A 144,179-nucleotide genomic window follows, 5' to 3' on the forward strand; every position below is an offset into this window, starting at 1 on the left:
TACCACAGCAATATATGTGCACCCATGTTTATAGCGGCACAGTTTGTAATTGGTAAAGCTTGAAACAGCCCAAGTGCCCATCAACTGGAAACTGGATAAAGAAGATGTGGTTTTTTAATAAAATGGAGTACTACTCAGCCATAAAGAATGAGAAAATAGAGACATTTATAGCTAAATGGATGCATATTGAGGCCATACTCTTAAGTGAAATAAATAGGACACACATATATAAATATCGAATAGTTTCTCCAACGTGAGAAACTGAAAGTGTAAATAAGGATTAAAATGATTAAAGCGAATAACTGATAATTTGACAGAGGAAAAGTTCCAAAGATGTAGGGGTGTTGGGGGAAAGGGGAAAGGAAAGAAGGGAAAGAAAGAAATTATGAGAAAAGAAAAAAATGGAAATGAAATCTATGTAAATAGGGAAGGGTGTAGGGGTTGAAGGGTGCACAGGTAATGGGGAAAAACATAAGAACCAAGATACACCATGTACAGGTACAAGCACCCAATGTAAATGTAAACATATTGTATACCTAAAATGTACCAATAAAAAAATCTTAGGAAAAAAAAAGAAAAAGAAAAGTTGCCATGGCATCAATAATGTGCTAGCAGCCTATCAATAGCTTTCCTAAATATTGAATAGGAATGCCATTCACTTTTTTAAAAAGTACTTACTGGATATTTTCTGTGTGCCAGGCATGATGTAAGTGATAAGAGATAAAATGATGTGCAAAAAAAAAAAAAAAGGAATTTAGAGAAGGCCTAATGCTGCTACTTCTCAAACTCTTTAATGAAATTCAAAGGGAAATAATACTCCCAAATTCATTCCTGGAAGCAAGTGTTACCCTGATACCAGTGCCAGAGAAGGAGCAAACCAAAAAGAGAACTACAAGCCAATCTCGCTAATGAACATAGGCGCAAAAATCATCAATAAGATAGTGGCAAACATAATGCATCAAATTATCAAGAGGATTACACACATGACCAAGTAGGATTCATCCCAGGGATCCAGGGATGGTTCAATATATGCAAATCAACAAGTGTAATATACTATATTTACAGAGCCAAGGACAAAAACTACATGATTATCTCAATAGATGCAGAAAAAGCATTTGACAAAGTCCAACATTCATTCATAATAAAAATTCTACAGAAAATTGGAATATTTATCTCAATCTGATAAAAGCCATCTATGACAAACCAACAACCAATATCATATTAATGGGCAAAAATTGAAAGCTTTCCCTCTAAAATCAGGAACAAGACAAGGATGTCCACTATCTCTACTCCTATCCAACATAATTCTGGAAACTTTAGCCAGACCAATTAGACAAGAGAAAAAAAAAAGGAATAAGGATAGAAAAGGAAGAACTCAAATTACCATTATTTGTGGATGACATGATACTCTACATAGAAGATTCCAAAAACCTCACCAAAAGACTTCTAGATTTAATAGCCAAATTTAGCAGCATAGCTGGAAATAAAGTCAACACTCAAAAATCAGTAGCCTTCCTGTACACAAATAACAGACTCACAGAGAGAGAAATTAAGGAAACAACACTTTTAACAATAGCATCTGTGGCTGGGAATTTAGCTCAGTGGCATACAGCCTGCCAGGCAAGTATAAGGTCCTGAATTCGATCCATGGTATCAAAAAAAACCCCCAAAAAACAACAACAAGAAAAAACAATAGCATCCAAAAGAAATGAAATACTAGGAATCATACTAACAAAAGAAGTAGTAAACCTGTACATTGAAAACTACTGTACTCTGACAAAAGGATATCGAAGAAGATATCAGAAAATGGAATGATATGCCTTATTTTTGGGTAGAAAGAACCAATATGGTGGAAATGGCCATACTTGAAAAACTGTTGTCCAGATTTTCTTTTTCGGTACTGGGGATTGAACTCAGGACATTGCACTTGCAAGGCAGACACGGTGACACTGAGCTAAATCTCTGGCCTGTTACACAGATTTAGTGCAATTCCAATCAAAATTCCAACAGCATATTTCATAGAATTAGCGAAAATAATCCTAAATTCATTTGGAATCAGAAGAGACCTTGAATAGCAAAGGCTGTCCTGGGCAACAAAGGTAAGGCAGGAGGCATCACAATCCCTGACTTGAAATTATACTACAAAGCTACTGTGATAAAAACAGCATAGTACTGGAAAAAAAAAAAAACAGACCTGAGGATCAGTGGAACAGACTGCAAGATGAAGAAACAATTCAAGACATACTCAGCCACCTTATCCTTGACAAAGTAGCCAAACACCTTCGCTAGAAGAAAGATAACCTCTTTAATAGATGGTGCTGAAAAAACTGGCTTCCTACTTGCCAAAGATTAAAACTGGACCCATGTCTTTCACCATGCACTAAACTAAAATCAAAATGGATCAAAGATCTAAGTATTAAAACATAAACACTTAACTGCTGAAAGATAGAATAGGCAGAACTCTTGAAGACATTGGTGTAAGTAAAGATTTTATGAGTAAAACCTCAGTCGCATTGGTACTATCACAAAGAATCAAGAAGTGAGATCTCATCTTATTAAAAAAGCTTTTGGGCCGGGGATTTAGCTCAGTGGTTTCACTGCCTCCCGTGCAAGCGCAAGGACCCGAGTTTGATCCCCAGAACTAAAAAATAAAGCTTTTTCTTTCCACAGGGAAAGAAACCACCAACAGAGTGAAAAGACAAAGCACAATGTAAGAAAAAATTTTATCACCTGTTCCTCAGATAAAGGACTGCTATGTAGAATACATAAAGAACTCAAAAAAACCAGACCACCCAAATTTAAAGACCCAATCCAAAACCGGGCATCTGAAATCAATAGACACTGCTCAGATGAAGAAGTACAAATGACAAATAAATATATGAAAAAAATGTTCAACATCACTGGTCATTCAAGAGATGCAAATTAAAACAACACTGGGATTCCATCTCTCCAGAAAGAATGGCTGCTATCAAGAAAACAGCCAATAACAAATGCTGGAGGGGCTGTTGGGAAAAAGGAACCCTTCTACACTGTTGGTAGGAGTGTAGACTGGTGCAACCACTGTGGAAATCACTGTGGAGATTCCATAAGAAATAATAAATTTGTTTTTATTTTATTTTTAAATAAATTTTATTTTATCCCATTCCCCCCTTCAAGCCCCCTCCCCTTCCTATGTACAAAGGCTTTGTTTCCATTTATTCCTTCAATTTTCACTTTTTGTCCCTTCCTTCCTTTCTCCTTCCCTCCTCCCCGTTCCCCTTCCCATTTGAACATTTTCTTCCCATTTCCCAACATCTATTGTACATTTCAGTCCTTATTCCCACATTCCACATTTCTAATTCTTCATCTGAGAAGTGTCATTCTATTTCACATGCCCATTTTTGCATTGGGTCTTTAAATTTGGGTGGTCTGATTTTTTGAGTTCTTTATATATTTGAGATAATGATTGAGAAGGATAAATTTGATTCATTTGTAGAAAAAAGGATGAAATCATAGTAAAATACATCAGACACACAAGCTTAAATATCACATGCTTTCTCTGACATGAGAAACCCAAAATATAAATGAAGAGTAAAATAAAAGATAGATAGTAAGAAATAGGGAGATTGATCTTTTTTAAAAGGCAAAGGGACTAAGAGATGGAGGGGAAAGGGGAATTTTAAAAAGAATTAAGATTATTTTTTTTTGGTACTGGGGATCGAACTCATGGCCTTGCGCACCAGAACCACTGAGCTAAATCCCAAGCCCAAGAATTAAGATTTCTTATGTACATGTACCAACTCCCCACAAGAAATGTAATCATTATTGTACTGTAAGCACATACCAATTAAAATAAAAAAATTTTAAATATATATTTTGGAAAGCTGAGGCTGGGTAATGAAGAAAATGAAATTGAACTATTTTTGCAGCTTTTCCAAAAGTATAAAATTATTCAAAATAATAAAACAAAATACAGAAAAAATGAAAAAACCAAGTAAGTCCTCTTAGCCACAGCACAAGCAGTCTAAGTTAAGCTAAATACACCTTCCCAAGAGACTGAACCTTGAGTAATTGAATCTTAAGTGAAGATTTCCAAGACAGAAAATAGTAGGCATTAATTTATTGCCACAACAATCCCCTAATGATTTTCCATTAGATGGAAACATATGTTGTGCTTCTAACAGATTCCCTAGAGCTACCTTAGACTCTTATACAGTATTTCTGAGTCTGATTCTTCAGTTTTTCTTTCAAGCCTGTGTTCTACTTTTAACTTTCAGATTATAGTTTCCACAAACTAGATAGCTTCTTAACTAAGCATCAAGTACCCAAGAAGTCCCTCTTCCCTAGACAAGTCCAAATTCTCAGGATCCACTGCAAGTGTTACCTTCATGAAAACACACCTGCCATTCCCAGCAAAGTAAGTCTCTTCTACCCTTGAACTCTTTCTATGTAGCATGTGGACTTTCTCAGAATATGCAGAGCCAGGCTTTCCACATGGCAGATGTAATTAAATATTTGTGGAATAAATTTGTTGAATAGTCACAATTTATCACTCAGACTCTGATACTACGGTGAGTATAGTCATTTTGTTATTTAAAATCTCAGCAATTTGCATGGAATTGATTTCATGTGCAGAGGTCATAACAGAAAAGACTGGTAAATTTGACTACATACATCTTTTAACTTCACCAAAACAAATTCAAAAGGAAACAAACTAAGAAGACACATTTTCTGGTCAATGATTTGACAAAGAGACAATATCCTTTAAAAGTCTTTCTATAAATGAGAAACTATCAATTCAATAGGAAACTAAGTAATCCCCCTCAAAAACAAAAAAAATAAATGCCAAGTAGCTCCAAAGGGTATGTAAATATATTCACAGAAAAACAAATGCAAATAGACCTTAAACAAATTAGAACATGTTCAACCTTGCACATCGTAAGTAAAACATAAATTATAACCATCAAATACCACTTTTTACCCATCAAATTGGTAATGGGAAGAAAAACATTTGATAGGGCTGGAGATTCACCTCAGTGGTTCCGCCGCCTGCCTCACAAGCACAGCGCCTCGAGTTCAATTTCCAGTACCAAAAAAAAAAAAATTTTGATTAAACTCTACATTAGCATGAAGCAATGGGCATATATTGTCAGTATTTGTATCCTTTTTTGCACTTTGCTTTTTTTACTGACTGACGTTTTTAGAAATCATATCATCTCAGCATATAATCAGTTTCTTTGGTTGGGTATTTTTTTGTTTTTGCAGTACTAGAAAGCAAACCCAGGCCCTCAAGTATACTAGGCAAGCACGCTACTATGAGCTACACCCTTCAGCCTTTTTGTTTTTAAACTGGCAACACAGAATCCCATTGTGTATATATATATATATATATATACACATCATTAATTCTCTAGTACCAAACACTATGATCTTTTCAATATTTTCCTGTTACAAACAACACTAAAATTAACATTTTTGTCAATATGCTATTGCTCACATGACTATATCTACAGAATAAATTCCTACAGGTAAAACTGCTAGATTGAACAGTTTGCATTTGTAATTTTGACAGATTTAACCAAATTGCTTTAGATTAAAAGTTCTTCATCTTGCCTTCCCTATCTGGAACTCAATATTTATCATTTCCATGTGTATGTAGTTTTATGTTTACATAAATATAATCCTAAGGAATATGTAGTATAATTTTGAATGTTTTAAAATCATAAGTGGTATTATACTGTATTAATTACCTACCATATGCATAGCTTGCCTATTGCTGTTTTCTTTTCCATATGAATTTTAAGATTAGCTTGTTGAATTCCATGACAAATCTGTTGGAATTTGAAGTGAAATTACATTGGATTTATAGATTAATTTGGAATATTGACATCTTACATAACTGATTCTTTGAGTTCATGGCTATGGTACATTTCTATTCACGTGGGCCTTCTTTTTTAATGAAAGTTTGGAATTTATTTTATTTTTTAATAAATTTTATTTTTTATTTTATCCCATTCCCCCCCTCAAGCCCCCTCCCCTTCCTATGTACACTTGTTGTACTTGTTTCCACTTTTTCCTTCTTTTGTTTTCTTGTCCCTTCCTTTCTTTCTCCCTCCCTCCTGCCTTGTTCTCCTTCCCATTTGAACATTTTCTGAACACTCACTGGCATCTCACCTGCCTTGCAAGTGCAAGGTCCTAAGTTAGAGCCCTGGTACTGGGGGTGGAGGGGATTCACTCAGGTCTTGATTTTTGATAGATTTTTTTCCCTATATACCTTTCAAGATATCTGAATGTGTTGGTTTTTGCTATTGTAAATGAGATCTTTTACTGTATTCTGATTCATGATTACCTGTGTATAGGAATGTTTTTATGTTGAATACATATCCAGCAACATTTTAAGCTCTCTTTCTGATTAGTACTTTTAAATTTTTTGACAAAAATTTTAAAACTGTATAACTCAAATATTTATTCTGAGATATATAGCCTTGTAATTACCAACCATATTACAAGATCAAACTTTACCAGTTACCCCAGATGCCTTCCACATGACCCTCTCATAACTTTATCTACTCCTGTCCTGATCTGTTACTCATTTCTGTAATTTCTTCCCAGGGCAGTATAGAGACAGGAAAAAAGAAAGAAATCTCTATGGAGCCAGAAGGAGAAAGAGGATGAAGAGGAGGGAGAAGGAAGAGAAAGAAGAAAAAAAGAAAGAGAGAAAGAGGGAGAGAAAGAGAAAAGGGCACAAAGAAAAAACAGAGTAATCAATTAATTAATTGTATGTGCTATGGACAAATGTCTGCTCAGAGGGGTACATTCTTGAACAAGAGCTCTTGTGGCTGCTTTGGAGGGATCTGATTCTTTGTGGAGTCAACTCTGCCCAAACTGGGAGTTTTTCCCATGGAAACTGCTTACACCAACTCCTTTAACCCTTCCAACGATTTTATACACACTCAGGTTTCTACCTTTAGCTTTTTCCTACTTGAAATATGTACAATCCTTTATTTTTGCATTGAGCTCTGAAGCTGACAAAAATATTCACTTTGTCATTAGTATTTTATTGCTGTGCTCTGGATATTTGAGATTGCTGGGCAAGTTTCCTCTTGTTACTACTAATTGGGCATATACATATTTCTGCCATAATGAGTTTCTGCGAACTTAGCTTAAGCAACACAGATTTATTATCCCAGTTCTATAGGTCAGAGGGCCAATGCAGGTCTCACCAGGCTAAAAGGAAGGTGCTGATAGGGATGTTTCTGTCTGGATGCATTCCAGGAAGATCCATATCTGTGATCACCTGTGTTTAACAGAATTCAGTTCCTTGAAATTGTAAGACTGAGATCCCTGTTTTCTAGATAGTGGTCAGCTGAGTTGTCACTAGAAGTCCCAGATTCCTGTACCCAATTGCATTTTTTTCTCTTCCCTTTCATCATATTTGAGATTGAACCCAGGACCTTGAACATGCTAGGCAAGCGCTCTATGCTGAGCTACATCTCCAGCCCTTTCTAAAGTCCTCTCTGCCATGTGAGGTATGCCATCACAAGTTCTGGGATTAAAGTAAGGGTATTTTAGCAAGTGGACAGGGAGCATTATCTGCAGACCTAATCTTCACATTTAAAAAATTCCCACTCAGAAGTCATTTGCCATCAAAAGTTTAATGTCAGTTTACTGTTGCATTCTGAAATAGCTAATTAATTTTTCAAAGTACTTCAAACATTTCACAACTACTAATTAGTACTAAATATAATCATGACCTGAAGGCACAAAACAAAGTACATGTACTTTATGATACTACAGCTCAGGGCATAAAAGTCAAAATTGGCGACCTTTCTGCCACTCTTTCTAGCACTGACACATAGCTGAGTAACAATACCTTATACTTAGATACTGCACTAATGGTTTTACAAGTGCTCTTGCATCCATTATCTCATTTGTGCTTTACAATATCCCTGGAAGGCACACAAAATTGAAAAAGTCTAACACTCCCTTTCTTACAGATGAAAAAAGTAACTTCAGAAAGACTAGATAACCTATCCAAGTACGTAACCCTTTCAGATGAAAATGACGGGAAAAAGCAAACAAACAAAATGAAAGAAAGTGACATATAGAGAGGTGTGCATAGGGAGAAAATCCATAGATAAATAATACTTAGAGGCTGGGGATTTAGCTCAGTGGTTCCAGGGCCTGCCTCGCAAGCACAAGGTCCTGAGTTCAATCCCTGGTACAGGAAAAAAAGAAAAAAAAAAAGTAATAATACTTAGAAAATGAACAGGTCACAATCTTCACAGGAAAAAATATTGGACATTTAGAGTATGTTTCGAATCATTAAAAAAAATAGTATTTGCTAATTTGATCTGAAATCATGTAAAGTTAAGGGTTCCCTTTGAAGAGAACCAGAAGTTAAACACTTGTCCTTCAAGGTTTTCCATGTCATGAAGCTACGTTTCTTCTAAGATGTACAAAAAAAAGGAGGCACTAAAAGCATCCCACCATCTGGTATGGTGGCACATTCCTACAATCCCAGCACTCTGGAAGGCAGAGACAGCAGCATCACAAGTTTAATCCAAGCATGGACAATTTAGTGACACCAATTACAAAATAAAAATTTTTTTTAAAGGGATGAGCTGTAGCTCAGTATGAAGGCAAGGTTCAATCCCCAGTACCCAAAAAAATGCATTATGAAGTAATTCTGCCTACAGACCCTATCCATTTTAACAGAGAAAAACAAGGAATAGGACAGTATTAAGACAATTATGACAAATTCATGCAAAAAAATTAATCATGTACAGCCTGCATTTAGAGCTATCAGCTTGCTTGCTTGCTTGCTTGCTTGCTTGCTTGCTTTTTTTTTGTGCTCAGGACCTTGCATTTGCAAGCCAGGCACATAGAGCCACTGAGCTAAATCCCCAGCCCTATAGCTATCATATTGATGATGACCACACACAAAATGGTGATTGTTTGTCCTTCTAGATTGTATTCTGATTTACTAAAGAAACAGCATGTTTTCTAATCAACAATTTTATATTTTCAATCCTGCCCCTACCAAGGATAGCATATGAAATGAGAAGACAACTCTATTTATCTGCCTCTATCCTGACCTCTTCCTTCTTTACCTCGCAGCTCCTGCTAGGGAGTCAGGATGGTCAATTAGGTATTTGAATTTATTCCTTCGAATAGGGTGGTGCCAGACATGGTCTACAGCACGTGGAAGGGTACCCGGGTAAAAAGCAAAAGCACAGAAATGTCCAGCAGAGGGCGCACTAGTCAAATGAAATATTAACTAATTTTGAATATTTACATTAGGGGAATTTGGATACTCCATGGAATAAAGAAAGAAAGAACTTATTCAATAACGTGGACAAAACTGAAACTAGGATAATTCCATAATGGATGAATATATTAAAACTGATGAGTAGTAATAATCATTTTGGTAAATTTACATAAAAACAGGTTAATGGAAACAAGCTTTGGAAATATTGGTGTAAAAGATCTACGCTTTCAATCGAGAAAATTACTTTCAAAAAAATTTTAAGACCATCTGGAATACTTAATATATGCACACACTTAATGAAGCAGATAACAAAAAGATAATGTTCCTAAGTACTCTACATACATACACATGCACCTTAGGGGTTTTAACTTTCGTAGGAGGCAGTAAATTTTCTGGACAAGGACCAGCACTGGTGGCAAAGCTCAGAGAAAGCAGAACTTCCACAGGGATGAACTCATTCTGAAGGGAAATAGGAAGAGGTTTGGAAATAACCACCATATTTTTTTTCTCCCTTACGTCAGGAAGTCCTAAGAAAGTAATGAGAAAGAAAAGCTCTTATTGTAATTTTTTCAATGGAGCATCCTAGAATGCCTTATCATCCTCATCTATCTGTTTCTAAAAGAGAGAAACACTCCTTCTAATTGACAAGAATAGTAACAAGTAATACTTAAAACACTGCATAAGAGAAATATATGGGCTGCCCTATTCACATCACATCAGACACAGGTTCAAAACCTCAGGTGCAAAGATAAACCTGAATTATACAAAATTCAAAGTTGAAAATTATACTCACTTCACTTAATTAACTGGGATAGTCTTAAGATGATGGGAATGAACATCTGTTTTTTCCTTTGATGTAAAAATGACAAAAGAAGCCTCTCCTCCAAATTGCTAGATTATTTAGTAATTTTTCTTCTATAAATTTAAAGGCAAAAATAATTGCATTGCACTGAGGTTGGGAGGGACCTGAATTGAGTTCAAAAATAAAAGTAGGAACTGGAATATATCTCATGATAGACTGCTTAACTGGAATGCACAAAACCCAGGGTTCAACCTCTGGCCAAAAGAAAATTAAAAGTAGATCTGGGATGGTGGGAAATTAAAAGTGGGACAATCTAAGCAAATCATTGCAACAAAAACTGTAAAAAATAGTTCTACTCAGCTTAACTAGGGCAGAGGAATGAAAAAAATGGTTAGGAGGTCTAAGGTTGGAAAAGGCCTTCTATGAATTCAGTCAGTAGAGTTGAGCTGCCACCATTTTTAATGCCTCCCACATAGAACATTAATTTCTATAAGGAAACTTTGATTTTAAAAAACCTTGAAGGTTTATATTATCAAATCGAGAGAGAGAGAGAGAGAGAGAGAGACTACCTTTTCCACTTTAAAGATTCGGGTGACTAGGTTGGGCTCACTCTGACAAACCAGGATTTCCTCCATCTCAGGGTCCTGAACCTTTATCACACTGCAAATTCCTTTTTGCTACATAAGGTATGCAGTCACAAGTTAAGGAATTAACAGTGAGAGAGAAAGAGAAAGGGGGAGGGAAGTGCTGGGTGGGACCTTAGCAAATCTCCCCTAAAAACTAGGGAAGGTGAGGTTAGACAAAGCTTTGTCCTAAAAAGGGGAGGGGTGACTCTAGCTAATTCTTATTCTGGTACAGATCTGCAATTATATCTATATACCTATCTATATCTATCTATATCAATATATTCTATATATTGAAGTACTGAAGATATTAACTCAGGGCCTTCCTGAGCCACATCCACATAGGCCCATAGGCCTTTTTAATTTTTTTTTTTTTGAGACAGGATCTTGCTAAATTGCTGAATTTGGGCACCAATGTGCCATCCTCCTGCCCCAGCTTCTCAGAGTGCTGGGATTAAATACTCTTATTTAGAAAAACTAATAAAACCTGATACAGTCATTTTGTATTAACTTGCATGTGTTATACCATTTCCACTATTTTTTGGTTTTTGCTTTTGAAACAGGGAGGCTGTGTCAGAGGACCACTGGGATCAAGCCTGGCCAACACAGAGAGACTTCTTCTTAGAAAACAAAAAGATAAGGAAAAAATATATATATATATATACAACATCTGAATCTGATTTTTAAAAATGGTGACTGGATTGTGATTTGTCAGTTGCTGTTATTAGGCAGGTGCGGGGGTGGCATGGTACTGGGGATCAAATCCAGGGCCTTTGCACTGAGCTGCATTGCCAGCCCTCTTTTGTTTTGTTTTATTTTGATTGGTTTGTTTTTTGAGATAGTATTTGATAAGTCGCTAAACTGCCTAAAATGGGCTGGAATTTACGTTCCTCCTACCTCAGCCTCCTAGAGTGCTGGGATTACAGGCGTGTGCCACCACACCCAGCAATGACTGTAATCATTTGTCTTTGGGATCCTTGAACTTTACCTCTTGTCTCCTTGACCGCAGATACTTTTGACTTCCTAGGGTCATAAGATGCTGGGGAGTTTAACGGTGAGGCTGGCGTTTTCGGGAGAGACATAATAATGCTTCCCATCACCCATTTTAGTAATGTGACATATTCCTCCAGAAAGATAACTCAGATATAAATCAGTCTGCTACTGGCACTTCTGGGACTTTCAGGTTACTACACTGTCCTGTAGGTAAAACACAACAAACAAAAGACTCATTAAAGTGCTTATGTTTAGACTGGAGTTTCAGAATCCCTCTTCCATGGTTTACCCTCTTTCAGACACCTCTGTGCTCTCTCAGGCCATCTGTCCTGACTCAGAAGCTTGCAGGTGCGTCAGGGTCCGGGAAGAGGCCGGGAAGGACACACCCGCACACCCTACCCGATGACCCTACACACTGGCCGCCGCCATCTCGGTGGCGCGTTCTAGGCAGTCAGGGACCCCACCCTCTCCCACAAGTAGTGCCCTTGCGGACTAAGGGGTCTGGCAGCACTAGGGCTTTCATCGTTTCTTCATTTAAACCGATGGGAAATGGACACTTGCAACCGGTACCAGCAAAATGTGTTTCCCGCACGGCGCCGGCAGCCCCCCCTTTCCCGGAATGCCTTGCGTGGTCATAGAAACCTAGGACCCCGAGCGCTAGCAACGCTCAATAGGGGCTGCCTTCGGCGGTGCCGGCAGAAGAAAGGGAGCGGTGAAAAACAATCCCTACTCTTTCGGATTTTCAGTGTGTGCTAAGTCACAGCATAGTTTCAATAGAAATAGAGAAGAAAATGATTAACTAGGCCATTGTCTCGGAATCCCAGGGTCTAGCTCTCAGGGCAGCGGACCAGCAGGCGCGAGCAAGGTCATTTCCAGTGCCTGAAAAACACTTATGATTGTTGTATTTCAACAAAGAAGCAAACCATAAAAAATGGTTTGAAATGTGCAAGAAAGAAATTCGTTCATAATACATTAAAAATAGTGCTGTCACAGAACAGGAAAACTCTTCAGGGTGTCTCTCCACACATGACCACAAGAGGGCGAACGTGCGCCACTGTGATTACATAGAGGGCTCTGCATGTGTCTGGATAGAATGTTCAGGGCTGCAGACTGGTCCTAGGCATTATAATTGCTGCTTCCTTATTCATTGTCATAGCTTATGTTTTCACCTGGGAATAATTTCATACCTTTCTCACTGCCCATTTTTCCAGTAGAATCCCATCCTTAGGGCAATGAACAATCAGGCAAGTCTCAGAATCACCTAATGGTCAATGACGGAATTGTTTGAAACCCAGCTCTGCCCTCATATTCAGCAACATGCATGTCCTGTGCAGGTCTGAGGAAATGACTCACGAGGTACCTACACTTGAACAGGACCTTTCTAATGAAGGAAAGGGACCATGGACCTCGTCCCTGGAGTATGAACTACTCACACTGCTGGGTGTCAGGAGGACAGGGATCAAAGTGGTCCTCATCCAGGTGGAAAAAGTACAAACCTGTGTTCCCCACAGTCTATCAGACTCACACTTGCGCACAGCGACCGTCTCCTCTTGGTTTCCGAGACCAGACTGATACGATCTAACTCTCCAGCTCTTTAGGAACTGTGGGCACATTCTGCCAATGACTAAAAATGACAGGCAAAAAGAGTGGACTGAACCCAAACCCTGTACATTCAACTTCTTCCCCAATCTTTCCTCTTTTGTAATTTTGAGACAAGATGTTTCCCAGCCTGGGCTCAAACTTGTGATCTTCCTGAGTCAACCTTCTCAGCCACTGGAATTACAGGTCTCTGCCACCTAACCTCGCCCAGCTGATTGGTACTTTGTAAACTTCAGTCATGTGTCATTTCATAAACGTGTAGGTTGTTAGAAATACAACATGAAGCAGTTTTGTTTTTTTCCAAACATCATAGAGTGGATTTACACAATCTAAGATGGCTGAGATATCACCAGGTGATATGATCTGTGAGACCATCACGGTACACCTGGTCTGCCACTAATGGAAACATTGTTATGCAGTACGTGCCGGTCTTAACATAGTAGTTTATGTTGATAAAATACTTTAATAAATATTTAAGCTAAAATCTTTTAACATGCTGTTTATAGTAAATTTTATATTTTCTTACTCAGGATATTTGGCTTAATTATAATTAATATTGGCTTGCAATTTCTTTTCTTGTACTATATTGGTTGGGTATGAATATCAGAGTTTTAATTTAAAATATATTTGTATTCTTTATTCCTTTTTGATTATATAGACTACATTCCTTAATAAAAAGAAAATTAAAATAAATTGGAGAGCTTATTATCATTCCGCCTGCTATGGACAAGCTTTTAGAAACATGCAGCTTGAAAATATGTTAAGTTACATAAATCAGACACATATACCTAACTACCATATGGCTTCTCTCATTGGGGAGATAGGTAGTATGGAGAAAGAGCAAAGTGAAAGACAGATTAAAGGAAAAAGGGAGAGAGATCTTTTCAAATAAGAAGAGAACCAAGAGATGCAGGAAGAGAGGAAAGGGATGTAAAAAGAATTAAGATGTGTCATGTGTATGTCCCAGCTCCCCACAGTAAATGGAATCATTATGTGTCATAAATACGATTAATAATAATGATGATGATGATGATGATGATGATGATAATGGGGAAGGGATCCTGTGATGGTGGGAGTGAGGAGAGAGGGGAGGCAAAGGGGAATAAAAAGTACAAGATCTGTTAATCCCTAAGATTAATGTAAACGTTATGTACTGTAAACACGTTCTACTAAAAATAGGATTACTTTTTGAATTTTTGATTCTTTCAAGATTTGATATGATTTTCTCTAAAACTATTTGATCCTGGAGTGCATTAAAATGAAGTTATATTTCGACTTCCTTCTTGCTCTAGTCTGGACCCAGAATGTCCCCCAAAGTCAGTGTGCTGCAGGCTTGCTCTCCATCCATGGTGCTACTGGGAGAGGTGGAAACTTAAGACAGGGGGCCTGTGAGAGGTTTTGCGTCATGGGAAGACCTCTGAAGGGAATCAGAACACCCTGGTCTCATCCTTTTTCTCTCCTTTTTGTATCCACGAGGTGAGCAGCTTTCCTCTGCCATGTGCCCCTCATCACAATGTACTGCCTCACCACAGGCCCAAGAACAATGGTGCCAACCAACCATGAGCCAAAACCTACACCACTGCAAGCCATGGTAAATCTTTCCCCTTTAAACTGATTACCTTAGGTGTTTTGTTACAGTAATGAAAAGATGACGAACACACTTCTCTTCAGTGGGTATTAGTCTATTTTGGTTTTCTCTTTTTGACTCAATTTTGATAATTGGTTTCCTGAAGAGGTGAAACTGGGCTTCAGAGTTTACTTTTACCTTGAAAAAAAAAAGGCAAATACTGTACATGCTCACCTGCAGTTATTCCAGATTTTGGAGGCCCCACAATTAAGATCCTAATAGGTATAGTAGGCTTAGGTTTGTGTTGGCTGATGTATTTTGGGGGTTCTTCGCAAAGTTTTCTTTAGTTTTCTTACTAGATAACAAATAATATACTGATGATGAACTACAGGATAAGTTGTATTCTCTACATTTCCATCCAGCTGAAATGTTTCTCCTGCATTTATGTGTACATTTGGATTGTGTTGCAAATGACTCTCTGCAAATAGAAAAAGTTATATAGGGTGTAGTATTACTGTAATACTCTTTAAAAATAAAATTAATCTGTAGAATAATTTCTAAGATTCTGGGCCAAGTAAAAAAACACCTTTTAGTCTTAAATTTATATTCATTTCCCCAGGTGCTGGGCATACATGTGTCTGATCACTTGCCACAGGGGTCAATCATGGTGATGCTCTGGCTTCCAGGCTGCCCATTTCCTAGTGTACTATACCTCCTTGATCCATTGGTTCCATTGAAGAGATAGTGTTTGGAGAAAGAAATATCACTTTCTATGGGAATGAAGACTTCCAAGAAAGGAAGACATGCAGGAGCACTGTCACCAAAAAGTGCAATTCTCAAGGGACGTTGTTTATTGTGTCAACAGCACTTCTCCATTTCAATGACAAAGCAGCTTAGTAGGGCATCTTGCAAGAGGAGCTGGACTATCCACAACTTTATGACTCCTGCAGTCCACTGGCACTGTGTGCTTATTAACATGCTTGAAGACCCAGGGCTTTAAGATCACAAAGGGTTTCAATTTTGCCCTGAAATCTGACTGCAACCTTGCCCCCAAACGAGATTACTTGCCTGTACTTCAAAGCTGTGAAAACTGGCAGTGACTCGGCTTCTTTATGTATGAAAGTCATTTTAGGAATCTCTTTCTAGAATATTGAGGATTTGCTCTGCCAAATAATGGTTCTCTACAGTCAGCTTCTCTGGGGCTCCCAAATATTATTCAGCTGTCTTCATATCAGCACTCACAGACTCAGCCCTCACTTTCTCATGATGTAATGAACAGTGATAGTTGAATCCTTTAAATCACTCAGCATGATCATCGTGCTGAAGTCCATCTTTTCCTTTGAAAATTGCAAGCAAACTTTGGGCTTTGACCATCATGGTCACAACAATGAAAAGGATATATTTCTGAGTCTATCCTTCAATCTAAGTCCTTAGCAGCCTCTCCATATCTCAGGTTGGGCCTCCTGAAACTTTTGTTGGTCTTGGTGCTTTTAATGATCCAGATGTTTAACAGCTTCTGTCGCTTTCTTTTTGTTCCTAAAAGTCATTGCTTTGGTGTTATGGGACAGGCCTGATGGACAATTAACAACTGTAGTGATTTTCAACCTCTTTATTACTTAATCATATTTAACTTTGTTTCCATGTCAACTGCTTGACATAGCTTCTTACTACCAACACTTGCAGTGGATTTCATATTCTTAGGAGCCATGATAAAAACAATAGCATGAGTTATATATATATCAAGGATTAGAAAAAGTGATGCAGTCAATACAATATGAGAGAAAGAAGAGATGTGTGAGGCTGTATACTGTTTTACACAGCATACTACTTTACAGTAAGCTTTAAATAAGTATAATGACCACACTAAAATAATGACCAAAAGTATGTATATGATTTTATGATCATTATCGTGTATTATGTGCTGTAGGTTTTTATATGACTGCAAGTGATAGGTTGGATTATCCCAGTGCCACCACAAGTGTGTGGACAGTGCAGTGTACTATGACACTGACTACAGCACCAATGGGCAATATGAATTTTTCAGCTGCATTGTGATCCCATGGACCCACGGTGACAGATGTGATCTGTCATCGACCAAAATATGATGCATCACATGACTATATTCTACAATATGTTTTCACCATAAATATTATCCTTAATAGGATATGCCAGGTACAGAAGAAAACACATTGTATTACTCAACTACATTAGATTCCTAGAAGACAAAACCCTGTGAAGCAAGTGGTACAACAGGTGGTACGGGGGAATGGAGAGAGGGAATCAGGACATACATAGCTATGAAGGATCATTAAAAAGTATTTATTTCCTACTTTCCTCTCTTCATTGATCTAAAAAGCAATTGTATGAAATATGTGCATAATTTTACATTTGATCCCATAACATTGACACAGAGTTGTACTGGAGAGAGGAGAAGCCACCAGAAGTAACTCAGTTCTACATGAAAAAATGAAAAGAACCATAAAGGATAAATTAGAAAGTTGATAGAATTAACTAAATTAACTACATAAATATATGCTTATTCTTTTATTTCTCAAGTTTTTATACACATAAAACTGTATTAGGCAGAAATTCTATTCTGCAGCTTATAACATATATAGATGTGGAAAAAATAAAACACAAAATTAAGGTGGAAGAAACTGAAAAAGAATAATATTTCTATGTCTCACTGCAACTAAGATAGTATAAATTTGAATTATATTCTTATCAGCAATGTTTGATGAGGTAAAACATAGGTGAAAACACTAAGAAAATAGCTTGTATACTGAAAATGAATGTTTGTCATATATAAATTGCATCTAATACATTGAAGCTGTATAAAACCCAAAACAAGTAAAGAGGCTAAAAGAAGACTGAAGGAAAAACAGATCTCTTTTCAAGGATTTAGAGTCAGAGCCAGTTTTGTAACAGCAATCGTCTAATAATAAATGGCTGTTTCAAAAGGGCTGCAACAAGTGTACTTTATGCTCATAAACATTTTTTACCAAGACTCATCGGAAGCTGTTTTCAAATTAACACAAACATAGTCAAAATGGGTGAGTCTATCAACAGTTTCTATCAATGGATGCTTTCTCAAATTATCAGAAGGACTATAACTGACGAGAAGCCTGGGTTTCACTCTTTTTAAGAAGAGAATGACTCTCTCTTCATACTTTTCTTTCCTGTGTTGGCTGAGGAGTGGATACGGCAGGAGCAGTGACATAGGAGGAGAAGGAAGTTGCAGGCAGGGGGCAACAGAACAATCTGCTCCCTCGAGTGACCTCCTGGAGAAGCGTCCCTGCCTTCCACGGACACATGGTTCCTTCTGGGCTGTCCTGCCAGAGACAGGGACATATCACCACATTTAATTCACTGAATTTTAAGATTTCTTTGTAACAAGCTATGTGATTGTCATCTGAATGTCCCATACATCCTTTCTCAGTTTTCTGGAATCACACATTTTTCACAATTTTCTTTCAAGAGTGCAGCCCTTTGAGAAAGAAGCACCTGGTGTATATTCTATCACTGCCCCTAACCACCATAGGTGGAATTTGGTCTTCATCTCATGTCACACATCACAGCAGAACCGCGAGGTAAACTTTATACTGTCCACATTTCACTTTGTCCTTCTGAATTTCAAAGCCCACTTTTAAAACTTCAAGAACTCTGCTTTCAATCAGAAAACAGCAATTGAGGCAAATTAAACATTCTTGTTATTAGAATCTTGTAGCTATTATGAATTTATAAAAGTCCACTGGAATACTCAAAAGGGAAAATTTATCAGTAATCATTCCCAGCATATTCCTCCTATGGATAGGTTCTGTAGGATGCTGTCTCAATGATGTTAGCAAAAGAAAAAATGATAACGTGGATTTTAGAACTTGAGTAAGTGGAAAATACAAATTTCTGAATATGACCAAATGTAATCCTACAAAAAATATACCCCACATTTGAAATTTTCAACATCTATTCCACTTCTGTTGTATTGGTCTGCATGAGTTCTCTGGTTCTTATGCTGTTTCCTTGACAACTGGGCAGACAGGGAGGACCAGGATGTGCTGTCAGTCAGCTCTCCCTGTCATCATGGCTGGTTGCTCACAATGCACTTGCATTACCTCACTGTCCCTTCTACTTGTGCATCCAGAGTGGCTGGAGCCAGTGAGGCAAAGCATTAAGGGACCTGGAGAAGTCTTCCACACCGTCTTCCTGCATAGTTGGCAGAGTCCTCACCAGAGCATGCATTCCTGCTCCTTCTGGAACTTCCCTCACGCTCGACCTTAAGGGCCCATCCTGGAGGACAAAACCTGCACCTCTCACACCTGAACAGAAGACACGTGGGCAGCAACTGGGCCCCAGAGCTCACCCCTCTTACCCCATCTCCTTACCCAGCTGCATTGTCCTCAGCAGGGATCAGAGCATTAACAGCTCTAGGAGCTGAGTGAGTCACCTTATTCTTAGAAGCTGAACTGAGTTGTCCTAGTAAAGAGAGCAAGATTCTAAATGAGCTTTTATCTCAGACTTGCAGGGAAAGTCCACCCTAGTGGACACAATGCAATTTCCTGGTGGGTGCAACAGTGTGTGAAGAGCCAAGGGGAGGTGGCAGCTGTCTGGTGAGCAGTGACTGAAGGGTCTTGCTCCACGCTCCACCCTACTCAAGTCCACCCCTTTGGCAAGAAGCTGCTGCAGGTTCCTGCCACCTTGAGGTTAGTGACATTACAGTTCTTGCACACTGAGCTGAGATAGGAAGTGCACAGTTTCAACAAAGAACCACAGTTTTCCTGACCCTATCCAAGGCCCAAGTACTTATACAAGAATAAACACATCTAAGTTTGTTTCATGCCTTTAGCAACTGTCTCAGTTACATGGAGGGCAGGTCTGAAGCGTGGGCTCATGCTGAGTTGCAGCAGTGTTGGAGTCTGTGGCATGAATTGGCCCACAGGAGAGGCAGCTTCCACATCTGGGTTGCTCTGCTGCGTGAGCCTGTGCAGCTTAATAGTGGTATGAGTGTCATCCCCGGTCCCCGCTGGTGGCATGATAGTGAAGTTCTCTTCTTGTAAGCAGTGGTTATAACACACACACACACTCTCTCTCTCTCTGTCTCTCTCTCTCCCTTTCTCTCTCATCTGTCTCTGTGTCTATCCCCCTTCCTGGCATGTATGTGTATGTGACCACAGAGAGTAAAACTTAGACTGTATTATGTATGTATGTATGTATGTATTTATATTTATTTATTTATATTATGGATTATGTATTTAGATCAAAAATGTGCCCCTACAGTCTCATGTGTCAGATGTGGAGCTTTCAGAAAGTGATGGGAATGTGAGGGCTCCAACTGTCCCCATGGACTGACCCACTGAAAGACAGTAATTTTATAGAATTGGTGAGAGCCTATAGATTTTAGAAGCTGAGGCCTAGTTGAGTGGAGTGGTCATGGAGCCATGACCCTAGGTACTATATCTTATCCCTTGCACCTTCTTCTCTGGCTCTTATCTTTTTTCTCTGCTCCCTGACTGCCAAGAAGTGTGCAGCTTTTCTCTGCCACCCCCTGCTGTTGAGATGTTTCTGCTTCACTATCTATAGGCTGAAAAGAAATGGTGCCCACTGACCCTAGACTGAAATCTTGAAATTCTGAACTAAAACAAACTTTTCATCTGTTAAGTAATTTTTTTTAGGTATTTTGTAACAGGGACAGAAAGCTGAATACACAGAATTCCAGAGGATTGTTGTTGAAGTTGAAAAGATGTTCTAACATATAATAAGAGATAAATCTATAGAAACAGTAGATGCTTTTTGTAGCTGTACAGGGCTTAATTGAACTGTGAGTAAACGGAGACTTACTGCTAAAAGATACAAGGTTTCTTCAGGTGTGAAAAAAATGTTCCAATTTGATTCCTGTGATGATTGCATAATTCTGTGAAAATACAAAAATACATTGAATTATCACAATTTAAATTGATGAATTACATCGCACATGAATTATATTATCATAAAGATTTTATCTAGAATTTAAGACTGAAAGAGTAAAGAGACCTTGGGAGAAGAAAAATGGGAAAGTATACACAGGAGGTATTTGTAACCTGCATCTGACACCCATTGCTCTGAGATGTCCTTTGTGTATTATAACTGACATCTTTAGAATTACTAAAGAAAGCTTTGTCCTTATATGGGACTCCAAAATTTTGTCTTACCTCTGTCTGAATTTTATTCCTGTCATCCCTACTGAATGAGGTGGCAGGAATGACTAGGTGTGTGTGATTTTGTTTCACCTTTTAGTGAGTAAAAATGTCAGTGGCTTTAATTCATTCATAGAGATAAAAAGTGCTCTGCTGTAAATTGTTCTTATTCTATGAATGTTACATGATTTGGTTCCTACCTTCAGATTGAAAGGGAACCACTGTTATAATACAATGTACTTTGAGTAGCTTGGAACTCAGGTACTTTCCAGGACAAAAAGATCATGGTGACTCCTGCATCCATGAGGACACTAAGAATGCATGAACTTGTAAGCCCTTGGACTGCTTACACTTGGTGACCCTGGCACATCTATGACATATGGAAAGGAATCTATATCATTATCATTAGTAGTAATAGTAGTAATAGTAGTAGTAGTAGTAGAAAATTGATGAAACAAAAAATTTGGTAGGGTAAATCTCACATATGTATAATGTATTTCATTTTCTTGGTTGTTGTGTTTCCTTATTGTACTAGACATGAAATGCATATCTTTATAGGTGTCCACTTATGTGAGTCTGTTCTGATAACAGTACCAGGGAAATTGCTCCTGAACATGGCTATGCAACTGAGGCTGAGGAAAAGTCCAGCATGCAGTTGAAATCTTATCAGCAAAATCACAAGATTTTCAAATTGAAGCAGAAACATTGTGATTCAGCAGATACCACAGCAGCTGTCCATCAAGGAAACACCTGGTATGCACAAAATAATGACCATGGTCTCAGGGAGGTTTTGTTTCATGTTGAACCACTAAGGGACACCAATTACTATACTGGTAACAGTGATAAACTACAATATCTTCAGGTTCCAGGCTGCTTATGGTGAAAGCAAAGTCTATTCCTCTCTCACTGCCACTGAACCGGGCTGGGATCCCAGTGGCCCTCATGAATGCATCATAGATAAGGAGTTTGGGAGCCTTCCCAGGGTTTTGCTTGTACCAGGCTAAACTGCTGCCAATGCTCTGACTGGCCCTGAAGGTGAGGGTGGCTGTTTCTCCTGGAGAAAATGCCAGGGAGGCTGGAGACTGGGTCAACAGGGCTTCTCCAGTGGAACCTAAGATTGAAAAATAAAATAGAAATGTCACCCATGTAATCTAGATCATACCAATTGTCTTCTCATTGATCAACATTGAATTTTAATTACTGTGCTTATTGAATACAGATGCTAGTACATAGGAGCCAACTTTGAGAGTTTTCAGACAGCAAAAAACACCCCATATAGCTCTTACCTGGGACCCAGAGTAACAGGAGACAGAGGAATTGAGCCAGGCCTTCCATGGTTCACTCTAGTTCCTCCCTGGTGCAAATCTTCTCCAGAGCTCTGGATCAGGCCTTGATATGGGCTCTGAACACCACTGGGTGTTGGGAGGAGCACGCAAAGCAGCAGAGGCCTGATGAGCTGAGTTTGCAGCTGCAGAAACACTGGCCTGTTCTTGTCCACACTTGAGCAAGACATGCCCAGGTGGTCAGGTCAGAAGGCCCTTGGCACAGCCTGAGCCAGTATTTCTCCTCTGCAATCACACAACTTGATCCTGGTGCCTTTCTGTCTTACCAAACCTCTAGAGTCTGCCAGATGGTATTCACTATAAACCTATAAGAAACAAGACAGAAACCTATGGGGACATTGCTTCTCTCCACCTCTAATGTGACTAATTAGCTCCTTAGGTGCTTGACTGTGGCTGGCTGAGATAACTCTTTTTATGAGATTTGTCTCCCAGACATTCTTTTCCTTTGCCACTTTGCAATCTTTCCCAAGGTCCCTAATGCTGCTTTACCCTTGTAAGAATTTGCAAAGAGCAACCTTCAGTTAGGCTCAGGAGTGTGGGTCAGTGGACAGCCACAGCTGCACAGATGAGTAGCTCTGGGCCTCTCTTTCTTCATCATACTGATACCATTTCATTGAAATCAGGAATAGAACTTTCTATGTAGGCAAAGAACTATTCCTTGGGTGATTCTCCATACCATTCTCTTACAAGGTAACAATCAATCCAAATTCTGGCCCTTTCACCTTAACAGTCTTGGAAAACTCTGTTTAAAGTCCTTACAAAGTCTCTAAAACATCATGTTCACCAATGAAGTGTTGAGTATTTTATCCTTCAGAACAGAAAAAACAGGATGTCCTCTTTTATTCAAAATTACGCTGAAGGTACCAGGAAATGCAATAAGACCAGACAAAGTAATAAAATCCACAAGCTTTGAAAGAGAAAAGCATATCCTCACATACTTAAAACAAATATTTACATAAAGTCCAAAAGACAGTACCAAAAATCACTGTAATAATAATTGCATAAAGTCTCTGGGTTCATTGTCAATACAATCACTATGTCTTGTACATTAAAGAACATTTAGGTAGTGACTTTTCCATGTACATCAAGTAGAAAACTTGATATTATTGAGGTTCAATTTTTTCAAAAGGCATATATAAACACAAATGTATTTCATGTAATGAAATCCAATTGATCTACAAATGATTTATTTAAATTGATGAACACTTTCTGGAATATACAAGAAAATTAAAAGGACCTATGACATCCACAAATTTTTAAATAAGAAAAATAGAATATGAATGAAACTATGTTTTAAGACCTATTATATCAAGTGGGATATAGCTCAATAGTAGAGCTATATCTGCCTAGCGTGCAGAACGCCCTGGGTTTAATTTCCAGTGCGAGAGCCCACAGTATTGATTATGCCTAAAACATGAAGTAAGCAGTGCAGGCTGAAAAGAGTTAAATCTCTTAATTGGCTTGCTTTAAGAAGCAAGTCTGACTGAAGCTATGTGACTCATAGAAATATCTCATGAGTACTGAGGTAGGACACAGGGCAATAGGACCTCCCTGCTAATGGCCTTGTCTGAGATCAGAATAATCACCTATGAAGCTGTGGGGCTAATGCGAGATGACATCCATAGCTGGGGTTGGAGTAATTACACCCAAATTTCATTCCCACAATTAGTTCCTTCATAGCTTGAAGGACAATGCTCTAATTACAACCGTATATTTTGTCTATCTTGCTTCTAATTTGAAAATGCTTTGACTCATTTTTACAGCCTTACCTGCATTGGTTTCCATGGAAATTTCATGTATTTCCCATCTGTACATATACTTTATGTGTAGTGGATTGACTAATGGGCAACATGTAATGCCCAGCTGAACTGAATCAGTGTGGTCGGGGAATGGAGGATCCACCTGAAGATTGTTACAAATAGCCATAGAAAGAGAGCTGGAGAAGGTCTTGGCCTGTTGATTTTCTAGGAGATCCTTGCTGTGGATGGTTTTCCTGATGTCAACTTTGCTGTTCTCTTTGGAGGAGGAGCTTGGGACCTCACTGTCTCTGAGAATGGCTACTGTTCTCATCAGGGGAGCTCTGATCTTCACCGTGAGGACCACTTCCTGGCTCCAACGTGGATCCCTTAGCTTGGTGGCACAAACCTTTCATCTCACCAGTGTAGATTGTCTGGATTCTACCACTGACCTTTGGGCCTTCCGGGTGCAGATCCTCAATACAGACAAGCAAGAGACATTGCTGTAGGCTCTAGGTCACTGGGTGGACTCGAGGAAGACGTTACCTTGGAATCTAAGCCTTTAGCTGGAGTTATGTGGGAAACTGCTGGGATCTAGACCCTCAGCTGAATCCTTTGGGCTTCTATTGTGTGGTTAATCTCTTGTAGTCCTTTGCATTTGACTTTTTGGGTAATTATCATAAAATAATCTTAGAAGTTATGTGTCCTGTATTTAACATATTCCCTTGCCAAATCCTGCTGACTACAACACCCTGATTGATAAACAATAAAATTTGGTGGAAGAGACAGACCAGTGCCTTTTCCCCAAAGAGCACTGGCTGTCCCATTTCACACTTTCTCTTTAACTCTGTCTTAAGTTTTTCTTCAACCTTGCATTGCACAATAAGCAGGTGGACACTAGAGACTTCTGCTGGAGTCTCTGGCATCCAGCTCTGAAAAGTGGGTGGGGGGTTATTAAAGAATTTCAGGAAGATAGTGTTGTGCACCATAGCAACAAAGATAAATAAACAGAACAACCAAAAAGAAGAGTCCAGAAAAAAGACTCACAAATACCCAGTTATTTCTACAAAGATAGTAAATGGCATTATACGTTTATGTGCCATGTTTTCAATAAATTGTGAGGAGCAATTGGAAATGAAAATGACATTACGTACAGGTTAGAAAAATATTGATGCATATGGCATCAGATAAAAATATGAATAAGTGGAATATCATAGTCTGCAGGTATGAGTAGGGAAGCTTCTAGAGAAAGCATAGGAAGATCCCTTTAGGCCCTAAAAGTAGGCAAACATTTAAACAGGACACAAACATGCACACAAACTCACAGGAGAAAAAATTTTTTTATTTACATATTAATTGGTACATTTTAGGTATACAATACATTTACACTTATCATAGGGTGTTTGTACCTGAACATGATGTATCTTAGTTCTTATTTTTTTCCCCATTACCTGTGCGCTCTTCACCCCCACCACCCTTCCTATTTACATAGAGTGTGTTTCTTTTTTTTTTTCTTTAACATAATTTTTCCTTTCCTTTCTTCCCTTTCCCCTTCCCCTCCCACCACCCCTCCACCTTTGGACCTGTTCCTATGTCAAATTATCAATTATTCATTTTAATCATTTTCATCCTTATTTACACTTTCAGTTTCTCACACTAGAGATACTATTTGGTATTTACACATGTGGGTCCTATTTATTTCACTTAAGAGTATGGCCTCAATATGCATTCATTCAGCTATAAATGACTCTAGTTTCTCATTCTTTATGGCTGAGTATTACTCCATTTTATATAAAAAACCACATCTTTATCCAGTTTCCAGTTGATGGGCACTTGGGCTGTTTCCAAACCTTAGCTATTACATACTGTGCCGCTATAAACATAGGTGCACATATATCTCTGTGGTATGATTTTTTTAATTCTTTGGGGAAGATACACAGTAGAGGAATAGCTGAGTCAAATGTGACCTCTAGTCCTAGTTATTTGAGGTATCTCCATACTGATTTCCACAGTGGTTGCACCAGTCTGCACTCCCACCAACAATGGAGAAGGGTTCCTTTCTCTCCACACTCCTGCCAGCATTTGTCATTGGTTGATTTCTTGACAGTAGCCATTCTTTGTGAGGTGAGGTGGAATCTCAGTGTTATTTTCATCTGCATCTCTCAAATGACCAGTGATGTTGAACATTTTTTCATATATTTATTTGCTGTTTTTACTTCTTTGTCTGAGAAATGTCTCAGATGTCCATTTTTGAATTGGGTCTTTGAATTTGGGGAGTCTGATTTTTTTCAATTCTTTATATATTCTAGATAGTAGACCTTTTTCTGAGGTACAGCTGCTAAAAATTTCTTCCCATACTGTAGGTGATCTTTTAGCTCTGTTGGTGGTTTCTCTTGCAGTGCAGAAGCTTTTTAATAAGATGAGATCCCAGTTGTTGATTCTTTGTGTTAGCTCCCATGCTACTGAAGTTTTGTTCATAAAGTCTTTTCCTATGCCAATGTCATTGAGAATTCTACCTAACTTATCTTCCAGCAAGTTTACTGTTTTTTGTCTTGATATTTAGCTCTTTAATCCACTTCTATCTTAGTTTAGCGCATGGTGATAGGTATGGGTCTAGTTTTAATCTTTGGCAGGTTGAGATCCAGTTTTTCCAACACCATTTATTAAATAGGCTATCTTTCCTCCAATGAGGGTGGTTGGCTCCTTTGTCAAAGATGAGGTGGCTGAGTATGTCTGAAGTTGTTTCTGCATCTTCTAATCTATTCCACTGATCCTCGGGTCTGTCCCTTTGCCAGTACCATGGTGTTTTTATCACAGTAGCTTTGTAGCATAGTTTCAAGTTGGGGATTGTGATACCTCCAACCATGTCTCTGTTGCCCAGAATTGCTTTTGCTATTCTAGGTTTCTTCTGCTTCCAAATGAATTTTTGGATTGTTTTCTCTAGTTCTGTGAAGTATATTGTTGGACTTTCAATCAGTATTACATTAAATCTATATAGTAGTTTTGGAAGCATGACCATTTTCACTACATTGACTCTCCCTACCGAGGAACATGGGATATCTTTCCATTTTCTTATATCCTCTTTGATCTTCTTCTTCAGAGTGCTGTAGTTTTCAGTGTAGAGGTCTTTTGCTTTCTTTGTTACGTTGATTCCTAGATATTTCATTTTTTAGATGCTATTGTAAAAGGAATTATTTCCCATATTTCTCTTTCAATGGGTCTGCTATTTGCATATAAGAAGGCTATTGTCTTTTGAGTGTTGACTTTGTATCCAGCTACTCCACTGAATCTGTCGATTAGGTCTAGAAGGCTTTTGACTGAGTTTTTTGGGTCTTCTATGTAAAGTATCATATCATCAGCAAATAATGACAGTTTCACTTCTTCCTGTCCTATCTTTATTCCTTTTATTTTTTTCTATTTTCTAATTGCTATGGCTAATGTTTCCGGAACAATATTGGACACGAGTGGTGATAGTGGGCATCCTTGTCTTGTTCCTGATTTTAGCGTGAACGTTTTCAGTTTTTGACTATTTAGTATGATGTTGGCTGTTGGTTTTTCATAGATAGCCTTAATCAGGTTGAGATAAAGACCTTCTATTCCAATTTTCTGTAGGGTTTTCATCATGAGTGGGTGCTGGATTTTGTCAAATGCCTTTTCTGCACCTATTGAGAAGATCATATGATTTTTGTCCTTGACTCTGTTAATATAGTGTATTACATTTATTGATTTATGGATGTTGAACCATCCTTGCATCCCTGGGATAAATCCAACTTGGTCAGGGTGTATAATCTTCTTGATGACCCTCTGTATTCTGTTTGCCAGTATCTTGTTGAGGATTTTTGCATCTATGTTCATTATGAAGATTGGCCTGTAGTTCTCTTTTTGTGTTGGGTCTTTCCCTGATTTTGGAATCAAAGTAACACTTGCATCCAGGAATGAATTTGGAAGCCTTGCTTCCCTTTCAATTTCCTTGATAATTTTAAAGAGTAATGGAGGTAGTTCTTCCTTAAACATCTTGTAGAATTCAGCAGTGAAGCCATCAAGACCTGGCCTTTTCTTCGTTGATAAATTTTTTATTACATTTTCAATCTCACTCATTGTTTTAGGGGTGTTTAGAATTTCTATACCTTTGTCACTTAACTTGGGCAATTTTTATGTATCTAGGAATCTGTCCATTTCTTGTGTTTTCCATTTTATTAGAGTACAGATTCTCAAAGTTGTTACTGATGATCCTCTGAATTTCTGCAGAATCTGTTGTGGCTTCACATTTTTCACTATTAAGTGTATGGATATGAGCCTTTTCTTTCCTTTTTTTGATAAGGTTGGCTAAAGTTTTATCGATTTTATTTATTCTTTCAACAAACCAGCTCTTCGATTCATTGATTTTATGTATCATTCTCTTAGTCTCCATTGCACTGATTTCTGCTCTGATCTTTATAATTTCCTTTCTTACATGATCTTTGGGTTTCTTATGCTTTTCTTTTTCTAGGAGCTTGGGGTTCTACATTAGGTTATTTAACTGAGTTTTCTGTGTTTTCTTAATATGGGCATTCACTGCTATGAATTTCCCACATATAACTGCTTTCATTGTGTCCCACAGATTCATGTATGTTGTACTGGCATTTCCATTTACTTGTATAAACTGTCTAATTTCTTCTTAATTTCCTCTGTGACCCATTTATTGTTCAGGAGAGCATTATTCAATTTCCACGTGTTTGTGGATGTTTTCCAGTTTCTTATGTTATTGTCCTCTGATTTTATTGCACTATGGTCTGATAATATACAGGGGATAACTTGAATTCTTTTACATTTACTTAGATTTTCCCTATAAGCTAGGATGTGATCTATTTTGGAGAATGACCCGTGTGCAGCTGAAAAGAATTTGTATTCTTATTTTGTGGGGTGGAGCAATCTATAAACATCTATTAAGTCCATTTGTTCAATAGCTTGGTTCAGTTCTAGAATTTCATTGTTAATTTTTTTCCTAGATGATCTATCTATTTGTGATAGAGGAGTGTTGAGGTCCCCCACTACAATTGTGTTATTGTTTATTTGGTTTTTCATGTCCATTAATATTTGTTTTGTATAGTTGGGGCATTCATATTTGGTGCATAAATATTTAGGATTGTCATCTCTTCTTCTTGGATTGTTCCCTTCACAAGGATGTAGTGACCATCTTTGTCTCTCTTAATTAGTTTTGGTTTGAAATCTACTTTGTCTGCAAATAAGACTGCTAGCCCTGCTTTTTTCTGGGATCCTGTTACATGGAAAGCTGTTTTCCATCCTTTTACTTTCAGTCTATGAATTTCCTTTTGAGTTAGGTGTGTTTCTTGTATACAGCATATTGCTGGGTTTTCCTTCTAAATCCATTCTGTCAGTCTGTTTCTTTGATTGGTGAATTGAGGCCCTTAACATTGATAGTTATAATTGAGAGATATTGACTCATTCTTGCCATGATGTTTTATTGTTCTTGGCTCTTTTCTTATTTTCCCCCCTTTCCCTTTAGTGTCTTACCTTGCGTGGTGTCTTCTCTTTGTTGTCCCTCATGGAGTTGTGACCTTCACTGTCTTTTTCTGGGATATTGCATAAAATTGTTTGGAGTGCTGGTTTGGTGTTCATGAAATTTCTCAAGTGTTGTTTGTCATGAAAGTATCTAATTTCCCCATCGATTTTGAAAGATAATTTTGGCAGATACAACAGTCTAGGTTGGAAGTTATTTTCTTTTAGGGCATGAAATACTTCACTCCAGGCTCTCCTTTATTTGATGGTTTGTGTTGAGAAATCTGCCATGATTCTGATGGGCTTTCCTTTGTAGGTGATTTGTTTCTTTTCTCTGTAGAATTTTGTTCTTCTGTTGGGTTTCTGGGATCTTGACTATTATATGTCTAGGTGTAGATTTTTTTTTTTGATCGTGGCTGGGTGGAGTTCTATATGCCTCACTTATCTGTGTGTCCAATTCTCCACCTCTGTCTGGGAAGTTTTCTACTATTACTTCTGTGAACAGTTTTTTTTATGTCAATTGTAATTTCTCCTGTTTTTCTGTGGACTCCTATGAGTCTTATGTTATTCTTCTTCGCATCATCTAGAAGTTGTTGGATTGATTTCTCATGGTCCCTTACTACCTTTAAGAAATCTCTGTTTTCATGGTCCTTAACTGTGATCCTGTCTTCTATATCTGATATTCTGTCTTCAGATTCTCTTAGTCTGCTCTGCATGCTTTCAATGGAGTTTTTAATCTCCTGAATATCTGTTTGAATTTGGTTCATGGATTCCATTTCTTTCTTATGTTGGGTGATCATGGTTTCCATTTCTTTCTTATGCTGGGCATTCATGGATTCCAGCATGTCTCTGATCTCATCTATTTTCTTGTCTGTTTCTGCTCTAGAGCCTAATCATGTCTTTCACTCTACTCACCATCTCTGTATTTATGTGGGAGATTATTTCTGCTTTGAATTTTTCTAGAGTCTCATATATCTGCTTTGTTACTTCCTGTGCTATCAGTTCAGGGTGTCCAGTTGGTTGATTATCCGACTTTTCCACCTCATTTCCCCCAGAATTTCCTTTTTGTGGCATGGAAGCCTGTATTTGTGCCTTGCTTAAATGTCTTCTCATTTTTGTTTTTGGCATTGTCCTTGGTTTAATTCCTGGGTTGATATTTCAAAATTGCTTAATGCAGGTATCTTTGTTGCTTGTGTTTAAAACCCTTGTGAAATGATTGCTTTTCAGAGATGTCTTCCAGATATGGCTTGTGTTTAGGTTTTGAGGCTCTAATGACTCTGAGGCTATTTTATTTTCCTTATACCAGGAAGGAAAACTGATTAGATCAATCTCAACATGTTAAGCCAAATGTTACAATCAACAATACCATAGCATCAAGCACAGCTTAGAAAATCACAATTTGTGGTAGTTACTAATCTATCACATTTAACTATGTGATGTATAGTTCCCTGTGCCTCTGTAGTATGGGAACAGGTAGCAGAAGAGCTGGAAGGTGGAGGGTGGTGGAATTGGCCCTTGCAGGCACCCCCAGGGCTAAGCGGAGCACCGGATGAAGGTGGGGCTCCAAGCCACTCTCAGAACCTCACCATGCTGTGAGCAGGAACCAGAACACAGCTGAGGAGCCTCAGGCCCCTTGGCCCACCCCTGGAGAGAAGCACTGGATGAAGGCTTGGCTCCAAGCTGCTCCAGGGACCTCACCATGCTATGGGAAGGAATCAGAACCGGAGATAAATATTAATAAATTAGACTTCACTAAGAGTGATGAAGGAAATTATAAAAGAGACAAAAAAATAAGAGGATACCTCATGTTCCTGGATTGGAGGAATTAATGCTGCTAAAGTGTTCATACCATCCAAAGTGAATCACCGATTCAATGTTATCCCTATTGAAATTCCACTGGCAGAAAATTTATATGGAATAACAAATTATCCTGAATAAGTAAAGCTTTTCTTCTGCTTTTTAAAAAAAGTTTAAATTTTTAAAATTTTCTCTCCACCCCATAGACATCAAATTCATGTCTATTAATTGTCACTATAGATTTTGCTTATCTAGAATTTCAGATAAAAGAAATTATATATCTTCTCTTCTCTTATGGCTTCCTACTTTTGCACTACACAGGTTTTTAAGGTCATTTCATGTTGTTCATGTACCAATAATGTGATCTTCTTTATTTCTGAGTACTATTTAATAAGTAGTAATGTCATAATTTATTTTTTCATGTGCCGATGACAATGTAGGTAGTTTTCACTGCAGGCTATTATGAATAAAACTGGTTTGAATAGTCTTGCACAACATGTTGACTCAACAGGGGTTTTGAAGTACATTAGTCAAAGAACTGTTGGCTATGACACTAGAACAGTAGGTTTTTAAGACTCTGCCAAGCCATTTTCCTAAGAAGTCATATGGTTGTCACTTGCAGCAGGAATTGATGAGCATTTCAGATGCTCCCACTGCTTGCTTTGTAAAATTTCATTTAGTTGATATGCAATAGTAGCAAGATTAGGTAGAAGTCATTAAGGAATTTATTATTTACCATTTTCATGCCATTTTTCTGTGCTTGGCATGTTTAGAATATGGAGAACAAATCTTAATTAATTAAACTTAATACTAATCTTAATCAGCAAAAATTGAAAAGGCAAAAATTAGTAAAGAAAAAAATAGAGAGTAGGGATAAAGAAAAACATCCTCAGTGGGGTGAGGAAGCAGAGAATGGGTTATACAGAGGGAATGCTTCCTATGGATGAATCTGAGATTTTCCTCATGGTCCAGAACACACTTTATTTGAATTCCTTAACCACAGTCCTGTTATTTTCCCTTTGAGAGGGAGGAATTAAGGGAAACAAATAGGCTGTTTCAAGTCAATGATATAAAATGAAAAAGAAAGACAGGAAGTGAGCAGAATTTATAAACTCCTTGAACTTGTCTGGGTTCCTCTATGCACTGGCACAGCATGACTAAGACAGCAGGGGAGGACATAACCAATAATGCTTTCTAGCCCTTCCTGCCTCAGGCTTCCCCTAGGCATATGCTCATGAGCACATCTTCCTGCCCATCTTCCAACAAAGGCAGTTCTAAGGCCCAGCCAGGTTCTTGGTCTTGATTTTCTTTTCAGGATAAATTAGAATCTTTAAAGAAGCCAATATAAGAAACTGGCAATATTAAAAACCATGAACAGAAGTCTGGGTGTTGGAAAAATTAGGAATGGCACAACAGCTTAGAGACGGTAGAAAGGACCCAAATTCTTTATTTTTGCTTTGGTTCTCAACACATAGCCATTCAATGTTGGGCCTAATGATCTCAGGAGGGCTACAGTATCTCTATGCCTCAAGTGTTCTCATAACTGTCTCAGAAACAAATCCATGTGCATCTCTTGGGTAGAATAGCAATTTTCTGGACTTTTGCCAAACTGTTCTCCTAAGAGGTTATAAGTTCTTTGTTTCCACCAAGAGTGGGTAGAGTTTCAGGTGCTCCCAGAACTTGAATGTGGTTTTTTAAATTTAACTTAATTGATATTCAACAATAACCAAGCAAACCAGAATTCACTAAGACATATATTGTCATTTATTTCACATGTTTTAGAATTTATCTTCATCAATACAATCCAATGAAAAGGCAATATTAGTAGAGAAGTTAATAAGAATTGTAAGGTAAGGAATAAATATAAACATCTCATTAGTGACAGGAGGAATCGGGAAAGGGAAACACAGGGGTGATGCACTATATACTTGAATCTGAGAATTTTCTGGGAAAAAAAGATAGTGCAGACACTGAAGACTGTGTCCCTACAGTGGCTGACCCCTACTCTGCTGCTATCATGTAGGCTGGAAAAATAAAATACCTACTAGTGCCCCTGTATTAACCAAGCCACACCCTATTGTGTTCCAGAAGATTGAGCTTTGTTGTTCAAACTGGGATGAGATACTGCTTTTATGAGATGTATTAAAGTTTCACAGTCCTGAAAAGCACATAGAAAATATGAAAATAAGGGTAGGAGATATTTTTCAGCATGAAATAAAATGACTTCTTTTTCTTCTTAATGCTGAAGTCCCAGATCAGCAAGAGCAAAAGACCTAAGCTGGAGTCTTTCCTCAGTGGTAGAAAAATATCCAAAGCTAGGTTCCATGAAATGGGGAATGGCTCTTGGTGATCTAAAAGAACAAGGACAGTTCTAGTGTTCCACCTGCAAATTCAATTATAAGGGCACCAGAATGTAAAACTTAGGGTAGACTCCTAACATTAAGTCCAAGCAAGTCTAGATCCTGGTAACCTCCAAGACATAATCAATACTATCAATACTGCTAATACAAGACCTTCACCAAGACTAGATACTCAGGATAATAACAGGATAGGAAGGGAGTCTTTGAGGTAGAACCATGTATTATTCAACATTTTCTTTTTTTATCCATTATATTGGTATATTTTAGGTATACAATATAATGACTTTCATCATTGGAAATTTGCACCTTTACATAATCCATCTTGGTTCTTATTTTTTCCCCATTCCCCTGCCCTCCCTTCAACCCCTCCACATCTCTGACAAGAGATGGTGACAGTGCCTCCTATGAATGCCAAAAGAGAAGACGGAGACTGGGTCATCTGGATGTCACATCTGGAGCCCGAGATTAGAAATATAACAAATATCAACATAATCATGATAAAATAAAGGACTCCTTGAATAGTGGGCCACTGTGACCACACTAAATAGAGTAAGTTCCCAGTGCAATCTTTCCTCACCTTGGTTCCAGAGCAGCAAGAGCCCCAGGATCTGAGTGAGGACCCTCATGTCCATACTGTGTGCTGACTTGGACTGTTTTATGCACAGGGTATGAGCAGCAGCCTCTTAAGAAGTCTTCAAGCAGCTGGCTGTGATCTGGGCACATGCAAATCAGCAGGGGTTGGACAGGGAGATGACTAATGTTCACATGTTACATTTTTATTGGCCCTTTAAAAAAATATATACATCCCTGAGTTTGTAACTTTTATTGGATGGAGAAAAGAGATCTAAAGGAATAATTTATCTGCTGTGTTAGAAACAAGCAGGACTCAGAGGAAAGCAATGAAGCAACTCCTCCTTTTCCAAGTGCTAAGTGTGGTTTCAGGAAATGAGGAGGTTTGGCCAGGGAATTGAAGATCTTAAAAGATTTTCAAGCCTAGAATAAATGGGAGAGGTTTGGAAAATAGGTGTAAAGGCTGAAGTCTGGCTTGCAGTTCTGAGAGATGCTGGGCTCTGACCCTGGGCTGTGGAGGAAGTGCCTGCCCTCCTGGCTCATGGGGCTGAGGACCTGGGGGGAAACCACAGACTCTGTCCATGGCTCTTCCTGGCAGGGGATTAGGGAAAGGAAAATACTCAGCACCTCTTGCTGAGGACCAAGCTGAGAGTGGCCAGGAGAAGGGACACTGTGAAAGTTCTCAGCTCTGTTCCCTAAAAGAAAATTATCACTTCTGCAGTCCCAGTATTGCTACGATGAAGTTTCTGTGTTTTGTTTATTGTGGGGTTTGCTTGCCATCTAACAGGAGATTTGTACCATAGAAACTATTTGGTTTGGGGCCCTAAGGCCTGGACTGAGCCTCTTCACCTGGATTCATGAAGCTGATCCATTTCTACCCATTACCAGGAAGGATTCTTTAGAAAACTCTAATGATTCCTCTTAATAGATCATCCAACTATTAAGAACAAATTAATGGTCGCAGGACAGTGAACACTACATAATGACCAACATGATATTACAAAGATAGAGATTTCACAAAGACCACAGGGCCTTGAAACCCCTGCAGGAAGTGTTTGTGTGCTCAGAGATCGTGGTATCATCTGTAAAGCCAGCCCATCCTCCCTATCCCAGAACCCCTCCAGAGCAGCCTTTGAGAACGCAGCAACTCCCCTGCTTGCACACTCAGCAGTCTTTCAGTGGTTGCAGCTGTGGCAGCTGAGACACTGGAAGGTCCCGGGAGTGCTGGCTTCTGAAAGTCACCCTCCTCTTCTCCCTCCTCAGCCTCCGCACAGGGTGTGAGGAAGGGATCACAGCTATCCTTGGGACCCATGTGCATCTCTGCTGCCACCAACATCTCTTTCCCTTAAAGGCCACCAGAATCACCAGATTCATGTCTCAGATTCTAATATCTCTTAAGCAACAATTGCTTTGACTTTTTATTGAAGACAACAAACTTGAAAGATAGAAATATAATATTGCAGCTAGGAGACAGAGCAGTTGGGAGTCATTGGGAGCCCTGTTGCTGGTACTTTGGTGACTCTGCTATTACAAGTGTTGTTTACAGTATCACAAATGGTAAGTCATTCCAGAAAACATCCAAGAGCATTGATGCAGTCCAAACAGAATGATGCAGTGATCATACATAGAGCTCACAACTGAAGGAACCCTCTCAGAATAGCATACTTTACAATAAATGTTTGTGTTCAAGTTGATGATGGTAACATAACTAAGTATTATTCAGGTTTATTCCCTACTTTTAGCATTTTCAAACGTTGGTTTTAAAAGGCCATATAATTTAGTGGGTCCAGGTGGTTGAGTATCAGAGTGTTCCATCTCATTTCCCTTTGGGGTTGCTGTAGGTGATCTGGAAGTCTGGTTTTGAAACTTATTTATGTGTTTTCTCATTTTGACTGGTGGGGTGGGGGAGTGCTGTTGGCACCAGTGCAGCTCACCTCCTCTGAGCTGGGAGAGGTGGGACAGGGGCCAGGAGTGGCAGGAGGGATGGTGGCCATGGAAGCCCCTTCCTCTGGGTGGGGAGTAGCAGGACAGATGATGGCCCAAAAGCCCTTTCCTCTGGGCCAGGAAGGCTATATACTTTCGTTACTTAGTTAGACATTTAGAACTATATCTCTTGGCTCCAGTGATTCAGTATCACTGTATTACTATCACATGGATCATGATAAAGTTTTATATTTCAAGTGCAAGTATATTTTTATCTACAAAGATATAAACTTTTGTATTTTTTAAATATTCAAGTTTTAGGTGTTTTATTGCATTTACTTAGAGCTTTGTCACTGAGGTGACATGTATTTCTCTTCAAATATTATGAACAAAGAATCTAGGAATGCATCATTTTCATATTTACTGCTTATTCTGAGATTGCTCTCTCAGGTAATAAACACAATTACAAATATATTATTCTCTGGAAGGGTATTTCTGAGTCACAGATCAATAAAAGCCTCCTAAATTTATGTTGTAACAAGGAGTTAACACGTATCAAGATGAAAAGAAAACAAAAGTAACCACATACTTCCTGAAAAGAAAACAAAAGTACCCTCATACCTCCTCATTTCCTCATTGCAGGAAAACTCCTAGTTAAAATAATTCACTCTTGGCCAGGGATTTAGCTCAGTGGTTCTGCCACTTGCCTCACAAGCCCAAGAACCTGAATTCAATCCCTGGTACAAAAAAAACATAATTCCCTCTCTTTCCTCTTCTGCATCTTCTTAATCACTACCCACATGTAATATAGACAACACTGGGATTATGGATTGAGTGGAGAAATGCTGTCAGATAACCCTCAGCCCACACACTCCTCTAAGGTGTACTCCAAGAAGGGATGGTGTTGTAAACTCTTTTCATAACACATTAACACTGTTAAATGAAAGGTTGCCTCCTTATATTTATTTTCACAGAGCATTTCCTGAGATAAATATTGGTTCAGTATGGGGGGAAATGAAGCAAAACAGCTAGACAGCCAAGAGAATATCTGGGCCCCCAGGCCTGGTGGAGTACAGGTTGGTGAGGTTTCTGCTCTGGGTGTAACTCTGTGAGTTGAAGGACCCTAGTTAGCAAGACAGACTCCATATTTCTGCTTGACCCACCTGCCTACCCTTTAGATAAACTCAGAAAGAGGAAGCTTAGGAACCTCCTCCCCTTAGAAAGTCTCTTTAGCAACAACAATTAATCAACTATTGTTTTACAAATGTTCTAATGGCAGGACTTTGCACTTCTGTACCTTTCCCTTGCTTTGCTAGTTCTATCCCATAGGGGGGCCTAGAAACTGTTGGCCTCAAAGGTGTATAAAATCTGTCTGTCTCCCCCGAGTTGGGGCTCAAGTCCAATGCTCAGCTCTGGTCCCAACTGGTAATAAACTCCTGTGTGGATTTAATATCGGCCTCTGGTTGGTTCTCTCTCGCTGGGTGTAACATGAGTGACTTTTGTAATTTGAACAGTGATGATCAAAATGATTTTCTAACATGATATAAATGTGTGTGTTTGTGTTGATCAATAGCCTGGCCACGTGGCATATATGCCTGGTCAGCACTAGAAATGTACATAGTGTAATCAAAGAACTAAGCTTTTAAGTTTAATTTAGTTTTGTCTAGCAATGTACTTTTGACATTTACCTGTGACACAGCATAGGTTTAGATGGGGATGGTCAGTAATGTCTCTAGGAACAGCAAGCTGCTAGGCATTAACCAAGGGTCAGTCCCATACACTGCACCAGGCTCAGATGCACTACAGCCAGGGTAGACACTGCACGTGGCTGGATCTAGTTTAAAAATGATATAGGAATTTAAAAATTCTTGCCTAGAATGCATACAAGGGCATTTCCTTTGGTGCGTGAGTCCAAAATTTTGCCATCACCCAAATTGCTCAGGGCACTCAAGTGTGTCTGCATTACATCAGGACAGGCACTGTGATGTGTGGGCTGCAGGAACTGAGCAGGAGAAAGGATTGTTAGGGAGCAGAGAAGCCTCCCTCCATCCTTCTACTGAAACCTCCCAGCTACCATCACAGCTTGGCTGCATCTGGGAAATGTGCTCATCAGGTGGCAACACCAGAAAGAGCAGCTGGGGCAGCCCAGCCTCACACTTCTGCCTCCCTAGGTGCTTTATGTCATGACTTGTATCAGTGTGTGAATCCAACTGCTACCATGTTTACAGTAATAAGTTGCACCATCTTCAGCCTCCATACCACTGATGATGAGAGAATAATCTGCCCAGATCCACTGCCACTGTAACTTGATGGGACCTGGGATTGCAAGTTGATTGTATCATAGATCAGGAGCTTAAGAGTTTTCCCCAGTTTCTGCTGATACCAGTGTAAGTACCTTCTAACATCCTCATTGGCCTGACAAATGATGGTGACTGTGCCTCCTAAGGATGCGGATAAGTAGGTTGGAGACTGAGTCATCTGCATGGGAAATCTCGCACCTGATAATGGAAACATATCAAATATCAACAAAAGAAATCATGATAAAACAGGACCTGCTTAATGGGAAGACAGTATTAACCACATTGTACTGAGTATATCCCCAATCCTGTTCCTCTTTGCCTGGGAGCAGGAGCAGAGAGGCCTCAGGAGCTGAGTGGGGGCCCTCATGTCCATCCTGTGTCCTGACTGGGACTGACTCCTGAACAGTCTGTGAGCAGCCTTCTGAAGGCTTCAGGGCAGTGGGCTGTGCCCTGGGCTCATGCAAATCCCCAGGGGCTGGGTACAGCTGCAGGGCTGGCTCCTCTCAGTATACTGGTAGTGTCCCCTTGTGTCCCTCTCAAGGTTGGCAAAGATTTGTTTTTAGAGAACGTGTTTCTCCCTGGGCACAGGAGAGAATCACGCTGCTCTCCCATGGGTAGAGTCAGCTATTGTTCTCTTCACCATTCAGAGCACATTTTGCTTGAGTTCCTTAACCACCATTCTATGTTAAGGGCCCTTGGAGGAGGAATTTAGCAAAAGAAGGGGCTGCTTCAGGCACAGGATAAAAAAGAAGGAACTGAAGACAAGAAGTGAGTAGAATTTATGAACCATTTGAACTTGTCTGAGTTCCTCTACATAGCATCACACCATGACTGAGATGGCAGGGGAGGACATAAGCAATTATGGTTTCTAGTCCTTCATGTCTGAGGTGCCCACACAACACACACAGAAGCACATGATTTTGCCTGTCTCCTAACAAACCACAGTTCTAAGTCTCACCCAGGTCCTTACTCTTAATTTGCTTTTCAGGATACCTTTGAATCACTTTAGACAGCAATAGAGGAAACTGTGGCAATTATTAAAACCATAAAGGGAAGTCTGAATTTTAAAGAACTTAGGATTGGTAAAATGACTTAGAGACAATACAAAAGCTTCAACTTCTTTACTTCTGCTTTGCCATATGGGATTTTCATTGTTGGTCCCAAGGCCTCATGGTCTCAAGAATGCTGCAGTGTCTCGAGTCTTAAGTATTCTCATAACTGTTTTAGGAAGAAATTCAGGCAGTTTTCACCTGCTGTATTTTGAAATCTTTCCCAGTCCTTGTCCATCCTCTTGATTCCTCTTATGTCTCACTTCTGAGGTGGTTGAGTGGGCCTCCAAATCCCTGTTCCTGCCCCAGGCTGGAAGAGGCTCATTTTTGTTTACCATACACAGCAGGTCAGAGCCATTGCTTAATAAAAGAAAAGAAAGGGAATGAGCGTTGTGAACATGTGAAATTTTTAAAAAGCCCTTTAAAAAATTTCCCTGTGCCTATAACTTCCATTGAATGGAGAAGAGAAATCTGAAGGAAAATTTTATCTGCTGGGGTTGGAACCAGCAGGACTCAGGATGACAATGGAGATGAATCTTACTTCTCTAGATAGCGATGCTGGCTTTAGGAAGTGTGGAAAAGCCCTGCAAATTCAAGGCCAGTACAGCTTACAGGCACTGGCATGAAATGGAGAGACTGGAACAGGGGTCTTAAATGAGGCCTGAGGTCAGGCTTGCTGTGCTGAAGGCTTCTGGGCTCTCGCCCTGGGCTATGGGGACCTGGTAGGGACCAGAGGCCCTGCCCATGGCACTGTCTGGCAGGGGATCCAGGGAAGGAAAGTGCTCAACACCTCTGGCTGCTGACCAAGCTGAGAGTCCCCAGAGGAGGGGACCATGAGAGACCAGGACCTCAGAGCTGGGCCTGGCTCTATGGGCTGACTGTTCTCAGTATGAGCAGAGGCCAAGAAGAAATTCAGCAAATTCCCCACTCCCAGAGTCTTGACTCACTTGGCATTTGTTCTGCTTAGAACCATTAAGAGCATGTGCTAAACAAATTAATATGCATAATATTTATCTGTTCTGTGCATTTAATACACTAACTACAGTGTTAGTTTAATATAGTAATCATAATTTTTATTATCAGTGTTCTATATTATTGTAAATTCTGGCAAATTGAACATGAACAGAAGAAAGCTCAGGGGGTGCATCATCACGTGACTCTGCACCACTGCAGAGTCTGAGCAGCACAAGGCTCAGGATCCACTCTCAGCCCATGTGGACCAAGCAGTGACCTGCACTCATTGGTGAGGATTCCAGGGAATGACAGGGGAACAGGTCTGAAATCACAGCCCCTCTCCCTTCCCAGCTTCCCTTCTCCTATGGGAATCCACTAGTGCATCTCCTCTGCATCTCTGAATGGGGATGGCTTCTGTGGTCTCTGTTTCCCCCTTCAGTTGTGGGAGTTATTCTCTCACCCATCCAGTGCCAATGCTCACCCAGTGTTCAGAGCATGACGATCTTCCAGGAAAGGTCATCATAGCCAGGTATATTTCCAATCACAAAGTAAAATAGGAAATACTAAGGAACTGGCAGGTGAGAGAGACATGGCCCATCCTGCTGAAGGCCCTACAGACCTGTGAGTCCTGAGAACTGGCCAGAGAACTCCTGCCTTAGTGGCTCCATAAAAGCAAGTTAACCAGATGTATTATTCAATATTTTTCATAATTGTGTTCCATAATTCAGTGTATTTTTGTATTAGTGTTTGAAAAGCTCCCATGCTGTAAATTCCAGGGTTTTGTCTTTCTGCAAAGCGAAAAACTCTAGGGATGCTGAATCATGAATGATTTACAAGATATGGGACCAAAGACAAAGAACAAGTGGAATATAGAGCATGTTTATGGCAGTGCAACATTTTGAGATGCCAGAATGTTTTATTATGTCATCCTGTATTTGTTTATGCTTTTGAAAACTATGTGCAACTTGACAGTGAACCTCTATGTGAACTGTGGACTTTGGTGTAATTTGATATTGATTGACTGCAAAAAAATTGTAATGGGATGTTGATGATAGAGACTTTGTATCTGTGGAGGTGGGTATAAGGGACACTTCTGTACCAGAAATTTTGTTGGGAACTTACTTCTACTCTGAAAGTGATGTAAGTCTTTAAACACAGAGGAAAACATAGATGAGCTTCTCTGATGTGTGAATCTAAAATGATAACAAAATTCACAGTGCTCAGGGACACTCTTGTGTGTTCCATTGAATCAGCACAGGCACTGTGATGCCAGTGCCCCAGGAACTGAGTAGGAGGAAATGGAGTTAGAGTGAGGAGCAGCCTCCCTCAACCCTCTACCAACCCCTCCCAATGAAGCTAAAGCCAGGCTTCATCTGACCAATACTCTCAGCAGTTGAAGACAGCAGGGGTGGCAGCTGGGCTCACACTTCTGCTTCCCTGGGTGGTTTATGTCATGGCTTGTATCACTGTGGGAGGCAAGCTATTACCCTGTTGACAGTAATAAGTTCCAACATCTTCAGCCTCCACACTTTTGATAGTCAGAGTGAAATCTGTTCCAGATCCACTGCCACTGAACCTGGTTGGGACCCCAGATGCTAAGCTAGATGCATAATAGATCAGAAGTTTAGGAGCTTTCCCTGGTTTCTGTTGATACCAAGCTAAATAATTGTTTATGCCCTGACTCGCCCGACAAGAGATGGTGACAGTGTCTCCTATGGATGCCGGAAGAGAAGATGGAGACTGGGTCATCTGGATGTCACATCTGGCACCTGCGATTAAAAACATAACAAATATCAACACAATCATGATAAAATAGGGACTCCTTGAATAGTGGGATGATCAGACCACAGTAAATAAAGTAAATTCCCAGTACAATCTTTCCTTACCTTGGATCCAGAGCAGCAGGAGCCCCAGGAGCTGAGTGGGGACCCTCATGTCCATTCTGTGACCTGACTGGGACTCAATCCTGTACAGGATATGACCAGTAGCCTCTTAAGAAGTCCTCCAGCAGCTGGCAGTGATCTGGGGATATGCAAATCAGCAGGGACTGGGCTCAGCTGGGTGCAGCAGGAGGGCTGGCTCCTCTCAGTGTTTGCTGGGGTCCCTGTCCAGACCAGAGAACCACAGATTTCCTACAGAGAATGTTTCTCCTTTGGCCACAGGGCATAATCATGCTCAAGAAAGAGTAGAGTGAACTATCAGTTTCTTTGTGGTTCAGAACAAGCTTTGCATCTCTGAATAGAGATGGGCTCTGTCCCCTCCATCTCTGAATTCACAAGGCCAATTCATCCCTGTTTCCCTCATTGCTGCCCACATTCAGAGTTGTGCACCTTTTTCTCCCACCCAAACTACCTCATTACTGGCCCACAGTTCAGACTCTAAGATCCTCCTGGAAAGAGCATCAGAGACAGTGTTACAGTTTGCATCTAGATGTCCCCACAAAGCCTCATGTGGCTGTAGGTGGCTTTTTCAGCATTGGCTGAATCTAGAATGTGTGGTGCTGGGATGAAGGGTGTGTGATTACTAAATCAGTGCACTGATTGCTTTGGCACCACCCTGGTCCTGGGAGCCTGGCCACAATATAAGCAACATCAAGAGGCTCATCTTGTCCTATGCTGGCTTGCTTTTGCTGTCTTTGCTTCCCATCAACTTTTACTCTGCAATGCCCCTCTGCCAAGCCCCCCTGCCTTGGAGCCAGTTGATTATAGACTGAAATTTCTACAAACTGTGAGCTAAGTAAACCTTTCCCTTTTTAACTTTAGGTGTTGGGAATTTTGTCTCAGGAAGGCCAGAGAAGTAGTTAAAATAGTCAGGGTGTATTACAAATCACAAAGTAAAAGATTAAATATCAAGGAAGTGGTCCATGGAGGAGATGTGGCCCAATGTGCACAGAGTCCCTGATGCCATGTGAGCTTAGAGATTGGTGCAGAGATTGCACTGGCTTATTGGCTCCCTAATGGGAAAGTATCTCTTCTGCAGTCTTGATGTTTCTGGGATGAGGCCTTGTGCTTTGTTTATTATGTTGTTTGTTTGGCACCTAATGGAAGATTTGTAACATAGAACCTTTTTGATTTGGGGCCTCAGTGTCTTGACTGAATCTTACCCCCACCCCATTCAGAATTCTGGTCCTATTCCGCTGATTATCGGCAGGATTCTGTAGAAAATTCAGTGATTGCTCTTCTTAAATAGTCATCCAACTATTAAAAGACTAACAGTTCAGCTGGAATTCTAAAGAGATAATAGGCACAGGTCAGTTAAGGTCCAGGTATGTGACCACATGAAATCACAAAGATGTATTTTTGGAAAGAGTAGGGGGCTCAGAATGCCCAGCAGATAATGTTTCAAGTCTGAGAGCTCCTGGTCCTGATCTGTGAACCCAGCCTCATCCTTCCCACCCCAGAACTCCTTCCAGAGCAGCCTGGGAGAACCCCAGTAGCTCTGCTGCTTGCACACTCAGCTGCTGGTGAGAGGTTGCAGCTGTGGCAATGGAGCCATGAGGTGTCTGGAGTTCTGGGCTCCTGCAAGTCACCCACCACCTCTCCCTCCCCAGTCTCTGCACAGGGTGTGAGGAAGGGATCTCCACTAGTTTTGGGACCCAGGTGCATCCCTGCTTCCAGCACCACCTCCTTCCCTTGATGGCTGTCAGGATCACCAGAGTCTTGTATGACTGTTTCAATATCTCTAAGGCAATCACTGCACTGAGTTTTTATTGAGAACAATGAACCTGGAGGATAATGCAGTAGTATTATAACTATGGGACACAGCAGTGCTCAATTGGTTGGGAACTTATTTGCTGGTACACTAGTAACTCTGGTATAGCAGGTGTTATTACCTCAGATGTAACTCATTCCAGAAAGCTTCCAAAAGGATTGATTATGTCTAAAAAGAAAGAGGAGGTGATAATACATAAAGCTCATGAACAGAGGAATCCTCTCAGAATAGCAAATGCTTCGGTCCAGACATTTCATGTCAAATTGAAGATGGAAATAAAACTCAATATTATGTAGATTTATCCATTGTATTTTAGTCTTTTTAAATATTGGGCCTTTAACACTACATAGTTTGGTTATTAAGTGATTTACATCTATACAATTTGGTTCATTTGGGATTTAATTGTATATTTAACCTACAATTATTCTTCTATCTATAGTGATATAATTTTTTCTCTTTTTCCCAATTTTCAATTTTTAGGTACTTTCTTCCATCTATTTAGTGCTGCATCACTAAGATAATATGTTTTTCTCTTAGAATATGGTGAATAAAATAAATAGAAGTTCATCATTTTAATATTTATTAGGTATTATGAGATTTCTTTCTACATCAATAAACACAACTATAAATATATTGTTTGTGGGAAGAAAATTTCTCAGTTGCAACTCAAGAAAAATCTCCTGAATTTATGTTGTAAGCAGTAGTTAATACTGTGAAAGCACAGGTGGAAACATAATGCAAACATTTCCCAGAATCAGTGATGTCTCATTCATGGACTTCCCAGCAAGAATCATGCTGGCTGATCAAGTGGATGGTGCATCTGGTGTTCACTGAACACGGCCTCAACCTCAGACACCTGGGACCTCTAAGCCCTGACACTTGGACCTTTCCATACTCCCCATCTCAGCAGGAGCCAGAGAACTGGGAGACTGAGGGACAGAGCCTCATGCCCATGGTCCAGTGCCACATCTGCCTCAGGTTGGCATCACCCAGAGACAGTACCCAAACTCTGCTAAGGCCTTGATAGGCAGGCAGAGATTTGAGGAATCATGAAGAGCAACAACAAAGAGGAAATGGGAAATTCCAGAACTATGACATAAGACCATTTGTTTGATGAAATATTATGTTAAATTTCACCATTTTGGGAATAAAATCCCAAAAGGCTCTGATTCTTATATTACCAGATGACTTTTGTATTATTTAAGAAGTTAAAAAAAACTTTTAAAACCATTTAATAGTCTGAAAGAAATCTCCTGGTCTTTGCTGGTCCTGTGAGTGTGCCTTTGGTCCTTGCAGGTTGGATTCAGTCATGTGGCCATATGGTGTCTCTTCACCATTCAGAGCATGTGCTGAGTGAAAACAGATTTTCCCCATCACCATGGATAAAAAACTTCACATCTCCAGACATTTTATCCATCTGCTTGAATTCTTCATTATTTAACAATTTCAGTCTATTGTATTAAATTTCATTCATATTGATATTGTATCCTGTACAGATTCCTCTTCTACTACCACAGTATCGGCACTTGGCACTGGAAATTGTTGTATTTTTTCTTGCTGTGCACTTATCCCTCACACGGTGTCTTTAACTTGCTCCTGGAAACTATGGCACTAAATGATAATTTGATAAATGCAAAAATAGGTTGGCTTTTGTTTTGGAAAAAATTATGGCACATTTCACTCAAGTGAATGCACCTGTGTCAGTGGTAAAAATTGAATTAGACAATTAAAATGTTTATGGATGACAATAATTGCTTTGAAATTAAATGAACCCTCATTCTAGGTAAAAAGTACAATAATGAAGTAGTACAAGAAGGGGAAAAGACCTCACTGTGGCTGGTATTTGATAGAGAAAGTAAAGAGAGTCAGTGTTTGCAAGGCCATAGAGGAATTAATGAGTGACTGTGACTGGGCATCTGATAGCAGTAACTGACTTTTAATTAAATTTTTATACCTGAAGGAGCTCCTGATTTGCACATGTTCATAGAATAAGGGGGGTAAACAATAAAAACAATGTAATTCAGAACATATTGCAATAGCTCACACACATACCAAATAAAATTCTTCCTCATCCTTTCCTGACATTGGGGCCTTACAAACATGACACATAACTAATTTCTTCTATATGATGTTCTCTTACACTATTCCAAGTAGAAAATTGCTGAGTGTTTCAGTGAGATTGTTGTCACTGTGAAAAGCAACTGAGAAAATCAACTTAAGTAAAGGTAATATTTATTTTGGCTCATGGGTTCAGAGGTGTCAATGCATGGTCTGTTGACTCTCACCCCCATCACTTTCAGCCTAGGAAGAGGAACAATATCAGGGTAGAAGTGTGTTATGGTTTGTGTTCAGATGTTCCCCTAAAGCCTCATGCATGAGGTGGGACTTTCTTTTTCAGAGATATTTGAATCTGGAATGTTAGGGATAAGTGTGTGTGATTACTAAACAAATACATGTGAGTGAACAGTTCAGAAACACCCTAATCCCAGTAGGCCTAATAAGATAAAAGGGTCAGAAAGATGCTCTTAAACTCTCTGGTTGCCTTTACTACTGTGTGGGTGTCATGTTGTTTCTCTTCTGTCATCCTGTTTGCCATTTCTGTCTTGGAGATAACTGTCTATGGACTGAAACTTCTATGAATAAACCCATTCCTCTTCAACTTTGGATGTCAGGCATTTTGTCTCCACAGTTAGAGAAAACTAACTACTAACACAGAGTGCAAGGCTAAGCAAATGAGTTGTCACATGGAGGCAGGAAACACATACCAATATCCCCTCAAGGGGCAAGACTTCAATGACCTAACTTGCTCCCACTAAGCCCCACCTCCAAAATCTTCCACCATCTCACAACAGAACTTTTGTCTGGCAATCGAGTCTTCAACACATGGCCCTTAAAATAGAAACCATAACACTGAGTTTATATGCCTGGAACCACAATGTAGAAATATCACCTTTTATAATATGCTTTTGCATTTTGTTTGGGATAAAATATGTAGTACTGAAATGATCAAAACTGATGAATTTTTTTGTGACAAATTATGGTAAATGTCATTAAAGAAATGCCATCAACTGTGATCCAACCCTGTTTTCCCATTGTCAAGATGAAGTTCCATTCACTCATTGAATGAATGAATGAATGAGAGCACAGAAAACATAATAAAAGAACTGAACTTGGTCTTATTATTAAACAGAAATTAAGAGAAGGATACTGGTCCTAACACTCAGGAGTGGTAAGAGTTAAAGGAAGGATTAGCAGCAGGCACAATGGCACAGGCCTTTAATCTCCAGCACTCTGGGAGTCTGGAGCAGGAGGATTACCCAACTTAACAAGCTAGTGAGATCCTGTCTCAAAATAAAAATAAAAAGGGTTGAGAATGTAGCTCAGTATATAGGTTCAATACTCAGTACTGCAAATAAAATAAAATAAAATAAAATAAATAATATAACATAACCTAAAGATCTGATTTTAAACTGCAATTTGAGTTTTGAAATAGATAAAGCAGGTAAGCAGTAAAAACTGCTCTGTTTTAGGGTGACAAATGACCTTCCATATTTTATAAGCATATCAAGATGTGAAACGCTACATCCATTTAGTTTATCCTTCTGGCTCAAGCTCCCAAAACCAATTCCCTCACCAGTTTGTGTCCAGGTACACACAACTTTTGGCACAGGAGCTCCTACTGGGGAAGTGGGGGTTCTTGACATCAGGCTCCAGAGTCCCAGAGTCCTGCACCAAGACTACAAATGGAGGATTCCCGTTTCCAGCTACATACTCTGTCTGGGACAGCCTCCTTTCCAGAATGCTGGGTCTCTATTTCTGTTGCTGGTGGATTCATTTTCACGCATCAAGATCTCAATATCCAGCACTTCCTAAATTATCAGGCACATGCTCCACTGGTGATAGGAGCCTCAATGCTAATCTATCTTGACAAAATTCCCAGTTCAAGGCATCTGTCCAGGCAGTGGAAGCCATTTTCACTTCTTTCAAGCCATGTTAATGAAATCTCAATCAATATTCTCTTCTGTCACCAGAGATCCAGGCAATTGTTTGGTCATTTTACAATATTCTCCCTTTACGACAATTGTTCCTTATTGACTTACTGAGGCCCAAATAGAAAACTCAGTAAAGGACAAAATATGGAAATCCTTAGATGGATAAAAAGAGAGTTTATCTTCAACAGCTGTCCATTTATTTTGAAAAATTCCTGCTGATGAAGTTGCAACTAATATATAAAGATGTGGCTCTGAGATTTCAACTCTTCTGTGTTGACCAAACTTCATGGAGTTCATGAGGTCAATGACTTATCTGCAACTGCAAAGATCAGAAGAGCATGGTAGCACTCAGTCTCTGTGTTCACTTAGGCTGAATTAGTTTTTGTTCTGATGTGTAGCATAGTGTGAGGAATACTATATCCTTGCTGACAATAATAAATTGCAGCATCTTCAGGCTGCATACTGCTTTCAGATAGTGAGGGTAAAATCTGACCCAGATCCACTGCCACTGGACCTCTAAGGAACCTCAAAGATGGACTGGGAACCCCACTTAATGGGGAGCTTTGGAGCCTGAGTTGGTTTCTGCTGGTACCAATGTAAGTTGGAGCCAATGTTCTGACTGGCCCAGCAGGTGATAATGGCTGTCTCCTCTTTAATCACAGCCAGGGCAGCTGGAGACTGGGTCAGCACAGTCTCGCTTCTGGAGGCTGAAAGCAGATACCAGGAGAACATGACACTGCAAATGAAGATCATCATTAACATAGTTTTAAAAGAGGAGAGAGTATTCTTTTTTTAAAAAAAAAAATCAGATTCCAAATGCATTTGTTGAAGAGCTTCCAAGAAAGAAAAAAAATTAGAGATTGAATTTGCCACTTTTAGCTTTGTACAAATAGTCTCACCTGGAACACACAAGAGTAGAAGCCCAAGGAGCTGTAGCAAAGACACTGTCTTGTTTTGGCATATCTATTTTCCTCAGGCTGCAGCGCACAGAAGAAGGGTCTTTTAAGGTCTTGAAAGAAAGGCACTACAGATGTAAGAAGAAGGATAAATGCAAATTGTGGGGATTTCTTATTGGTTTAAACATTAGAATTTACATGTCAGGTGGTGGCTGTTCCTGTCCCTCCTCTGAGTGTTTATGTCTCCCCCTGCTGCTGATCTGCTGATGAGCACTTCTGAGATTCTGAAGCACTGGCCCCTTCCAGGACCAGAGGCTGGGATCAGTGGCAGAGAGGAGACACAATCTGTCACTGTCCTCTGATACAGTTCTTGGTCATCTAGAATGAACAGAATCCCGGGTCCTCAGCTTGGTCTCAGGCTGTGTTCACTCTCTTACTCCTTGTCACAAAGTAGGCTGAAAAGTACATCATGCCAACTTTTCACAAATCCTTTCCCCATTCAACATGACATAGATGATAGCAGGTTAATTAGATGTGATGAGCAGGAAATGGTAACCACCCTGAGTGTCTAATGAAAACATGTGAACTGCAGAGGGCAGAATGCAAGCTCTACAAGAATCCATGGGGCTGTCACATTGGTGAAGGTGTCAAGTGTCTTGATATCTAAAACACACTGGCTCATCCTCTTTCAAGGAAGGATGAGTAATTGCACCTTGCCATTGCTTCAATGTTTTCAGGTGATTTGCTTTACCTCATAACATCTAGAATGGCAGATAATAATTATAGCAAGATAGGGAAGTAGTATTGTCATATTGATGCTAAGTGAACATAAGTAAAGGGTCTGTGTTCCTTACACTATTTCTGCACTTTTATCCCTGACATTATACTAAAATAATGTTAACATAAATTATGTGTAAATGTACAAAATGCTACTATAAGAAATAAAGGCAACTCCAGTAATTTATAGGTTATATTACAATAATGTATAATGTGGCTTAATATTGTACATGCAACTTTCTCCAAATTAATTCAATCAAGTGGCAATCAGAATTGGTATAGTTTAGATCTAACTGTCCTCCAAAAGTCTCAATGTGAAAGGTGAGATTTTCAGAAAATGATTGAATCACAAGTGCTCTAACTTCATCTGTGGATTCATCCATCATTGAGAGCATAACTTGATGGAATTATCAGGAAGGAATGGACTTAGGAGACAGGGCCTGGGTAAAGGGGGTGGATGATGGGAGTGTGACTGTGTGAGGCATATCTTATTCCCAGTCTCTTCCCCACCCCCCCACCCCCATTTCCTGGCTGTCATCAGATAAGCAGCTTCCTTTTGCCAATCCTTCCTTCCACCTTGATGTTTCTAGGTCACCCCAGGCTTCAAAGCATTGAATCCAGCCAACCATGGACTGAAACCTCTGAAACTTTAAGGTAAAATAAACCTTTCTTCTCTTAAGCTGTTTTTCTCAAGTATTTTTTCACACCAATGGAAAGCTCAATAACACAGAATCCCAGGGGATTTTTGTTGAAATTGCAAAGATGTTTCTAATATATTCAAGGTGTAATTGATAAATAGGGTGAATGTTCACATTTTTTAGAAAAATCACAGTAAAAGACACATTGTCATTAATTTTCCTTGGAATAGTCCCCATCGCTTTGTGTCTTTACAAGGTGTGGTCAAAAATCTGTGAATGCTTTTACCCAGGGCCATCTAGCTGAAACAGCCTCTTGCATATATTATGATTTGTCCTCATCTACCTTATTTACTGCTTTTGATAGAGCATGAGTTCTGGCTCTTCCCCAAAGTCAAAATGACCATGAAACATAAATATTTTGAATCAATTCAGGATATCAAGGAAACCACAACAACACAAACAAACACACTATTGAAAGAGGACTTCAGAACTGCTTCAAAAAATGGCAAGAACAATAGGATGAGTGTGTTTAAAACAAGGGGAAATATTGTAATGGAAAGTAATGGCAGTATGTCCTTTATTGTAAATTTTTAGTTCAAGCATTTACCATATGTTATGGCTTGTGTTTAGATGTACCTCCTAAGCCTCATGCTTTTTCAGAGGAGGCTGAATCTTAAAAGTGTGGTGCTGGAATTAAGGGCCTATGATTTCTAAACCACTACACTACATTTTAGTGATTGGGTTGACATTGCCCTGATCCCAGTAGTCTGGATGGGAAAAAGGGCATAGAAAGAAGCTTTTAAGTTATCTTGGTGCTTTTGCTGTCTGCTGCCACCATGAACTGATGCCCCTCTGCAACTCTGCCTGGAGCCAGCCATTTATGGACTGAAAGCTCTATGAACTGTAAGCCAAATAAGCCTTTTCCTGTTTAAATTTGGCTGTCAGGTATTTTGTCTCATCAATGAGAGAAAAGTAACTAGCACCATATTTTAGATAACACTATATGTATATAATCATTCAAACAATTTTCTTTTCAGAAAGTTCTAAACAAATAAATCTTAAAATATTACTTGGTGAATACATATGCAAGAAACAAACTACTAGGTAAAGGTCAAGTTATAAAAATATAATATTTACAATTGAGATTAACTAAGTAGGGGGAAGTCGGCATATGGAACTGGGAGATAAGCAAACCAGATACATGTTATTGCCCTACTTGCATTGTGTGTTAGAGTCACAGGAGCTGAATACCTTACTGAAGTTAACAAATGAATGAGAGTATGTTAATAAACACATAAATAAGAAAGAGCTGCCACTGTTGATCATTATTATGAGTGTTGCAATCATTTAGTGGAAGTTTAAGCCCATTTTAAAAAGAAAGGAATGAAGAAAGAGAAAGAGGTGAAAAAGAAGAAATAAAAGTACCAATAAAACAAAATCTCAGGCAGATTTCAAAAGAAAATTTGTGTCAAGTGTTTTGTATAGCCAGTAGCATGACTGGAAATACCAGGATGCACATTAAAATGGAAAAACATATGTATTGAGTGAAAATATAAGTATAGATCTAGTGGCTGTGCTGGTATATAAGAAAAATAAAACTGCACTTGATCTTAGCAAAAACACTGAGAAGTGATGACAAAAACAAAACTTTAAATGCACCTTTTTAGAAAAAGCTAATATTTAAAGTAATAGCAGTGAGAACTGGTACTGCAATGAATCAAATTAATAGTATAAAAGAAAATGGGAGGAATGATTACTGTTCACAAAGAAGAAGCATAATGATTTAATCTCACATATAGATGATGTAATCTGTGTTCTTGGCTGTTGTGTTACTTCATTGTATTGGACATAAAATGTATGTCTTTCTAGGTATCCACTCATGTGAGTCTGATCTGATGTCATTATCAGGCAAAATATTTCTAAACATGTGCAACTGATACTGCGGGAAAATCCAGCATTCATTGTAAATCTTATCAGCAAGTTACTTTCCAGAATCACAGAATGTCCAGATTGAGGCAGAGACATTTAAACTGAGCAGGTCCCACAGCCACTGTCCATAAAGGAAGCAGGTGCTATGGGCTAAACAATGACAATAGTCTCAGGGAGGTTTTTGTTGCATGTTGAAGCACTGCGAGATACCAGTTACTATACTGGTAGCAGTGATAAACTGCAATATCTTCAGGCTTCAGGCTGCTGATGCTGAGAGTAAAGTCTGTTTCTGACCCACTGCCAGTGAATCAGGCAGGGATGCCAGTGGCCCTGCTGGAGGCATCACAGATGAGGAGCCTGGCAGCCTGCCCAGGTTTCTGCTGGTACCAGGCTAGGTAGGTGCTAACACTCTGACTGGCCCTTCAGGTGAGGGTGGCCATTTCTCCCAGAGACAAAGACAAGGAAGCTGGAGACTGGGTCAATAGGGTTTATCCACTGGTATCTGAGATTGAAATATAAAAAAGAAATGTCTTCCATGCAATTCAGAGCATACCCATTGTCTTCCGAATAGAGCCAAGCTCTTTGATCAACACTGAACTTTAATTATTATGCTTGCTGATCAGAGGTGCCAGGATGCAGGACACAACAGCATTGCAAGAGTTTTCCACAGATGTGCTGAACCAGCCCATAGTCCCTCACCTGGGAGCCAGAGTAACAGGAGGTAGGGAGCCAAGCTGGGGCTTCCATGGTTCACTCTGAGTCCTACCTGAAGCAGGTCACCCAGCAGAATGGGGCACTGATATGGGCACTGGACAGCAGGGTGGGCTGGGAGGAGCATGCAAAGCAGCTGGAGCTGAGTGAGCTGGGCTCTAGCAGAAGGAACACTGCTGGGGTCTTCTCCATACTTGAGTAACTTCTCCACAGGTGGCCATGTCAGAAAAGATCCTTTGTTCTGCCTGAATATAGAATTTCCCTTTTCTGTTTACAGAATTTAATCCTTGTGACTCCTGGTCTCACTAAACACCTAGAGTCACCCAGATGGTATTCAGTGCAAACATATCTGGAATAATATAGAAGCCTATGGGACATGGCTTCTCTCCACCTCTAATGTGTCTTAACAATCTCCCTACGTCTGTGCCTGTGTCTGGTTGTAATAAGTCTTTGTATGAAATTTGTCTTTCAGACATTTTTTCTTTACCACATTGCAATCTTTCCCAAGGTCCCTAATGCAGCCTTAGCATTGTAAAAATTTGAAGAGGGCAATATTCAGTTAGGCTCAGGAGTGTAGTGACAGCTGCACAGATGATCAGCACTGGGCCTCACCTCCTGCCCTGTACTGATACCAATTTCCAAAAGAAGAAAACAGGACTTTCCCTACGGATCAATGAATGTCAGACAGAGATCCCAAACACATGCAATGGAAAAAGAAAAATATTTTCAATAAATTGTGTTGGGAAAAATGGATATATACTAGCAAAACAATCGATAAACATTTGCCCTATATTATCTATAAAAATTAACTCAAAGTTTATTAAAGACTCACATGTAAGATATGAAAATATGCCATCTAAAAGAAAATATTCCTTGACATTGGTCTTGGCAGTGCTTTTACAATAGAACACAATATTCCAGGCAACAAAAACAAAACTAAGCAAATGGGACAAAAAGTTTTCTGCAAAACAAAGGAAATACTTGACTAAATGAAAAGCAAAAAGAAAATCTACAGAATGCATTAAATCTATATAGCAGTTTTGGAAGTATGGCCATTTTCACTATATTAATCCTTCCTACCCAGGAGCAGGGGATGTCTGTCCATTTTCTGATATCATCTTCAATCTCTCTTTTCAGAGTGCCATAGTTTTCAGAGAAGGGGTCTTTGATTTCTTTTGTTAGGTTGTTTCCTAGGTATTTCAGTTTTTTGGATGCTATTGTGAAAGGAATTATTTGCCCTATTTCTCTCTCAGTGAGTCTGTCATTGGTGTAGAGGAAAGCTATTGATTTTTGTGTGTTGACCTTGTATTCAGCTACTTGATTGACTTTGGTTATTAAGTCTAGAAGACTTTTGGTGGAGTTCTTGGGATCTTCTATATAGAGTATCATGTGATCTGCAAATAAAGACAATTTGACTTCTTCATTTCTTATCTTTATTCCTTTTATTTCTTTCTCTTGTCTAATTGCCATGGCTAATGTTCCCAGAACTATATTGAACAAGAGTGCTGATAGTGGACATCCTTGTCTTGTTCCTGATTTTAGTGTGAAGGATTTCAGTTTTTGACCATTTAGTATGATATTGGCTGTTGGTTTTTCATAGATGGCTTCTATCACTTTGAGGTAGAGACCATCTATTCCAATTTTTTGTAGGATTTTTATCATAAATGCATGTTGGATTTTGTCAAATGCTTTTTCTGCATCTATGGAGATAATCATATGGTTTTTGTCCTTGGCTCTATTGATATAGTGTATTACATTGAATGATTTTCATATGTTGAACCACCCCTGCATTCCTGGGATAAATCCCACTTGATCAGGGTGTATGATCTTCTTGATGATCTTCTGCATTCTATTTGCCAGTATCTTATTAAGTATTTTTGCATCTATGTTCATTAGTGAGATTGGCCTGTAGTTCTTCTTTTCAGTTGGGTCTTTCTCTGCTTTGGGGATCAAGGTGATGCTTGCTTCCAGGAATGAATTTGGGAGTATTGCTTCCCTTTCAATTTCATTGAAAAGTTTAAACAGTAGTGGCAGCAGTTCCTCTCTAAATGTCTTGTAGAATTCAGCAGTGAAGCCATCAGGGCCCGGGCTTTTCTTAGTTGATAAGTTTTGAATTACATTTTCAATTCCATTGGTTGATATTGAGATTCCAGCAGCATACTTCATGTACCTTGAGAAAACAATCCAAAAATTCATTTGGATAAAGAAGAGACCTAGAATATCAAAAGCAATTCTAGGTAACAGAGACATGGCAGGGGGTATCACAATCCCCAACCTGAAACTATACTACAAAGCTATGGTGATAAAAACAGCATGGTACTGGCAAAGAAACAGACCTGAGGACCAGTGGAACAGATTAGAAGATGCAGAAACAATGCCAGACACACTCAGCCACCTCATCTTCAATAAAGGAGTCAAACACCCTCACTGAAGGAAAGATAGTCTCTTTAATAAATGGTGCTGGAAAAATTGGGCTTCAACTTGCCAAAGATTAAAACTAGACCTATATCTCTCGCCATGCACTAAACTAAAATCAAAATGGATTAAAGATCTAAATATTAAAATAGAAACTCTGAACCAGTTGCAACAGAGGTTAGGTAGAACTCTTGAAGACATTGGTGTAGGAAAAGATTTTATGAACAAAACCTCGGTTGCCCATGAACTAGCACAAACAATCAACAAGTGGGATCTCTTCTTATTAAAAGACTCTGCACAGCAAGAGAAACCACCAGCAGTGAGAAGAGACAACCCATAATGTGGGAAAAAAATCTTCACCTGCTGTTCCTCAGACAAAGGTCTACTATCTCCAAGGTATAAAGAACTTAAAAAGATCAGACCTCCCAAATTTAAAGACCAAATCCAAAAATGAGCATCTGAGATGAACAGATATTTCTCAGACAAAGAAGTAGAAATAGCAATTAAATACATGAAAAAATGTTCAACATCACTGGTCATTCAAGAGATGCAAATGAAAACAATGCTGAGATTCCACTTCACTCCAGAAAGAATGGCTGCTATCATGAAATCAACCAATAACAAATGCTGGTGGGGCTGTGGGGAAAGAGGAACCCTGCTCCACTGCTGGTGGGAGTGTAGACTGGTGCAAGCACTGTGGAAATCAGTATGGCAATACCTCAGAGAACTAGGACTGGAAGCCTCATTTGACCCTGCTATTCCACTGCTGGGGATCTTCCCCAAAGAATTAAAAGAATCATACCACAGTGATATATGTGAGTCCATGTTCATAGCAGCACAGTTTGTGATAGCTAAAACTTGGAAACAGCCCAAATGCCCATCAACTGGAGACTGGATAAAGAAAATGTGGGGTTTTTTAAAAGTAAAATGGAGTACGACTCCACCATAAAAAATGAGAAATTAGAGACATTTATAGCTAAGTGGATGCACATTGAGGCAATACTCTTAAGTGAAATAAATAGGACACATGTATAAATACCAAATAGTTTCTCTGGTGTGAGAAACTGAAAGTGTAAATAAGGACTAAATGTATAATAGGTAATGTGAAATAGGAAGAAAAGGGGCAAAGGGGAAGGAAGTGGGAGGGCTAGGGGAAAGGACAGAAGGAAATGGGATTAATATGAGAAAATGGAAAAATAGGAACAAAATCTTTGTAAATAAGGAGGACTGGAGGGGTTGAAGGGAGGGCTGGGCAAGGGTGAAAAATAAGAACCAAGAGAGATTATGGAAAGGTGCAAATTTCCAATGATGAATGTCATTATATTGTATACCTAAAATGTACCGATGATTAGAATGAATAATTGATAATGCAAAATAGGAAGAAAAGGTCCAAAGGGGTAGGGGTAGTGGGAGGGGCAGGGGAAAGGAAAGAAGGGAAAGGAAAAATGATGAGAAATGGAAAAAATGGAAATAAAGTCTTTATAAATAGGGAAGGGTGGAGAGGGTGAAGGGAGGGCTAGGAATGGGAAAAAAATAAGAACCAAGATGCATTATATAAAGGTACAATTCCCAATGAGAAATGTAATTGTGCTGTGTACCTAAAATGTACCAATAAAAGAATTTAATAAAAAAAAGAAAAAAATCTACAGAATGGGAGAAATTGTTTGCAAATCAAAAATCCAATACATAGTTAATGTCCAAGACATGTAATCCACTCAACCCAATTGGAAAAACATAAAGTAAAAATAGAACAAAACAAACAACACAACTCAAAAATGGGCCAGAATAGAACATTTTTCCAAAAGAGGGATGAAAAGATGAACTGATATTTAAAAAGGTGCTCAGTGATGCTAATCATCATGGAAACATAAAGAAAAATCAAAATGAGTATCACATTGGGCTTATTTGGATGATTATTTTCCAAAAGATAAGAGATACCAACTGTTGTTGAGGATGTAGAGACTGAGGAATCCATGGGACACTGTTTGCGGAAATGTAAATTGGTACAACCATTATGGAAAGCAGTTATGGAAGTTTCTCAAAAATTCAAGAATAGAGCCACCATATAATCCACAATTGCACCTATGGGAGTATTTCCAAAGGAAATGAAATCAGAATCTTGAAGAGACATCTGCACCGTCATGTTCAGTAAGCATTATTCACAGTAGCCAATATGTGGAACCAGAATATACAGTGGAATATTAGTCAGCCATAAAATAAAATGAAAATCCTACCATTCATTACAACATGGATGAACTTACTGGATATCATGCTAAGTGAAATGAGCCAGGCGCAAATAGTGAAGTACTGCGTGATCTCACTTATGTGTAGATTCTAAAAAGTCATACAGAAGAGAAGCCTGGGGAACTCCCACCCCAAACAGAAATATGGACTAGGGAAGACACTCATTTCACTCTTTTCTTTTCCTCTTCCTTCTGAAGTGGGTACATTTTATGATTCTGTTGCCTGTGGATATCAAAATCTATACTTTCAGCCTTTCAATGTGGATTTCCACCAGTGGGCCTCTCAGAGTTTTCAGGATTTTGCTATGGAAGAGGGAGGTGTACTGGTCTCCAGCGTTCTGAGGTGTCCAGCTCCCAGGACAGAATGGATATGAACTTTCCTGGCTCTCCAGCTTGCAGACAGCCATTGTGGAACATTTCAACTCCTGTGACCATGTGAACCAATCTAACAAGTCCCTTTTTATTATAGAGATAAACAATAGATAGATGATAAACAGATAATTCTACTATTTCTACCTTTCTGGAGAACCCTAATCAGTACACTGTTAAAAATTTATTTCACGATATATAAAAATACCCAATAAAGTAGAAAATTATATATAACTTGTGTGTTATTTTATTGGATCACAAGTTGTCCCCTCCAAATTATTTCCAAATGGCTAAGGAAAAAGCATATGAAATGCTACTCAACATAGTTACTCATCACAAAACTGTGAATTTTAACAACAATACCACTTCAAGGTCGACCAACATAGTTATAATTTTTTAAAGTCAAACAATACCAAGTATTAGAAAGACTTTAGAGCAACAGACATCTTTGTGTATGGCTGGTAGAGTGTAAATTTGTTTTCAGTTTTAACAAACTGTTTGCCAAAAGCAGTACCAACCAATATTTTAACTCAGCACTTCCAGTCCTAAGACCATAGTCAAGAATGCACAAGTCTATAAAATACAATGCAAAAAATCCCCTAAAACTTAGGTAATAACAACCTCAAACCTAAAGCAACTCATAAATTCAAGGATAAATACATTAATTGGCATGTTCATTTAATAGAGAACTATTCTAAAATAAAAAGAACAATTATTTCTGAGCCAAACACATAGATAAACAGCTTCAAAAAGCATATTAATCAAAAGAAGCAAAAAACCAAAAACATACTAGGATTCCATTGATATGGAGTTCGAGAAAACATGGTTCCCATTGGTACCATGGAAACTTCAGGTGAAGGTGGGTGAGACAGGACATCACTAGGATGGAATATCAGGTGAGATGCTGAAGAGGAGCTGTATCTTGTGCTGAGTAGTGGTAAAAGGCAAAGCGTATACAATGTTACTAGCTATGTACCTTTGTAGTAAATTTATTCACAATAAGTATACTCTATTATATTTAGTTGTATCTAATTTTATGAATGAGTTAATTAATGAATGGAAGTTGTGGGTTCAGAGGATCAGAATGTGATTCCATCTTCTTACCTACAAGCACAGGTACCTTGAACAAGCAATGCTACAAGAACTTTGATTTCTTTTTTGTAGAGGATTCATGTGGGAATAAGTGGACAAGATGAGTATAGACAGTGCAATGTTCAACACATAGCAAGTCTTCGAGACTGCAGTAACTGGCACAAGGTAGTTTTGATTGTTATTAGTACTAGAGTTGTAGTACTAGAACTATTTTCCATATTTCCTTGGAGATGGGTTCCTATTCTGCATCAGTTCTCTGTCTTTAAAAAATATTTTTCAGTATTTGTCTTAGAAAGAATTCAAAGACCATGTGGCAGAGAAACCCTTTGCTGGCCTGAAATAGAGATCTCATTTTTGAATTTATTGAAGGTTCAGGAAGGTTGTGTTGTCAAGAAAACATATTTTAAATGATTGAAGTCCTTTATAGCCTTTACCATTGAGTCTTGCAACACACACACACGAACACACACACACACATACACACCCATCATAGATGCTGCAGTTGTGAATGTCCCATGGAAGAGATGGCAGCTGCTGAAACCATAGACCCTCCCTACACAGCCAGCCTGGGAGGACGGTTTATGCACAGGGCTGTAACACCCTGAGAGGGACTGAGTAGTCCTGCTGTCAGAAATAAGTCCCAGCATCACCAGCCTCTACAATGCTGATTTTGAAAATGAATTCTGTCCCAGACTGTATGCCAGTGAAGCAGTCAGAGACACCTGAATATTGGTTATCAGCATCATAGATGAGAAGCATAGGAGCCTGGCTTCTGCTGATACCAGGTTACATAATCACTGATGCTCTCACTGGCCCTACAGGTGATGGAGATGCTCTCTCCTGGAGTCACAGACAGGAAGGCTGAGACTGAGTCAGCATGGTGGTCCCACTGGTGACTGAGAAGGAAGGAAGACACACAGTCACTGTTATCAAGTGGGCCCCACTCTATTTTCCTCTAGCAGATCTTGTCTCTTCTGGTCCCTTAACCTAAGAGCACCTGGCTCTCTGGGAAAGAACCATGGGCCAAATATTCACAGAGACCCTGGGAGGTTCTCACCCCTAGGAAAAGGGAAGTCAAATCATCTCAGATGTTTTCCCCACAGCCTGCCTCCCTCACCTGGGCACCAGAGCAGCAGAAGACAGAAAAGCAGAGTTAGGATACCCATGCTCAGTCTAACCCCTGCTGAGGCTCTTTTTGCCCGGATCCACTGAGCTTTTCATGAGGATTCTGAGGAGCAGAAATGGCCTCTAAGGAAAACATGCAAATCAGTGAGGCACTGGGCAGGTCTGCCCAGTGCTGGGGACCCTGTAGAGTTCAGTTCCATGTCCACATTCTGTCCCAGAGGAGTATTTTCTTGGTGTTTGTAAGATAAAACCATCTACATTTTCTGATCTTCTTTTGTGCTCAGGGTATATCCCTGTGTAGTTAGAATAAGACATTCTTCTAATAATGAGGAAACAAAGAACTGGGGTGATTTCCTACCTGGCCCCCAAAAACTTAATCTTTATTATGAGTATGTAATTGTCCTTGTAGAATTCCATAAAATATGATCTTCTGGAGATGAAATCATGGTTCTGTGTTGAAATGTTGCTGAGATTAGACACTCTGAGACATGATGGGTCACAGAGAAGAAAATGTCTTTGAGCAAATCTATGTCACACCACTTGGAATGTTGTGCAGTAAAGAAGGACCACAGTTTATTAGAGCACATTTCCATGGCCAGAGTAACTTTATTTTGGAGATTAATGCATTTGTTTATTAAGTTTTTTATTTTTCATAGTAACCTTATTCTCATTAATGTCCTCTCCTCACCTCAACCTTTTCAGATAGGAGGATAACTGTCTCCCTTCTTCGCCTGGTAGAGTTCCAGCATGATCATTAATAGCATTCTATTTTTATCTCACAAATGACCCAATTTTCATGGAAACTTTATGATCACCCTGTATTCTGGTTTTTTTCTTCCTAGTACACTGAGGTATTTAAATAAAAATTTTAATACATATAAAAATGTAGGAAACTACAAATATTTAAAATCATCTGTCAATGAAGTGGATTATATCTTCTTCTGTAACCCATTTCATATTTTCAATTACTTTACAATGGTCCTCTCATCACTGAGGCTTCTGGGTGTCATCTTCATTACTGTTAAGCACACACAGCCCCATTGCTACTCTTCCTAGAAAACAGTCTGCAAAGGTGCTCCCTATGCAGGGAACAAATTCATGGTAGGTCACACTCTACTCCACTCCAAATACCAGACATTTTAATGTCTTACTTGAGCCCTGTTAGTAAAACCTATTGATTTTTTGTTTTTCAATTTCTTTGTTGTTTGATGGGGGCAGGGATGAGTTTTTCCCCACTTTTTCCTTGGGTAAAATCTATAGTACTTTATATGTATCCTCTCTCTAATGGCAATCTCAAAGGATGCTCATTAGCTACCATACTATTTCTCAGTAGGTGGCTGCCACTCTTCAAGCCATGCTACCACAGCTGCTAAGGGGAATTTCCATGGTTTCTCACAATTGGTACCTTAAGACAGACCTGTGAGCTGAAAAAGACCAGCTCTCTGAAGTGCTGACTGGGATGGTTTATCTTGACTTTCAGCTTGATTGGATTGAGAAATCCCTAGATAATTCGTACAGCACAATTCTGGGTATGTCTGTAAAAGAGTTTACAGAGATTACTTGGCATGTGGGCCAGAAAAATGAGAGGAGACCCACCCTGAATGTGGGTGACACTGTCTAATAGACCTGGTCAGCCTGCTGCTTGGATGACAAGATGAAACTATTAAAACTAAAGAGACAATTGCTTGTTAAAGGGTACCAAATATAAAAGGTGGCAAATTATTGACATCAAAAGTATAAAATAAGGGGAGGAAAAGAGTAAAAAATTGTTCAGTTTTCACATGTGATCAAACTTAAGGAGTTATCAGTTTAACATAGCCTGTTTTACAACTATATATAAGTCCCATGAGAAACATTAAGCAAAAACCCGTACTAGATATACAAAAGATAAAGAGAATGGAATCAAGACATACCATCACAGAAAATCATTAAATCCAGAGGAATAGAGCAGGAAAGAGAAAAGAAAGTGATGAGCAATTGAAAAACAAGAGAATTAACAAAATGGCAATAGCCAAGTCTTTATCTATTAATAATTATCTTTAATATAAATGGACTAAAATCTCCAATCAAAGCCCATGCAATACAGTTGTCTGAATGGGTTAAAAAATAATAACCAACAATGTCCTGCCTACATGGGACTCACCTCAGATGCAAGGCCACACATAGACTGCAAATGAAATATTCCATGCAAATGAAAACCAAAAGAATGCAGGGATTACTACAAGTATAATAGGGAAAATAACCTTTAAGACAAAAACTGATTAAAGACATAACTAAAGTCATTGAATAATGCAGAAGGGGTCAATTCACCAAGAGGACATAAGAGTTATAAATATAAATTTATCAGTTAAAATGTTTATGAGCCTACTATTGTCATATAGGTAGGTTTTCAAGCTAGGAATATACTTTCTTTAATAGGTGCCATTCAAATTTTATATTTCCTCCAGAGTTAGTTTCATTAATTTGTCTTCCAAGGTACTTCTTAGAAGTTGTCAAATTTATTTCAAAACAGATTTTTGTAATATGCTTTCTATATCCTTTTAAATTCTGTAAAATCTGTGGTAATGTCTCCTAGATCTTAATATTGTAATTTAAAAAATGTATAACTGATATTGTGTAACAGGAAGAAAGGGTCTAAAAGAGCAGGGGAATTGGGAGGGGTGGAGGAAGGGAAAAAAGGGAAAGGAAAAAATATGAGAAGAGGAAAAAAATGGAAACAAGGTCTTTGCAAATAGGGAAGGGTGGAGGGGGTGAAGGGAGAGCAAGGGAAGGGGAAAAAAATAAGAACCAAGATACTCATGTAATGGTACAAGATCCCAATGATGAATGTAACTGTATTTTATACCAGAAATGTACCAATAAACTTAATGGGAAAAAAGTTATAAATATATATGTATCCAATATTGGCACACCTACATATGTAAAGCAAATACTGTATGAAGAGTTCTGAAGGGAAATATAGAAACAAAAAAAAATCATAGCAGCAGATATCAGTGTCTGGATAGATCATCCAGACAGAAAATCTATAAGGAGATATGAGATTAAACTATATTTTTGATCAAATGGTGCAAACAGACATATTGAGAACTTTCCTTCCAATAGCAGCAGAATCAATCATTTGTCAAGCACACATGGACTATTCCCTAAGACAGGTCATATGTTAGGCCACAAAAACAAATATTGAAAACATTAAGGAGACTGAAATCATACCTTGTATTTTCTCAAACTACAATGGCATGAAAGTATAACTCTGCAACAGGAGAAATTTTAGGAAATTCACAATATATGAAAATTTCAAAACATGTTTCTGAACTAAGAAAGTGTCATAAAAATCAAAGGAAAATTATCTCAGTCTGAGAGATAACAAAATGGAAACACAAAATACAAAAACTTGTGAGATGGAGCAAAAAACATTCTGAAGACTTTGTAGAACGAAATGTCTATATTTAGAAAACCCAGACATTTCAAATAAATAGTAACACACCTAAAGATACTAGAAAAAGGAGAGAAAATGAAGCAGTATACAGCAGCCAATGGGCATGGTCATGTTGTAGAATGGGATATTTTATCCTTGCTATTTTTCAGAATTGCTAGAGAAATTTGTTCAGAATTGCTAGTGCTATTGCTTTCTTCCTCAAGAAAAAATCAGTTTCATTAGTTTTTAAGTGTATACCAGGTATTTACCCTTAGATGCCTGAGTCCAAGGTGGAAAGTTTCCAACACTCCTCCAACTGGCCTGTCAGTAAGAGGAGAACCAAGGCTGATAGCCAACCCCAGTTGGCAGAGGGGCAAGGGACACAGGTGACCCAGCTGGCTGCAGTTGCATGAGGCAGCCCTGGCAAACCAGCAGAAAACTACTCACCAAACCACAAGAAATAATAAATAAATGTTTTAATTCTCTTTGATTTGAGGTGCTACATTATGCTGGATAACAAAAGTGTTAATAATTGAATCAATTTACAGCATCTGTCTAGACCAAAATGTGGCTCTAATCCCAGTCCAGCTTTTCCTCTGTGTAGATCTGGTTTTCATGGGAGACAACAACTTTTCCACCTGCCCCTGCTCCACCAGATCACAAAACACAGGCTCGGAAAATGTGGACACCTAAGATATGGGCCATTCACACCTTTCATGTTGTGCCTCCTCCAGGGAAAGATCTACAGCCCAGAAAGGGTATTTTCATTTGGGGAGCTGTCACTGTGTGAGGCTGGCAGTATAACACAACAATGTCTTCATCTTCCACCCATGGGTTATGAGGTGGAAGTCATAGCCAAAGCTACTTTCCCAGAAGCAAGAAAGGGCTTCCAAAGAAGCTTTTTGGTGCAAAAGCCACACAGATGAGCAGCGTGGGATACTCCTTGGGTTTCTATTTGTACCAGGACATGGAGACTCCTACTGCCATGCTGCTTCTACAAGTGATGGAGACAATGTCGCCTTGAGATGCTCCAGGGTCTCTGAAGCCTGAATCAGGGTAACCTGTCTTCTGCAGCCTGCAAGAAAACTAAATCTAGGCAGCACCGTGTATTGCTTCACTCAAAGGATTAGAAGAAAAACAGCACCCATGGTCCTTATGAGGGCAGAGGACGGGTTCAAAGCTGATTGTACCTCTGCCTCATCACTCGCCTTGGATTCTGTTTCTCAAATTTCTAATAAGAACTAATACAAAACAACTCTTCATGTTACACTGCGGTTTCCAAAGCATATTTAAAGCAACTTATCTCTGTGTCAAGGGCTAAAGTTCCAGCTTGAGATTTGCAGAGAAAATGTGCTTGTTCTGAATAGCCATCACCAGGAGGCAGAGAGGCTGGACCAGGAATCTCATCCTGAAGCGTCAAAATGGTACAGTGCTGCAGGGAACCAAAATATTCTGTGCTGGCTTTAAAGACAGTATGACTTTTTTTGCATTATTCTGGAGGCTGAGAAGTCCAAGACCGATGCCCAGAAGGTATCTATTTTGTTTTAGTGTGTGCTTCTTATTGGTTGCCTTCTTTCCATATCCTCACAATGCTTTTCCTGGGTGGCTCAGAAGAGGTGAAGAGATATATACCCGGTACCTCTTCTAAGGATGCCAGTGGCGTGGAGGGGCTCCCAAGTGTTTTAACTCATTTAACCATCATTCCCTTCTTATAGGTCTTTTTTTCCAAACACATCCACATTGGGTCTTGGTTTCTATGTACAAATCTGGGAACACGGCTCACTTTTTTTTTTTTTTTGGTACTGGGTATTGAACTCGAGACCTTGCACTTGTGAGGCAGGCACCAGAACCACTGAGCTAAATCCCCAGCCACGGTTCACTTTTTAATAGCTGGGTTTTGAAAACACAGAACAGGCAGCTGAAAGAGTGAGGCCAGGCTTCCAGTCTCAGAAAACAAAGTTCTGAGTAAGTTTCCCCAAAAATTCAACACAGTAGCAGCTCCTGCCACATGTCTCTAGTCACACTAGTGTGACCTTACTCATGATTTTAGGCACCCTATTAATAATGGGCCTCTACCACTCTATCACTTCCCTAGTATTGCTGATGTTAGGCACTTCTCTTATGTTTGCTGTAGGTGTTGTGTGCCATTGTATGGTCTTTCTGTGACATGTCACCTTATAGGAGTTCAGAGTCTGGGTTCCATTGAGTCTTCCCTGTGAGTCTCTTCACTGTAGCTCATGAAGCTGATCTTACTGTATCCATCACTGAGGGGTAGGTTCTATAGAGAATACAAGTCATCCCTTCTATCAATAATCTAGACATCTAGCTGAGGAGAAAAGAACAACAGAAAACCCCAATTACAGAAAAGATATGAAACACAAGACAGTTAAGGGCTGGATAACACAACCTATGTGAGATGACTATGATGTGATTTTTAGGGAAGTTTCTTAAGGAAGAAGTAGGGCATGATGATAGTAGCTGATGATTCGGTGAAATCTGCTGGTCTAGACCTTTCAGTGCACTTGTGAGGCAGGCATTTTTCCACCATGAAAATACTCCTAGATCCATTTCTGAGACTCACAAGAGATAGAACAGCCTGGGGAGTGCTTGTGGCCATTTAGTTGTGTGATCCAATAGTGAAGCTTATGCCCTAAAGTATAACATTGTGAATGATCATATAAATCTGTGGGACCATTACTAGCCAGCATAAAGTTCTTCGGTGGTGAGAATGTCTGTATGTGAGTTGCTCAGTATGGTATCCATTAGTCAGATGTGACTATTAAGCACTTAAGATGTAGCAAGTGCAATTCAAGTATTTAATTTGTCATTTAATTTTAACTTATAACTTAATTTCAATTTACATAGTCACATGTGCTAGTATGTACCCCATGAGACAGCATTGTGTTAGAAGGAACAGTCAGCAGTGTCCTCCGGACAGCCAGGCTGCCACTGGAGAACCCCAAAGCATCCTCCAAGGTCACTGCACTAGTAATAGAGTGGGGCATCTTCAGCCTCCAGGCTGCAGAGTTGAGGGTAAGAATCCTGTCAGACACACTGCCAGTGACCCACAGTGAGACTCTGGACTGAAAGATGGAAACTTGGTAAATGAAGAGCTCAAGATTTTCAGTTTTCTGTTGGAACTAGTTTGGGTAGGCTTTGCTGTCACTCACATTTGCTGCATTCATGTGCCCTTCAGGGGATGGTGATGGCCTGTACATAAGCTTCTGAATATCTGCTGTTTTACTTTCTGGTCTCCATTAAGCACAGTTTATCAATGATGACCCGCCCATAAGTATTCAAGAAGTGTAAGAGAAAGAGTGGATCAGAAGTGGGCAGAATGTGTGAGAGAATAAAAACAATTCCAAAGATACGGACAGCCAGGTGTGAAGTAAAGGTGAAGTGATCTGAAAAATTCAGACCAGGAGGCCACAGAACACTAAATTCCTGACTCAGAGATGCAGATGAAACTCACTGCAAGCATGCTGTAGGAGAGGATTCAGGGCATCCAGAGAGAGGCTATGATCTCAGAGCTGCATGTGAGAAATGCTCTCATTAATGCTTGTCAGTAAAATAGAAAAACAACCTGATTATTCTTCACTTGTCTTTGAGACTCTTAATGTTGATTATCTCCTTAGAATATTGTGTATTCTGATCACTTTAGAGGGAGAATCACCATCCTGTGGAAAAATATTCCTGCATCATGGTGAAATATTCTTTAGCATGACACAATATAAGTATTTATACTGAAAGACATTTTAATTTTCATAGATAAAAAGGAAGCAGCTGTGATTCTAGGTGCAATTCCACCATGTTCTTGGTGTGAGCCTGGTTTGACCGCATGTGGCTGTAATCCTAGCACTCTGGAAGGCAGAGAGAGAGAGAGAGAGAGAGAGATATTCATTGTGGTATGAATCTCTGCTCCTGCTGTGGCAATTCCACAATCCATACTCCCCACATATGCTGATCTATGTCCTCTATTACTTTAGCCAAAGCACTGTCATATCTGGATGGCTGGAGATGAGGAGCTGATGGAGAGATAGGGGGCAGTGGAGCCTCCTTCACCTTCCTCCCAAAACCTCCAAGTGAACTTCAAAGCCTGTCTACCTCTGAGAAATGCTGTCAGTAGGTGGAGACACCAGGAGGAGGAGCTGAGGCAGCCCAGCCTCACGCTTCTGCTTCCCCTGGTGGTTTATGTTATGGTTTGTATCACTGTGGAACTATAATACTGCTGACAGTAATAAGTTGCAACATCTTCAGTTTCCAGGTTGCTGATGGTGAGAGTGTAATCTGTCCCAGATCCACTGCCACTGAACCTCAATGAGACCCCAGATTGCAAAGTCCTGGCAGCATAGATCAGAAGTTTAGTTTTCCCAGTTTTCTATTGATACTAATGTAAACCACTGTAAATGTTCTAACTGGCTCTGCAAGTGATGGTGACTCTTTCGCCAGGAGATGAAGACAGGAAAGGTGGAGACTGAATCGTCTGGATTTCACATCTGGTACTTGACATTGGAAACATAAAAACAAATATTTACAGGATTGTCTTACAAGAGGACTTCCATGAAAGCCAGGCTGCACTGACCACAGTCTGGTGAGTATATTCTTGGTGCTCTTGCTCCTTACCTGGGAGCCAGAGCAGCAGGTGCCCCAGGAGCTGAGTGAGGGCCCTCATGTCCATGCTGTGTCCTGACCAAGCTGGACTGACCCTGTCCAGGGTGTGAGCAGCCTATGAAGAAATCCTCAGGTCAGTGGCCTGTGCCCTGGGTACAGGCAAATCAGCAGGGCTGGGCAGGTCTGGGAACAGCTGCAGGCCTGACTCACCTCAGTCACTCAGCACCAGGCCCAGTGTACCACATGTCCCAGGTCAGAGTAGTTTAATGAAGGCTTTTATGCCAACAACATGCTTCTTCCCAGAGTCCCATTTTTTACAGAAGAGTTTTGAGACCTTAAAATTTGAAATGAACATAGAGAGTACATGGAATAATGTCTGTTTTCATTTTCTTTGTGATAATGTAAGATCACGTCCTTGTTTGTAAGGAACACATAATAAAATCTGATTTAGAACATGTGTAGTCTTTTGAGGAGCCTTGTTCCAGTTCTATAAGCTCTTTTAAGCAATGACTAATACAGTGTGGACGGGCTGAATCAGCCTTTTCTTGCTTCTAAGTTGTTGTCATCAAGTATCTCCACAGTAAACCAGTGAAAGAAAAGGTGTTGAGGAAAATGTGCTTCCAAGAGTGGTAGCAAGTTATGAGGTGGCCTCTCTATATGGTCCTTGTTCCTGAACACTCAAAATGTGTTCTTGGAGGACATGACCCCCAAAGTATTTTTAGAAGTGGTACCAAGTGTCATTAGCAAGGTGGAATCATAGCAAGAAGTCTTCATAAATTCATAAAGTCAGGAGAAAATGAAGAAATAACATGAAGTGTATGGACAATTGGAAAAACAAATGAAAAATCTTAATACACAAAGTAAATAGCAAAATAAAGTAAAAAGTGAATGTGACTTTACTTTTCTTCTTCATCAAAATTGTGATAAATTCAACACCATTGTGAGTCCATGTTATAAATTCAATAATTAAAGAAGAAAAGATGGGCTCTGATGCAAATAGAGTATACATAACAAAATGAGCAAGTAGAAAGGCTGATAAAAGAAGGCGCCTAAGTCACCTTTGACCTAGACCTCCTTACAGTAAAAGATTCCAGTCTCACTCATTCATCTTATTCTTCATTGCCGGAAATAATAAATATTGACTTTGTATAAATCCAGATATAGCACATTAGGAAAGGCCATCCCTTCCTTTCTGTTCATGTCAAAAATACACAGTCTGAATTTAAATCATAGAAAAGATCAGGAGGAAGTTTTGAAAAATAGTTTATCTTTATCTTTATGAAAGGAAAAAAGGAAAGGCATAATGATCCCAGGGAAGAGGCGCTTAAGGAGGCATGACAGCTGAAGCAATGGAGACTTGTAGACTTTTTCCTGTAATTTAAAAAACCATTGCTGGAAAAGCACAAAGAGCTGAATATTTATCAATGTTCATTTTATGATTTAAATGTTTATACTATCTTATATAAGTAGTTTTTATTAAGTAAGTTGCAGGTAAACTACACTAGAAGAACAATTCTATTTAGGAACTTTTAAAAAGTCTAAATCATTTCAAAATTGAAATGTAGAATTAAAATAATTAAAAATAAGAGGAAACGTGTGTTCTTAAGAAACAGCTAACATTATCATTCTAATTTTCTTCTTTTCCTTATTTGGATCTGTCATAATTCTGAATGACAATTGAGTCTCCAAAAATATACCATGTATTCATATAAATACTCAATATAATAAGGTAAGTAATGTATCTTGGAAGTTGCTAGAATACACTTCTGAGAACAACAAATTGAGGGATTAGATTTTTATATTTGTTTAGAAATATAGTTCCCTTTATCCTGAATTTACAGACGTTACATTCTCTACTGATGTTACTCATGCTTGTGAATATTCCCTCCCTTTCAGTGTAAGTCCCAAGTTCATTTTAATCCAGTTTGGAAGGCATTTCTACTTACAGTGTTTGAAATATTTGTCAAATCCTCTCTGCTGTAGTAAAAAAAAAGTCATATTGAGATTCTCTAGTTGTTTTCTTTGGAATATCTAGCCCCTTTATTTTCTGAGACCTGGTAACTGGTTTTTTGAGTCTAAAAGTTATCAAAACAAGTATTTTAGGGCTCATTAAACCATTAAAGGTGTAATGCGAAATGAGAGGAATTTATAAAAATGTGCTACAACTTTGGGAAGGCCCTGGAAGCATCTTGGGGTTTTGCTTTGGAATTCTCCTTCTCAGTTCACCCAGGAAGAAATACAATGTTACAAACAAGAGGATGGCAGAAACTCTTAATAGTCTGTTGTCATGAGGAGTGGTTTTCTTGTCGAATGGGAGAGCAGGCAATATCTGTCAGTGTTTTCAGATGGATTTGGTGAATTCCATAGAAAAAGAATTAAAAAAAAAAACCCACAGCTTTGCTTCTGCAACTACAGTTTGAGTAAGAACAATTATGTTGGATTCCTCAAAATGAGAGAGCCATAGAATTGCTGAGATTATTTGTGTGCATATCCTTGGTAAATAATATGTTATATTTATGAGTGAGAGAGACACAGAGACCCAGTGAGGAAAGCACAAGTGGACAATAATCACGTACACTTTGTGTGCACTTATCAATCCCCTTTTGAAGTCTTGAAAGTATCATGAGCTTGTAATTTTTTGAATCACTGGTACAGTCACCAGTCAATTGAATGTTTTTTAGCTTGGTTCAGATACAAATCATGAATTGACAAAGTTCAGTTCTGCAATTGGCCCCAAGGCCATTTTTAACACCAATTAATGTGGAATATTAGCAATCAAATCTGCCAGTCACTGGTCTATGCTGCCATAAGCTCCCATCAGTGCTGGCTTATGCCTGACATGGTTAATTAACAGCCTTAGTGTTTAGATCTCTTCCTTTTAAAGTGACTGCACTGTTTACACCAGGATTAGAATTCTGAATAGATTTAGAAGAACTTCTAAACCCACACTACCAAAGAAATAAATCACTAGCAGATATATGGGACCACTGGATTAAAGCTTTATTTGTACTGGAATTGTGCTCTGGCAATTGAGGGTCTTTACACCTGAGGGAACTTTGCTAGACAAACTGGAGAAGTCAGAGGGGAGTGTTATTTATATAGCAGCCCCAGGCTTGTGATTGGTCCAAATTTAAGGCTCCTCTTTGGTCCAAACTGTTTTAAACTCAAGCCTTCTGATCTGAGCCTTCAGATTGATCCAAATTCAATTATACTTCTTAATTTTGACTCCAGCCTCCACTGCTCAAGGGAGATGTTTTGCAGAGTGGGTGCTTGGCATCCAAGACAGTTGTAGCTGTCATGGTGACTATTTCACAGAATATAAGGAGAATCTGTTGTTGGATTGACAGCGCTCACTTTTCTACTGTAATGGCAGGGATAAAACAGGGAGTTTTCCGGAGCTTTAGCTTTGGCAATCACAGATTAGTGGGAATGGAGAAGTTGTGGATGTTGATGATGTGTTCAGATCACTCCTTGATCTTCAGTCCCTTGGAGGTGGTTTCCTGCTGCATCTTCAAAGAGGTGGCAATGGTAGAGGGGTAGATGTGGGGGAGGGCCACCACTGTTGAGAACCCTGCTTCACCTTCTGGTTGACTGGCCCAGAGAGCAGCCACAAGGTAATTCAGATTGGTGAGAGGACATTGAGGCAAGCTCTCCAGTTTGTTCTCAGAGTAACATAATTATACAATTATTTATGCAGTATTTCTGAAGTAATTCTGGAAGTCTTCTTTCATGAGTATCTTTAAATGTGTTATGACTCCCTCAATGTCCTGAATTAGTTGAACACATTTATCTTCTTTTTTTCCCCATTAAGTTTATTGGTACATTTTCAGTATAAAATACAGTTACATTCATCATTGGGATCTTGTACCTTTACATGAGTATCTTGGTTCTTATTTTTTTCCCCTTCCCTTGCTCTCCCTTCACCCCCTCCACCCTTCCCTATTTGCAAAGACCTTGTTTCCATTTTTTTCCTCTTCTCATATTTTTTCCTTTCCCTTTTTTCCCTTCCCCTACCCCTCCCAATTCCCCTGCTCTTTTAGACCTTTTCTTCCTGTTACACAATATCACTTATACATTTTTTAAATTATAATATTAAGATCTAGGAGACATTACCACAGATTTTACAGAATTTAAAAGGATATAGAAAGCATATTACAAAAAAAATTTTTGAAATAAATTTGACAACTTCTAAGAAGTACCTTGGAAGACAAATTAATGAAACTAACTCTGGAGGAAATATAAAATTTGAATAGCACCTATTAAAGAAAGTATATTCCTAGCTTGAAAACCTACCTATATGACAATAGTAGGCTCATAAACATTTTAACTGATAAATTATATCAAACAATTAAAGCAGAAAAAAGAAGGGACACTTCTCCCCTCATTTTAGGAACTCAACATTATGCTAATCCTAAAACTGGATAAAGATAATAGAAGAAAAAAGTATGAACATAGATAAAAATTTGTTTAACAAAACAAACTATTGGAAGTCAGATCTGGCAGGATGTAGAAAGTGGTTTTATTTTAGGGATGGCAGTGTTGGTTCAGCATTGGAAGATCCACCCCCAAAAGTCATCATTTTAACAGAGGAAAGGAAAAAACCATATGATCCTGTCACTAGTTGGAGAAAAAGTATTGGACTAAATTCTACAACCATTCCAGGTAAAAGCTATCAGGAGGCTAGAAGTAGAACAGAAACTTCTCAACAGATTAAAGACATGTACTCCATAATTCCAGAGAGAATGCCTTATATAAATGGAGAAGACACAATGCTTTCTCCTTAAGGTGGGGAACAAGGGCAGATATGCTTATTCTTTATCTGTCCATTAAACTTTGAAACCTAGTCCCCACCAAAATAGTCTGGCAATAAAATGACACAACTAGGATAGGATTGGCATGGCAGAAGCAAAATCTTTATATGTAGATGAAATGATCATCTACAGAGAAAATACTAAGAAATCTCTAGGATCCCCTAGAACTTGTACTTGAATTTAGCAAGATTAGAAAACACAAGGTATATATAAAAATTCAGGTCTGTGTATGCTTGCTATAAATGAAGAACTGTATATTGAAATTTAAAAGTTATGTAGGAGTACAAAGGACCTAGAAAAGTTAAAAACAAAAACAAAAACAGTGTTGGAAGACCTTTAGTAACTAATTTTAAGACTTCTTCTAAAGCTACAGTAATCAAGGCAGTGTTGCTGTAAGGAAAGACATATAGATCATTGGAATGAAACAGAGAATCTAGAAATAGAACCACACATATATGGTCCACTGAGTTTTGAAAGATTATTTAACATTAGCATTTTATAGAATATAAACTCAATTCAAGAGCCGAGAAAGAGATAGTGTTCGCAGCAAATGGCACTAGAACGCCGGTATCTATATATAAAAAATTAACCTCAACCCTTTTTTTCCATACATGAAAATAACTTGAAGGGATCTATGAACCTAAATAAGAAAGCCTAAAAGTATAAAACTTTAAGAAGAAATTATAAGGGAAAATATTTATGAATTCAGTGTAGGCAAGAACTACCTAGGATGCGAAAGACATGATGTATAAAAGAAAAAAAATTGATAAATGAGATTCCATCAAAATTTAGAACTTTAAATGACATCATTAAAATGAAAAGTAGTCCTTAAACAGACCATATTTACAATGCATATAACCTATGACCAGAATATATAAAGAACTCTTAGAGCTCATTAATAGACAACCCAATTAAAATGTAGACATAAGAAGATGATAAATAGACAGTATAGCATAAGGAATGGTGTGCAATTCTAGAATCAGAAAAATACTAATCAGTACAATAATAAGATTGAATTATACACTCATTAGGGAGATGAAGTTAAAAGTTTTAAAAGGCTTGTCATGACTTTTTCTTTTTGTTGGATTCTTCCCCTTTGTGTTTAATTTGTCATGCCCAATGGATTCATTCTGCTGGGTTTCCTGGGGTTGTGATCCTCATTGTCTTTTCCTAGGGTATTGTCTAAAATGTTTTGGAGTGCCAGTTTGGTATTCATGAAGTTCCTGAGGTGTTCTTTGTCATGAAAGTATCTTATTTCTCCATCCATTTTGAAAGATAGTTTTGCAGGGTACATCAGTCTGGGTTGGAGGCTGTTTTCCTTTAGTGCTTGAAATACATCACTCCAATATCTTCTTGCCTTGAGGGTTTGCATTGAGAAGTCTGCTGTGATTCTGATGGGCTTTCCTTTGTGATTTGTTTCTTTTCTCTCACTGCTTGTAGAATTTTGTTCTTTAGTTGGATTTCTGGAATCCTAAGTATTATATGCCTATGTGTAGAATTTTTTTGATTAAGGCTAGCTGGAGTCCTATATGCCTCATTTATCTGTATGTCAAGTTCTTTTCCCCTCCTTGGGAAGTTTTCTGGCATCACTTCTGTGAAGAGTTTTTTTTATGTCATCTGCACTCTCTCTTGTTTCTTCATTGACTCCAATCAGTCTTATGTTATTCTTCTTTGCATCATCTAGCAGCTGCTGGATTGATTTCTCATGTTCCCTCACAATTTTAAAGTAATTTTTCTTTTCCTCCTCACTAATTGCAATCTTATCTTCTATATGTGAAATTCTATCCTCACATTGGTTCATTCTGCTGTGCAGACTTTTGATGGAGTTTTTAATCTCTTGGAAATCTGTTTGTATCTGTTTTATGGATTCCATTTGTTTCCTATGTTGGGATTCCATCATGTTCCTCAGATCCTCTATTTTTTTTATCTGTGTCCTCTCTAGATTTATTAATCATGTCTTGCACCATGAGCAAAATCTTTGCTGTTATCTGAGTAATTATTTCTGATTTCATTTTTCCCAGATCCTCTTTTGTTTCCAGTTCAGAGAGTTCAGGTGGTTGAGTATCAGATTGTTCCATCTCGTTTCCCTTTGGGGTTGCTGTAGGTGATCCAGAAGTCTGTTTTTCAGACTTGTTTACATGTCTTCTCATTTCCATGGGAGGGTGTATTTCTGGCACCCACACGGCTCACCTTCTCTACCCTAGGAGCTTGGGATGGCAGCGGGGGAGCTTTCTTCTGGGTTCTGGGACCAGCTCAGCTCCTCTACCCTAGGAGCTTGGGATGGTGGTGGGGGAGCTTCCTTCTGGGTGCTGGGACCAGCTCACCTCTGCCCTAGGAGCCTGGGGTGGAAGCAGGGAGCTTCCTTCCGGATTCTTCTGGGACTGGCTGAGCTTCTCTGGCCTAGGAGCTGAAGACGTTTATCTTTCATGTTAATTTTGACTTTGGGAAAGAGTCATAAGTTGCATTCATCCAGATCCACTGAAAAGCTAAATGAGAACACATTGTAATGATTTTAAGAGCCTGCCTGTCCATTGGAGGACACTTGATAATAGCTGTCACTGTATTTATCATACCCTATCAGACACTCATGAAGGAAGACTTTCAGAACTTCTTCAAGAAGTGGCAAGAACGACAGAATGTGAACATGATTTCAAAGCAAAGAGTAGTATTTTTAAGGGGATTTGTTTTATAGTGTATTAAATTTCTAAATTTATACATTCACTGTATATTTGAACACATTTCTATACCCTAAAGTTGAAAATCTAATAAAATTAGGAAATTAATGAATGTCACCCAAAAGAAAAGAATACTTGTAGCATATATATATGAAATTATGTCTGTAATTACCCAATGATACAGATCTGAGTCACTAGTTATGCTACCAGACTACACTGCCTGCAAGGCCCAACTTTTAAAATATTCCATAAAATGAGGGTTGTCTGTAATATTGAGTCTCACTTTAGTTTTGCCTCCTTTTCCTTTAACATATTCCATTTATTGGCTTACAAGAAAACTCACAAGTTCTTCAATTTGCTTTCCACTGTCTGAATTAAGTTTTTTGCTATTCAAAGAGGTCTCCTTTTCCCAGCATTAGAAATCATCTTATGTACTTTCTGATCAACATCATCAATATATGAGGTACTTCACTGCAATGAGCTAAGGTTGGGATGTGTTATGGTTGCAAATAAAATGTCCCCAAGTCTCATGCTTTCAGAGGCAGGTCTTTGGGAAGGTCATTGGATCATGTGGGCACTACACTTATCGGTAGACTGATGAGTTCATAGCTGAAAGTGCTGTTAGGAGGTGGGGTCTGAAGACTTGGGTTAATGGAGGTGGGACCTCAAAGGGTGTGTTCTTGTCTATGGACATTTCCTTCTTTCTCTGCTTCTTGGCTGCCATGGTGTGAGAAATTTTCCTCCCCAAAACTTTTGTTTGAAAAATCAAAGTTAAACGATGAAAACTCCAAACTGAAAATCCTGTAAATTCTTATGTCCCAAATTCACCACTAGGTGGCAAACCAATCCCCTGATACACAAAACACAGCAGCTTCATTTTAGGAACTCTGGGGAAGAAGTGACACTGTCCAATTAACAGTAGGAGCCGCCTCTAGGCCGTGGGAATTATTTATCTGGCTCTCATGGCTCACATTTCTGAAGAGACATTTTCCCATGAGCCACTCTGAAAATTTTCTGCTTTCTGATCTTCACTGGCCATGGCCTGATTAACTTGAAACTTCCCTAAGGAGGCTTGAAGTCAGGTTAGAACAATGGCAGCACTGACCAAGCATGTGGAGGAGAACAAAAGCCAGGATGTAGCAGACATGTGTGTAGTAAGTTTGAAGTGGCCTTCAGAGGAAGAGGGGCAGAACCCACTGAAGGCTCCACTTGATGAAGAGGAAGAAACACACTGGACAGGTCCCATACAGGAAGGGGCAGGTAGTGGGCAGAGGAGACATGATATGCTTTCAGATCTGTGACTCTGCCTGCTACAGAAGTCATGCGTTGTCCTTGGGTGTCAAGGTGGATCCTGAACTTTATGGTGCTCAGGCTCTGCAGTGGGGAAGGACCAGGCACTGAAGCATCTAGTGTTCATACTCAACCTGCCAGTATTTAAAGTGTTATAGCAACAATTAAAATGATAAATTATTCATATATTTATTGAATACTTTATTACATTAACATAATTCATATGTAATGTATATATGTGTTTCACAGGGCTCCTTATCTTTCTAAGAAGAACAGTACCTGACTGAGACAAGACTCTGAGAGGGGACATTTGCTGATCCTCCTCTCATTCTTTATCTTTCACAACAGTGACAACAGCCCTGAGAAGAGCAGGACCCAACTCTGAGGTCCTGGTTTCTCATACACTTTTCCTAGCCCAGAACTCTTAGGTTCAGTCCCTGTGGGTGTTGAGTAGCTTCCTTCTCTGATCCTCGGTCCCATGGCTCAGGACAGCAGCTGCTTCCTCCCCATCACAAGGCCAGAGCCCTTGGAGCTCTCTAGAGTTCAAGCCTGACCTCATCCCTGGCTTGAGGCCTCTCCTCCAAAGATCTCCTTGATTTCAGCACCAGAAAGTCTGTGCTGGCCTCTAATTGACAGAACCCAACTCCATGTTTGCTGAAGCCAGCATTGGCACCTGGATAATTAGAAATGTGATTTCTTCTCATTCTCAGCTTCAGGCTTGTTTCAACTTGAGCAGATAAAGTTTCCTTCAGAGATCTCTATCCGTTGAACCTAAAATATAAGCAAAGCCTATTACTATTAATAAGGCAATATTTTAAATCACAACACAAAAAGTATCCCACTTTTTGTTTGGTTTATTACCATCTCTTTCTTGCTGGGCATGGTAAGAATGTCAAGCCTCTTTCAAAAGGAGTCAGGTGCAAGGATTGTGAGACCCAGATGATCAGCTGAGAAATGAGATTAGAGAGGAGTGAGGCGAGTGGACCCATGACAGGAAGGATTTATGTTTTTTCTAAAAAGAAGATGGCAAAGAGCTTTGCTGTTTTTTCCCCTTGGTGTAGTTGCTAGAATGTTTGATCCTTAGAGACTCTGCAGCCCGTTTGTGCAAGTGTGACATTAAGCCCAAGATTGAAAAGTTTATGTAGTGATAGACACAAAGCAGAAAAACGATGAAATAATTTTCTGTTGTCACCAAACAGCTAGACCAAGTCTAAATTCTTCAGCATTCATATTTCCCTTTGTGGCTTAGAGCTCTGCTACAGTTTCTTGCACTTGCTTCAAAAGTACCGCAACTTATCCTCAGAAAATGTTTAAGAGGAGGTGATTGGAACAGCCTTTGACCTCATTAGGAACCCAGGAAGTATCATGTGCTTCTGTGAGTGTGTGTATTTTTGGAGAGACTGGAGCATGGAGAGGCAGAAAATATAATCGATGAGAAGGAAATACATATTGAAAATGTCACTGATTATGTCCTACCTTGGCATTTTAGCCATGTTATGTCAATGTCTAGAAAAACTCAAGCTACCAAGAAGAGCTTAGGAATTATTATTTTCATTTTTCTTTTTATATTGTAGCTATGTTATATTCCTATGTTTTCCTTAATTGCTCCCACTTCCAAGGGACATTACCATAGAATATTGGTAGGAAAAAAGACAAAGGAATGTGCAGAAACATGTGGAGAGGAGGACACCATTAATCACACTACTGAAGACACAGTGAATTTGTCCTGTGGGTGCCTGGGAGAAACACAATTTTTGTAACTCTTCTAACCCAGTCTATTCTTGCCTGAGACTTGGGTCACTTAATCTTTCCTGATTGACTGAGGTAAGCCAGCCCTGCAGCTGTGCCCAGCCCCCCACTGATTTGCATGTGCCCAGAGCACAGCCCACTGCCCTGAGCACTTCTTCATAGGCTGGTCACACCCTGTGCGGGAGTCAGTGCCAGTCCAGACACAGTATGGACATGAGGGTCCCAGCTCAGCTCCTGGGGCTCTTGCTGCTCTGGTTCCCAGGTAAGGAGGGACGACACTAGGGATTTCCTCAGCACAGTGTGGTCAGTGTTTCTTGACTCTTCAGAGAAGTTTTCTTAAAACCTGATTGATTGTGTTTATGTTTCCTATGTCAGGTGTACTATGTGACATCCAGATGACCCAATCTCCATCCTACCTGTCTGCCTCTTTAGGAGACACGGTCACCATCACTTGCCAGGCCAGTCAGAGCGTTAGCAGTTACTTAAACTGGTATCAGCAGAAACCAGGGAAAGCTCCTACTCTCTTGATCTATAATAGTAACAATTTGCAATCTGAGGTCTCATCGAGGTTCAGTGGCAGTGGATCCAGGACAGATTTTACTCTTTCCATCAGCAACTTGGAGCCTGAAGATGTTGCAACTTATTACTGTCTACAGCATAATAGTTCCCCTCCCACAGTGATACAAGCCATAACATAAACCTCCAAAAAAAGCAGAAGTGTGAGGCTGGGCTGCCTCAGCTGCCCCTTCTGGTTCCCCTAACTAATGAAAATCTTTCCTAGATGAAGCCAGGCTTTCAAAGTCACTGAAGGATTTGGTAGAAGGTATAGAAATTCTGTTCTGAACCTTAATGGTCTTTCCACCTTTTCTATTCTATCAAACCAGAGTATCAATTTCTTTCTCAATATAAAGGAGAGATTATTACATCTAAAGATTCTGTGTTATGGCATCATTTGGAACTCACTGAGTAAAAGAGAAAATGTTCAACTTACTCCAAGCAGGAATTGGTTTAATATGGAGAATTATACCCTATTCAACAGTTTTACTGCCCTGGTAGTGAGAGATGCTGAGAATTGAGACATATGGGGTCTTCCCTGGTGCCACCAGAGCGCATTAACACCTAGTAATGGGTCCTGGAGCCATATGATTCTCTGGCCTTCAGAAAAAGTCCAGGGATAGAATTCTGGTTCTCTTACTTGCCAAAATCACCTCTCTAAGTCTTTAGCCTTCAATTTTGTTCATACATCTGCCTACTGATTTCTATAGAAGGATAGGAGGAACAAATTGAAGTAGATTATCTACACACATAAGATCACGTCATATTATTCTAGTAGATAAAGAAGTATGAAGAATGATCGAGCCAGATATTTAATATGGAGAAAAAAATCCCTCCAGTCCCAATTCCTGGGGTTTAATGATAAAGTTCAATAAAATGAATATCCATCAAAATGATATTGGTGTTAATGTAAAATAAATGTGGAGATGAGAAATGCAGACTGAATTAATGGCAATGAGGAGTGATAATGACCCACAACTCTGACCCAGATTCCATCACAATAGAGGAGGGTCCTGCTTGAAAGGATCAACATTGACAATTATCCATGGAATCTATTCCTGGTAGCTGAATCAAGCAAAACAACAGAAGGTATAATAATAAATCCAGCAGCTGAAGGTCAGAGCAAAGGTCATGTTGTCCCAGGCTCAGTTCCTCAGTTTCTTCCACCTCTGGATTTCTGTCTTCTAGTTCATAGATTTAAGTCTTCCGAATCTCTACCAAATATTACATATTATAAGAAAATGATTTTCTTCATTCTCTCCAAAAATAATGCACATAACTTCAGTTTCCTACTTTCCTCCACTAGCAGATTACCTGGCAGAAACTACAGTCACACAGTCTGCAGCACTCCTGTCAGTGGCTGTAGGAGACAAAGTCACCATCACCTGAAAGGCCAGAGGAAACATTGATGATGATGTATTGGTATCAACAGAAACCAGGAGAAGCTCCTAAACTCCTTATTAAAGAAGCTACTACTCTCATCTCTGGGATCCCTTCTTGGTTCATTGGCAATGGATATGGAACAGATTTTACACTGACAATTAATGGCTTGAAATCTGAGGATGGTGCATATTATTTCTATCAGTAGGATGATAATTGGCCTTTCGCAGTGATATAACCTGTTACAAAAACCTAGAAATCTCTCGGGGGGATACTTCAGCTGCTCTGAAGATGTTCAGTTGAGGAATCAGGCAATGTTTTTGTGTTATGAGTTTTCTTCATGCACATGCATATTCACTTTCATTTTCTTTTTCTGTAGTTGCCCTGCCATTCTCCGCCTTGCTGTTTCTGACACAATTGATACAGTCAAGACTACAACAGCCTTCAACACAGTGTCCATCAGTACCAATGGTCCCTCTCCAGAGACAAAATCACATGGCCAAGTCTTTGGCTTTTATCATAATCATCATTTTCCTCTTGAAGAAGAACAAAATAGTGACCTATATGAATCTAGTTTAGATTACAAATAATAGAATCAAAGGCAGTGCTATACTCCCTCTAAAAGTGCTCATGTGCCAGCATTCCCGAGTTATGGGGACAGTAAGAGATATGAGAACAGCCCATAAAGTGGGTGCAGATTCCTTAATGTTCATCTTGCTTTGTATTCCCAGAATTTGCTTTTGATCTACTTCATTTCATTTGTTCTATTATGATCAATGAAATATTTCTTCTTTCTCTCTGTATGTTTTTATCCTTTTTTCTATATCTTAATGATATCATCTCCAATTTTAAGAGCTTCTCCTTCTAAATGTGACTTATACAATTATTGGTGTATCCATTTAAACTCCCTCACCATACTTCATAAATTTTATCTCAATTCACAAGTATATTTCCAATACCTGAATGATTATGTGAGGACTGGGAAAGATTAACTTTAATTTTGAAATTCTGAAAAAGAATATAAGAATCTGTGAACCATCCCTTCTCACAACCAGAGGATGCTATTTAACTGAGAATTTGCCTCTTAAAGGCCTATCTTTGTCTTAAAGAGACAACAGTAACAGCAAGGTGATGTGTACATGTAACCTCTTCACTCACGAGCTGAGCTGCTCTCTGCTGTGAGTCTACCTCAGCTGCTGCCTGGAGGAACTCAACTGTGATTCCAAAACTTGTAGCTCCTAAAATACCAACAGCCAAACTGAAATTGTAGTTGAGTTTGCAGCTTTGACTGAATACTCAGGTTAAAATAATACAACCATACAACAAGGAACATTGGGAAATCCTGAGAAAAGTACCAGAAAGTCAATAATTTTAAATTTTTCTTCCTTTAAAGTATGACTGTGTGTGTGTGTGTGTGTGTGTGTGTATATATATATATATATATATACACACACACATTTTCTTCTAATATTGTTTTAATTATTTGCCAAAAAATTGGTAACGTGTGGTTCATTTCTCCCTCAAGTCAAAATGTTTTCCAAAACTGCTTTTAATTTAGTAATTTATCCATATTATTTAGTTGAATAATTTAAAATTTGTTGGTTTGGGGTGGGTTTCTGTTTGGTTTCTAGTTGAATGATTTTCTAGTTAGAGAGCATGCTCTGTGTGATTTCTACCCTTACAGACTCACTTAACTCTCTCTTACAGCACTGGTTAAGGTTTGTCTTGGTGAATGTCAATAGTACACTCAAGTAGTATGCAAGTTCTTCCATGTGTTGTACTGAATTCTTTAGAAATTAGGCCACCTTGGTTCTTAGTTTGCCATATCTTTAATGTTTGTCTCTCTCATTCTCTCAATTGCTGAAGGAATTTCATCAGAAATTGATTTATAAAAAAAGAAATTGATTTATATTTATGGAGATTTGCAAATTATAAAAACTAAGGCTTTCATATTCCCTTAGAGATGGTTGTTAAACATTTACTAGCACAGCAATGGTACAATGCAGGTCATGATAGTTTCCTTATAGTTAATTTTCTCTATTTCTATTACACTGAAACTCATTGAATGGAGCTATATGGGAAAACATGGAACCATTGCTCATTCAGAGCCCAAAAAGGAGTTATGAAATCATGGCCTGAGGAAAGTGACTAGGAAATGGTCCTGCCTAGAGGGTCCTAGAGTTTGCACAGTGGCAATTCCTGTGCACTGACCCATGCCTACCCCAAAAGGTTACTGGAACTCCATCCACCTTGAGCACTTGTTAACAAGCAGGTTCCCAAATGCTGGTACTTTTCAAAGCCCACCAGATCTGAAAGGAAATTGGATTCCAGGCTCAGAGCCCTGTGTGCTTGTTAGTTTGAAAGCTGACAAAAGTCCAGGAATAATTAGGTAAAAGAAAATAATCTTCAGTGATATATATATATTTTTGGTACTGGGGATCGAACTCGGGTCCTTGTGCTTGCATAGCAGGTGTTGAAACCACTAAGCTAAATCCCCAGCCCTTTAGTGATATTTTTAAGTAGGCTCTTCTGTTGTAAGATTCTACTATGAAATGCACCCATTTTACTGCACAATTGAATTTTTTGTAGTAAGTTCAGATAGTTGTAAATGACTACCACTTAAAAATAGAACTTTATCATTTCCTCCAACAGATCTTTTCTGCCATTTTCCAATAGCACCCTGAGGAATCCACTATTCTACTTTTCCATTTGTGCAATAACCTTATATGAACATTTCCAATAAATAGAATCAGGAATAAATGATATCCTTGTCTGCCTTCTTTCATTTAAAATGAGACTGAGGCCTTAGCTTTTTATTACTGAATAGTATTTCATCCTACAGATATATCACAGGTCATCAATCCATTCACAACTGGAGGAATATTTGGGCTATTTACACTTGTTGGGTGTCATGAATAATAGTGTTATACAATAAGTTTAGAAGTATTTGTGTGAACATTTGAATAGATTGCGCTTACATCTTTAGAAGCTGTATGAAAAATTATTGTATAATTTCTTTTTTCAGATTTTAATTACTACATGTTTACAGTACTTGCATTTTACAATTATCTTGGGGAGTAGGTACATGTACATAATACAGCTTGTTTCTTTTTTCTTAATCTTTTCTCCTCCTGCTCCCTATTTCCCTTTTCATTCTTGTTGATATTATTAAACATAGTTCATTCTAATGGCATACAATTTTTACATTCATTGAGGTTTTTAGGATCTTGTACATGGCTTATCTTTATGGTATTTATTTCCTCATCCTCTCCCTCTTACCCCTCATGCCCAGTCCCTTGGACCCCTTCCCATTTGCAAGAGAGAATCCTTTTCTCCTCTGTTCTTCCTTCATGTCTCTTTAAAAAACTTTTTTTGTTTGATTGGTGCATTTACTATGCATCCACAAATTGGAGCACTGGATGAAAATTCCTATTTTTCTGTAACTCAACAACAGTGGTTATTATTTTTCTAAAAATATTTACTATTTATAGTACATGTGAAAATATATTGTATTATGGATTGAATTTGCCCTTTCCTAATGACTAATAATTTGCACTATCTTTTCATGTTCTAAACAGAAATGTATGTATCTTTGGCGGAATGCATCACTCACTCAGTTTTAAACTGGATTGTCTTCTTAAATATTATGATGATTTACTCTTATTATTTAGGATTGTCCTTTTTCAATATTTGGATTTTTATCAGATAAATGATTCGTAAATATCACCTCCTATTTTAGAATTTGTCTATTCTCTTCACAGTTCAGTTTGAAATATTCAATTTTTAAAATTTTCTTGCCAACTCTCCACAAGGAATATGATAATTAATTACTGCAAATATGTACTAATGAAACATAAAAAATAAAAATTAAGGATAAAATGTTTTTGAGTTTTGATGCTGGCTGTTTACTAATATCTTGCTTTGTATATGGAGCTTTCAATGTAACTGGAAAGTTTGTTGAACCTAAGAATGATACATTTTCTGTATTTCATTCTTTGAAGAAATTTACACTTTATGTACCCACAGTTAGTTCCGTGATCCATTTTGAGTTACTGTTTGTGTCTTATAAGAGGTCAGGATCTAAATCCAACTTCATGTAAGCATGAATGCCAAATCATACACTCACTCTATTGAATTGCCTGTGTATTATTGCCAAAATACAATTAGTTCCAAATTTAGTGGTTTATCTCTATTCTCATCTTCATTCCATTGATCTGTTTATAATTATGCAAATACCACATGATCTTGATAACTGTATTCTAGAGTTGCATTTCACTTTATAGTTCAAGTCAAACTGGGCACTGCAAGCCTTTATGTATTGATTTCCTTCCTCAGATGCACAGACATCATCCCAGGGCAGGCCCATGGCACTGGTGACACCTGTCATGACAGTCACCAGCATCACTGTGACCAATCAGTAAGTAAAGAACAACTGAGAGACTTTAAACCCACCACAAATGACTTAAAATTTATGTCCCAGAACCTAGGGGCAAAGATTGGTGAGCAGTCCACAGGGAGTGTCCCCATCAGTTTTCTGCACCCTTCACCTGGAGCCTAGAGCAGCAGCATCACAGCAGGATGTTTTGTTGGGTTTTGCTCATACAAGCTGCTTCTTTTACAGCCATCTTCTATAGTGGCTGTTCATCCCCCCTCCCCTTGGTAAAGTGTATAAAATATGTGGCTCTGAAAAGAACCTTGCTAAAGAAACTTCCTTTGTGATTTTTGATGTTTTACCTAACTTAGTTGCACAGGCCATTTCAGCAACAATATCAATGCCAGTGACCCTAGATCAGACTCCAATGTGTGGAAGCTTTTTAAAGTATATATTGGTGCTGTTGCAGTCAGGGTTTTTGCAAGGGAATACATTTAATATAGGACACATAATTTATAGGATTATGATATTTACCCAAATAGTCAAATGTGGAGATGTACAAGAGATTAGTGGCACATAGAGGCCCAAAGAATCCAGCCAAGGCCCAGATCCCATAGCAATGACCCACACAAGTCCAGCTGAAGGCCCAGAGTCCACTTCAGTTTCCTCCACAAGTCCTGCCAGGGTCCTAGACTCAAAGGCAATATCTCATGCTTGTCCATATTGAGGATCTGCACCAAGAAGGCCCAAAGGCCAGTGGTGGAGGCCAGAAAACCTACTCTAGTAGGGGTGGATTTGTGCCACCAGGTTGAGGGATCTGCATTGGAGCCAAGAAGTGATGCTCATGGTAAAGATCAGAGCACCTCTGACAAGAACAACAGTCATTCCCAGGGACAGCGAGGCCCTGAGCTTCTCCTCTGAAGAGAACAGCCAAATTCACATCAGGAAAATCAACCACTGAGAGCTCCTCCTAGAAAACTAACAACCCATGATCTCCCCCTCCAGTTCTCTTTGTATGGTGTTGGCAACAATCCTCACGTGGATCTTCCAAGCCCAACCATACTGATTCAGTTTAGCTGGGATTTACAGAGCATGAAAACTCTCATAATTGACAGACAAAATGGTTATGTAGACAGAAAATAAAAAGCAAACTAACAACAAACTATGAGTGTTAACAATAGAAACAGCAAATTAGCAGATACAAAAATTACACAAAATAAAATGTATTTGTATATACTAAAAACAGAGTAAAAAATTGAAGTTATTTGAAGAAAACGTTTACAACACAATCACACATATAAAACTTCAGGACAAAATATAATACATATAGGCCTCCTATCCGGAGATTTTCAGAGTGTTATTTTAAAAATTAAGGTAATTGAAGGATCATAATTATTTCAAAAATTTTAAATCTCAGTGTTAGAAATAAGGCAATTCAATATAGATTGAACATTGATTCAAAATGTTCAGTTGTCATCAGTTTTTGAAATGAGAATTTATCAGCTGATTTTGCATTTTGTAAGGCAAGGCCAAGGCTGGAAGCACCACAGCAGGCTGAGTGAGCTGCAGCACAGGGACAGTAGAACCAGGTGCAGAGCTGGTGCTGGGGTCAGGGCAGCCAATCTGTCCAGCGGAACAGAGGAGAGTGTGTGGAGAAAGCACAACACACAGGTGGACACTTACAGTGACACAGATGACACTACCAGGCCAGGTGGAAAGGAATTATTTTCAAAAAATCATGCTTCATATATAACTTATGTGAATGTAAAAGAAGGATAAAAGGATGAGTTCAACATCTATTATTATCAGAAAACTACAAGTGAATTTCTCAATTATCACTACCACTCAAGAGAATTAATAAAACTAGAAAGAGGAGTGATATCAAATACAGTGAATCTACTGAAGCAACTGAGATGCTCACAGACAGTCTGGGAATATAAAGTGGTGCACACATCAGAGAACATATTGTAAAAATGCACATCCCCCTGATCCAGACCTTCCACTTAGACTACACACAGATGTGCACTAAGGCAGATGTGTAGTAGTGTGAGAAAGCTACATTGAGAATAGTCTATGTGCGAGTCAACTATAGAATAAATAAATTAAATGAGTTAGATGGTGCACTTAAATGTCAGATAAAATGAAGATATACAAATTTTACTACATTCAAGAACATCAGCGAATGTCACATACATGGAATTTAAAGTTCTAAAATTTGACAGAATTAACTGATGACATTAAAAACCATTTTGGAAGTCGCTTTGAGAGTCAGGTCAAAGACTGCAGTAAGACATATAGGGTCATCCTGAGAGATAAGCAATGCTATTTCTCAGTATGGTTGGTGGTTACCAATATGTACACTTTGATAATTTAGTAAATTGTGCTCTTATGTTTTGTAAATGTCTATATTAATGTTTATATTTGCAAATTTATCTGTATATTTGAAATTTCCTCTATGAAAAAATATGTCAAGGAAAATAACTGAAAGGCATACAAAATTACAAGTTAAGAGCTACTTAATTTTTATCAATCTTAGGAATGTATTTAGTAAGCACAGGCATCTATTCACACATGTTGTATGTGACATCATCTCAGTAGGTGAAATACATCACATGAACAGAAGCAAGGACAAAAAAAATCATATGATCATCTCACAAGACATGGAAAAAGCCTTTGACATATCTGACACCTATTCATAATAACAACTTTGAAGATAAAACATATAAAATGTCCTTATCTCAATCTTATAAAAATTTTTTATGACCAAAAAAAAATGAACAACATCATATAAAATAGGGAAAAGCTGAAAACTTTCCCTCTAAAATCAAGAACAATACAATGATTTCTATGATCACTACTGTCATTTAATATAGTACTGAAAACATTAGCCAAAGCATTCAGGCAAGATAAAGAAATAAAGAGGATATCATAGAAAAGGAAGAAATCAAATTATCATTATTTGTGGATGACATCCTCCTTTACATAAAAGACTCAAAATTCCATCCAAAGACTCCTAGAGTTTTAACCAAATTCCATTGTGCAACAAGATATGAATTCTGTACACAAAAATAAATTAGGTTCTGCCCCCCAATAATAAACTAACTGAGGAAAGAAATAGTACCATTCACAATAGCACCAAGGAAAACGAAATACTTAGGAATTAACATAACTGAGAAACTGAAAGCCTTATATGATAAAAACTACAGAACTCTGAGAAAGGAGATCAAGGACAGTATCAGAAAACGGAAACACACCCCCTGTTACTGGACAGGGGGAACAAATATAGTTAAAAAGCCCATATTTTCAAAACTTATGTACTGATTTAATGTAAACCCAATGAAAATACTAATAGCATTCATCAAAGAATTTGAGAAAAATAGCCTTAAATTGATGTGGAACCAGAAAAGACTAGAGTAGCAGAAGCAATTATTCGCAACAAGAGCAAAGCAGGAAGCATCACAATTCTGGACTTTAAGTTATATTAAAAAGCTATAGTGATAAAAATAGCATGTTATTGTCTTTAAAAATAAACGTGTAGCTCAAGGAAACAGAAGAGAGGAAGTAGTAGCAACACTAAGGTCATTTAAGCATCTTGTCTTTTACAAAGATGATGGAAACATAAGTTGAAAGAAAATCTCTTTAACAAAAATGCTAGGAAAACTGCGTCTCCACACAGCACATGGGCAATGACTTTTTGAACAGAAACCCAAATGCACAGCACATAGCATCAAGAATCAACAAATGGGATCATATGAAATTAAAAAGTTTCTGAACAGCAAAGAAAACAACCAACAGAGTGAAAAGACAACCTACAGAATGGAAAAAAATATTGGACAGCTATTCCTCAGACAGACAAGTGTGTAGAACACAAAATCTCAAGGTAATGAGACCTCTTAGAGAAAAATATCCAATCAAAAACATTCCCTACTGAAATCAATAAACACTTTTCAGAAGAAGAATTACAAATGGCCAATAAATACATGAAAAAATGTTCATTATCTCTTGTGGGAAATTGTAGAATTTAGTTATCTAGTTGTAAGAATAGATCACAAGAAGTTTGTTAACTGAGAAAATTAAGTCATTTCTGGAAAACTTCACAAGTCTGTTTGTTAAAAGAATGCCAGAAAACTTTAAAAGATGTTGTGAAAGTTTCACAGGAGAAAAACAAGTTTTCCTAGTTTTCTTATTTACCATTGCCCAGGATCAGAGGACCATGACCCAATGACTCTACGGGTGGTGAGAGAGATACAACTCATTATGCACATCTGTGATGTTTGTGGTGGGCCGGTGGGCTAGATTTTGGCTGAAGTCGCCTACTCTCTTGGTACCATTTGATAAGAAGAGGGCTGCGGGTGAGCTCTTTGATGTAAAGGATTGGTGAATGAAAAAATGGGGGACTTGTGAATTCGCCTTTAGCTTTTATGAGTCACTTAAAGTCACTTGTCACCAGAGGCTAAAATCAGAAAGACGATAGCCAGAATAACTAAGCTGCTTTCCTACATGTATAAAAGCCTTACTTCTTTCCTTTGTGATTGTTGAACAGTGTCAGAGGAAGTAAACTGCTGCTCCTCCCCCAGGCTGTCTCCTTTTCTTTCTTTAAAGGTCGGTACTTTCCAGGGTCTCAGGTCTCCCTTTAGAGAGACCACCAACAATCTCTGATCAGTAGAGAACTGAAAATGGAAACAACAGAGTAAAGGCTCACACTACAGTGATACACACAAACCCATGTTTATAGCAGCGGCACAACTCATAACACCAATGTCTTCAAAATGGCCTTATGTTTATTAAGATTAATGGAGAAAAAATCATGATGTTTATACACAATGGATTACTACTCTGTCATAAAAAAGATAAACGAGTCATTTGTAAGAAAATGGATACTCCTTGAGATTATAATTTTACACTTGATCTTAGCCAAAAGGCCAAGAAGCGATGAGATTATAATTTTAAATCAAATAAATCAGACCCACAAATTAAACATCACATGGTGTCTCTTAAAAGAAAAACCCAAAATATAATAAATACTGAGGAAAATAAAATGCTAGCTAATAGGAAATGGATAGACCTTTTTTGTTGTTGGTGGGTTTTTTTGTTTGTTTGTTTGTTTTAGTCTTTGTTTTTGGTAGCATGGATCGAACTCAGGACCTTGTACTTGCAAGGAAGATGTGATGCCATTGAGCTAAATCCCCTACCCAGACAGATAGACTTTTTATAAAAGGTAAGGGGATCTGATATGGAGAATGGGAAAAGGAGCAAAAAGCAAAGAAATAAGATATATTATGTAAATGTACTAACTCCTCAAAACAACAGTAATTATTATATCCTGCAAAAATGTATGGATAAAAATTAAATATTAATATAAAATGTGAAGGAAAGTAATTAGTATCACCAAAAAGAAAACAATAAGGTTAGCTTAAATGTGAAACTAAATTCCTAATTAACTGAGTGACATAGATCTGATCACTACTTAAGTTACCACACTCCACTGCATGAAACATAAACTTTTAAAACATTTTATAGACTTAGACATAAATTTTTATAATATTTTTTTTTCTGTTCTGTCCTTTTCCCGTTTCACATCTGTCTTTTATGATTTGTTTGTACTGACTTACAAGAGAACTCATTAGGTCTTCAATTTGACTTCAACTGTGTGGAGCAAATGATTTGCTATGCAGAGAGAGTTCTTTTGTCTGTATTAGAAATAATCTCTTTCTCTTTCTGTGCTAACATCCTCTATCCATTTAGAAGTTCATGGCCTGAAGTAACATTGTGAAGTGTAAAGAATTATAAATAAAATACCCCCGATGTGGTGGGGCACTCGGAGGTCCATTGGGTCCTATGTGCTCTATAATCATTAGTGAATTTTCATAGGTGAAAGTGCTGTTAGGTTGGGGTCTGAAGACTTGAGTCATTGGAAACTGGAAGTGTGTACTCTTGTCCCTAAATCCTCCCTTCTCTCTCTGACTCTTGGCTACCATAGTGTAAACACTTTCGTCTCCATGCCCTTCCACCATGGCATTTCTTTCTGGGAGCCAGTCAATTGTGGAATGAACAATCTGAATCCTAGTGGGAAAATACAACTCTCTTCCTTTTTTAAAAAATCCATTTTATTGGTATATTTTAGGTATACAATATAATGACATTCATCATTGGAAATTTGCACCACTACATAATCTCTTTTGGTTCTTATTTTTTCCCCAATCCCCTGCTCTCCTTTCGATCCCTCCATCCCTCCCTATTAACAAAGACTTTGTTTCCATGTTTTCATTTTTCTCATATTAATTCCATTTCCTTTTTTCCTTTCCTCTACCCCTCTCAATTCTGCTTCCCCTTTGCAACTTTTCTTCCTATTTCACATTATCTATTATACCTTTTAGTCCTTATTTATATCTTCAGTTTCTCACCCCAGAGAAACTATTCAGTATTTACACGTGTGTCCTATTTACTTCACTTAAGTGTATCATCTCAATGTGCATCCATTTAGCTATAAATGTCTCTAATTTCTCATTTTTTATGGCTGAACAGAATTCCATTTTATAAAAAAAAAATGCATTTTCTTTATCCAGTCTCCAGTTAATGGGCAATTGGGCTGCTTCCAAGTTTTAGCTATTAGAAATTGTTCTGCTATGAACATGGGTGCACATATATTGCTTTGGTATGATTCTTTTAATTCCTTCTGGAAGATGCCCAACAGGGAAATAGCTGGGTCAAATGGGACTTCCAGTCCTAGTTTTTTGAGGTATCACCATTCTGATTTCCACAGTGGTTGCACCAGTCTACACTCCCACCAGCAGTGGAGGAAGGTTCCTCTTTCCCCATAGCCCCACCAGCATTTGTTATTAGTTGATTTCATGATCTCAGCCATTCTTTCTGGAGTGAGGTATAATCTCAGTGGTGTTTTCATTTGCATCTCTTGAATGACCAGTGATGTTGAACATTTTTTCATATTTTTATTTGCTATTTCTACTTCTTTGTATGAGAAATGTCTGTTCATTTCAGATCCCATTTTTGGATTTGGTCTTTAAATTTGGGAGGTCTGATTTTTTTAAGTTCCTTATAGTTTCATGATAGTAGACCTTTGTGTGAGGAACAGCAGGTGAAAAATTTTGCCCACATTGTGTGTTGTCTCTTCACACTGTTGGTGGTTTCTCCTGCTGTGCAGAAGCTTTTTTTTTTTTTTTTTAAAGGAGGAAAGGTTTATTTTGTTCACAGTTTGTAGAGATTTCACTCCAAAAGTCAGCTGGTTCCAAGGCAGGGCTGCATGACAGAAGGACATGGCAGACAAGAAACAGTCCACAGCAAGGTAAGCAGGAAGCAGCAAGCAGCAAACAAAATCCTGCCTTTCCCTTTTATTGCATCCAGGTTACAAGCCTTTTGGGTGGTGGCACCCAAACTCAGGGTGATGGTCTGTCTCCAGTAAATTCATTCAACCATACCTAGAATTATGCTAATTCCAATCAGTGGGATACTTATGTATCACACACCGTTAATCTCAGTATCACATGCCCTAGATCCAGTCAGCTTTGAAAAGCCCCACCTATGAGTGCATGAGGCTTTGTGGGGGACATCTAGATGCAGGCCTTAACAGTAGGCAAATTGGACTGCATCAAAACCAAAAATCTTCTGTGTTTCAAAGGACACTATCAAAAAAAGTAAAAAGACGGTTCATAGAATGAGAAAATGTATTTGCGAACCATATATAATGGTATCTTGGTTCACAAATTTAATTCATTCCACAATTCTTTTTTTTTTTTTGCTCTTTTTTTCTTTCACTTTTATTTATAAATTCACATGAAAACATCAGAGTTCACACACTTTCATTAACTAATTCTGATTTCATTAGCCAAGGCAATGACATCTCATCAGAACCTGGGCCAGCACACTGGGCGGTAGCGGATGAGCCCTGCCTTGCCATACTGCACTTTTTTTTTTAATGTAGTTCTTTTATTGGTACATTTTAGGTATACAATTCATTTACATTTATCATTGAGTGTTTGTACCTCTACATGATATATCTTGGTTCTTATTTTTTTTCCCCCATTACCTGGTGCTGAAGCTTTTTAATAAGAAGAAATCCCACTTGTTGATTGTTTGGGCTAGTTCATGAGCAACTGAGGTTTGTTCATAAAATCTTTTCCTACACCAAAGTCTTAAAGAGTTCTACCTAACCTCTGTTCTAGCCGGTTCCACATTTCTGTTTTAATATTTAGATCTTTAATCCATTTTGATTTTAGTTTAGTGCATGGTGAGAGATACAGGTCTAGTCTTAATCTATGGCAAGTTGAAACCCAGTTTTTCCAGTACCATTTATTAAAGAGGCTATCTTTGGTCCAGTGAGGGTATTTGGCTCTTTCATCAAAGATGAGATGGCTGAGTGTGTCTGGAGTTGTTTCTGCATTTTCTAATCTGTTCCACTGGTCCTCAGGTCTGTTTCTTTGCCAGTACCATGCTGTTTTTATCACAGAAGTTTCAAGGTGGGGGTTGTGATAGCCCCTGCTATGTCTCTTTTGCCTAGAATTGCTTTTGCTATTCTAAGTCTCTTCTTGTTCCAAATAAATTTTTGGATTGTTTTCTCAAGGTCCATAAAGTATGCTGCTGGAATTTCAATTGGGATTGCATTGAATCTATATAGCAGTTTTGGAAGTATGGCCATTGTCACTATGTTGATTCTTCCTACCCAGGAGCAAGGGATGTCTTTCCACTTTCTGATATCATCTTCAATCTCTCTTTTCAGAGTGCTATAGTTTTCAGAGAAGAGACTTCGATTTCTTTTGTTAGGTTGATTACTAGGTACTTCAGTTTTTTGGATGCTATTGTGAAAGGAATAGTTTTGCCTATTTCTGTCTCAGTGAGTCTGTTGTTTGTGTGAAGGAAAGCTATTGATTTTTGTGTGTTGACCTTGTATCCAGCTACTTAACTGAATTTGGATATTAAGTCTAGAAATCTTTTGGTGGAGTTTTTGGTGTTCTATATAGAGTATCATGTAGTCCACAAATAATGACAATTTGACTTTGTCATTTCCTATCTTTATTTCTTTTATTTCTTTCTCTTGTCTAATTGCTGTGGCTAATATTTCCAAAACTATATTGAACAGGAGTGGTAATAGTGGACATCCTTGTCTTGTTCCTGATTTTAGTGTTGAGCATTTCAGTTTTTGACCATTTAGTATGATATTGACTGTTGGTTTTTCATAGATGGCTTTTATTAGATTGAGGTAGAGACCATCTATTCCAAGGTTTTGTAGGGTTATTATAATAAGTGCATGTTGGATTTTGTCAAATGCTTCTTCTTCATCTATTGAGATGATCATATGGTTTTTGTCCTTGGCTCTATTGATATAGTGTATTACATTGATTGTTTTACATTTGTTGAACCATCCCTGCATCCGTCGGATGAATCCCACTTGGTCAGGGTGTATGATCCTCTTGATGATCTGCATTCTACTTGCCAGTATCTTATTAAGGATTTTTGCATCTATGTTCATTAGTGAGCTTGGCCTATAGTTCTCTTTTTTGGTTGGGTCTTTCTCTGCTTTGGGGATCAAGGTGATGCTTTCTTCCAGGAATGAAATTGGTAGTATTGCTTCCCTTCCAATTTCATTGAAGTGTTTAAACAGTAGTGGCAGTAGTTCCTGTCTAAATGTTTTGTAGAATTCAGCAGTGAAGCCATCAGGATTTGGGTTTTTCTTAGTTGGTAAGTTCTTAATTACATTTTCAATTTCAATGGTTGATATTGAGTTGTTTAGAATTTTTAGGTCTTCCTCATTCAACTTTGGTAATTCGTATGTATTTAAAAATCTGCCCATTTCTTCTGTTTTCCATCTTATTGGCATATAGGTTCTTGAAGTAGGTATTAATGATCCTCTGGATTTCTGCTGTGTCTGTTGTAATTTCACACTTTTCATTCCTAATTGCATGGATTTGGGCCTTTTATTTCCTTTTTCTGATAAGGATGGCTAAGGGTTTGTCAATTTTGTTTATTCTTTCAAAGAACCAACTCTAGGCTTGAATGGTTTTTTGTATTGTTGTCTTAGTCTCCATTGCATTAATTTCTCCTCTGATCTTTGCAATTTCTTCCCTTGTATGAGCTTTGGGTTTGTCCTGCTTTTCTTTTTCTAGAAGCTTGAGGTTTAACACCAGGTTATTTAATTGAGTTCTCTCTGTTTTCCTAATACGAATATTCACTGCTATGAATTTCTCCCATAAGACTGTTTTATTGTGTCTCATAGATTCTTTTTTAAAAATTAATTTTATTGGTACATTTTAGGAATACAATTCATTTACCTTTATCATTGCATGTTTGTACCTGTACATGATATATCTTGGTTCTTATTTTTTTCCCCATTACCTGTGTGCCTTTCACCCTCTCCACCCTTACCTATTTACATTAATTTCATTTACATTTTTTTCTTTTCTCATAGTTTTTCCTTTCCCTCTTTTCCTTTCCTCTTCCCCTCCCTTCACTCCTTCATCTTTGGTTCTGTTTTCCTATTTCAAATTGTCAATTATTCATTTTAATCATTTTAACCCTTGATTACACTATCAGTTTCTCACACTAGTGAAACTATTCGGTATTTACACATGTGTGTCCTATTTATTTCACTTAAGAGTATGGCCTCAATATGCATCCATTTAGCTATAAATTATTTTAGTTTTTCATTCTTCATGGCTGAGAAGTACTCCATTTTATAAAAAAAACCACATTTTCTTTATCCAGTTTCCAGTTGATGGGCACTTGGGCTGCTTCCAAGCTTTAGCTATTATGAACTGTGCCACTATGAACATGGGTGCACATATATCACTGTGGTATGATTCTTTTAATTCTTTTGGAAAGATACCCAGCAGGGGAATAGCTGGGTCATATGGGACCTCTAGTCCTAGTTCTTTGAGGTATCTCCATACTGATTTCCACAGTGGTTGCACCAGTCTGCACTCCTATCAACAACGGAGAAGGGTTCCTTTCTCCCCACAACCCCACCAACATTTGTTATTTGTTGGTTTCTTGATAGCAGCTGTTCTTTCTGGGGTGAGATGGAATCTCAGGGTTGTTTTCATCTGCATCTCTCAAATGACGAATGATGTTGAACATTTTTTCATATATTTGTTTGCTGTTTTTACTTCTTTGTCTGAGAAATGTCTGTTCATTTCAGATGCCCATTTTTGAATTGGGTATTTGAATTTGGGGGATCTGATTTTTTTCAATTCTTTATATATTCTACATAGTAGTCCTTTGTCTGAGGTACAGCTGCTAAAATTTTTTCCCATATTGTAAGTTGTCTGTTAGCTCTGTTGGTATTTTCTTTAGCCAACCTTATCAAAAAAGGGAAATAAAAGGCACAAATATATGCAATTAAGAATGAAAAATGTGAAGTCACAATAGATCCAACAGAAATCCAGAGGATCATCAATACCTACTTCGAGAACCTCTACTCCAATAAAATGGAAAACACAAAAGAAATGGGCAGATTCCTAGATACATACTAATTGCCAAAGTTAAATGAAGAAGATATAGAAATTCTAAACACCCCAATTACAATGGGTAAAATTGAAAATGTAATAAAATATTTACCAACAAAGAAAAGCCCAGGTCTGGATGGCTTCACTGCTGAATTTTATAAGACATTTAAAGAAGAACTAATGCCATTACTCTTTAAACTCATCAAAGAAATTGAAAGGGAAGCAATACTTCCAAATTCATTCCTGGAAGCAAGTGTTACTTTGAATCCAAAACCAGGGAAAGATGCAACCCAAAAGGAGAACTACAGGCCAATCTCCCTAATGAACATAGATGCAAAAATCCTCAACAAGATACTGGCAAACAGAACACAGAGGGTCATCAAGAAGATCATACACCCTGACCAAGTTGGATTTTTCCCAGGGATGCAAGGATGGTTTAACATTCATAAATCAATAAATGTAATACACCATATTAACAGAGTCAAGGACAAAAACTATATGATCATCTCAATAGATGCAGAAAAAGCATTCAACAAAATCCAGCACCCATTTATGATAAAAACCCTACAGAAAATTGGAATAGGTCTTTATCTCAACCTGATTAAGACTATCTATGAAACACCAACAGCCCACATCATACTAAAGAGTCAAAAACTGAAAACTTTCATGCTAAAATCAAGAAGAAGACAAGGATGCCCACTATCACCATTCCTGTTCAATACATTTCTGGAAACATTAGCCACAGCAATTAGAAAAGAGAAAGAAATAAAAGGAATAAAGATAGGAAAGGAAGAAGTGAAACTGTCATTATTTGCTGATGATATGATACTTTACATAGAAGACCCAAAAAACTCTGCCAGAAGACTTCTAGACTTAACTGATAGATTCAGTAGAGTAGCTGGATACAAGGTCAACACTCAAAAAACAATAGCCTTCTTATATACAAAAAACAGACTCACTGAGAGAGAAACTAGGGAAACAATTCCATTTACAATAGCATCCAAAAAAATGAAATATCTAGGAATCAATCTAACAAAGGAAGCAAAAGACCTCCACACTGAAAACTACAGCATTCTGAAAAAAGAGATTGAAGAGGATACAAGAAAATGGAAAGACATCCCATGTTCCTGGGTAGGAAGAACCAATATAGTGAAAATGGCCATACTTCCAAAACTACTGCATAGATTCAATGCAATGCTGATTGAAATTCCAACAATATATTTCACAGAACTAGAGAAAACAGTCCAAAATTCATTTGAAACCAGAAGAGATCTAGAATAGCTAAAGCAACTCTAAGCAACAGAGACATGGCTGGGGGTATCACAATCCCCAACTTGAAACTGTAATACAAAGCTACTGTGATAAAATCAGCATGGTACTGGCAAAGGGACAGACCTGAGGATCAGTGGAATAGATTAGAAGATGCAGAAACAACTTCAGACATACTCAGCCACCTCATCTTTGACAAAGGAGCCAACCACCGTCATTGGAGGAATGATAGCCTATTTAATAAATGGTGTTGGAAAAACTGTATCTCAACCTGCCAGAGATTAAAACTAGACCCATACCTATCACCATGCACTAAACTAAGATCCAAGTGGATAAAGATGTACATATTAAGACAGAAACACTAAACTTGCTGGAAGATAAGTTAGATAGAACTCTTGAAGACATTGGCATAGGAAAAGACTTCATGAACAAAACCTCAGCAGCATGGGAACTAGCAGAAAGAATCAGCAACTGGGATCTCATTTTATTAAAAAGCTTCTGCCCTGCAAAAGAAGCCATATATTCTGATATGTTGTATTGTCATTGTCATTTAATTGTAGGAACTGTCTGATTTCTTCTTTAATTTCCTCTGTGACCCATTGGTTATTCACAAGTGTGTTGTTCAATTTTCATGTGTTTATGAAATTCTTGCAGTTTTTCTGCTATTGATCTCCAACTTTTTTGCACTATGGTCTGATAATATACAGGGGATAACTTCAATTCCTTTGCACTTACTTAAACATGTTCTTTGAGTGAGCATGTGGTCTGTTTTTGAGAATGACCTGTATGCAGCTGAAAAGAATGTGTATTCTGATTTTGTGAGGTGAAACACTCTGTAAACATCTGCTGAGTTCATGTGTCCAAAAGTTTGATTTAGTTCCAATATTTCGTTGCTTACTTTTTGTCTAGTTGATCTATCTATTTGTGACAGTGGGGTTTCCAGGTCCCCCATTACTAATGTATTAGGGCTTATTTGATTTTTCATATCTGTTAGTATTTGTTTTATATAGTTGGGTGCACTAATGTTTGGTGGATATATGTTTATGATTGTCATCTCTTCTCCTGGATTGTTCTCTTTACAAGGATGTAATATCCTTTGTCTCTCTTAATCAGTGTTGGTTTGAAATCAACTTGACCTGCAAAGAGGATAGCTACTCCTGCTTTTTGGGGGGTGCTTGTCACATGGAGTATTGTTTTCCACACTTTAACTTTCATTCTATGAGTTTCTTTTTGAATTAAGTATGTTTCTTGTATGAAGCATATTGTTGGATCTTGCTTCTTGACCTTTCTGCCAATGTATTTCTTTTAATTGGTGATTTAGACCATTAACAGGTTACAACTGATATGTATTGACTCATCATTGGCATGACTTTTTCTTTTGGCTGGATTCTCCCCCTTTGCATTTAATTTCTTGTCATGCCCAATGGATTCATTCAGCTCAGCTTCCTGAGGTTGTGGACCTCATTGCCTTTTCCTAGGGTATTGTCTAAAATTTTTTGCATTGCTGGTTTGGTATTTATGAAGTTCCTAAGGTGCTCTTTGTCATTAAAGTATCTTATTTCTCCATCAGTTTTGAAAGATACTTTTGCAGGGTACATCAATCTGGGTTGGAGTCTGTTTTCCTTTAGGGCTTGAAATACATTACTTCAACCTCTTATTGCTTTGAAGATTTGCTTTGAGAAGTCTGCTGTGATTCTCATAGGTTTTCCTTTGTATGTGATTTGTTTCTTTTCTCTAACTGCTTGTCAAATTTTGTTCTTCTGTTGGGTTTCTGGAATCTTAACTCTTATATGCCTAGATTTTTTTTTGATGGTGTAAGTGTAGATTTTTTTTGATCAAGGCTATTTAGAGTCCTATATGCTTCACTTATCTGTATGTCAAGTTCTTTTCTCCTGCTTGGGAAATTTTCTGCCATCACTTCTGTGAACAGTTTTTAGAGTTCTATATGCCTCATTTATCTGTATGTCAAGTTCTTTTCTCCTGCTTGGGAAATTTTCTGCCATCACTTCTGTGAACAGTTTTTTTTATGTTGTCTGCACTCTCTCCTGTTTCTTCATTGACTCCGATCAGTCTTATGTTATTCTTCTTTGTATCGTCTAGTAGCTATTGGAGTGATTTCTAGTTGTCCCTTACTATTTGAGAGAAATTTTTCTTTTCCTGGTCACTACTTGCAATGTTATCTTCTATATCTGAAATTCTGTTCTCACATAGGCTCATTCTGCTGCATAAAATTTCAATGTAATTTCTAATCTCCTGGAAATCTATTTGCATCTGTTTTATGGATTCCATTTGTTTCCTATTTTGGGATTCCATCATGTTCCTCAGCTCCTCTATTTTTTTTTTATCAGTGTTCTCTCTAGATTTATTTATTATGTCTTTCACTATGGGCACAATCTCTGCTGTTATCTGAGAAATTATTTCTGATTTCATTTTTTCCAGATACTCTTTTGTTGCCAGTTCTGGTAGTCCAGGTGGTTGAGTTCCATCTTGTTTCCCTTTGGCATTGCTTTAGGTGATTTGTGAAGGACCCTAGTTAGCAAGACAGACTCCATATTGCTGCTTGACCCACCTGCTTGTCCTTTAGATGAACTCAGAAGGAGGAAGCTTAGAAACCTCCTACCCTTAGAAAGTTTCTTTAGAAATAACAATTAATCAACTATTGTTTTACAAATGTTCTAATAGCAGGACGTTCTGCTTCTGTATCTTTTGCTTCCTTTGCTAGTTCTATCCCATAGAGGGGCCTAGAAACTGTTGGCCTCAAAGGTGTATAAAACATGTTTGTCTCCCCCTAGTCAGGGCTCGAGTCCAATGCTTTGCTCAGGTCCTGGCCGGTAATAAACTCTGTGTGGATTTAATATCGGTCTCTGGTTGGTTCTTTCTTGCTGGGTCTAACAATCTGAAAGTCTAGTTTTCAGAGTTTTTTCCTGTATTCTCATTTCAATGGGGGTGGGGGAAGGGGTGTGTGCTGATGCCCCCTGTGAGGCTTACCTCCTCTGTTTTGGGAGTGGCTCTGCTCCTGGGTGTTGGGGGTGGTGGTATGGTGGCCTGGAAGGCTCACCTTCTCCATGCTGGGGGCAGCTGTGCTCCCTGAAATCTCTCTTCCTTTAAATTCCAGCCATCAAATGTCTTGTCCCAGCCATGAAAACATTGCTAAAGCATGATCAAAAGTGCTACCTGGGCCAGGGATTTAGCTCAGTGGCACCATGCCTGCCTAGAAAGTCTAGGTCCTGAGTTTGATCCTCAGTACCAAAAACAACAACCAAAAATCACCACCTCCATAGCAGTGATGCATAAAGCCAGGAACAAATCTCCTAACTGCTGTTGATCTCTGTCCCATAGATGCAGATATACAATCCCACCCTCAAATTTCCCTATTTTTGTTTAAAATGTCAAAGCCACTATTGGAAGACATGTGATTTCAAAACTGTCCTATTGTAATCTGTTGATCAAGAACAATTTTAAAGGAAGGGGGTGATGTTAGAAGCAGATTTATCTCTGAATCCAGAGATCATCTTTCCCCCTTCCTCACTACCCTATGCAGACTGTGATGAAGCAGGCAGAGGGTCGGACTCAGGATCCACCGTGCACCTGGGACCTTCTGCAGCTTCAGCTGCCCTACCTGCCTCCACATCCCTACTACTGGGCATGGGAGGTATACACAAGACCCTTTCCTTAGCTTGCTTTCTGGAAGTCATACTTGAAAGGTGTTCAGGGGTAGGAAGAATGAGGTCGTGTTCACAGATCCAGATTTGGAGACCTCAGCTTCTATCCACACCCTGCCCTTGTCCTTCCTTGAATGCTCAGTGCCAAAACACTTTGCCCAAACTGCATCTTGAGGTCATCATGTATATCACACAACCCTGAGTTTTAAATGTCTTAAGACCACTCACTTTTCAGTAGTAGTCATCATCTTTTCTCATTAACTATTCAGATAACAGATTGAAGAGAGGAATCCTTTGTGTCTTCCAAAGAATCCAAACTAGGGATACATGAAATATTATGAAAATCATGAAAATGTGTTAAAAGTCACAGACAAGTATTAGGAACCCAAATTAAAAATCTTGTAAGTTGCCATGCTCTACCTCTGCCATTAGATGGCAAGAAAACCCCATAATAAAGAAGCACAGAGGCTTGGGCTTATGAACACTGGAGACATAAAAGTGATACTGTTCCTTCATCAACAGGAGGCCCCTGAGAATTTGGAACTCTCTCTCTAGATCTCAGGGCTAACATTGCTGCTTAGACTGTTCACAAGGACCACATCTGCCCCATGTTCAATTTTCTGAATACTTTTTATTTCTTTCTGCCCTTCAATAGACAGAGCCTGTGAACTTGAAACTCCTTGAGGACTCAAGAAGCAGAATCTGAAACCTGGGTCAGTCCTGGGCAACTATGTTCTGGAAAATAAGTGCTGCCATTCTGAAGAAGCAGCAGCCATGTGTCCTTTCAGGCTAATGTGGTCTTGTTCATTCCAAGGAGGTGGAAACAGAACACACTGAAGGCTCCATTCAGCAAAAAGGAAGGCACTTTAGCATGTCCCAAAAAGGAGGGGGCAGGGAATGAGCAGGGGAAATTGGATATGACATCAGATCTGTGTCCTAGTTCTGCTCCTAGAGTGAACTGAATGGTCCACAGGTATCTGGGCAGAGCCTGGGCTTCATGATGCTCAGTTTCCTTGGTAGGAAAGGAAAGGTGGTGATGTAAACACTGGGGCCTCAGTGTTCATCCTGGATTTGCCCAAAGTAAAAAGATACATGGACTATTACTGTAATAAATTATCCATATATTTCTGTAATAGTTCAATTATTATGTGAACATAATAGACACATATGTATGTGTGTGTGTTTACTTTAGCTCATCTTTCTAAGCAGAACAGTGCTAGACTGAGACAAGACCCTGGTAGGGGACATTTGCTGATTCTCCTCTTGTTCTTTATCCCTTAGTACAGTGAGAACAGTACTGAGAAGAGCTGTGCTCAACCCTGAGGTTCTAGTTTTTCACACAGTTTTCCTGGCCTCTCACTCTTGGCTTGGCTCAGTGCCTGTGGGTGTTGAGCACTTTCCTTCTGTGGTCCTCAGCCACGGACTCAGGACAACAGCTTCTTCCTCCCGAGCTCACAGCTCCCTGGAGAGCAAGTCTGACCTCAGCCCCGGTTTGAGGCCTCTGTTCCCAAGTTCTTCCCTTCATTTCACAGCCAGAAGGTCTGTGCTCCTTCACATTCATGTACCATATTTCCACATTTGGCAAAACCAGCACTGTCACCTGGGTAATTAGAAATTTGATTTCAAGGACCTGGGATTTAGCTCAGTGGAACCACACCTGCCTTGCAAGCACAAGGTCCTGAGTTCCATCCCCAGTACCAGGGAAAAAAAAGGAAATTTGATTTCATCTTATCATCAGGGCAAGAGTTATCCCAACATGGACAAATAAAGCTTTCCTTCATATCTCTCTAATTGAATGAAACACTTTTTTAAAAAGCATTAAATTAAGACAAATATTTTAAAACATCAGCACAATAACTATCCCTCTTTTTCTTTGGTTTATTGAGTGTCCCGGCCTGCGGGTAAGTCAACGGAGACCCTAGAGTGGGGGTGAGAATGACAAAGGACAGGGGACACGAGAGATGGAGACAAGACAGGTTTCTGATCAAGTCTCGTTTATTGCGGAAGCTGCTACAACATATATACCGTAGGGCTAGAGGGGAGGAGCAAGAGGAGGGTACTGGGGCTACTTCCTTGTTGCCGGGTAGATTTGCAGCAGGCCCGGATATGTCTGTAAAAGGCACTCAAGAGTTCTAGCGGGGGGGCAAGGCCCCCCACAGGTCCTCCCTTTAAAATTATAATTATAAGAAAGGCGTCAGGAGAGCCAAGCCTGCGGGGGCTGAGCCTGTCTTGGGTCAGAGCAACATACGTGTCTGCACCGTGCACCTTACCCGTCATCGGTTAACCAGAGAATCAAGGCTCTGGCACCTGTCTTAGGCGGCACACGAGGGCTCTCTCATTGCATGGCACACTTGCTCAGTTGCCCGTCATTGGCTTGCCAGCCCACTCACCAGGTGGGGCGAGAACACTTCGCCACGGCAAGGACCTAATCGATGGCCCAACATTCGTCCTGGTCAGCCATTGCCAATCTATTATAGTAGACCTGTATGGGTGCTGTTTTTATTGCCTCTATCTGGGCTCTAAGAAAGGCCATGATTTTGTTATAAAGTATGGGCCCTAAAGAAATGAGCAAGAGTAGACCCAATAAGGGTCCCAGCAAAGGGAGGAGATAAGGGAGGAAACCATTGAGGCCAGTCCAGAGGAGATTTTGAATGAATTCTTGTCATCGTCTGTTTAAATCTTCCTGAAGTTCACGAATTTTTCCCCTGATGATCCCAGATTTATTGGCATAGAAACAACAATGTTCATTTAGGGCTATGCAAATCCCTCCTTGTTCCGCCGTGAGGAAGTCCAGACCCCTTCTATTTTGAAGGACCACCTCAGCCAGAGAATCAATCTGATCTTGTATATCTGTAAGAGTGTTGGAGAGAGCTTGAACATCATTAATCAATTGGTTGGATAATTTGGCATAGGAATGTAACGCCACTCCGATGCCAGCAGAGCCAGTGGCAAGGGCGCCGGACACCCCTAGCCCCACGAGCAAGGGGACCAGTGAGACGGCCCTTTTATGTCGCCCAGCGATATAGTCAAAGCTGGGCAAGGGCACTGGCTCATCTCCAGGAATAAGGGAGATGTCCGGGAGGACAGTCGCCACCACGCCCAGCCCAGTCCAATTAGTAGGGAGGGAGGTGAATGCCAAGCTCCCTCCACAGACGAGCACATGACCCGGGGCAGGGCAAATGGCAGCAGGGCCATTAAGCACTACCGAGCAGAGAGAGAAATTTTGGACTCCAACACGTATATCGAAACTATTGTTGTGGCCCGTATTTAGATAGCAAACTGAGGCATTGAACTGTACTGGCTGGACCCTGAAAGGCAGAGAAAAACTGCAATTATAACTAGAACTGTTGGCATAGTTAGTTTGGTCGACAACTGGCAAGGCGAGGGGCAGGGGTGTGTCAAGAGTCAAGCATAGCCAACAATCCGCAGCAAAAGCTGGGTTGGATGTATTGATCAAATGATAAGTGGCCTCTAGGACACTCAGGGTTTGGGCGTCAGGGTCTGGGCCTCGAGGTTTGGGAAGGACCAGTGGATGATAATTTAGGGAGGGATACATCTCTTGGATGATAGTCTCAAGTTGTTTTTGCACTCGCTCTTCCCTGAGCTGATCTGAAGGCCCACCACCATCAGATATATGGGTTGGGGCCTGTGGCGGCCAGCAGACATCTTTGCCGAGACCGCCATTGCAAGAGGCTTGGCCAAATTTAGAATATCCAGTGGGGCTGGGAAAATCCCAGTCACCTCCGACGGAGCCCCTGTAAGTTCTTTGTAGAACAGCAGTTAAATATATTTTTCCATCAGAATATGTACATTGTTGGGCTTCAGTGTAACAGGTAGAATGCATCTCTGAGGCCATGACACAACTGGCAGGGCATGGCCCTGGTTTGCCATTGACAGTTGGTATGATTTTAGGCTTAGTGACACATTTCCATTTTTGGTTATATCCTCCCACTAATGCGGCCTCATAAACTAAGTAGGCAATCTTGTCACTGCAATCAGTACTATGAGTGTAACTTGTGGGTGCAGCCCTGCCAGAACCCCCAGCACAGTCACAGGGGTTACCATACAGGGCAATGAGCAATTGTTTTTTGTTAACTGGTTGAAATCCACTTTTTGTTGTCGATGCCAGGAACAGCAACAGACCATGCAACGGAATCAGGGATGTCATCTTCTTAACCTGTAAGCAAAATTTTGTCCTGCGATGTAAACAAGGCTGGGCTGTAGATAAGAGAGTTAGGCTAACCTGATTAAGCTTTTGAAGATAACCAATGTGGACATATTACAATAACATATTCAGAACTTAACCAATGTAAACATTTTGTAACAACATGTTCAGTGCTTAAATATCAAGGACAACCAATACAATCAATTTATAACATATTTAGATAATATTCATTGTGATATGTCTCCCATAAGATTATATAATATAAAATTTACTAGGGGGTCCCTTTAATGAATTAAGACCAGAATAATCATTTTCTGGGTGGCCACTTCTATATTCATCAAAGGGAGTTCCCATCTATAATTGTTTTGACAAACAATTAAGAATATATATCTTTTTATTTTGTAACTGTTAATTGCAATTTGATTGTTGCATGTGGATGACAATACACGTCACTTTCATAAAATAAATTTCAGTGGTACTTTGATCAATTAACAACCTGGGAAGAAAAGCATGTCTTTAGTTTAATAATATTTATCTATAAGTCAATTTAACAATAGGCGAATATCCTTTGAAAAGGAAGGAACATATTGAGCTCAACTGTACTAACACAAACAACAGACAATAGACAAACATATGATACAGTGTATAAATTAGGGTGCACCCAAATATAACTAGCCAAATTGAATTATACTATTCTCTTTATGATTATTAGATTGTAATTGTAGACGCCATTGTTAACTGGTTGAAATTGGACAATGTTGGATCATTGACATCATCAACACGCTTATCAACTTGTTTTACTAAGCGTTCTGGAAGCCACCTGGCTGACTTCATTTCCTTGGAGTAAACACACACTGACCCTCAGCCCCAGACGAGTACGGGATCAGGCCCATGCCATGAGTGGTCCAGGGGGTCTCTCCACATCACAGAGGCAAATTGTTTTTGCGTCTGTGGTTGCCAGAAACGGTTGGCTGCAGATAATCCTTTGGCATCCAAATTTAAGAAGTTAAGAATAAATAGTGCATGTGATATCAGGTTTCTAGGTGACCCCTTGATAGGGTACCATTCCCCTCTTTTTATTTTATCTAATGTAATTTTGAGTGTGAGGTTGGCTCTTTTTATAATGCCTTGTCCCTGTGGATTATATGGGATTCCCGTTATGTGTGTTATTTCTAATTGCTTGCAAAACTTTGAGAAGCCAGAACTGGCATAGCCTGGACCGTTGTCTGTCTTAATTTGCTGTGGACATCCAAGTACTGAGAAAGTAACTAAAAGGTGGGCAATTACATGTTTAGTAGCTTCCCCGGACTGTAAGGTGGCAAATATAAATCCACTATATGTATCAATGTTGACATGTATATATTTAAGATTTCCAAATTCAGGGTAATGTGTGACGTCCATTTGCCATAGGGCATTTGGAATTAAGCCACGAGGATTAACTCCCAGATGAGGTGTGGGAAGATGAAGAGTGCACGCAGCGCAGGTTTTAACAATTTGTCTAGCTTGTTCCCTAGTAAGTTTATACATAAGGCGAAGCGTGCGAGCATTAAGGTGATGTAAATGGTGTGCCTTTTGTGCCTGGTCAATCTGAATGGAGGCATCAATACTTAGTGAGTAGGCAAAAGCCTGAGGTCTTGTGGCCAGATCTGCTAACCGGTTGCCTTCTGTGAGTGGGCCAGGTAGGTTAGAGTGGGCACGAAGGTGCCCAATAAAAAAAGGCTTGGATCTTTTTCTGATTAGATCTTGTAGTTGAATAAAAAGACCACCAGTTTGAGAAGCGTGTTTTATCAATCCACATGTCTCTAATAGGGGAACAGATTGAGCAATGTAAGCACTGTCAGTAAAGAGATTAAAGGCTTGTTCAGGGAATGCAGAAAAGACTGCTATGACTGTATGTAGCTCGGTTATTTGGGCTGAAGAAAAGCTGGTTTGGAAGTGGACAATGTCATTGTCCCACACATAGGCAGCTATCCTGGTAGAAGAACCATCTGTAAAGACTAATAGGGCTTCTGTTAGAGGAGAACAGGAAGTGACTTTTGGGAAAATGAACTCATGTCTATTGGCAAAGTCAATAAGTTTGTTTGGAGGATAGTGATTGTCTATTAAGCCTGTATAAGAAGCGAGAGCAACTGGCCAGGAGCCGGTAGTCTGCATAAGCCAATCGATTGGGGTGAGCCAATTTTCTGCCACTGATTCTAAAATGGCCATTGTGTAAGGTGCAGTGGCCCCTTATTGAGCTGCGGCCGTTTTAAATTTTTTAATGACCTTAAAATTGAAACCACTGTGGTGTCTCCACGCCTGTCCCTGTGCGTCAGTAGTCTTAGTTACGGGAAAGGCTTCCACATTTTTAAGTTTCAGGGATACTCCCAACCCGGATGGCACCCTAGGGGCCGCCCCTCTAACGGGGGGTCGTGGCTTAAGTTTGTCTTCTCTACGGACATTTTCATGGGCTTTGCCTGTTCTTAAGCCTTTGAGCTGGGCAATAAGTTCTTGATGTTCCTTTTCTAATCTTATTTGTTCTTTTAGAAATTCTATTTTGTCCCGGAGTTCCTTTTGGGGATCAACAACAGGGCATGCTAGAGTGGGCGCAATGGGAGTGTTAGGTTCTGGAAGATAAGGAGGCGGACATTGAACTACGGGTGGCCAATCAGGATTGCGGTATCTGGTTGCCTCCTCCTCGAGGTTGGCCCAGCCAGCCTCCCCTGGACCGTTCTGTGAAAAGGGGGGGTTTCTGAAATGTCGGAGGGAAGGATACAAGGCTGGTACCTCCTTAACAGGCAGGGCGGGGTCAGAGGCAGGGGCTGAAAGAGCGGAGGCAGAAGCTGAGGAGTGCCGAAGCTTTTCCTTAAAAGGCTTGGAAGAGGCAGAGACCGCCTGTAAGCCCTCATCAATAACATTTTGTTTTTTCTTGTCTAAGTTATCGTCGCTATCAAAAGACATCAAGTCTTCTCCTTCATCCTTTGAGGGAGTCCCGTCCCGCAGGGGCTTGGGCCTCGGTGCCATCTTGGCGTCCCGCAGGGGCTTGGGCCTCGGCGCCATCTTGGCATCCTGCAGGGTATTTACAAACTCCTCACTCCGAGGGAGAGTGATCGACCCTTCCTCTGATCGGAGAGCTATCTCCCCGACCTGGATGGCTTGAGCCACCACCAGATCTTTGGTTTTTTGAGAGATAATGTCATTAATAAGATTCCAATAAGAAAATGCAGTGATCGGGACCTTTTCTGGTCCACAAGTAGCATAGTAATCTTTAAGGGCCTCCCCTACTCTTTTCCATCTCTTCTCATCAATAGTACCCTCGACGGGAAACCAAGGGCACAGATCTCTAATATAATCAAAAAATTTTAACAACTGTTTGACTGTAACCTTTACCCCTCGTGCCTGTAAAGTTTCTTTAAGACCTTGTACAAATAACTCATGCTGGCTAATGCCCTGTCCCATAATCGCTGCTCAACTCACCGAGGTGCAGGAAAGACGGCAGGTTCATGTCAGACGCAATCCTCTTTTTTCTATTTTATTTTATTGGGCCCCCGAGCAGCGTTCTTCACTGGATCCCCCCGTTCTCTGGCCCCACGTCGGGCGCCATTTGTCCCTGCCCGCGGGTAAGTCAACGGAGACCCTAGAGGGGGGGTGAGAATGACAAAGGACAGGGTACACGAGAGATGGAGACAAGACAGGTTTCTGATCAAGTCTCGTTTATTGCGGAAGCTGCTACAACATATATACCGTAGGGCTAGAGGGGAGGAGCAAGAGGAGGGTACTGGGGCTACTTCCTTGTTGCCGGGTAGATTTGCAGCAGGCCCGGATATGTCCGTAAAAGGCACTCAAGAGTTCTAGCGGGGGGGCAAGGCCCCCCACAATTGAGCACCAGCTCTCTCTCACTAGACATGGCAAGGACAATAAGCATCTTCTAGAACAAAGCAGGCATAAGGATTATGAGCCACATGTGATGAGCTGAGAATTAAGATTAAAAAGGTATGAAGAGAGTGGACCAATGTTATGAATTATTTTAGTTCCTCTAAAAAATAAGATGATAATGGGCTTTGCTCTCATTTTCTCCCAGGAAGAGTTATTTGAATATTTGATACTAAGAAACAATGAAGCCCTATGAGGACAAAAGGTGTTAAGCCAAATAGTAAAGATTCTATGTGATGACAGAGGCAAAAGAAAAAATATCAAAAGCTTGAGTCTCTTCTGCTGGCATCAAAACACTATAGAAATTCTAAATTCTCCAATATTCCAACTTGTGTTTATTGGCTGATTTAATGTCTCACATTTGCTTCTAAATTATTGTAAATTATCCAGAAAAGGTATTTAATAGGAAGAAACTTAGAGGGCCTTTGATCTCACTAGGTGCATGGGCAGTATCATATGTCTGTGTGTGTTTTAAAGAGCTGGAAAACATAATTATTTATGACTTACCTTGGCATTTTAGGCATGTTGGGTCTATATATAGAGACTTCTTAAACCACTTTAAAATTTTATTATCTTCCTTTTTTGCCCTATATTTATCCATGTTATATTGCACAATCAATCATCTTTTCTTTAATTGCTCCCACATCCAAGGGTCATTACCATAGAATTGCGAGTAACAAAGTGGACAGAAGCATGTGTAGAACCACAAAGACTGTAGGGCATCACTAATCACACTACTGTTTGCAGGGATTCTGCCCTCTAGCTCCCAGGCAATAACAGACTCTGCAACAACTATGAAGTAGCCTGGTCTTGCATGGAACTTGGGTCGCTTAGCCTTTCCTGAATTGCTGAGATGAGGCAGCCCTGTAGCTGTACCCAGCCATGCCCAGCCTGTGCTGATTTGCATGGGGGAGCTCACAGCCCTCTGCCCTGAAGATTTATTATGCTGCTCGCACCCTGTGCACAAGCCAGTCCCAGTCAGGACACAGCATGAACATCAGGGGCCCATCTCAGCTCCTGGTGCTCCTGCTGCTCTGGCTCCCAGGTAGGGAAGGACATGGGGATTTGCTCAGACCAGTATGATCAGTACTTCCTGACTCCTCAGATAAGTTTTATTAAAGCTGGATTGATTGTATGGATCTTTGTGTTTATGTTTCCCATGTCAGGTGCACAATGTGACATCCAGATGACCCAGTCTGCATCCTCAGTGTCTGCTTCTCTAGGAGGCAGAGTCATCATCACTTACAGAGCCAGTCAGAACATTTACAGCAATTTAAATGTGTATGAGCAGAAACCACAGAAAGCTCCAAAGCTCCTGATCTATGTTGCAAGCAAGTTTGAAACCAGGATCCCACTAAGGTTTAGTGACAGTGGATTTGGGACAGATTTCACTCTCACCATCAGAAGCCTGGAGCCTGAAGATGTTGGAACTTATTACTGTCAACAAGATTATGGTTCCCCTCCCACAGTGATAGAAACCGTAACATAAACCCTTCAAGGATGCAGAAGTGTGAGGCTGGGGTGCCTCAACTGCTCCTTCTGATAACTCTACCTGCTGAGAACATTTCATAGATGCAATCAGGTCTTGAAAGTCATTGTAAGATTTTGTTAGAAGGGCCATTGTATCCAGTTTGCTCCTTAATTTTCTTTCTTTTTCCTCAGCCTCAGGAGCATAAACATGGCAACTGTTTTCTGTTAGAAAGGAAGTGTTATGTCTGAGGATTCAGGGTTCTACCTTCATTTGGAACTCATAGAGGAAAAGAGAAGACAATCAAGTTAGGGAGGGATATTTTAACACAAAGAATTATAATGTACAGGACAGCTTTTACTGCCCTGGGGAAGTCAGAGAGGCTGATACTGGATATGGTGTGCTCTGGTGATCCCAGAGTGCTGTAGCACAAAGGAATGGGCCTCTTCATCACATGATCCTCTGCCCTGCAGAGAAAAGCCAGTGGTGCAATTCTCATTGTCACTTGCTAGCAGCACCTCTCCATCTGAGGTTTCAGCCTTAAGCTCTGCATGTATCTGCCTGCTGATTTCCAAAAGGACTAAATCCTCTTCAGTCCTTTAAAATTCATAAGTTTATCTCTACATATTCAGCTCTATAGCAAAGCATGGGATGTTTTTCTGAGAAATATACTTCAGAACTGATGGTGATTGTGGTGAGGTTACAGTGGACAGCCCAGGACGTCACTATAGCCTGAAGTCTCAGAGGTTTTTCAGCTAGGAGATGGCCCCAAACATGCTCAAATGCATTTCAGAGTATAATGTGTGAATACGACAGTATATCAAGCAACATCCTTAAGTCATGGACAAAACTGGAAGAGACAGTTAATTATGAGAATTGTATAGCAATTTTTACATCAATTTTCATATGAACATATTTTCAGAAAGCTTTCTGATCTAAACAGAAACACCACACAACAATATTTTAATACAAAATTATTATGTGTAGGACAGCTTTTAATGTCCTGAGGAAGTAAGAGAAGCTGATAGTAGATAAGGTGCTCTCTGGTGATCCCACAGCATGATGTAGTACCAAGAAATGGGCCTCTTTATCACATGATCCTCTGCCCTGTGGAGAAAAGCCAGTGGTGCAATTCTTATTGTCACTTGCTAGGAGCATCTCTCCATCAGAGGCTTCAGCCTTAGTTGCTCTGAATGTAATGGTCTACTGATTTTCAAAAGGACTAAATCCTCTTCAGCATTTCACAACTCATAACTTTATCTCTACACATTCAGGAATTGATGGTGATCTCAGCAAGGTGATAGTCAGCAGTCTGGAAGTTTTCACTATCGCCTGAAGTCTCAGATTATTTTCAGTTTGGAAATGGCCCCAAAACATGCTCAAATGCATTTTCAAGTAAAATCTGTGAACACTGGACTATATCAAGCAACATTCTTTTTTTTTTGTATTAAATTCTTTTATTGGTACATTGTAGGTAAACAACACAATTACATTTCTCATTGGGAATTGTACCTTTTTTTTTTTTTCAAGCAACATTCTTATGTTGTAGATGAAACTGGAAAAGGTAGGTAATTATGAGAAATGCATAGAAACATCATTTCAGACTAACATATTGTTCAGAAAACTTTCTAAACCAAAAAGAAACAATACAGACCACAAAACAAGCAAACAAAAAATGAGAAAATAAAAACCAAAAAAGAAAAATATAACCTTCTTAATTTAAGCATTTGTTTCCCAAATATGTAAGAGTTCTGCTGTTAAAAATGTGTCCAGTTGCCAGCAGTATCCTAGTGTCCCTGAGAGTGCATTATGGATGCAGAATCACAAATTTCCCAGGCTCCCTCTTGAGCTAAATGGTAGAAGGGTTTTAACAAAATAGCAGGAGACCCACAACAGGTGGAAGAAACTGTGTTTTAGATCAGTTTTAATATAGTTAAAGAGATGTCCCCCAGTGCAACTATTTCCAAAACTATCTATTTAAGTTCACATGCTCTAAACACACTGAACTTTCTTTTATTTTTAATGTAAAGTATTTGAAAACATTTTTGTAAGATAAAATTTGAAAGAAATAATTGTTTTCCCATAGAGGAATCAAATACTTTGATAATTAAGTGTACTAAAGGATTTTAGAAACTTCAAAAAGTATCAAATCAAAAACAAAAAACATCAAATCAAAAGCAAAACACTAGAACCTGTTTTAGGGACAATTAGAGTTGAATTTGGTCGAGCACGTTGGTTTGGGGATTTAGTTCACACCTCCACTTGCCAGAAAATGCGCTACTCTGAGTCTCCCAGCCCTGAAGCTTGGGCCCAGATCAAACTCCATCCATTAACAGGAAAACAGCTCAGTGCCGAAGGCAGAACAGCCAGGTCTGCTCTGCTCAGAACAGCGGGACAGATGATCCTTCACATGGTGGCCCCTGAACAGGACTAGAAATGCTCAGTGATAAGACCACCGAGTTTCTCAGAACTGTTTACAAATCACTGTGTCAGAGCTGAGTAATAAAAAATTTACATATCCACACACAGATATAGTAATTTTATAGAACTGATGGCTTAAAAACAAATACTAAGGATTTCATACATAAAGAGGCATACAACATTGGAGAAATTTCAAAACATATACAATGTTTCAATAAAAAGAGGAAGATTAATTGTATTTATGAAAAATGTACCAAATATAATATATAACGATATTTAACATAACTATACATTTCCTATGTCTACATCATAAATTATTAAATATACAATTAATTCATAAGTAAATAAATATGTCAGGTAGGCTGGTACACACTTATAATCCCAGCACTCCAGAAGGATGTGGCAGGAGGATCAGAAATTTGAGTTCAGCATGAGTTTCTTTCAAAATTAAAAAAAGGGGACTCTGGATGAAGCTCAGTATGTAGGTATTGGGTTTATTCTCTGTTGCAAATAAATAATAAATAAATAGCTATATACATATGTGTTTACACATGTATATATATACATAAACATACAGCTCTTATTTGTGCACTTATATTTTTAATTAATGGTTGACTGTACTTTATCTTTAAAGTCATATGAGTATATATGCACATGTATACAAGTTTCTGGTAATATTACTGTTTATTCACAATAAATATTAGTGTCTGTAGCCAGATATAGTTTCAGCTTTGACTAGGAAATTTTGATGTGTAATATTGTTTTAAAATCACTTATCAGATCGAAGTGCCTACCTGAAAATATGTTAACGATTTCATGGAGACTCAGAGTCTGGACGGAGATAATTTGCCTAATATAAAATGTTAAGATATTTAATTTTGTGGAAAGTTCTTCATGTCTATGCAAGAAGAAACTTTGATTTTATTTAAAAGGAAATCTGTTTGTTAACTTCACAACCAATGATCTTTGAGAGACTTGTAGAGATCATAACATAAACTAAAACTATCAATAAAAATTACAAAACAACTTGGAAGGCCAGAAAGTTAAGTCATAGATGAAGTCAAACATCTTCAAATAGGGTGCAGAGGACAACACTTGTCCTGATGAGGAGTTGCATATCAAAGCTTGGAGAGAGGAAGTAATAAAGGTTAATTTAGGTAAAATGATACTTTAAAATCACTCCTTTACACTACAAACATTATTCTAGTATTGAATTCTCTCATTTTATCCGGAGTTGACATATTCCTATATATGGACTGAGTGAATGTCCTTTTTTTGGACAAATTATAAGACACAATTTTACATCAGAAATATACATATTCACTACTGTAGTGTATTTCTTTAGGCTGTGCTTTGCATAACTATATCTTTTAACATTTTTAAGGTAATTAATTCAGGAAATCTTAGAGGATAATAATACCAATTACTAGGTTGCTCAAGGGTGACCCAAAGTGGAATGAGCAGGAATCCTAAATCCATCAGTACCCTGACTTGAAAAGACAGATGCTCTCAAATGTTTCCCTGGCTGTAGATAACATGCTTCAATTTATTCATTCTATATGTAAACAAAAAACATGGAGACCAAGATATAATAAATACCAAGCATGAAAAATTAGCAAGACAGTCATTAGTATAGAGAAAAACCCTACAGTTGCAATGGAATCTTGATGATTCTTCTTATTTTAGATTTGTTCTAAGAACTGAGTTTTTTTCTTTACAAATGTGAAAGATATATATTGGGCTGATGTCAAATCCTTGCAGCAGTGAAAGATCAGCTTAAAGAAGGTAAATCACAGCAGTGCATAATTTCAAGTGTTGTTGCATCTTATATGATTTTGCAAGAGTCAATTCAATGGTATTGAATACTGATTTTGACAGTTTTTCGGGACTTGGAAGTAAAAGGACTTTAGAGTTGAGGAAAAATCAGTTGGATAACTGCTGTAATTGGACTGTCTAAATGTACCAAGGTTGTCAGCCATGGCTTCCCAAGAGAACTGCATTCTAAAGCACATCATTAAGAAAGGTGATGCCAATGGTTACACTGATACAATAAATGGAGGTCATTTGTGCACCATTCCTAATCACCCGTGATTAAATGCCACCTTCAGAGAGGGAGGTCCATGCATGGGCTCTACAAGTGGATTTCACCTAACTGAGGCTAAAGTGACGAACAGCACTTCTAACCATCTGACTTGAGAAGAAAAATGTCCTCTCCTCTCTGAGCCTCCTGTAGGTTACCATGTTTCAGTCAGGAGTTTACACTATCAAGGTAATTACTTTGGATAAATTTCAACACGTGGAAGGCTGTGATTGTTTTCTGCTATGTGCATTTTTCTTCCCTATAGGCCATATTTCTAATAGAAATACCATATTGAATTTACACAATGCTTTACTTAGTGTTAGGATATTCTACATGATACAGTATTTGAACCAAGAACTTACTTAAAGCAAAATGATAGTCAAAGTGTATAAGCTGTAGATTTTATCATGTCACTAATGTAGCTGTCCGTAGAGAAAGGAAGGGACCCAGGATCAATCAAGCAAGGCTGCCAAAAGTTCTGTTGTTGAATTGTAATCCTACCAGATGTGGGAGAAGTTCTGAGACATTGCTTGTGTCTGATGCTCTTTATCTTATGGAATATTTGTGTCTGGCAAATAAGGAGTTTGAATACCTCACTACGTAATTTACCTATGCACTGAACTAAAACTTTCTATTCATGCAAATATGTATTTTTCTGGTAGGTAATTCTAATCACAAATATTGATAGAATCTTTTCAATAAATTTTAAGAAATTAAAAATCTTATGGTCATGTCAGTCTGATTATGATACAGGATATTTGTGTGTCATAACATTATTGTGTGGCTCCAGGTACTTAATCTCAATAGTCAAAGGGATATAGGGCTGTTGTACTTTGTTAAGAAGGACATAGACATTAATTGGAACTTAGTGGACTCTCTGGAATATTTCTATTTACTGCTGTTTCTATTAGTAAAAACTTAATAGAATACTTGAATAAACTTCAGAATAAAATTTAGATGACACATAGGTGAAGTTACACACGTTCTTGGAGGGATACTGAGGCACAGTGACTATGACATGTACAGTGAGACAAGCACAGGTGAACACCAGACACAACCTCTTGGTCAGATTGAGATTTGAGAACCACAATCTAGTCCATTCATTATTCCTAATTTACTCCACCATTGAATCATTTTGTATTAGAGAAGTCATTATAGCTGATGAAGTTGAATCATGTTCATCAACATGGATTAAATGGATTAAAAACCAAAAGATATGAGAAGCAAGCTCAGAATACAACCAGCCCATGAGTCTCCCTGCATTTTCTGTGATCAGGGGACCATCTTCCATTCAAAGAAAGCCAGTGAGTCAGTTTGTTGTGCCTACAATGTGGTGTTGCTTGTCTGAGATCCAAACAAGGAAAATGTCTGAGGTCCAGCCACACATGTTCTTCTTACTCAGTTACAAAAATTTTCTATAGGAAAGCATATCATTGGGAGAATCTTAATTACTTCTGGGACTCACAAACATGAGAATTCCAACCTCTAGCCAAAACAAAGTTATGCTAGAAGGAAAAAGAATGAAAGGAATATGAAGAAAACTAATCGCTAATAAATAAGAGTCAGCCATCTACTTATTTACAGTAAATAATTTTTTTCTACTTTCCTATTTCATTTGCAATTTATTTTTAAATGCTCATCATTGAACACATGTGGTCATGTGAAACATATGGAAAGTCATACACTTCTGAGAGGAGGGCTGCCTGAATAAACTGGGAATTCCATGGCTTTGATAAAAAAGGTGGAAATATTTGCATTATTTGAAGTGATAGTAATTACTGTTGTTATTAATGCCAGGGAGTTCAAGTGTCAGAAGATGCATACTTCTGATAGAAAGCAACAGGATGCACTAGGCAGGAAGAGTCCCTGTACCCATGAAAAGAGAAGAATCCTCAAAAGCAGGAAACGGGGATGTAATCAACACACAGGACTGCAGGCAAAGACATCAGGTTTCTGGAAACTCCTGTCAGTCTGCTGGCATTCTGGGGCCTCAGGAACCAGAGTGGCTCTGTTCTGAACAACTTTCCATGTTATCGAAAATAAACAGGGGTCAGGGTCAGGGTGGGGGTCGGGGGCCAGGGTGGCATGCATTGAGATCTTGTCCAGCTGCACCTTATCATGGTATAAAGGTTGGGGAGGGTATTTTATATATTTAGCTCCACTAGCAATGAAGATTAAAAAGCATCTTTCATAAAAACATTCACAATCGCTTCCTTCAGAACCTAGCAAGTTAGCAAATATTGTGAGCTGCATGGGGTAGGCTACTGTTCTTCCTCTGTCCAGGATATAAAGTGTCACAGGATAATCTTGGATAAGATCATATAAAATATTATCTTTTCAGCATAAAAATGAAAACAGAGGGCTTTAAAAATTAATGTAATTATGAAATTTGTATGGGTTCAGAATACATCAAGTTTGCTTTCTTTCTTTCCTTCCAGAGACTCCAATCGTTTCATGAGCTCAGCATCCCCATGATTTCATCTAGTTATCTACAAAGGATTCCAAGTACCATCAATAAATGTGATAGAATTTTAATGTAGGTCTTTTCAGAGGGACACAAACACTCAGTCTAAAATTGTTACTATGTACAGTTTCCTAATTGGCTTGTGAATCTCCATAGATTCCCCGTCATTTTTCTGTTCCCACCAACCCTTTCCTCATGACTTTTGTATAAAGGGTCAGTGTGTGGTGCTATCAAGCAAAGTCTACAGTGTTCCACAGTGACATGAATGAGTCAGTGATCTTATCCTTATATTGAGTGGCCTGTACATTGTTTATTTTTAGACCACAAATTTATTTCTAAACAGTTCTGTGCCAAAGTCCACCCCACATATAGGCCAGGTTACACACTTCAATTCTTACACTGAGATGGAAGCTTTACTCTGAGAGAACATAGTTCTATTTGGGAAAGTCTGTGAGGAAAGAATTTCTAAACGTCACACAGAATAACATAATATAAGGCTGTTCCGTGCTCATTCTGTACTGTTATTATAGGAAGTTATTCTTCCAAGAATCTCTATGTTCTGTCTGGTATATGTAGGGTAATTATAAGGGAAACAATCACATTATAAAAACTGACAAAAAGAATTTTATATTCATTGTGTAAGCCATAAAATCATTTCTGATTTTCCTCAGGCTAAAAAGGGGCTGCCATTTGTGTGCAAGACACATATTTTTCTCCTCCTCAAGCCCTGTAACAGAGAGCATTCAGTGATTTTTGGTCTCAGAGAAAAATATTTTCTAAAACTTGTATCTGTATCTACATTTTCAAACATTTAACCTGGTGATGCAGATACCAGACAACTACTCAGCTGGCTTTAGACCACCTTTTATTTGGAGCCCTCTGCCTGTCTGTAATTGTGGGGTTGGAAACTGTTTTTCTCCAGAATAGCTGGGAGGACAAACAGGACAGTAACTCACCTCTTAAATAAGTCTTCACCTTTCAGCTTTACATTTCCTGGGAAGCTGTGTTTTTTTGGAATAGCTGGGTTAATGTCCTGTGTTCTTGAGATAAACTTTGTTCTAAAATAATTCTTCCCATTACTGAAGACAAATTATACTGATTTTTTACTTGTTTCCCTTTAACTCTTATTTTCTGTCACTGGAGTCCACTGTCTTGCTGTGGTCTCTTCTCCTTCACCACAAGTTCATCTCACACTACTGCACCCACCAGGGCATTTACATAGAGTTCCCCAGGGAGGCCTATCCCTGCAAGACTGAAATAAAAGCTCAGCTCTAACCTTGTATTGACTGATTAGGACTCCTCAGTTCAGCTCCTCAAAATGAGGCTCCCTGCTCAGCTTGTGGGGCTGCTGATGCTCTGCATCCCTGGTAAGGACAAAGGAGATGAGGAAATGGAGAGAGTAGGAAGGTTGTATTGTTTGTCATATTTATTGTGATCATGTGTTAGAGACGTAATTTTTGCTGCAAAGATGGGAATTTGAAATTTTGCCTTGTGAGAATTAGGAGGTTCTGAACAATGACTGGTGCTCTTATTTAAGAAAGAGACCCCTTGTACCTTGTAAATACAGTGGCAAGTTTTTTTAGAAAATATTTAATGATGCGAATAAGAAAGTTAACTTGAAATAAATTTAAAAAGGAAGACTACACATTGCTCACAATGTTTGAACATCACCTTAACCTCTGTTGTTATTTCAGGATCCAGTGGAGATGTTGTGTTGACCCAGACTCCAAGCTTCCTCTCTGTCACTCCTGGAGACCTGGCCTCCATCTCCTGAATGTCCAGTCAGAGGGTTAAAAGTAGCTATGGTACCTATTTGCATTGGTACCTACAGAAGCCAAGCCAATCCCTAAGGCTTCTGATCTACAGGGTTTCCAACCTGACCTCTGGAGTCCCAGACAGGTTCAGTGGCAGTGGGTCAGGGACAGATTTCATCCTCAAAATCAGCTGGGTGGAAGCTGAGGATGCTGAAGTTTATTTCTGTCAGCAGGGACTGCATGTTCCTCCCACAGTGATACATCCTGTAACATAAACCTCTCTGTGTGGGGCTGAGCAGCTGTCACAATTGTTGCTGGTCTGCAGAGCAGCACATCAGATACTCCAAGTCTGTTTGAGAGGTAGATAGTGGGGAAATCAGGGTGAGGGGCTTATGCTCTATGTCCCTTGTGTTCTTCAGCCAAGAACTTGTCTTCTTCAGCACCATGGGTGGCAGAAGCAGCAGGAGAGTGAGGTGGTCTGTGTGCCTGGTAACTTTGATCAACTGACCAAGATGCCACAAAGACTTCAGTGACAGCTCCTCCTAGTCTTCCCTGTCTGCCACAATTTTCAAGAAATTTTGGCAGTATGACAACTGACTTATCCTGCAGATCTGTGAACACATATAGGAAGTTACCATTCTGCAGTGAAATTCTGAGAAAAAAATATTGAGTGATACTAGAAATTGATATTTATCCATGTATTAACTCCTATACACACACTCCTAAGGGAAAAGATGGCTGAGATTAATTAATAAAACATTTTTGAGTTTTGAGTATTGAAGAATCCTCTTGTAAATTCATAGCAAATACAAAATTCTAATGCCACAATCCCTGGTTTATTTCCGTGACATTGGGTGAATGAAAAGGAAGTTCTAACAATCCAAAAATGAGCTTTGCAAATAAACGATAAAGTGACCCATAGAGAATGTGAGGTTTAGTTCATATACTTAAGAATTGCACATTTTTCTCTTTCTGAAATAGAGAATTGTAAATATTTAATTGTTTCTCTTATGTAAGAAACAGTATAAATAAAGAGGAAAGAGGTAAGAAATAAAGGGATAAATATTTTACAAAGAGGAAGAGAATCTAGACATGGAGGGAGTGTAGGGTAGGGTATGTAAGAAAAATTAAGATATGTTATGTACGTATACCAACTCTCTAGGATGATTATAATCATTACATAGTACAAACATACTAGTAAAAATAAAACTTTTAAAAATGAATATTACAATTTAGAATTCATCCTAAGTATTGTGTATTTGGTACCATTTTAATATAAGTGAACATATCCTTTTTATTTATTTTAAAAATTTTCTTTATATATCCTTTTATTGGTACATTTAGGTATACAATATAATGGCATTCATCATTGGAAGTTTGCAAATTTACATAATCTCTTGGTCCTTATATTTTCCCCCATCCCCTGCCCTCCCTTCAACCCCTCCATCCTTCCCTATTTACAGAGACTTTGCTTTTTTTCATTTTCTCATAATAATTCCATTCCCTTCTTTCCTTTTCCCTACCCCTTTCACTTCCCCTACCCTTTGCCACTTTTCTTCCTATTTCATATTATCTATTATGCATTTTAGTCCTTATTTACACTTTCAGTTTCACACACTAGAGAAACTATTCAGCATTTACACAGGTGTGTCCTATTTATTTCACTTAAGAGTATAGCCTCATTGTGCATCCATTCAGAAATAAATGTCTCTAATTTCTCATTTTTTATGGCTGAGTAGTACTCCATTTTATTTAAAAAACTCCACATTTTCTTTATCCAGTCTACAGTTGTTGGGCATTTGGGCTGTTTCCAAGTTTTAGCTATTAAAAACTGTGCTGCTATGAACATGGGTGCATATACATCACTGTGGTATGATTCTTTTAATTCTTTAGAGAAGATACCCATCAGGGGAATAGCTGGGTCAAATGGGACTTTCAGTCCTAGTTCTTTGAGGTATCTCCATACTGTTTTCCACAATGGTTGCACCAGTTGACACTCCCACCAGCAGTGGAGCAGTGTTCCTCTTTCCCAATAGCCCTGCCAGAATTTGTTATTGGTTGATTTCATGATAACAGCCATTCTTTCTGGGGTGAGGTGGAATTTCAGCCTGGTTTGCATTTGCATCTCTTGAAAGACCAGTGATATTGAACATTTTTTCATATGTTTATTTGTGATTTCTACTTCTTTGTGTGAGAAATATCTGTTCATTTCAGAGGCCAATTTTTGCATTGGGTCTTTAAATTTGGGAGGTCTGATTTTTTAAGTGCTTTATAGATTGAAGATAGTAGACCTTTGACTGAGGGACTGATGGTGAAAATTTTTTTCCACATCGTGGGTTTTCTCTTCACACCGCTGGTGGTTTCTCTTGCTGTGCAGAAGCTTTTTAGTAAGAAGATATCCCACTTGTTGATTGTTTGTGGTAGTTCATGGGCAACTGAGGTTTTTTTCATAAGATCTTTTCCTACACCAATGTCTTCAAGAGTTCTACCTAACCTCTGTTCCAACTGGTTCAGAGTTTCTATTTTAATATTTAGATCTTTAATCCATTTTGATTTTAGTTTAGTGCATGGTGAGAGATATAGGTCTAGTTTTAGTCTTTGCCAAGTTGAAGCCCAATTTCTCCAACACCATTTATTAAAGAGGCCATCTTTCCTCCAGTGAGGGTGTTTGGCTCCTTTGTCAAAGATGAGGTGGCTGGGTGTGTCTGGAGCTGTTTCTGCATCTTCTAATCTGTTCCACTGGTCCTCACGTCTGTTTATTTACCAGAGCCATGCTATTTTTATCACAGTAGCTTTGTAGTATAGTTTCAGGTTGGGGGTTGTAATACCCCCTGCCATGTCTCTGTTACCTAGAATTGCTTTTGCTATTCTAAGTATCTTCTTATTCCAAATGAACTTTTGGATTGTTTTCTCAAGGTCCATGAAGTATGCTGCCAGGATTTCAATTGGGATTGCATTGAATCTATATAGCAGTTTTGGAAATATGGCCATTTTCACTATGTTGATCCTTCCTATCCAGGAGCAAGGGATTTCTTTCCATTTTCTGATATCGTCTTCAATCTCTCTTTTCAGAGTGCTATAGTTTTCAGAGAAGAGGTCTCTGATTTCTTTTGTTAGGTTGATTATCAGGTATTTTCAGTTTTTGGGATGCTACTGTGAAAGGAATTGTTTGTCCTATTTCTCTCTCAGTGAGTCTGTTGTTCATGTAGAGGAAAGCTATTGATTTTTGTGTGTTGACCTTGTGTCCAGCTACTTGACTGAATTTGGTTATTAAGTCTAAAAGACTTTTGGTGGCATTCTTGGGGTCTTCTATATAGAGTATCATGTCATCTGCAAATAGTGACAATTTGACTTCTTCATTTCCTATCTTTATCTCTTTTATTTCTTTCTCTTGTCTAATTGCTGTGGCTAATGTTTCCAAAACTATATTAAACAGGAGTGGTGATAGTGTACATCCTTGTCTTGTTCCTGATTTTAGCATGAGGGATTTTAGTTTTTGAGCATTTAGTATGATATTGACTGTTGGTTTTTCATAGATGGCTTTTATCAGTTTGAGGTAGAGACCATGTATTCCAATTTTCTGAAGGGTATTTTATCATAAATGCATGTTGGATTTTGTTGAATGCTTTTTCTGCATCCATTGAGATGATCATATGGTTTTTGTCCTTGGCTCTATTGATATAGTGTATTACACTGATTGATTTGTGTATGTTGAACTATCCCTGCAACCCTGGGATGAATCCCACTTGATCAGGGTGTATGATCTTCTTGATGATCTTCTGCATTCTATTTGCCAGTATCTTAGTAAGGATTTTTGCAGCTATGTTCATTAGAGAGATTGGCCTATAGTTCTCTTTTTCAGTTGGGTATTTCTCTGCTTTGGGGATCAAGGTGATGCTTGCTTCCATGTATGAATTCTGGAGTATTACTTCCCTTTCAATTTCGTTGAAGTGTTTAAACAGTAGTGGCAGTAGTTCCTCTCTAAATGTCTTGTAGAATTCAGCAGTGAAGCCATCAGGAATTGGGCTTTTCTTACTTGGTAAGTTTTCAATTTCATTGATTGATATTGGGTTGTTTAGGATTTTTAGGTCTTTGTTCCACTTTGGTAATTCATACGTGTGTAGGAATCTGTCCATTTCTTCTGTGTTGTCCATCTTATTGGTGTATAGGTTCTGGAAGTAGGTATTGATGATCCTCTGGATTTCTGCTAGGTCTGTTGTAATTTCATCCTTTTCATTCCTCATTGCATGGATTTGGGCCTTTTTCTTTTTTCTGATAAGGTTGGCTAAGGGTTAGTCAATTTTGTTAATTCTTTCAAAGAACCGACTCTTGATTTCATTGATTTTTTTTTTTTACTGTTTTCTCAGTCTCCATTGCATTGATTTCTGCCCTGATCTTTATAATTTCCTCCTTTCTATGTGATTTGGGTTTGTCTTTCTCTTCTTTTTCTAGAAGTTTGAGGTTCAGCATCAGTTTGTTTAATTGGGCTTGCTCTGTTTTCCTAATGAGTATTCTCTGCTATGATTTTCTCTCATAAGGTTGCTTTCATTGTGTCCCATAGATTACAATATGTTGGATTGTCATTGTCATTTAATTGTAGGAACTCTCTGATTTCTTGTTTAATTTTCTCTGTGAACCATTGGTTATTCACAAGTGTGTATTCCAATTTCCATATGTTTATGAAATTTTTGTGGTTTCTTTTGGCATTGATCTCGAATTTCATCACCCTATAGTCTGATAATGTATGAGGGATACTTTAATTCCTTTGCACTTACCTAAATAAGTTCTACGAGTGAGTATGTGGTCTATTTTGGAGAATGAGCCATGTGCAACTGAAATGAATGTGTATTCTGATTTTGTGGGGTGAAATACTCTGTAAACATCTGTTAAGTTCATTTGTTCAAGAGTTTGATTGAGGTCTAGTATTTCATTGCTTGTTTTTTGTCTAGTTGATCTATTTGTGACAGTGGGCTATTGACACCCCCCATGACTATTGTATTAGGGTTTATATGATTTTTCATGTCCATTAGTATTGGATGCACTAGTGTTTGGTGCATAGATATGTATGATTGTCATCTCTTCCCCTTGGATTGTTCCCTTTACAAGGATATAGTGTCCTTCTTTGTCTCTCTTAATGAGTGTGGGTTTGAAATCCACATGGTCTGCAAAGAGGACAGCTACTCCTGCTTTTGGGGGGGTTTCTGTCGCGTGGAGTATTGTTTTCCACCCTTTAACTTTCAGTCTATGAATTTCTTTATGATTTGTGTTTCTTGTTTGCAGTATATTGTTGGATCTTGCTTCTTGACACATTCTGCCAGTCTTTCTTTTGATTGGTGAATTGAGACCATTAGCATTGATGGTTATAACTGATATGTGTTGACATCATTGTCAGGACTTTTTCTTTTTATTGGATTCTCCCCCCTTAGCTTTTAATTTCTTCTCATGCCCGGTGGATTCATTCTGCTGGGCTTCCTGGGGTTATGATCCTCACTGTCTTTTCCTAGGATTTTGTCTAAAATTTTTTGTACTGCTGGTTTGATATTCATGATGTTCCTAAGGTGCTCTTTGTCATTAAAGTATCTATTTCACCATCAATTTTGAACAATAGTTTTGCAGGGTACATCAATCTGGGTTGGAGGTTGTTTCCCTTTAGGGCTTGAAATACATCACTCCAAGGTCTTCTTGCCTTGAGAGTTTGTGTTGAGAATTCTGCTGTATTTCTGATGGTCTTTCCTTTGTATGTGATTTGTTTCTTTTCTCTAACTGCTTGTGGAATTTTGTTCTTCTGTTGGGTTTCTGAAATCTGAACAATTATATGTCTTTGTGTAGATTTTTTTTTGATCAAGGCTATTTGGAGTCCTATATGCCTCACTTATCTGTATGTCAAGTTCTTTTCTCCTGCTTGGGAAGTTTTCTGCCATCACTTCTGTGTACAGATTTTTATGCCATCTGCACTATCTCCTGTTTCTTCATTGACTCCAATCAGTCTTCTGTTATTCTTCTTTCCATTGTCCAGCAGCTGCTGGATTGATTTCTTGTGGTCCCTTACAATTTTAAAGAAATTTTTCTTTTCCCATTCACTAATTGCAATCTTATCTTCCATATCTGAAATTCTATCTTCGTTTTGGCTCATTCTGCTGCATAGTCTTTCAATGGAGTTTTTAATCTCCTGGAAATCTGTTTGTATCTGTTTTATGGATTCCATTTGTTTCTTATGTTGGGATCCCATCATGTTCCTCACTGCCTCTACTTTTTTATCTGTGTCCTCTCTAGATTTATTGATCATGTCTTGCACTATAGGCACAATCTCTGCTGTTACGTGAGAAATTATTTCTGATTTCATTTTTTTCCGGATCGTCTTTTGTTGCCATTTCAGGGAGACCAGGTGCTTGAGTATCAGAAAGTTCCATCTTATTTCCCTTTGGGGTTGCTGTAGGTGATCTGTAAGTCTGGTTCTGAGGCTTGTTTATGTGTCTTTTCATTTTGCAGGGGTGTGTGTGTGCTGGTGATGCTGTGCAGGTCACTTACTCTGCATTGGGAGGTGTGGCTCATTGACCTGGAAGCCTCCTCTGCACTGGGAGCTGTGACATGCCTACCCACAGGTCTCTTCTGTTCTGGCAGCTGTGGCATGTTGACCAGGAAGCCTCCTCTGTGCTGGGACTGAAAGTAAATATTTCAAACAAATAAGCATGCATTATTTTCACATAACATAATTATTACTTAAAATTGAATCCTATATTTTAGTTATAATCATATAGAAAAGTTATTCTTCGAGTTGATCTAGATTAAAACATTCTTCCAGTGTGATATTTGGCCTAGTAAGTTCTAATTTTATTTCTTGTCCTAACTTTGTATGATAGACTTGAAAATGAAACTCAGAACATGAGCCTTCTTCTGGTTAGGGATATAAAATCTATTTCAGATTATTGTCTCTTTCACAACAATGGATTCCAGTGCAAGTGCTTTTCTACTCCCAATGTGTCAGTTCCAGTTGGTTTTACATTTTTCTGGAAAAATCTATATAGAATTTTAGGGGACTGTAGTCTTCAAGTTCTGAAACACAAGCAGCTATGTACATTGTTTTAAAGTGCCAATGAAACATTGAATTTAGAAGATGTTTCAGATGTATGGAAGAGGGACTGAAAGGAGGAAGTTCAGGAGTCAAGCACCGTACAGTTGACTTCAGCCTGAGTGTGATTGACAGTTCCCAGTGTCCCCCAGTTTCTGCTGTGGTATGAGACAGGAAATAAGATCAAATCCCATGTTAGGTGGAGAGTTATATTTTAACATGTCAAAAGCAGAACAGCAACACAAACCTCCATGATGCTGCTATCCCAAAGATACACACACACACAATTAAAATGGTGAAAAATGCATGATTACAAGAAGGAGAACGAGAATACCGAGGAGAATCAGAGAAGTTGAATTTTGCTCCTTTTAACCAAAGATATTCATTGCTTTTTCATGTCTCTGCATCTTGAAACCATTCCAGTGTTCAGTGAAAAGAATCCATGCTGTGATTTGATCTATGTAAACACAGGGTACTGAATTTCAGCAGAGCACATTTTACTATGTTTGATAATTACTTTAGAGCACCATTTATCATTTGATATAAACTATTTGTAGGCAAAAGAAGAGGAAGAAGTTTTCATTTGTTTTTTCCCCTATAATTCACAATTGCTCCTTGTTGTTGGAAACTTTGCTTTTTCTAATCCTCAATTCAGAGGCTTGGGTACAGATAGAGAAGTAGACATCTGTGCTCATTCCTCCAAAGCATTTACTTTCCCCATTGGAGATCTCTCTCCAAACACTTCCCACCTTTTGTGTGTGCTGATCCTAACCCCATTCCAGGCATGATGTGCACAAAAGCCATTGTTCTTTCAGAGAAGCCACCTCTTTGGCTTCAGTGATCTGCTGTGATCTACCAAAGAGGGAGTTACTAAGATTGGCCTCATGGGGACAACCTCACATTGTTGATGGAAAGTATGTAACATAGCATAACAATGAGCTCATGGTCCAAGTGTTTACTATTTTCAGGGTAAAACTTCTCTTAATATGGAACTAACCCATAACAGGGCAAAATTCAGAGGGAGAAGGGGTTGGATCTTAATTGTACAAAGAAGTCATTGAATAAATACTTTTTCAAGTCTTCCAGTCTAGAATTTTGTATCATTACTGTAGATTTTAAGGGAAAACATAAATTTATATTGCTGCTAATTGAAAATTAGTATTTGTGAGATGATCTTTCAATTTGAATCACATATTTTGGCAATGAGATTGGAAACACCCTCATTTTATTTTTCAGCCGACTCCAGCGAGATCTGAGAAATGTAAAAGAAACAAGTTTGCAAACTGATAAACCATTAAGATTCAGTGGCATTGGATTTGGAATAGATTTAAGTCTCACCTAAATCATCAATGAGTTGCCAAAAGACCTTACAACTTATCACTGTCAACAGAGTAACAATTACTCTCCTAAAGTGAAGCATGTATAATATAAACCACACAGGGAAGTGCACATATGATCCTGGGATGCCTCAGCTGCTTCTTCTGTTGCCTGAAAATGACAGCATTTGCTAGATGGAGCAAGACTATAGAGGTCACTGCACAGTTTAGAGAAGGAGGCAGGAGGTGCTTCTTCACCTTAACTATCTTTCCTCCTGTGCGGCCTCAGCATTAGAGACATAACAAGGACTCCTGATTTAATAAAAGACACAGGTCATTACACCTGATAAGTGTTGGTTACAGCAAGAGCTGTGACATATAGCAAAAGAGGAGCCACTCAAAGTTTTAAAAAAATAATAATTTTTAAATATGAGTAACAGATGTCTGAACTGGAGCTTTAGAAATGTTTAAGAATATGGTAGTCAAGCTTATGGATAAAAAACCTAAAATGAAATACTTGACCTGTGTGTCTGACATCTTTCACTTCACATTATGTTCTCAGATCAGAACAGTCTCAAATTTCATTTGGTTTCTTTTATAAGACATGTACATGTATATATACTTACATCTATACACACAAAGAAAGAGCAAAATAAAAAAGAGATAAATAGGAATTAGGGAGTTCACATACTTCCTCAGTTTATATATTCTGTTGCTTTAAAATTATTTCTATATATATGCTAATTTGTTTCATTTATACTGCTAGTTGAACTTAGTTCATTTAAAAAGTTCTCTGTTTCTTTTTTTTAAGAAGCTTTTAGGTTTTTATGTTGTACTATGAGTAATTATTTTGAAAATAATGACACATGGCTTAATACTCATTGTTGTTTTCTTATTTTATTATGAGATTTTGTTTTATTTTTTTTCATAAAAGAAAAAAAACCAAAAAGCAAAAGCACAAAAGGCAGGTTTAATTTAAATGAGGGATTTTCTAGTCCTACATTGGAAAGCAGAGAATATTTGCCAATGAAATTCCAATTAATAGTTGTAATACAGGAAAAAAAGAGCCCTCAAAACCCTTTTTGAAATGCCAATGTGATACAATGACTAAGCAAACATACTGGAAATGGGAGATTCCCTGGTGCTTCCTCAGATGCCAGGGTACCTTTGCCAATGAAAGTATGGGCTGTCTAATTCTGTGGCCCACATACCTGACTGGAAGTCCTGGCCTGGAGATGCTGGAGTTCCCAAATGGCTATAGGACCTCTCCATGTGATTTCCCAGTCCTCACCTCTGTCCAATGTCTGACAGCACTTAGGGATGGAAAGTGTTAAATCAGCCTCCTCTATGATCTAAATCCAGATGCAGCCCCTCACTGGGCATCTATACAGGATACTAGGGAAGGAAATGTGATCTAGGAAATGTGCTTTCAGAAGTGGAGGCAATGATGGTAATTTAACATGTGTCTTTTCTATATGGCCATTGTTTTTCAACTCTTAGAATTTTGTCAGGTTCCACATGCCTCCCCCTCAATTCTATATGTGCTTCTAAGTACCATCAGTAAAATGCAATAATAGCAACAAAAGTTCAAGTCATTGAGTCCACAGAAATTGAAAAAAATGCATAAAATGTACAAGGATCATTTGGCAAACAAGTGAAAACTCTGTCTTTCCAAATAAAAAGCAAAATGAACTGAACATGGACATAGCATTATTTTTATTTCTACTCAAAATGTGTCTAGTGTTCAGCAGCAGTAGCAGCAAGAGTATATTACAAGGGCAAATTTGAAGGATCATCTTCAATATACTGAACAAAGAAGCTCCTTTGAAACAGATGGTCTATATAAAGTTTAACAGGCTAAGTTTAGGAAAATTCTCTTCATGTAAAGAGATTTTTTCACCCTCAAAAAGTGCATTTAAGAAAATTTGACTTTAAAACCACATGATAAAAAAAAAACTACATTTGATCTTTGTCTGTTGCTATAACAAAAGACCCCAAAGTGAGTACTTTATAAGTAAAAGATGTTTGTGTAAATTACAGCTTTGGAGGCTGAAAGTGCAAAATTGAGCACCCCCATCTGTTTGACCTTGGGTGACTGGGTCCCTTGCCTGTGCCTTGACATGGTGCATGCTAGATTTTCATGCTGAAATGGCCAAACATGGTGTGACCTTGCATTATAACAACCCATTCTCATGAGCATTGTCTCATTCCATGAGACCAGCAGTCAGCTCCTCCAGGGGCAGCATCCAAGGCCCTGACCACTTTACCTGGCACCAGCCCCCACCTCTCATAGGTTCAACACCATTTAACATGGCCACACTGGCCACCAAGACTCCAATACAGGCACTGGCAGCCCAAACCTAACAACTCTCACCTCTACTTTGTAATTAATATAAAATGAAATTTGAAATGTTTAAATAGTATTAACCTTTGGGAAAGAATAATATATGTAATTATTTGTCAATTGTATGATCTACTTTTGGTCTGTGCAGCTCAGTGAGGAGGCTAGGCAGTTGTGTGAAGGTTTGGATTCCTCCCCAAATAGAGAAGGTGAAGAGTTTTGTCTTGAATTTCTTCCCAGAAGTGTTATATGAGGTTTAGATGCTCAGAGCTTCTGCATCTCTTAACTGATTATTTAGTCTCCTGGTATCTTTTCCATACTGTGTCAATACCTAAAAAATCCAAACTTTTTCAAGGAGTGTATAAAGTCTACTGTCTTTCTTTGTATATGCTAAGCATAAAATATCCCCTTGTTTCCCTTAATTCCTCTCACATTCAAAATTCATTAATATAAAATTAAGGATAAAAAATAAGGAAAATAACTTTCTGGCCATCAAGAGACCTACGAATGACTCTATTAATAGGAAACAGGCTGACTGTCCTGTGTCTACAAAAAAAAAAAGTTCTTTTCAGAAAAATCTATGCTGCCCTAATTTGACCTTGGACACCTTAGTACATTGAGTTGATGCAGAATTACTGAGAGGAGACAGCCCTGCAGCTGGGCCAAGCTCTGCCCAGCCCCTGCTGATTTGCATGTGCCCAGAGCACAGCCCAGTGTCCTGAGAACTTCTTCATAGGCTGCTCACACCCTGTGCAGGAGTCAGTCCCTGTCAGGACAGAGTGTGGACATGATGAGACAGAAACATAAAATGGCTAACAGGCAGGTGGGACACCAGTCCAGGATAATGTTTGGCAGACCCTGCCCTGAACAAATGCTCACTCCATGTACATACCACCCTTATCATTTCCTCCTTGGCAGACTGCCCCTGAACTGATACATATTCCAACTATGAGCCACCCTTATCTAGCTGACCATACCCTGAACTATTGTTTTCTAACCTAAGTTTGAACTTACTACAGACCAATCAATAGTAATGATATCATATGTAATCAGTCAACTGCTTGTTCTGGTTCTGTACTTAGTTCCTGCTTGCAAACCCTATATAAACTGTAGAAGGACAAAAAACAGTTGGCCTGGTTCTTTGAGGAACTATTCCGACCAGGCCCATAGATGTAAATAAAGTTTTCTTTCTGCCTCCAAGTCCTGGGTGCCTTTCTGTGTTTTCCATTTGCGTTACAATGAGGGCTCCTGCTCAGCTCTCAGGAACTCATTTGCACACATGATATTTCATTTTCATTGATGTGTAGTGTGCTGTTCTTTCAATAAATCAGTTTATCCAATCCATTGTTAATGTCTATTGTTTTACCTATGGTTCTATATGAAAAGATATTTGTTCAAAGAATTTGCTCATTTTAGAGGGATGGGTTTATCTTGGTTATTTTATTGGCTTCTTAGAGCTCAGTTTAAGCTTTGGATTCTGTCCACTCTTTCAGTAAATGAAAATTTTTAGTGCTTTCCTTGATATTTATCTCCACAATTCTAAGTAATGTGGTTACATGGATATTTTTGTAAGAAATTAATATTTTAGGCTAAATATATTAAATGATAATAATCTAAATATGAAAGGTAGACATTTAGCTCTACAAATACAGCCAGTGATTCCGGTACTTACATTTCCAGCAACACCGAGTTCCCATGTTGGTTTTCACCCTTTGTTGTTATACCCTCCCTTTTGGTTTAATCAATTTGTAAATCTACTAATAAAACTTTTACTTAAAATAAATATAAATTATAGGCCTATAATGTTTTTCAATTTTAGTCCCTCTGACAGGTATGTGTACATTTAATTTGCATGTTTTCCTAAGGTTTATTATATTTAACATTTTTAAAGTTTCTAGGTCTTCTCTATGCCTTCTTTAGTTAATTGATTCTGCGTAGACTTAGGCCTGTTTAAATTAGGCCATTTTTGTTGCAGTGGTGAGATAGCTTACTGAGTTTTGAGCATTCTCTAAACGTTATGGATATGAATCCTTTGTTAAATATGTGATTTTCATAGAGTGTTATCTAGTGTGTAACTCGTCACTGCATCTACTTACTCTATATCAGATCTAAATATTGTACTATCAATTTTTCTTTTGTAGTGCTTTTGATGTCAGGTCATTAAACCATCTAAGTTCATTTTTATGAAAAATTGCATGTCTCTGGTGATTAGTATTGCTTAGTGTCTTTTCATATATGTATTATGATTTGGTACAATTTTGGAAATTAATTCATTGACTGTCATGCTAAAAAAATAATTATAAACTGCGTTAAGCCCATTTTATCCATACAATCATTGTTTGAATATTTTTGTGAATAACTGAATAGTATCCTTTACCTACATTATTTTTCACATTTCCATTGTTGAAGTAACTTTACTATGGATATTTTACTTATCTATTTTCCTATGTACACTGATTTGCTCCTGTGGGTCATTTACATTGTTTAGAAATTTAGTATCTCTGTTTACAAAGTTTAATTTAAAGTTTTCTGTACATTTCATTATATATAGATATGATTATAAGGCATATCTACATATATATAGTTCAATATTTACACATATATATAGTTTATATATATATATATATATATATATATATATGTAGATATATCTATTTATCCCCCCCTCCTTATATTGTGTTTTGGTTCTTTAGGATTTCCTTATTACTCTCTTTTATATGAATAAATCTCTTGGAAGTAGAATCTTTTTTTTGTGTGTGTGTGTATCCTTTTATTGGTACATTTTAGGTGTACAATATAATGACATTCATCATTGGTGATATGCACCTTTACATACTCTCTTGGTTCTTATTTTTTCCTCATCCCCCTGGCCTCCCTTCAACCCCTCCATCCTTCCCTATTTACAAAGACTTGGTTTCCTTTTCTCCATTTTCTCATATTAATTCCATTCCCTTCTTTCCTTTCTCCTACCCCTCCCAATTCCCCCTCCCCTTTGCCTTTTTCTTCCTATTTCACATTATCTATTATACCTTTTAGTCCTTATTTACACTTTCAGTTTCTCACACTAGAGAAACTATTCAGTATTTACACATGTGTGTCCTATTTATTTCACTTAAGAGTATCGCCTCAATGTGCATACATTTATCAATAAATGTCTCTAATTTCTCATTTTTTATGGCTGAGTAGTACTCCATTTTATAAAAAACCACCTTTTCTTTATCCAGTCTCCAGTTGATGGGCATTTGGGCTGTTTCCAAGTTTTAGCTATTACAAACTATTCTCCTATGAACATGGGTGCACATATATCACTGTGGTATGATTCTTTTAATTCTTTGGGGAAGATCCCCAGCAGTGGAAGAGCTGGGTCAAATGGGACTTCCAGTCCTAGTTCTTTGAGGTATCTCCATACTGATTTCCACAGTGGTTGCACCAGTCTACACTTCCACCAGCAGTGGAGCAGGGTTCCTCTTTCCCCACAGCTCTGCAAGCATTTGTTGTTAGTTGATTTCATGATAGCAGCCATTCTTTCTGGAGTGAGGTGGAATCTCAGCGTTGTTTCCATTCGCATCTCTCAAATGACCAGTGATGTTGAATATTTTTTCATATGTTTATTTGCCATGTCTACTTCTTTGTGTGAGAAATGTCCGTTCATTTCAGATGCCCATTTTTGGATTGGGTCTTTATATTTGGGAGGTCTGATTTTTTTTAAATTCTTTATAGATTTGAGATAGTAGACCTTTGTCTGAGGGACCACTGGTGAAAATTTTTTCCCACATTGTCGGTTGTCTCTTCACACTGCTGGTGGTTCCTCTTGCTGTGCAGAAGCTTTTTAGTAAAAAGAGATCCCACTTGTTGATTGCTTGTGCTAGTTCATGGGCAACTGAGGTTTCATTCATAAAGTCTTTCCTACCCCAATGTCTTGATGAGTTTGACCTAACCTCTGTTCCAGCTGGTTCAGGTTTCTGTTTTATATTTAGATCTTTAATCCATTTCAATTTTAGATTAGTGCATGGTGAGAAATATAGATCTAGTTTTAGTCTTTGGCATGTTGAAATCCAATTTCTCAAGCAACATTTATTCAAGAGACTATCTTTCCTCCAGTGAGGGTGTTTGGCTCCTTTGTCAAAGGTGAGGTTGCTGAGTGTGTCTGGAGTTGTTTCTGCATCTTCTAATCTGTTCCACTGGTCTCCAGGACTGTTTCTTTGCCAGTACCATGTTGTTTTTATCACAGTAGCTTTGTAGTATAGTTTCAAGTTGGGGGTTGTAATACCCCCTGCCATGTCTCTGTTACCTAGAATTGCTTTTGCTATTCTGGGTCTCTTCTTGTTCCAAATGAATTTTTGGATTGTTTTCTCAAGGTCTAGGAAGTATGTGCTGGGATTTCACTTGGGATTGCATTGAATCTATATAGCAATTTTGGAAGTATAGCCATTTTCACTATGTTGATCCTTCCTACCCAGGAGCAATTGATGTCTTTCCATTTTCTGATATCCCCTTCAATATCTTTTTATCAAAGTGCTATAGTTTTCAGAGAAGAGGTCTTTGATTTCTTTTGTTAGGTTGATTCCTATGTATTTCAGTTTTTTGGATGCTATTGTGAAAGGAATTGTTTCCCCTATTTCTGTCTCAGTGCGTCTGTTGTTTGTGTAGAGGAAAGCTATTGATTTTTGTGTGTTGACCTTGTATCCAGCTACTTAACTGAATTTGGTTATTAAGTCTAGAAGACTTTTGGAGGAGTTCTTGTGGTCTTCTATGTAGAGTATCATGTCATCTGCAAATAATGACAATTTGACTTCTTCATTTCCTATCTTTATTTCTTTTATTTCTTTCTCTTGTCTAATTGTTGGGCTAATGTTTCCAAAACTATATTGAACAGGAGTGGTGATAGTGGACATTCTTGTCTTGTTCCTAACTTTAGTATGAGGGATTTTAGTTTTTGACCATTTAGTATGATATTGGTTGTTGGTTTTTCATAGATGGCTTTTACCAGATTGAGGTAGAGACCATCTTTTCTGATATTTGTTGGGTTTTTATCATAAATGCATGTTGGATTTTGTCAAATGCTTTTTCTGCATCTATTGAGATGATCATATGATTTCTGTCCCTGGCTCTATTGATATAGTGTATTACATTGATTGATTTTCATATGTTGAACCATCCCTGCATCCCTGGGATGAATCCCACTTGGTGAGGGTGTATGATCTTCTTGATGATCTTCTGCATTCTGTTTGACAGTATCTTAGTAAGGATTTTTTGCATCTATGTTCATTAGTGAGATTGGGCTATAATTCTTTTTTTCGGTTGGGTCTTTCTCTGCTTTGAGGATCAAGGCGATGTTTGCTTCCAGGAATGATTTTGAGATTATTGCTTCCCTTTCAATTTTGTTGAAGATTTTAAACAGTAGTGGTTGTAGTTCCACTCTAAATGTCTTATAGAATTCAGCGTTGAAGCCCTCAGGACCCAGGCTCTTCTTGGTTTAATTACATTTTCAATTTCATTGATTGATATTGGGTTGTTTAGAACTTTTAGGTCTTCTTCATTTAACTTTGGTAATTCATACATGTCTAGGAATCCACCCATTTCTTCTGTGTTTTCCATCTTATTGGCATATAGGTTCTGGAAGTAGGTATTGATGATCCTCTGGATTTCTGCTGGGTCTGTTGTAATTTCACACTTTTCATTCCTAATTGCATGGATTTGGGCCTTTTCTTTCTTTTTTCTGATAAGGTTGGCTAAGGGTTTGTAAATTTTGTTGATTCTTTCAAAGAACCAACTCTTGGCTTCATGATTTTTTGTATTGTTTTCTTTTCCTGATCTTTATAATTTCCTCCATTGTATGAACTTTGGGTTTGTCCTGCTCTTCTCATTCCAGAAGCTTGAGGTTCAGCATCAGGTTGTTTAATTGGGCATGCTCTGTTTTCCTAATATGATTATTCACTGCTATGAATTTCCCGTGAAAGAGTGCTTTCATCGTGTCCCATTGATTCTGATATGTTGTATTGTCAGTGTCATTTAATTGTAGGAACTGTCTGATTTCTTCTTTAATTTCTTCTGTGACTCATTGGTTATTCAAAAATGTGTTGTTCAATTTCCATGTGTTTATGAAGTTTTTGAAGTTTCTTTTGCGGTTGATCTCCAATTTCATCACACTATGGTCTGATAATATACAGGGGATAACTTCAATTCCTTTGACCTTACCTAAATATGTTCTATGAGCAAGTATGTGCTCTATTTTGGAGAATGACCCATGTGCCGCTGAAAAGAATGTATATTCTGATTTTGTCAGCTGAAACACTCTGTGAACATCTGTTAGGTTCATATCTTCAATAGTTTGATTGAGTTCTAGTATTTCATTGCTTGTTTTTAGTTGATCTATCTATTTGTGACAATGGGGTATTGAGGTCCCCCACTACTATTGTATTAGTGCTTATATGGTTTTTCATGTGGATTAGTATTTGTTTTATATAGTTGGGTGCACTCGAGTTTGGTGCATAGGTATTTATGATTGTCATCTCTTCCTCTTGGATTGTTCTCTTTACTAGGATATAGTGTCCTTCTTTGTCTCTCTTAATTAGTGTGGGTTTGAAATCCACTTGGTTTGCAAAGAGGATAGCTACTCCTGCTTTTTCTCTGGTTCCCTTCTTATGGAGTACTGTTTTCCTTCCTTTAACTTTCAGTCTATGAGTTTCTTTTTGAATTAAGTGTGTTTCTTGTATGCAACATATTGTTGGATCCTGCTTCTTGACCCATTCTGTCAGTCTATTTCTTTTGATTGGTGAGTTGAGATCATTAACATTGATGGTTATGACTGATATGTATTGAGTTATCATTGTTATGACTTTTTCTTTTTATTTGATCCTCCCCCTTTGGTTTTAATTTCTTGTCGTGCCTGCAGGATTCATTCTGATGGGCTTCCTGGGGTTGTGATCCTCATTGTCTTTTCCTAGGATTTTGTCTAAAGTTTTTTGGAATACTGGTTTGGTATTCATGAAGTTCCTAAGGTGCTTTTTCTCATGATAGTATCTTATTTCACCATCAATTTTGAAAGATAGTTTTTCAGGGTACAACAATCTGGGTTGGAGGTTGTTTTCCTTTAGGGCTTGAAACACATCACTCCAAGCTCTTCTTGCTTTGAGCGTTTGTAATGAGAAGTCTGCTGTGATTCTGATGGGCTTTCCTTTGCATCTGATTTGTTTCTATTCTCTAACTACTTGTAGAATTTTGTTCTTCTGTTGGGTTTCTGGAATGTTAACAATTATATGCCTATGTGTAGATTTTTTTGATCAAGGCTAGTTGGAGTCCTATATGCCTCACTTATCTGTATGTCAAGTTCTTTTTCCCTGCTTGGGAAGTTTTCTGCCATCACTTCTGTAAACAGTTTTTTTATGTCATCTGCACTCTCTCCTGTTTCTTCGTTGATTCCAGTCAGTCTTATGTTATTTTTCTTTGCATCATCTAGCAGCTGCTAGATTGATTTCTCGTGGTCTCTTAAAATTTTAAAGAATTTCTTCCTTTCCTGGTCACTAATTGCAATCTTATCTTCTATATCTGAAATTCTGTCTTCACATTGGCTCATTCTGCTGTGTAAACTTTGAGTGGAGTTTTTAATTTCCTGGAAATCTGTTTGCATCTGTTTTATGGATTCCATTTGTTTCCTATGTTGGCATTCCATCATGTTGCTCATCATCTCTATTTTTTTTTAATCTGTATCCTCTTTAGATTTATTAATCATGTCTTGCACTATGGGCACAATCTTTGCTGTTATGTGAGAAATTATTTCTGATTTCATTTTTTCCCGATCCTCTTTTATTGATAGTTCAGGGAGTCCAGGTGGTTGAGTATCAGAGTGTTCCATCTCATTTCCCTTTGGGGTTGTTTTAGGTGACCTGGAAGACTGGTTCTGTGACTCATTTACCTGTCTTCTTATTTTGACATGGGGGTGGGTAGAGTGTGTGTGTGTTCCTGGTGTCTGCACGGCTCGCCTCCTCTGTGCTGGGAGCTGCAGCATGCCTACCCAGAAGGATCCTCCTGCCTGGGAGCTGTGGGGTGCCACTCTGGAGGTCTCCTCTAGGCTTCTGGGCTCGGAGCCATGGCACACCTACCTGGAAGGTTCCTCTATTCTGGGAGCCGGATCACGCCTACCTGGAAGCCTCCTCTTGCTGGGAGCCATGGTGCGCTGTTCTGGAGGTCTCCTCTGGGCTCAGAGCCAAGGCATGCTTGTCTTTAAGCTTCCTCTATGCTGTGAGCTGCACCACAACTACCTGGAAGCCTCCTTCTGCCTGGGAGCCATGGCACGCTGATCTGGAGGTCTCCTCTCTTGGAAGTAGAATCTTATTATTTAAATAAACAACTTACAGTGTTTTTAAAAAGGATACTTAATCTCATTTCTTTTTTTCATTTTTTACTTTAATATGTAGCTGTAATTCTAATGTTCTGCTTCCAAATTCTTCATGTAAACTTATGAAAAAGAAAGTCACTTTATGTAGTTATTCTTAGTCCATTGTGAAGCAGTTCCCTGAATTGTGTCAAAATACAATGTGAACACATTAAAAATTCTGGGGGTGGGGGATTTAGCTCAGTGGAACCAGGCCTGTCTCCCAACTTCAAGGTCCTGAGTTTGATCCCTGATACAAAAAAAAACCATTCTGGTGGTTAGGGTTACAGTTTAATAGAATGAATATTCAGCAAAATGATATTTGTAATAATGTGCACTAAAACTAGAACTGAACAATCAGGCACTGAGCATGTAGCTGAGAGGAGGATGAAGAGACACCTCTCTGGTCTGAGTTCCATCACAATGGACAGAATAGGGTCCTGGTTACTAGGATCAACATGGGACAATATCAGGAACATCTCCATGGACTCTAGCACTCACATAATAGATAGCAACATAAAAGATAAGAGGTAGTAGCGTAGGCTGAAGCCTAATGAGTACAGCTGCAGAAAAACAAATGAGTGAAAAATGGTAATGGCCCACTAGATTACATTGTATTCTAAGTATTTGAATGTCAGAATACCAGTGAAGATGAAACCATGCATTGCTCATGAGAGAAGCTTTACTGCTGGCCACTTCAACAATGCCGCCCTATCCTATGACTATATTCATTATAATTTGCATATTACTCTTATATATTATCCCTTCAACACCTCTAAAGCCATATAATGCATGCTGCTGACTCTTTGGAAAACTGACTGCCACCTGAAGGGCAGAGTTAAGGTCATGGGGCCCCAGGCTCAGCTTCTCAGTTTCTTCCTCCTCTGGATTTCTGGTACAAGAAACATTTCTTCTTATTCATTGCTTCAAATCCTCAGAATTTCTACCAAATATTACATATTCTAAAGAAATGAATGTTTTTATTTTCTCCAAATAAGATGTATATAACTAATTTTTCCTATTTTTCTCCACTAGCCGATTGCCTGGCAGGACCTATACTGACACAGTCTCCAGCACTCCTGTCAGGAGCTTCAGGGGACAAAGTCACCATCACCTGCAAGGCCAGCACAGACATCAATGATGACATGTATTGGTATCAACAGAAACCAGGAGAAACTCCTAAACTCCTTATTAAAGAAGCTACTACTCTCATCTCTTCTCAGTTCAGTGGCAGTGGATATGGAACAGATTTTACCCTGAAAATTAATGCCATGAAATCTGAGGATGTTACATATTATTTCTGAAAGCAGGATGATAATTTACCTCTCACAGTGATACAACCTGTTACAAAAACCTAGAAGTCTCTCAGGGGGTTGCTTCAGCTGCTCTGAAGAAGTTCAATTGAGGAACCAGACAACGTTTTTGTGTTTATGAGTTTTCTTCATGCATGTACACACTCATTTCCCTTTCCAGTGTCTGTATTTTCTCTCACCCTTCTCCTCTGTGCTCTTCCTGGTGCACCGGATACATCAGAGACTGGAACTTCCTAAGCACACTATGAAGCTTTCCCAGTGATCCCCCCTCCAAAACAGAGGCAAATTCATATGGCCAAGTCACTGTCTTTGGCCATAGTCATTATTTGCACCTCCAAGAAGAATAAAACTAATGAATCAGTTGGATCAGGTTTAGGCTTCAGATAATAGCATTAAAAGTAATCTTCCCTCTCCTTCTAAGCATGCTTCTTGACAATATAATAAATATGGGTACATGTTCATCACTGTGGTATGAGGTTTTTATTCTTTAGGAATAGCACTTGTGCCTCATTATAGGAAACAGGAAAGAGAAAATTACCAGAACCCCTGCACTGCCTCATGGTCTCCTGTGAGCCAGTACAGCACAAGGTGAATGAAAGAATAAAGACAGGAAATGAGACTTAGAGAAGAAGTTGGGTTCTGGGCCTGATTAGTGCTGCTCTGGGCAGAAAAGACACAGGCACCCCGAGCTTGCTACTATTTACTGGGTTCATAGGGAGTATCAGTTAACTCAGAGGATAGCAATAATCCTAAATTGACAAAGATCTTTTATAATTGGAGGAAGTATTAGATTACTCAGAGGGTGTCTGTCAGTAATCCTATGACCATGAGAATCTTATGCTGATGAGCATCTTAGGTCCATGGTGAGGTTAAGTTGATTAGGACAGTGAGATGAGCAAAATGTTCATACAACAGTAGGTGGGATGAGTTAAGCTGATAAGGAATTTGTCCCTCCTCAGTTCTCCTTTTGTATTACTACTCTGTTCACAAAGAACCAGGATTGTCTTCAGTTAATGTAATCTTGCCCTTGAGCATCACAGCATCAAGGGACTATTGAGACCTCAGAGAGCTCTAATCATAATTTAATTGTGAAATATTTTTTCCCTAAATTATTTAGAATGGCTCACAACATTCACGTAAGTCATGACAGAAAAATTAAGGAAATAGGGCCCGGGATTTAGCTCAGTGGTTTTGCCTCCTGCTGTGCAAGCACAAGGACCTGAGTTTGATCCCCAGTACTAAAAATAAAATTAAATTAAATTAAATCAAATTAAAATTAAAATTAAGGAAATAGGGAAAATATTAAAAAGTAATATAAGGATTATATAAGAAAGAAAAGCAGTAATATGACATTGTATAGATAATTTTTTATAATTGATGATAAATAGAGGTATGATGAAAAACCTCAGAAATAATATGTGTCAAATAAAAATAACTAGGATTTTAAGAGTTGTTAGCAGGGACTGGAGTAAAAAGACTGCTTTGGAAACTATTGTGATTGTGTATGAAACGCAGTGCATAAGACTTTAAAATATCATCATTGGTCCCTTCAGTTACTTTATACTCTTACTAAAAATAAAAACATCATAATGATAAATATGATAGTAATAATAGTAACAAAAGAATAGTAGTACATATTATGTATTGTATAGTGTTCTAAATTTCTCTTGTTTTGAAATTACAAACTAGAAGATACAGCAGAACTATTAGTCAACTTTTTGCATCATGGAGACATAATACCCAACACCAACAACTTACAGAAAAGGTTTAATTTCCTCATGGTTTTAGTCCTTGGGCCACTGGCTGCAAGTCAGAGACATCTTTATGGAAACAGATGTCTGATCACAGCTGCTTTGTTCATGGTGCTGAGGAGCAGACCAGAAGAGGAGCACTAGAGCCAAAGGCGCCAGGTACCAGATATTGCACAAATGACCTGTCTTGACAATGACTCACATGTACCCAGAAGTGTACTCCACCATTCCCTGGGGTGGACACTAAAAAAAAAAAAAGCTGAAACTACACTCTAACTTCCAAAGCTACAGTTTCCAAGGTCTATATTGGCTCTTTGCAAATATCTTCATCTATTTCTTTGGCAAAATAATCCTATGAAGCCACGCCATCATATATTTTCCTATATGTCTATGCACAACAAGTACTTGTCCCTATGCCAGGGTAAATTCTGTACAAAACTTAACAGAACATGTTACAAAGACATAAATAAAAGGGCTAAAATAATACAATTCTTAGATAACAACTCAGGTGTCATTTGTGACTTTGCATTAGGTCCCAGAATCTTAGATATGACACTGAAGGCAAGAAACCAAAAAAGTAGTAGACATATTAGACTTTTGGTAATTGAAATGTTTTTATTCCCAAAGGAACACTTTCAAGACCATGGAAAACATAGAAAGTGAGAAAATATACAAAAATCATGTGTCAGTTAAGGGATCAGTGCCTAACTGGATCCTTACTGGGGGTCATTGGAAAAGGTCAACTTTTTGAGAATGTTATTAAACTTCCAGGTGTGCTGTGTAATTTTAAAATTCATTGTTTTCTGGACATAGCCACTTCTCCTCTAAGGATGACAATATACAAGGAATCTCAGATCAAATCAAGAGCTTACAAGCCACAGAATACACAAGTGGGCAAGGAAACACTGGGGAGATGGCTTAGATGTGCTAAGCAGAGAAATTCATATTCATCGACAGAAAGTTGACTCATTTTTACCTCATAAATCAGTGTGTGGTTTTATAGGATTTTTGTATTTCTTCTTAGAAAAGGGAAAGACAACAAATTCAAATTTCTCAAATGGATTTATTTTAGACAAATCTAGAATAGATTTCAAAGATCCACAAAGGTCTGTATGTAAATTGTTCAATTATACTGTTGTTTTAGAAAATCATATACTCAGAAGACTTATATATGTATATGATATAATGTATATATGCATGTATATGTGTGTGTGTTTGTATTTGTATTCAAAGAGCTTTCCATGAACTTCATGTGAGGCAACATATTCACCCATGAATTTATTTACTACTGGGAAAAAGCTTGTAGTGAGCTGGAAAACAGAAGTTTCAGCAAAGTTAAATGGACATCCCATTATTCATTACAATATTGGTAGAAACCTAAAGGTTCATGTTCTCTTCAACAGATTTTAAGATTAACATTATTATACTTTTCATACCACAAATCTCTCAAAATTACTTGGTTTCTCTTCACCTTTTCATGACCTCAGATTCTTTGAGGATGTCTTAGTTTATGGGCATAAGATGGTCCAAACTTAGCTTGTAATTTCTTGTAATTTCCTAGGCAAAGTGCCTCTACTTCTGAAGAGTGTGGCATAGGTGCAGAAGTCTAAAACCCACAAGCAATAATTTGAGGAGCTCAGATAACATGGAAATTTGGAACTATATACAGAGATAGACTGGTGCTCAAGCCTGTTCAAATAAAAATGTAGAAAATGTGATCAGAAAGAGAGATCAGAAATGCAGGAGATGGGGAGGGTGGTCACTCCAAGGAGCCACAGTTTCTACCAAGATGATAGAAGTACTGACAACAACTGACTCCCAGAAACTGACAAACTGACTCCCAGCTGAATACCCTGTTGGAACAGGAGGCTAGATGTCAGCCAAAGGTCTGTGGCTTGAGACTAATTGAATCTGCACATGATAATGGCCTTAGAATCACTTCAAGACTGAGGGATTTTGAAGTGAAAGATCTTCTTAGTCTAACTCAAGTATTTGGCTTTGATACAGGGACATTTTCTCTAGCTGTGAATTTACTGGACAGATTCCTGTCTAAAATGAAGGTACAGGCCAAGC

This window comes from Heterocephalus glaber, unplaced genomic scaffold (genome assembly GCF_053883595.1).
Source record: "Heterocephalus glaber isolate CG9 unplaced genomic scaffold, H.glaber_assembly_v1.0 deba00000470, whole genome shotgun sequence".
In the NCBI taxonomy this organism is placed as follows: Eukaryota; Metazoa; Chordata; class Mammalia; order Rodentia; family Bathyergidae; genus Heterocephalus; species Heterocephalus glaber.